This window comes from Vidua chalybeata, chromosome 5 (genome assembly GCF_026979565.1).
Source record: "Vidua chalybeata isolate OUT-0048 chromosome 5, bVidCha1 merged haplotype, whole genome shotgun sequence".
Lineage (NCBI taxonomy): Eukaryota > Metazoa > Chordata > Aves > Passeriformes > Viduidae > Vidua > Vidua chalybeata.
Window position 1 is genome coordinate 35,922,539 of NC_071534.1, and position 144,179 is coordinate 36,066,717.

At 39.2% G+C, this 144,179-nt stretch overlaps 1 protein-coding gene across 6 annotated transcripts; it reads left to right on the forward strand.

Annotated features, from left to right (window-relative positions):
- Nucleotides 1–4,007: 4,007 nt before the first annotated feature.
- KCNC2 (potassium voltage-gated channel subfamily C member 2) lies at nucleotides 4,008–104,509 on the forward strand. Of its 6 annotated transcripts, XM_053943469.1 has the most exons (6): nucleotides 4,008–4,327; nucleotides 5,014–5,764; nucleotides 94,104–95,034; nucleotides 97,430–97,597; nucleotides 102,253–102,347; nucleotides 103,380–103,467. In XM_053943469.1, exons 2-5 carry the CDS (start codon nucleotides 5,132–5,134, stop codon nucleotides 102,312–102,314), a joined length of 1,794 nt encoding a protein of 597 aa, XP_053799444.1. In that variant the 5' UTR covers nucleotides 4,008–4,327; nucleotides 5,014–5,131; the 3' UTR covers nucleotides 102,315–102,347; nucleotides 103,380–103,467. The 6 variants fall into 6 exon arrangements, with proteins under 6 accessions (XP_053799444.1, XP_053799442.1, XP_053799443.1 ...); XM_053943467.1 differs by lacking the exon at nucleotides 102,253–102,347 and having other exon boundaries at nucleotides 103,380–104,509; XM_053943468.1 differs by lacking the exon at nucleotides 102,253–102,347 and having other exon boundaries at nucleotides 5,018–5,764; nucleotides 103,380–104,509.
- The last annotated feature ends 39,670 nt before the right edge of the window (nucleotides 104,510–144,179 follow it).

Here is a 144,179-nt window from a genome sequence, read left to right on the forward strand (position 1 = left end):
GGCCATGTGCTATTTACCCCTGATCTAAAGGAACAGTGGAATGGTGGCAGTTTCTAAGGGAGAGTTTCACCAGGTGAGAAGAGGTACCTGTGAGAACAGATACCTTGGATCTGAACGTTTCTGAGCCTGGAGGAGGTGATCTACTGGAAAGGGTGCACTTGCCTATGTGTGTTCTTGTAGCATCCCAGGCAAAACAATCCTGACGTGGGGGATTTTCACCCTTGAATACACCAACCTCTGCCTTTCTTTTACAGAGAGAGACCCAAAGCCATTTTTAATGTACATACACTTTAGAATTCCATCCCCACCACGAGGGAAGGCAAAGATTTAACCACATAGCCTGGAATTAGGCAATGCAATTAGTGCTTACCTGTACTTTTTTCTACTGCGTCATCTCTTCTGAGGAGACCCCAGTTTTGTTTTCACTATTTTTAATTTCCTTGATAAGTGTAATATACAAGAACTTTTTCCAGGTTTTCATTTTTTAATGAGAGATACCACATTCCCCAGAATTTCACAGGGAGCTGAAATTTAGGGGAAAGCATATGAAGCACACCTGTCTGTATAAAGCCTCTCATATGTAGAACTCCTGCATGCTAGTGTGGGACTAAGAGCAGGCCGACTTCATCATAGCTTTCACATTTTGTACGTCTGTCTTGTCCAATCTTACTTCTATTCATATTTCTCTACAATAAGACTTTTTTTTCAATTATTCTGTGTTTTTGATCAAACCAAGCTTATATCTCAATTGCATTAACTAAAAATGCAATCTTGCACTGTAATTTAAAAATAATGACATCTTTCTGCTAGCTTTGTTTTGAGCTTCATCCAATTTGACTACACCATGGCTCCTTACAGTTATATTTCAGAGATGTTTACTTAATCTATTAATTCAGGGTTTTTTGCAGTTTCAGAGTAAGATTCTGACTGATCATCAGTGTACTTCAGTATAATGTGGTTACCATGTTCTGCAAGATGTGTACGTGTAATTATAAACAGTAGAGATTATTATAAATAATAAGGGAAAATAGCAAAATACATGAAAGAAAGAAGTAGAGGCTTAATAAAATGTTAATGAGAGTGGATATTTAAAATAAATAATTTACTTAATGATTGATAAAATTGTTATAAATAGATCACATTTTACCTTTGCACTGTCTTCAGTTATAATTTTTGATTATAAAATTGATTATCTTTTGTTTCCCAATTTGACATCATATGAATAATATGGAATAGTAATCTGCACTAGAAAAACTTGGTGGCTTCAACCTCTCATGTCCTCCTCAGGATGACAGATGTTATTTGGCCAGGGTAGCCTTCCTAGGGACCCACTAGTTAACAGGAACAGACCTCCTCCAGAAGGTGATTCAGAGCATGACTTTAGCTGAAGTACACTGCATTTTTCCTCACATTTGCTTTTCTTTTGGGCAAATCCCTATTTCCATTTACTCTTGTTGTTAGACAGCTGGTAACCCAATGAGTTTGCATTACAATACTCAAGCTGGCACAATGAATGATTGCTCCTAGTAAGTAAAATGCTCATTTGCCTTGGTTTTCTCACTGTGATCATTATATGTAATTTTATTGCTTTGCTGGTGAAAACCATAACACAGCACCTTTCCCTTTGTAAAGGAATTATTAGCCAGCAGCAAAAATCAGTTGTACATTGCTCAGTATCACTCAGTTCCTCAAATAAAGCCCCAAATTCTGAGCTACAGAAACGTTTCCACTTATCTTTTAAATGAATATGTTTGAGCACGTGTGTAAATAGTTTTTGGGTTTGTTGGTTTTTTTTCCCCTTTGCAGACATATTTCACTCAGCAGACACATTTCTCTCTCTTACATATGTCTCATGCTTTCACTCTTACTGGAAGCACTGAGGAGTGCAAAAATTCAGGTCAAACTCTTGTAAGGAGGAAATTAATTCATAAATGTCATTATGTCTATGTAGGATATTATGATTCAAGAAAATTTCAGCTCTAGAAAGTCAACATCTAACATAATTTCATCCTTCATTGAGAAGTCTGCCACATGATGAAACTACAAGGAAGAATCACACACAGAGAAATTAACAACATTTTATTTAGTAACAGACAAGTTATAGAATGTGAAATTTTTAATATTACTGAAGGACTATTATATTCTGGAAGAGAACATTCCCTTTCTTACCAATTAGAAATTTTTTTTTCTGTTGCTATTCTTACCATGCAGTAACCCCTCCCCCCCCCCCCTGTGCTTCATAAGTCTGAAGCATCAACTGGTTGCTCATAATAAATGCCTGTTTCATGGCAATGGCATTACAGGTATGACTGTAAAGATTTTATTAGATGCCATCCTTGTTAGTCTCAGGTTTCTAAGGATTTTGGGTGGGTTGTGAGGGGTTTTTTTGGGGGATAGTTAGTGGGGCTGGGATTAGGGGGGTTTTGTTGATTTTGTTATTGTTAGAGCTTTTGTTTTGTTTTTTGTTTTGTGTGTTGTTTTTTTTTTTTTTTTCTGGAGGGGTTGGCTTGTTAACTTGGGCACAGATGCAGGACTTGAGCAGACGGTGACAGTTCAGATGGAAGTCCTGGTACTCTGTGATGGTACAGTTTGTGTAGTGTTTTGGCAGCTACTGCCACCCTATGGTTTTCCATAATGGATGAATGCTGCAGAGCTTTAATGTGTTGCATTTCGCCAGGAACCTCTTATAGGTCAGAGAGAAGACAACGAATAGTCCTTTTGTCTTACTCACTTTTTCTCTCTGAAAAGGGGACACCCTTTTCAGAAAAATCCCATCTGCAAAGAAAATCAAGTATGGCATGAAAGGCCATAGGTGGCATTAGGATGGTAGAATCTTTTCCACTGCATTTGCAGCTATGTAATTGAATATTAATTTTGGTTCCAAGGGCTTTTGCTAACTGATTATATCTGCTTTGGCAGGATAGATTTTACCTTTTTTTTTTTTTCTTTTTCTTTTTTTAGGAACTTTAAAATGTACATCTGGAGAAAGCTTCCGTTTTGGGAGCCTGTGTTTACATCATGAATACCACATATAGACAGATCTGGGTTAAAGCAATCTGGTCTAAGCAAAGTGTCCTCAGAGCATTGCTTCCAGCAGAGCTTTGCCCTCCAGACGCCAGCAAGTGCCCAGCCAAAGGCTCTGATGCGGAGAGAGGACGTTTCAGATACCATTATTCCACTCATTGCCCTCCTTCAGGCCAGGGAATACCCTTTGCGTGGAGGAAGACTTTTTTTTTTTTCTTTTGAGGAAACGGCAAGAGGGATCACCTCTCATGTTGTAGATCTTCTCTTTGGGGCTGGAAGCTTCTTTCCGTTTGACCAACCCAGCTGAAATCAGGCAGCACTATAGGCTGTAGAAAATAGCTGGCTTGGAGGCAGCGATATGGGACTCTCATATTAGAGATATATTGGTTTCCCTCATATCTTATTGGGGACTCTCAAGTTCCATCCCTTCTGCCACACCTATGCAGTGCACGAAGTTTGAAGTGCACCCACTGCTCTATTCCTCTTAGCCGACATGAAAACTGGATACCCTCTCCTTAAGCCGGATCCCCAAAGCCCACAGCCGGCCGGCGCAAGAGCTGGCTCTGGGGCTCTCCCAAGTCGGGGCACTCCCCGCCGCCGCCGCCGCGGTCCCCCCGCGCCCCGCTCATTCCCTGCCCCGCCCGCCGGGGCTCTGCGGGCGCTCTGTGACCCTTTCCTGGGGGCTGAGCAGCCACCTGTAGCTACGGCTGATTTTTCTGCATTTCTCTGAAAAAGAACTATTTTCAGCCCTGCTCCCTTCCCACTTGTTTTACTTAAGTGAACCAAATGTCCATGTATCAGCAGCGGAGGTGGTGTCTTTTCCGGAAAGATGCAGCGTTTGTTTTCCCTATCGCCTCCCTGCGCCCCCCAGGCTGGTAGTGTGGGACCGGAGGAGTGCGTAGGGCTGGCTCGGCTGCCCCTGCCCCCGCCCCGGGGCGGAGCTGCGGCCCCAAATGAAGTACGATTTCACACTTGGACCCGTCTTCCTCGAGCGCCAGTGGAACTACGGCCGTCGCGGTCCCCGCTCATGCCTCTGTGCTCCGCCAGTGCTCCCCGCTCCCAGCGACGACGTGGAACAGCCACATCCCCCCTGTAAAATGAGGGGAGCGGGATCTCCGCGCGGGCGGCGGGAACCGCTGTTACGCCTGTCGGAGTTGGGCATGGAGGGAGGTGAAACAGCCACCTGAACGCGGAGAAACACCCGAACCGACAACAAGTAGTCTCGCCTGGCAGGACGGCACGGAGAGCGGCTAGTGTTGGAGCCCGCCCGGGAACAGAAGCCGCTGTCGCTCCTCCGGCAAAGGTAACGGCGGGGCGGCGCGGGGCTGGCGGGGGAGCGGGAGGCACCCGCGGCAGCGCTGATCCCGCCTGCCCTTCCCCGAGATGCGCGCTTGGCTTCGTGATTTGTCTGAGAAAGTAGAGAGCCGAGCTTCACACAGATAGCTGTTCCCAGAGTATGCCTGCTGCCTGCGCTTATGGGGTGCTCTGTATTTCTTCCCAAAAAGCAACCCTTTCCTCCCTCCCACAGTGGGGGGTGGGAAGGAAGAGAAAAATATCTAAGCCTTATTTTTTCCCCCTCGTTAAGCTGTTAGGATACTAAAACATAGATACCCATTAAATAATTAACCGTACACTTTCTGTTCCATCAGCTCGGTTCACGTAGCCCCGCGAGGGAGAAGGGGGTGGGGACCGTGGCGGATCCATACGCGGTCGAAGCAGCAGCAGTGCCATTTCGGTAGCTTGCTTCCAGGGGAAGCGGGAGACAGCCCGGAGCTGTGCCCGGAGCGGGCAGGCGGCACAGCGCTCCGCTGAGGAGCGTGCGGAGCTGGCCGGCGGTGGGTGGCGGGGCGGGCCGGGAGGGCTCTCCCCGAAGTGCGGGTCCGCGGGAAATCTTGGGAGGGGTCTGGGACAGGCCGTGACCGCGGGGAACGGTCCTCCTACGGGGGTGCTTGTGGGGCTTCTCCTCGATTTCTTCTGTTTGCGTTTAAGGCAGAAGCTCGTTCCCCACGGACCTGCCGGCGACCGGCTGCCCAACGACCGGCGCGCCCCCCTCCCAATCCCTGCTGCCGCCTCCCGCACTCTCCCCAGTCATGTCCCACCCGGAGCGATGGGGAAGCTCGAGGACAACGAGAGGGTGATCCTCAACGTGGGGGGCACGCGGCACGAGACCTACCGCAGCACCCTGAAGACCCTGCCGGGGACCCGCCTGGCTCTGCTCGCCTGCGAGTCCCAGAGCGAGTCCCCGGGCGGCGAGGAGCCGCCGGCGCCCCCCAATCCGCCGCCGCCTCCGGCGGGCGGCTGCCCGGAACCTGGCAGCGGCTGCAGCCCCCGTGGCAGCGGCGGCGCCAGCGAGTTTTTCTTTGACCGGCATCCGGGGGTCTTCGCCTATGTACTCAACTACTACCGCACCGGCAAGCTGCACTGCCCCGCCGACGTCTGCGGGCCGCTCTTCGAGGAGGAGCTGGCCTTTTGGGGCATCGACGAGACCGACGTGGAGCCGTGCTGCTGGATGACCTACCGCCAGCACCGCGACGCGGAGGAGGCCCTCGACATCTTCGAGGCACCCGACCTGCTGACGGGCGAGCCGCCCCCCGACGGCGACGACGATGACTTGGCCGCCAAGAGACTGGGCATCGAGGACGTGGGGGCGGCCGCCGAGGGCAAGGGTGGGCGCTGGCGGCGGCTGCAGCCCCGTGTCTGGGCGCTCTTCGAGGACCCTTACTCCTCCCGTGCCGCCAGGGTAAGCGCCGCCGGCCGGCGCTCCCGCCGGGCGCTGGGGAGGCCGAGGGGCTGCTGGAGCGGGAGCCGGCATCACGGGGAAGCTCGCCCCGCTCGGGGTGTGCGTGCAGAAGTGATGCTTTGGTGGGCCACTGCAAGGGGGGGACATTGGTCCACGTGGGGTGGTGATACTTGTCCCCTGACATCTCCAGGCAATGTCAGGCAGCACGGGGGTGCCACTGTGCCATCATCCTTCCCATGGGAGTGTAGGGGGTGAGGTGGGAGCTGTGCCCCGAGAAGCCTGCAACCCCCTGGCCTGTGTGGGGTTGTGGAGGGGGTGACTCACTGGTGGACCTGTTTGTGTGTGGGTGTGAGCAGGATCAGCCCCAAGGCACCCTCATCCTCCCTGAGCGCCTGCATGAATGTACATTTGGGGCCGGGGCAGCTGGCCTGAGGTCTTGGGTTTGGGGTCAGGTGGTGACAGTGACACAGGAGAGCGACCTCAGTCCATTCTGAGCTTTGTTCTGTTTGCACTGGTAGGTGATCCTGATACAACAAAGTAAATGTGACAGGGGGGTCACCCTGGCTCTTCCTCCATTGTTTTCTCAGGGTGACCCTGGCTGGCTCAGTGACTGAGGGACTGGGGACAAGACAGTATGTGATCATACTGACTTTCTTTTACTTAGGGATTTTATATTTTTATGCTCATTGCTTTATGCTTTGACTTGGATGACTTGGATTTTAGTTCTGTCTTTTCATTGTAGTTGTCAGCTCAGTGGCGACAGGTTTGCTTTCTAACTCAGGGCTTTGGAGCAAACAAATGGTTGTAATTCCTTTGAGAGAAATATGCAGTGGTGTCTCTAATTTAACCAGAACAGCAACCACCAGCCAATCCTCCCTACAATACAAGACAAAAGGACTTGTAACAGGAAATGCTTGATTATAAAATGGCAATAAGTATTTTGTAGCGTATTTATCAGGATTTCCACGAAATATTTAGAGCTAAACCTCATTCTGCAGAAAGTGCGGTTATGGTGGGTGTTATCTCCTAATCAGTTCCACTTAATCCGCTGGCAGTCTCATAGGTGTGCATATAAGTGTGTGGTTTAGTGACTTCTGGAATTGTACCCCATGGTATGATGCCATTTCTACCCACTTACCCTATGAGCTTATTGAGATAAGTTAAACAGAAAGTATAAGTCCTCACACTTATTACTATCACTTATGGAGTGCCATCGTTGTTAAGTTTTTGAATCTTGCCTACCAGTATGTTTTCCCTCAAGAGCGGGCTCCAGTTGATTCTTAAAATATGTTTTTAATAAAGAATGGGTTCTGAAGAAAAGCTACCAGAAGTGTCTATCTTTGCTCATCAGTCACATACCCTCATCTCGCATCTCAGCTGCCGGCATCCTGAAGAAAATATGGCTGTCAGTTTCCTGGCAGACTGTAGTGTATGAGGTGATTGCCTGCAGGTTTTCTTTCACCTACTGTCTTGTGGAAAGTTGCTGACAATGTCAAAAATGCAGCTTTTATGACAGAGAATCTTCCTGCTCAACTTTGCTGGAGAACTGAGGAGTATGGAGTAAATGTTAAATGGAAGATACCAGGAGAAGTAGGAAGGTAGGCATGTTGTTGTGCCTTGGAGTTGAAGTTGGGCTTTCAGTCCAGTCTTTGACAGAACCTGTAGGCACTTGCTTTCCAAATTTTCCATCTGTACTAGGTCATCCTGAATCGTTAGTTTGGGTGAAGATACTTCAAGTTTGCAAAATGAATACTGTAATTAACACTATAGTTGGAAATTGCAGCATGGCAATATTAATCTCTTAGAGTATTTAACTTTTTATAACTTAGCTGGTTTTAAAGATTTTATTCTGATTTCAAACCCAGGCATCCAGAATAAGGCAGTGTCAGAACCATAACAACAGTGCCTAAATCTGTATTTTCATTTTCTGAAGATCTATACTTGATCTTTCAGGTAGGGAGACAATTTTGAAAATTTCTGGTGAGTTTTAAAGCATTAAAGTGAATCTATATTTAAGGACTCGCATGCCCTTAGTGAGCACTCTTGAACGCAGTAATTTAAGGTGATGGTAACCTTAGTTTGGAACTGAGACATTATGTTTTTCCACACCTGAAACAAGAACCCTTATTTTTTCGGTATTCTGGCAAATACATTCTTGTTTTATGTCAGCAGAGATGATGACTAACTCTAAAAACATTTGAGTGAAATCATGGTCTTACTGAAATCAAGACAAAACTCTGTGAATATCAGTCTTTGCCTCACAGTGTGAGTTACTGACTCATACACCACTTAGATTATGGTGGAGCTTCTTAGTGGTAAACTTTCCTAAGAACTGTGATAATAATTTTCTTTTAGCATTACTGATTTAGGTTCACTAGTGTCTTTTTTGGGAATTAAGATGCTGATAAAAATGGAATATTATCTGTTAATGAAATGGTACTTAATATTTGTGATTTTCTTTATTCGAAACTGTGTTCTCTAAAAATAGAAATTTATAGAAATTCAAATATAAGTTGCCATGGTAACCTCTTTGGGGATAGTGCATGCATAAGATTATTCTAGCAAGACCATCCAGTGATGTTATATAAATAATGGAACTAGTTTGTTGACAAGAAGGTTTACTTTAGTTGAGATTCTAAAAAAATTCAACGTTTAGTGCATGCAATTTGATAGTCAGATAGTGACATCTACTAAACATGGGGCTTGTAAATATGAAATATAATCCATGTATATATGATTGCTTTGAAACCTGAAACACTTTCCTTTGTTTTCCAAGTTCAGGAGTTAGGTCTCATTGTTATTTCTGTCTTCATATTACCGTTTGGGATTTCATGGACCGTGAAATGAAATTAAAGAGTGCAGCTGTACTCCTTTCACTCCACGCGTAATAGAACAATCATTCACAAAAGGCTGTTTGACACAATGCTGGTAATGTAGATATGGAAATCTACTGGCATAAGGTGCTGTCATAGGGGGAGGAATGCTGGGCGACTGAATCTTTGTGCGTTGGTTTAAACTTCTCTGAAACAGACACCTAATTCTTATCTGACCAAAACCTGTGCACTGTTTTGTTGGTTAATATCTGTAAGTGATTTTGGTGTCCAGTGGCTCCTATGTGATACTTGTTTGGTTTAATAAAGTGCAAAGATACATTTAAGTAGTTTGTAAGAAAGCACAAGAAGCAATATTTAGTGCTGAATTCAAAAAGTGTCTGCAGATGTCCAGCAGGAACTGGAATGCCAGTGCTCATCTCGGATATCATATTTCAAAGAAATTACCTCTAAAGCCTTTTTACTTTTGAATAATAGTTGAAAAATGATGCTGTTTAAAGAAGTAATTAGTATTTGTCATTGATTTTTCCTAAGGATTACCGATTACTTCTGTACTGGGTGCAGGAATGAAAAATGGCCCTGAAATTCACCAAGTCCATAGCTATATATCCTTAATGTTTTGGGAAGACTGTAAATCTGTTCACGGATAAGGGGCAGCACCTTCCATGTGGGGTAGTTAATCAGTGTGGCAGTCAGCATGGCCCAGGGCACTTGAGCTGGCACTGCTGTTTGCAGCAGCTGAAGGCAACTTACACAGCCCCTTTGCTATGGTTTTTATCTCTAGGAAAGATCATCATTACTTGGTTTACAAGGAAATATAAATCCTAATTAGCAAGTATTTGTCAAGTTTGCTGTAAGTAAATATTCACTGCAATGCAAATAAACCCACAAAAGCCTTGCAGTCTAGGCATTAAGATACACCCTGCAAATGTTCTTAAAAATACTGATGCTGCTTCATAGTGACATGGGGAGCTGTATTTGAGAAGTGGGTGGTATTTTTGGAGGGAAATAAAGTTCCCCTCTACTGCTTTATATGATGTTAACTTGTCAGAGATTCCTTTCAGTGACCCATTGCATCTACACCAGTTTTGGACATTTTGGTGAGGTGAAGAATCAGCTGAAATGAATGGGATGGGAGACAAGAAAAATATGATTTTATAGATTCCCTCGAGAGGCTAAAGATACAGAAATTACGTTGGAGAACATTCTTATCAAAGATAACTTATGTCTTTATTTGGTGGCTTGCTTATGTTTTCTCCAGGTACCTAGATACCTGTTTTGATACCTGTCAAGAAAGCCTTGATTTAGGAAGCCTGTCATGTACTACGGTGAGTGACTGAAGTGAGTTATATTTTTAGGGCTTTGCCTGTTCTGATGCAAGACAGCTTTTATTTTTGGTGGAAACAACACTGCTGCAGCAGTCTGAAATACTGTGAATGGAGTGGTGGAGGTACATTAATCTCAGAATATATGTTTGTAGATTAATAGTGAATAGCAAAGGTTAGCTTTCTTAACTGATAGGAAGCCCTTTAATACATGAATGGAAATCTTTACTCTGTCTTTTATTCAATGAGGAAAGCAGGTATACTTTAGGTTTTACCATTCAATTATTATTTAGGCAGACATTGTCTGAAAATGGCATAAAGAAAATAGTTAAGGTGGATGCTTCAAAGAGGGTATTCCTTTTTTTGGTAATCAAAGCACTGGATTTATTTACAAGTGGGAAAATAGTCAATTACATTAAATTAGTGAGAAACAGTCATTCTGCTTGAAGCATTTATGCTGTGGGAGCTGTCTTTTTTAAAGACACATCAAGATGATTCCTAATGACAAAAGTCATAATGCATTACTGTTACAGATATTCATACACTCTGTAGCTTCATGCATACCTGTGCTGTCTAAATCACATTGTAAGTAATTTTTATTCATTTACTTCTGGCATGCTGGCTTTAAAAAGTCCTGATTGGAAATTCTAGCTTAATACATGATGTATAATCATGTAGCTTAATCTACCCTAAGTGTAGATGGTTTCTGATGGTACTGACATCAGTGAGGTAAAATCAGCAAGATTTCTGCCTTTCTAACTTCTGCCTCTTCCTCTACAGCTGTTCTGCCTGATGCTGCTAGTGTTTCCATGGAAACAAGCCAGCTCTTTGCTTCCTCTTCCCATTGAAAACAGCCTTCTCACTGTCACTTATTCATCTGGGAAAAGGATTTTGTCATGGCTCTGACATAAATGACACAGAGATGATCTGTCCTATCATTTCAGAAATAGATGCTATTAGGTATGTGCACGTGCATACATCCAGATTGTCCTTCAGTGACTCTAAAATACTTTGGTTAATGGACTTAGGCTGAATTTGCTTTGGTGTAACTGGAAGTGGAAAACAGCTAATTAGACACAGCCCAATATAATAACAGTGTGAGAACTATTTTAAGTTGAGAAATCTGGCAGACAATGTTCTCTTTTTTTATGTAGTTAGTAGTTCTACTTTTTTAGGTAGTTAATATAGAATGTAGTATTTGTCATGTTTGTTTACAGTGATAAAATTCTTAAATGGTTTACTTTGAAGATGAGAATTTATTCTCAAAATGATTAAGATGGTGGTGAGAGGAATGGCTCACAACTTGGGATGAATATTGTATAGGTTTCAGTGCTACTGTCAGATGAGGAATCATGTTATCAGGCACATCATGGGATGCAGTCAGAATACAAAATAAGTGATGCAAGAAAACTGGTATCTTCAAGGTCCTTTTATTCTTAAGATGTTTGGTACTTAGTCCAAAGTAAATATATCAATCAATACCCTGTGAAGAAATCACCATTTTTGCTTGGTTTGGTGAATTTGTGTTAAGTCATAATCAAAAAAGTTCAGAACTCAGACAAATTCCATATCCTTGATTAATATCCTTCACTGTAGGGACTTTAATATACTGTAAGGGAAGTTTGTGTAAAATTTGCCTATCCTTGCCAGTGATCACTGGCAGAACATGATTGTTCTCTTCCTATGAAGGCGCCTTGCAACTGGGGTAGAAGAATTAGAGAAGAGGAAAGGCTCCCTCTGTAAATTTTTAATGTTTTAATAATCTCTTATAAAAGTGATGTCCAGTAGTTTTAAGATGGAAGAAACAAGTTCTTCTCATGATCAAGTGCTGTTTCAGCACTGTTCATTTCTCCAGAGATGCTTCCTGCTCGTCCTGTGATTCAGATTCATGGCTCATCTTAGGGAAGGAAAGTTTCCTTCAGCCATGACTGGAAAGAGAGGGTTTATGCTCTCTATATTTAGCACCCAATGGAGGTATTGTGTTCCCTTTTAATTCTCTTTACTAAACTTTTCTTTAGACCTCACTTCTGTCAGCATGGTTTATAAAAACTTACTGATTCAGTGTAAAAAGTTGTGGGGATTTCTGCAGGGGTTTTTTTGTGGTTTTTTTTTGTTTTTTTTTGTGGTTTTTTTTTTTTTTTTTTTTTTTTTTTTTTTGTTTTTTTTTTTTTTTTTTACTTGTGAGTAAATTAAGCAAATAAAATATGGGTATAGTAATATACAGAATATCAAGCTATCATCTGTCAGTCTACTTAGTGTATTTCTTACAGTTTTACAATTCCTTTACATACTCTTGTTCTTTCACAAGCACACACTTTCCTAGTATAAATCAATAATTGCGTAGGAATAAAAGTTTTCTTTTACAGAAATGCTAAGCAAGGCTATTCAATGATTTTATATAGAGAGGAAACAGGGGAACTATGTCCAGTCTTATTTGTGCTCTTACTTCCAAAGAGCATTCTTCGTGACACAAGGGCTGAAACATGAGAATATTTTGCACATCAGAAATAATTTATTGAAGGAAATATTCAACTGGGGTAATGTGCAAGGGCATAGTAATATAAGTATAGCTTGGTGATATTTATCAACATGATAAAAGAGATTCAAATTGCAGTGATGACCTGGTACATTTTTTTTCTATAGTGGTATACACATGTATATGTTGATATAACTAAATGGTAATTTTGTCAGATGCTATAGAAATAGCTGTAGAGAATGAACATGAATCACACATTCTTGGGGCTTTTTTTTTTTTTTTGTTCTACTAGTTTATTTAATTAACATCTTTGTTGGTACTTTATGATGACTAAAGCAGTTTTGAAAGAAAAACTCCACTTCCATCTGTTAATCGGAAGTGTTAAAAATAGAATGCCATCTAATCACATGAAATACAATGTCTTGTGATTTGTGATTTGCTTTACAGATTTTCTGGCTGAAGTGGTGGCTTGATGCTTAAAAATCAAATCATCTAATTATGTATTATAGTAGTGTGCTGTTATTCCCCCTGCTGCTTTTAAGTTGAAAATTCTGAGGTGTTGCTGTGGTTTTTGTCTTTTTACCAGTAGGTAAATTATTACAGTAGTGTGACAATTCAGTTCTTTCTTGTTACAGACAGCCTTTTGTAGTTTCTTAGTGTTTCTTGGTGAAACTTAGATATTGGGTCTTTGATATACTCCAGCAAAAGGCTGTAAACAGAACAGTCTCTTAGCCCAATGCAAAATAGTGTGGTAGAGTTCATTAATATGCATGAAGTATGACAGGGAATATGATCTAAGCTTGTTTCTGAAATAAGTATAATTTTAAATAAGTATAGGTTAAAGTGTTTGCATTTTCATTAGTGTATAGCATAGAGAATTACATTTTTCCACTTTGCCTAGTCTTTATAAAGGGTAAATATCCTTTGAAGATTGGCATTTGGCTTGGATAACTTTAGAGTACTAAAGATATAGTAGATATATAGCAGTAAACTTCTTTTTATATAATATAAATATAATAATTATATAAATAATTATATAAATAATTCTTCTTTGGCAATGACTTTCACCCCACGAGCACATCTGAAATTCACCTTGAACATTCTTCCCTTGGTCTGCAAAATTATTGTGAAAATTTGTAAATAACCCAGTTGGGATGGAGTTATGCCTTTCTACAGCTTCCTGAGAAGGGAAAGTGGAGAGGGAGGTGCTGATCTCCTGCTATTCAGTAACAGGATGTGGGAATGGTTTAAAGCTGTGTCAGAAGGTTAGGCTGGACACTAGGAACCATTTCTTTACTGAGAGGGTGGTCACATACTGGAAAAAGCTTCCTATAGAAGTGGTCAGTGTCCCAAGCTTGTCAGCGTTTAAGAGGAATTTGGGCAATGCCCTTAAAACCATGCTTTAACTGTGGATTCAGCTGTGAAGTGGTCAAGCAGTTGGACTACATTATTGTTGTAGGACCCTTTTCTGGTTTTCCAACCTTACCTTCTTTCCCTTACAATGGAAAATCAAGTCCTTTTATTTAGCAATGATGGTGTTTCATATTTTCATGCTTTAAAAACAAAAGTGTGTATAATAAAAGACATATAACAAATTACTTCTATTTTTTTTTAGGGTAAAAATAAAACAGGGTAGGATTTCAGTGTAGGTATTGAACATCAGCTTTTCTGTATAACTCATTATCTGGTAATACTTTACGTTAAATTGATTTAAGCACTTTAGGCACCTTAATCCTTTGGCCAGTGAATTTTATTGTTGGCTGTATTAGAGACGGTTTGAATATAGTTTCAAATTTGAGAATTGAGACTCTTGACAACAAAACAGAGTTGTTTTCCTGATTGCCTAGGTGATATACCTGTGCAGCTTGGAAAAGAAATGGCTGTGGTTGTCATTTTCTCCAAAACATGCATGTGAAACTAATAGTGCAGTGACCTGTGAATGGTCAACAAAACTGGTTTGATGCATTGCAGCTACAAGGTCTCCTTGGTTAGTCATTGCATTTTTTAAGTTGGTGCTTTTATAGCAGAAAAAACAAAATGGAGGAATTAAAAATGAAAATAAATATTTAATAACAGAGAAGATTATGTCTTGGGAAGAAAAAGAGCCATTATGGACTGAAGCAAATAACATGTTTTCATTGTCTTGATTTGTCAAATATAGCCAGCCAAACCTTAAAAATGGCAAAGATATTTCAGGTTGCATGTGTGTTTCTTTTGACCGTGTTCACTGTTTTAAGGATAGAAGATGCTGGGTTTTTATGAACTGCAGATTTATCTACTTCATGCTTCAATTGCCATTTCCTTAATCTTTTAGTGAGATAGGAGTTTTGATCTTTCTATCTTTTCAAAATTAGTTCCCTAATGACTAGATTATGACATTTTTGAAACAGCTATGGTAAGTAGGTACAGTCTGCACCTCCATCCAGGAGCTGTGACAGCAGTAAGTGTCCCTTAGAAGTATCATTGAAGGCTCTCAGAATTGGTTCTTCTTTGCTTCTTCACTCTTCAGCTGCACTGTGTTGCATTCAGCATCTTGCACTGTCACTGAGCCAATGACTAGCTATTCTAGTACTTCTGAATCAATGCCCTTTCTAATGCTTTTTTATTAAAATTTACCATTTTGCTATGGTTTGAAGTGCAATGATAGCTGTAGATACCTATCTACTGCAAATACTACTTTAGTAGTAGTGTTAGCAGCTGTGTTAGCAGTTTTTCTTTGAAAGTATGATAGCTTGCCTCACTTACTGAAATGAAAACTCTGCATAATTTCAATGACTTTGTATTCTCAACAATTGAAAGACATTTAAATTTAGTATTTGGTAGCAGAAATGTACCCATTAGTCTCTAGAGAAGTGAAGATGTAGTTTATGTTGGGTTTGTATTTCATTACAGCAACCTCTCTTGCAATGCAGTCCTGACAGATTTGTGAGATGAAGGCATTACTCTTTCAAAAGATACCTGCTTTCTTCAAATATGAAAAGCTAATTTTCTAAAATGTGAAGAAATATTAAAATCATATTTTGTACTGCTGCTGTTTGTATGCTGCTTGCAAATAAGGATCAGGAGGTGTCTGTTAGTAATTATAATGAACAAACTTCGCAAATCTTGTTTTGTTTGTTTACTGGCAAAGCAATTTTAAAATAACAAGGTAATTGTTACAGTTTCCTAATCACAGGGTGAGTAATATGTTTCCTCCAGAAACTCAAGCCTCGTCTGTGTTTGGGAAAGCCTTCAAAAAAGTGGAGGCTAGAGGAAAGTGTGTGACCTAAATTTTTCATTGCAGTTCTACTGTTCAGGCAAGTAGTGTGACAACTGTGTGCACTGAAGAAATGTGAAAATGGGGTGAAATGTGAGTGTGAGACAGGAGGGAGAATGTTCTGGATCCTAGTGCTTTCAGACTTCAGGTGTTCTTAGCCATATATATACAAATGTGGGTGCAAGTATTTTGTGTGTGTGTATAGATGTACGTACATGCACAGACACACATACATTTATAAACAAACTAATACATAGGTGTTTCTAACCTGTAATTATGGTAGTCAGTAAGATTTTCTTTTAATTTTTTTTTTATTCCCAATTTGTCATTGAAGATTTTAATGAAGAAGGCTGCATCTTCTATTTCATTATTAATTCAATGTTCTTGCTTTTACATGTTTAATTCAGTTCCTGGCTGTAAGTTTGGGTAGAGTTTTGTGGACTGTATGAGTATCTTGCTTTTTTAGGCTATGATGGATCAATCTTACTAGATATGCATCTATATTACAGTGTTGGCATACAGTAATTTATCATGTTTGATAACAGGAGTAGTGTTCCATTCGTTATAAATTTTATCTCACTGAAAGTGGGAGAAACCTGAAGGAGTTACATAACTTAAGACACCTTATTTTCTGTGAACTGCTATCTCATTGGTGACTCTCAGGGCTGAATAAAGTTATTCTTGTTTGTCAAAACATACATTCTTTATGATATTTTATAAGACATTTTAAGAAAGTCATGTCTCCCAGGGATGCAGTTTTCTCTCCTTCAGCTTTAGTAAGGGGATATATTAAATAAAATCAGATTTAGAAATCATTTACATCAGGTCATGTTGATAACACACAGAGGGATTTTTCATCTTTGAAGTATTACAGCCAGTTTTATTGTTAATCTGACTTTTTTTTCACTTAGTTCTTTTTTTTGAAAGGAATAGAGGATCAGTTCAAGTTAAGTTCATACATCTCTGCTTCTTGTGAGGATTATTGACTAATGAGAAGCATAAAACTACGAAACCAACATTTAAGCAGAAGATGCAGAATGTCATAATACAGTGAAAGCTAGGAATGGTGTAGGGATTATATGACAATGAACTCATTTGGTCAGCCTTGGAGGGACATTGAGATTGAAGAGGGATCAGGAACTGAAGTGCTATCAGAGAGTTCTGGAAATCCAGGTTTATGTCTTCTGTGTTTCACCCTTGACTGGAAACTGAGAAGATACAACTGCTCTCTTACCTTACAAAATAAAAATAAATAAAAAACAATTAGTGCTCAAATAACAAGAGTTTCTAAAAAAGAAGGAATTGAATTTTTATTTTTGACTGTAAAATATAGTGCAAGTGAGAGCTAAGGTAATTTTAAAAGAATTTTGGGGATTGTTTGCTGGTTTCTGTGCTTGAAAATGTAAGCATATGTAATCATTTAACAGTCCATTTTTTCTTTCTTTTTTTCTGTTGTTGGGGTTTTTTTTTCACTCAGTGGCTTTATGGTAGAAGTAAGTGTGACCGTGTAGTAATTTGAATGTATGCAGTAATGAGGATGGGAGGAAATCCTCAATGTATTGATAATAGTGTTTGCAGAGCAGAGTTGGAAGAGTGTATTCAGAGAAGAAGGCTTATATCCTACACCTGAAGAATACAGAAAAAAAAAAAAAAAAAACCAAAAACATTTTGACTTCAGTAAGAAAATAGTGACAATTTTGAGGCAAAGTCTACATGGAAAAAAAAATCTTCAGTCATGTTAGTAATAGTTGCTTTGTTGGATGTAAACAGAAGGAGATTGAAATAAAATCATAGAACAGTAGAAAAGACCTTTAAAATCATGAGTTAAGGAAGAGGTTGGCACATACTGGTCTGCTATAATTTTTCTTCCACAATTTTATTAAGTAAAAAGTTTGCAGAATTTGATACTCTTCACTGAATGTCTGCAAAGACCTTTGGTATTCGGCCTGTGCAGTTAAATTCTAACACAACAGAATGTAAAGTCTCAAAGTGAAAAATGTTGTTCAATCTTTGCAGTTGGCTCTACTGTCAATTTGATCTACAGTATATTAGAGTGATAAATATGTTGGATGAGCTCATGTTGATTGTTGATTGTGTTCTGTAGCTGCTTTCTAGAGGATGCATTTCATCAGGCTTTAAAAATAAAAGAAGGTAAGATTCCAAGGGCATGGTCAGTGTCATCAATACCTATGGTAGCACCTAATTTTGTATTTCAGGAGCATTTGCATTAGTTACTGAAAGCTAGTTGCTATTCTTGGCTGCATTTTAATAGGTTAATAGTTTGTACTTAATTATATAGATCAGTATTGGCTAAGCTTACAGCAGTCTTGTAATTGAGTTACTCTAAATTTTGGTATGAAAGTTTTTCAACAGAAATTAATCCTTAATTCTGAAATAATCCCCATCTTTGTGTCCTGCTTTTCATGTACAAGAGCTGTAGCTTTAAGTTCTCTCTGTAGAGATCAATGAATTTGTGAATGCATTTTCATGAGCGAGATGTGTAACATGTTGTTTAACAGTTTATTATGAAACAATGCCAAACATTTTGCTTATTGATCAGAAATGTGAATTGTTATCTAATGTGAAAGCTATGAAGAGGAAGAGCATTGCCATCAAAACTGAAGTGTTGTTTTGAAGATTCCTGGGGGCACTAATATTTTGATTTTTTTCTCTTTTTCCTCACAAGGGGAAGCTATACTGAGTTACTATATCAGGAAATACATTTTAAGGAAGCTATACTGAATTATTACAGGAAATTCATTATTAGTTTAACTGTGGTGTTTTCTGCTGGGGAGTAACAAAACAAAACTAACATTAGTGTATCTAGCCAAGATTTGAGGATGTGCTTAAAACATATGACAGTATTGTCTGAATGAATTCCAGAAGATGGCAGTTGGCAAGCCTTAAGTCTGCTGTGATTGTGGACAGGCAAGTGATTTCTTCATTCAGTTAATTGCTTTGGAACAAACAAGATGCAGGGTATACAAGTGAGCCCAGTTTTTTTTTTTTTTCTACCTGAAATGATGGCTGCCTATACTTTTGACAGAGAGTGACTGTATTATGGGGATTTCTTCTGAGGCTTTTGAGGTTTGAAAACTCTTTTCTAGTGTGTTGTTAATAGCTGTGTAATACAGGGCTGGATTTCAGCACTGATGCCTAATACAGAGTAATGTCAAAACTTAAACCAATATACAGCATTTTACTTAGAATTCAGTGCACATTCCCAGTTAATAAACCAATGGTAAAGTATTTGTCAAGAGAAAATTTATAGCACTATAACTTTATGTCTATCTCACCCACTTTCTCTTTTGTTCACGTACTGTGCTGATGTTGTGTGTTCCAAATTTGGCAAAGCTGGTTCTGAACCAGGAGTTTAAGGACAGATCTTGTTTCATGTTCACTGTGTATGTTAAAAAACCCCCAAACCTTCCATTATAGGAAGCTGAATTCACAGCTGGTAGCCATGATAATGATTTGCAGTGCATTTTAAACTAGTTTGGCACTAGTGTTCAGAAGGCTCTCCTTCACTCCTGTGATATTTATTAGAGTGAAAACCCTAATAAATGGACAGATTTTCACAACTTACCTAGATAAACACTCACCTTGCTTTTTGTGAAGATTGGAGTTCATAGTACTGTTCTGTTGAGTCAAGGCTGTTTGTGCTTAAAAGAAGTACACTGTTTCCTGCATTAGTCTGGCAATCTCTGAGTAAGGAAAGGATTTCCTAGAATATGTAGGGAACACTGGACAAAGTGAGCATTGTCAGATTGGTAAGTTAAGTGTGCTAGAGGGTGGAAGTGCACCTATAAATAGGAAACCAATCTGCAAAAAATGCATAAAGATCTTGAGGAGAGAGGATCTTAGAGGAGAAATCTAATTGGGGGATACTGAAGAAAAGTGATGCATTTGAAATGGCAGTTAAATAAAAAGAAAGGTCAAGAGTGAGAAAATAAAAGGCCTGTGAGGGAGGGGTGTTTTTTTGAAGACTATAAATTAAGTAAGGCTCCAAAAATTAGGAACTGGTGGTGCCCTGAAATGTAGGTTGTGTTGGTTATAGTTGCTTCTGTATTTGTTTTATTCTGCTGACTAGGGAAGAAATAATATACAATTAACAGTTTTGTAGGGTGAAATATTTGCATTTATCACAGTCCTTGGGAATTCTTCAGCTGATTAAAGTATTGGCAAGGGAAGAGAATGTAGAAGGGCAGGGGGAAGCCTCAGTGTCCATTTGTACAAAGCGACAGTCTTAGGTTTAATTAAACAGTTGTTTTTTTTACTTTTGAAAAGCAATATATTAAATCGTTGAGTTTACCATGTATCTCTCTGAAGATTTATCTGAAGAACAGTACTATGAACTCAAATCTTCACAAAACTTCTGTTTACCTCTGTAAGCTTTAGAATGGGATCCTGTACATACACTTGCTTTTTATTTATTGGAGAGTCCATAGCTCACAATCCTGGTGCTGTGCTTAATAACTGTCTATTAAACATGGTGCCTACGGGGAACACTGGGTTCCAGGACGGTTTGGATGGATGGAGATGAGTGATCTCTGAAGTCAGGTCTTAGAAGATGTGGTTTATTATAAAGGGTGAAGGGCCCTGCTTGGAGTTGCTAGCCGCAACTCGTGGCAGGCCCAGGGAGAGAGAGAGAGAGAGAGGGTTCCAGGAGAGTGTCCCAAGAGGAAGTTCCAAGAGAGCGTCCGGTCCCTCGGCCACACCTTATCAGCGGGCTTCAAGGTGGGCTGGGACAGGACTTGGGCCAATGGGGTTACAGCTACCTGATACTTCAGGGGAGGGTTACAGGTGTGGGACGAACCATACATTGGGGGGTGAGACAGAACATTCCATTTGACCTTTGGATTTATCTGCAGGTAAAGGGCATTGTTTAATCAGAAGGGGGGATTGCTTTCAATCCGGCTATACTATTGTTTTCTAGTTGCTCAGTAATTAAGGTTTGGTATCTCAAATCTTGTTCTCATCTCAATATCTGTATTTTCTAAATCTTTTGCCAGGCAATCATATTTATAGGGCTTTCCTATTTCATCTTCCCCAACAGCTGCCTGTTGTGCAGTATCTGTTGCTTTTTAGATAAGAGATTTTGAAGTTAAATATATAACATGTGGCATTGAGGTGTAACTGTGTTAGATAAACTGAGTTAAGTGTGTACCTGTATGTAGCAATATTGTGTGTACCTGTATGTAGCAATATTAGTATTTAAATTATGAATTTCAAGCAAACTGAACAGAGCTGTTTTTTATTTCAGTTCACAGGAAAGTAAAATAGGTCATGTAGGAAGAACAGAGGCTAATAAGATAAATGTTTAATATTTGAAATTCAGGAAAACCACTAAGTGGCAGAGAGTTTTATTTTTAATTTCAAACTCATTAGTTTTTACAAAATGGCCTTGAATAAAATTATCCTAAAGGGACTGTCTTATACATTCTGAGCTGATATACTCAAGTGAAGGCTTTTTTTCTGTCTTACAACCTATTTTAGGGCTGTTGTTGAAGGAACATTGATACTAAGAATGATGATTCCACTTTTTGTGGCAGTAATCCATAGCAGAAACAGTTCACTCTGAAATTCCCCTTGAAAATAAAGTAGGACTCCTACAGCCAAGCAAAGGACTTCCAGCTCTCGATCACTTACAAGCATGACTACTTTACACAGGATCAGAATTAGAGAGGCATGCCAAGTGAATGATGAAGCAAACTGCCTCTTCTATGCTGCTGTGAATATAAAAAGACATTAAAAATCATAAACACTGTATATAAAAATACCCCATTTCTTATTGCCATATTTAAAGTTTACCACAAAAAAACCCCCAAAAAAACAAAACAAAAAAAAAAAAAACCCAAACACCAAAATGAACAAACAATCAAAAAAAAAACTAAAAAAAAAAATCCTAACCTCTACTTCAAGGATACATTTTTATCATTTTTATTACTAGGTTTAGGAGACTTATGTGTCCATTCAATTAAGATGAAGACCCAGGTAGAGGAAGAACAGTAAAAATCAAAAACAAAGCTTGGAGATTTGTAATACCCCTTTTCCTGAATTATAGGTGATGGCAGTTGAAGGGTCAGACAGTCTTGATAATCTGCTTTGTCTGTGTTCATAATCAGACTACTTCATGAAAATTTGAATTATTTTGGAACAAACAGGAAGAAATGGAACAACCAGCCATATAAAAACTGGTAAGTGTGAGTGATGATTTTATGCCACCTTTCATCAGAGATTCACTTCAGAATGCCTTATTGATAATTGCGTGGAAAGGAAAACTCTGCCTAGATATGCAGTGTCAGAGACAGTTCTACTTCTCCAATAAATTTAGATTTTTCTTTTTTTTTTAATTAAAACATATGAATCATAATCATCCTTATTTTATTAATTTGTTACATTTTGGAACAAACTGATTTTCTTCAGGCTATTTTCTACTTTTTCTAATTCACTTATTTTTCTGCTTGGGTTTTTCCTTTTTTTTTTTTTTTCCCTCATTATTTGAGGACTCTAAATTGTTTAGGTAACCCTTTACTCATCTGTAGAAGGACTCATTAGCAAGGCTTCTTCCTGTAAGTGTGGGTTTTATATCTCTAGAGCTAGTGGTATAACTCATGAGTTCAGATATCTGATCCTGTAATACAGAATAAATGGGCAAAGTCCATACCCCCTTCTTTTTTCATTTTATTGGGTATTGTTAAAAAACCCATAAATCTCTATAGTCTCACTGTCAAGTATAATGAACAATATTATTTTCTTTTCAAACACAGACTTAACAATCTTAAAACTGCAGAGAGAGCTGCATCTAGTTTTTAATCCTATCTGCAGATGTGTTATATCCCTGTTACAAAATACTCTAAACAAAGTCTGCCTGAAAAGCTCTCAGATGTTGTGGTATACTTTCTCAATTGCGTGGCTTGGAGGTCTAATCCAGTGCATCTAATATTAGGAATCTAAGTTCCCCATCTTTTTAATAGTTTGAGGTACAGACCTAGATGATTGAAAATAGCGGAGAGAGATACATTCATTTGGACACAGTAAACTCTCTTTGAGTGTTTTAAATATCATCCTGCTATATGTGTGACTGAAATGGGCAATTGTGCTCTCTACTTCATTGTACTGCATTTGTTTTCCTATAAGCTCTACTAGTGTGAACTAAGCAATGTGCAAAATGAAAATTCTATTTGTGGCCTAAATGTAGAATTGGCACTGATCTAACGAAATTGTAAGCTAAAGCTGATTTACCTAAATCCATGTAGCAAGCTTCTATGACCATAGTCAATCAGTTAAAGAGTGCCCAGTACTCATTCAGCTTAGTTTGGCTTCCAAACCCATTTTCCCTCACTTAACAGAATGTACTAGAGGCTGTCTCTGATGTAAATAAGTTACTTTGCAAATCAGTGTAGCTAAACTGGAGAAATTTCTCTGTGATTTCTGTAAAGGTCGCTTGCGATATTAAGGTGTTCTGACCCTCGTAAGATATTCTAGGAAACCACTGTTGCATGCCTTGAACTATCAGTTCTGGTTCTGACTGCTTGAGATGTTTGAAATACAGACATGTAACCAGAAATGGTTTTCTTGAAATTAAAGTATTTGAATGAAATCAGGTTGAACTGATTCTTAGCTACTTTTGAGATACTTATTGCTTGTGTTTAGTACTTCTATTTTTCCAGTCCTTGCTGTAGCATCTTCCAGCTGTAGATTCCATATACGTGCAGACTGTTGTTGCCATATGTCTGCACATATTTGTTTTGTGTGTGTTTTGGATTGCACAGCATGAGCCTTGGTAGGGAGAGTAATGAGTTCCTACTGCAATTCACTGTCAAGTTTGTGACCTCATCAAAGTCTAGCATATTTTAGAGAGCTTGGGTGTTCTTTTTTCATCAAGTCAGTAAAATCATCCTTATTCCATTCTAGCCTATCTTCTTAATGTTAATGTGGAGGAACTGTGACAGCTGCCAGCATACTTTATTGCAATTTATAATATCACATAACCACCAGTTGACTCCTCACATTCTTGCTGAATTCCCTCCTTGTTTGCCATGCCCCCCAAATGCACAACAGAGCCATTGAATTATCTTGGGATGTGCTTTGGCTGCATGAACCATGTTAAGGCAGACCTCTAAATCTACTACTTCAATATTGGTGATTTCCATTCCCCTCGGCGCACCCCACCTTCAGCATTTCCAAGCCAGGGAGCAGAGGCAGGGATGGCTGCATCACATGGGAGGATTTACATAAGGCTGGGATTTGTTCAGAATCAGCAGAGAAATTCTTGTAGTAAATATCAGGCTTGTGTTTTTGTGGTGGATTGCACCCAGGAGGATCACAGTCTGTTTTCCTCTGCTGTGTGGGGCAGTGAGAGCAGTACTGAGTGGCCTGCCATGGACAGCTGCCAGGGTAGACCTGTGGAAGTCCATGCAGGTACAGCCTTGGTTTTGTCTTTCAGGCCTTTTTTTGTGACAGAGTCAGAGACAGACCAAAACATAAAAGTTGTTTTTCTACATGAGAGTATGATAATCACAGTCAAAATGGATAACAGCACGTTTTGATTCTAAAAGGTATATAAATAGTCTCTGTTCAAAGGGAAAGTAAAGCAGGGGCTCAGCAGGAAGTCTGAGAGGAGGCTGCAGTAGGCACACACCTGCTCAGCAGTGCTGAAGTGATGTTCAAGTGGAAAGCACAATGTGCTTATGCAGCATCATGGTAGCTTACTTTAGTTTCTTTTTATTTTATGAAGCTGGTATAATTCCCTAACTGTAAATTCTAGTTCTTCTGTTTAAATTTTTGATACAAGAAACTATTGGGTAACTTTTTGATACAATAAACTATATTTTTACCTATTGCCCTCTTCTTCATTAACTGTCTCCTTTGCACTGCTGTGTATCCCTGTTCATTTTGAGGAAATAAATGTGGCCCTCTGTGTTGAGTGGGTTATGCAGTTGCAGCTTTTATATAATTTCCTCTGTCTCCCTGGGGAACAGAAACACCAAGATCTTCAGAAGATCTTTTTGTCATTGTAGGTGATGGACACATACTTTCTTGTGGGTCTTGTGTATACTCACCATATATAGCCTTTAAATGTAGAAATTGCAATAAAAGGCACCTATTAAAATGGTACAGTTAGCATCCTGAATTAGGGAATGCTAAAATTCTGTGTTTAGCAGTAACACCATTCTATGTACATATTTAAGACACAGGATTGTAGTACTGGGTGATACTATTCACTTAGACTGTGAGGGCTGTTGCTGCCTCTACAGTTTGTTCACCAAACTCCATTGTATGATAAAGACATACTGGTAGGTAGTTACTAGTTTTTCATGTCCTTATATTTCTGTGAAAACTTTGCAATGGATTCAGTATCTGGTGTGAAAAGCAAGGATCCCAGTGTAGACTGGGACTTGCTTTCATTTGGGAATACTGTGTATTATTTTGTGCTAAAAGAGTTTCCCTTTCACTAGATTATATCTATTCTACCTCTGTGGGAAGTGAAAATATTCTTGTAACTTTCAAAGTCACTGAGTAGATGAAAGGAACAGATTCAGTGATGAAATGAAGAATAACAAGGTGGTGCTGTAGATATGGCCTTAGTTTTCTCGTTACACATATTAAGCTGCCTTCTCAACACTGCTGTGGGCATCAGAATGATTTGTATCCATCCAAGCTGACTTTTTATTGAGGTTTACTAATGTGCACACTGGTCTGTATAGAGAGTTTGCTGCATACTGTTCAGCAGTGTCAGAGTAGAGTACAAATGCAGACTTTCTATCAAAGACCAAGAACTGCCCTCCAAATACTGCCAGAATAAATAAACAAACTATCATGGAAAAACTGCTTCTGAAGAACAGCTCTCTATTGCAGCTTTGTTTTTCTAGAAGCTGCAATAGGGAGGGAAGCTTATTTTCTTAACTGCAGTTAATGACTTCACCCATTTCAAAGACTGTCTCCTAGTTTACTAGAAAGAGATTGCTTGCCTACATGTCATTGTAAATGTCATAAATATGAAAAAAAATCCTTGATTTAAATTTCAAAGCAACAGTTCTTGCCAGTGGGACCCTAACCTGTTCATGCAATGTGTAGCTGCTCAGCATCACTTCAACATCTTTTGTTTGCTATTTGTATTATAGTTTCTAGCAAATGAGATGAGTTGTGAGAACCAGGTTTGCTGCTTTACTGGATGGTGGATGCTTATGTGATACATTAACCTCATACTGATGCATTTCTTTAATTAAGTTTGTTCCCAAGGAAAGTAAGAATTATTACATTTTAAAATGTTTGTGCTTACTGTAAGATCTGACTTAGAGAAATTTCTGTTTCATGATTTTGATCTGAGGACATGCAAACTTCCAAGGTTTGGCTGTTGCAGAGCTTATGTTTAATTCTGGGTCCAAAGTAATATTTTATTTAGTCAGGAGTCAAGCAAGGTAAACATTAACATCAAGAGGCATGAACTATCTCGTTTGCTTCAGTGGATGCTGAAGCTCTGATTTGACCAAATAAGCATCAACATGATTAACCCTTTAAATGATTAACACATTAAAAGAAAAAAAAAAATCTTATTTTTCTGGTTATGTAATCTTATAAAAAATATAAGTCCATTAACTTCAAAAGATTGTAACTTAAGGGACTAAGATTAAAACTAAATCTTCAGATAGACTGATATAATAAAAAATAATGCTTTCATTAATTAAATTGTGACATTCGAGTATTATGAAGAAAACACTATAAAATCTATGTGACTTTTGTGTTGTGGTTTACAAGGTTTTGTTGATTTTATGTAAAATAGAATTGTCTTAGTAGGCACAAAAACTATCTTGAATTGAACAGCTGTATAAATATTTCCTGATGACTCCCTTTCAACAATAGCTGACAGACCAAAAAAAAAAAAAACAAAACAAGAGAAGAATAAAAAATACCTGTTTATATTACCCTGGGCTGTAAACACACCACTGTATTTCTCCCTCCTGAGATTACACAAAGCTCTGTCCCTTGAGCTTTGCCAGTGCATTAGTGCCCTCCTCCTTCTGGTGAATCCCTTCTGAGTGGCTCTTCAGGGCCAACAGCAAAGTTCCACCTCACAAGGACTTGTTGGCCGTCATCCAGGAACAGGAATAGTTTAGTGATGCTGCTTTTCTTCCCAGGGTGTTTGTGACATTGAGTGGGCCAGGCTCATTACATCTTCTGCATAAATCATTTGATCATTGCCTAAATTCCTGTTGAATATTATCTTTTCATCATAGCTTTTCCAGTATCCATACCAAGGAGAGCTTTCATTGTAGGATTAAATTGGAGGTGGAAGGATTTAGAAGAAGTTTAGTTCAGTTTTAATTCAGTGCTTTAGTTTAGCCAGAACAGATTCTGATGATACTGAGCTGAAGCCATAAGCATGAAACAGCATGACTTGCTCCTATCTCCTTATATCTTTCCACATTCTGTGGAGTTGTCAACACCATTTAGGATTTAAAGTTCAAATTGTAATTCTGTAGCTGGACAGTTATAGAATAAATAAATAATTGTTTTGGATGAGAAAATCCATATTTCATTCCCATCCATGCTTGTTTCATGTTTTGTTTGTAATTGCAATAGTACTTTGTCGGTGTTTTAAAAATGGTAGAAATTGTTAATAATTAGGAGATTATATGTTTCTAGTCACATAAGTCTGAGAAATGTGCATTTGCCAGTGGTATGTAGAATAAGAGAGTGGTCTCAAAATGTAGGTTAGGTTTTTGTGTTGTCTTGATTAATTTTTTTAATGCATTCTTACTCCACGTTGTCGATCTGTATAACTGCTAAAAGCACAATGTGACAAAAGTAGTTCCCTATGACTCCTATGAGAGAAGTGTTGTGAGCTAAGAGAATTATGGAGTCAGAATGGAGACTGGAGTTATTTGTGTTCATATTTAAATAACTCTGTAAAAATAGTGATGTTGAAGAGAGCAGTAGCTCACCAGGAAGAGTTGTCTGGGAGGTTGGAACATTTTTGCTCTGCAGTCTCTATGGGCAGTCATGAATTCCTGCTCCAGGGTTTTTAGTCACGAAGCAAGCTTTAGGCTTTTTATGAGTCTGAAAGGTGACTAAGGAGGTGCAGCATCCTATTGTTTTGGCTACATCAAATTCAGAGTCATCATTTATGTTTTCTGTCACACAAATAAAGATTTATAAACCTGTTCAGCAAAAAAGGAGATGCCAGCCAATTTGTACCTCTGTATCTAGAATCCATATGAAAGACTTGCACTAGTTTATAAATAATCCAGTGAGAGATCTAAATAAGTGCAGGGAAAATAGAAACATTTATAGTCTATGCCTGTGCCAAAAATACTTCATCTTAATTGAGAGATCTTATCTTATGGAAAATGGTAGCAAGATTTTTACCTGAAATAACATCTGAAAACAGGTTCTGAAAGACTTGAAAATAATAACAGAAACCTTCTGAAAAAGCCTCCAAAACCTTGACATCAACCAGACTTTATCTCCTGTATATTTTATTTTTGTTCAAGTATTTCTTTTTCCAAATTTGTCATGCCTTCTTATGTTGTGCCTTTTATTGTTAGTGCTTATGCAAGAAAATGTCTTTTTTACACTCTTAAATACTTTTCTGAAGCAGGGCTCTAATGTTACCAGTAATGAGTTTCTTTTATAGGTGGAAGTCCATTCAAATGCATGAAAGGCTGCTGAAATGCTGGGTAATTATTAATACTTGGCTAGTAATAAATTTGTCAAACTGCATCTTAGAAGAGATAGAATGTATTCATAAATTCGGTATTGTTATTGTTGGATAATTTGGGGAAGGAGAAATAATGGGAAGGTACAGCATTTTAATTTTTTTTGAATCAGCTACTAATCCAGAAATGTCATATTCAGTAGAAATCTCACTAAAAATCAGCAAAAAATGTAAGATAGGTTTTAGCATTTTGATATTGAGAGAAAAAAAAATCCAAAAAACTAAACCCTGACTAAACCAAGAAGAATGTCCATTATGGACTGATCTCTTTTAACATCTAGTTTTTCTGTGTGTTCCTCAAACTGAGAAGTCCCATTATTTTTGTTGTTAAGGTGACTGTCTCTGGTTAGGCATTTAAGGCTTTCTGGGGGAACCAAGAAGAAAGCAGGCAGAATTTAGAGCTCTCTGGAGGACTTTTACAGTAGCAGCATTAAAGGGCAAACCATTGGATGCTTTGGATGTCAAACACCCAAAGCAAAACCAACAGATTGCTTGAGTCAGAGAAGCTAGTGGTGTGGGTTCAGGCTGCCTGAAATGTGTACCAGGACGCCTGAGCCATGTGCACTTCAGACAACTTCTGCGTGGCTGTCAGGAGAAGGTTCATTAATTTCAGAATAATAGTTGTCCTGGGAAAGGAAAGGAAAAGTGGAAATCTGGGCTAATAATTTCAATAGAAGTAAGAGATGCAAATGATTTAAAAAAGAACAACCCAGAGTCTGGTATGGTTGGTGGTCTTGATGAGTCCATTAAATCTCAGACTCAAGTAGAGGCAAATTTTAGAAAAATATAGATGAGATTTCTTATATAAACATGAATATATTTCATTACAAGCCTGTGTAGATAGATGTAGTGAGACTTTATGAACATCTGTTGACTTTTTCTCAGAGTTCATTATGCAGAAATATGTCTCGTCTGCTCATTTTGAAGTTTGGACATTAAACTTAATTGATTCATAAGAAGATGACATGGATAATAGACTGCTAATAATGTGCATAACTTACTAAGGTGAACTTTGTTCTGCTGAATTAATAAGCGAATTTTAACAAAGATAGTCCAATTGCCAACAGAAAGGGAACAGAATTTCTTTGTATAAATAAGATACAAATAAACGTTTTCAATTCAGAGTCTTCTCAGTGGAGGAGAATGACAGAAGTTTCAATATGAGAAATCACAAGAGTTAACGTCGCTGTTACAGCAGCTATTCTGAATTAATGGGGTATGACTGCATGCAGGCGAGGGAAGAGCTTTTTCTCTTCAAGAAGTAAGTATTATCCTTAGAGACACCACTGGGAAAAAAACCCACCGCAAACCAAAAAAAAAAAAAAAAAAAAAAACCCAAAAAAAAACAGCTTTAGAAGGCACCTCTGCTATTTGGAATGCAAATTTGTAATTTGTGACATGATGGATATTCTTTACACTGAAGAGTTTGCATTAGTGCTGTTGTCCAGGTGTCACTGAGCTGTTGTACAAGTGTGTAGGCTTCTCCCTGCCCTGTCAATGGCAGCCATCCTGTGGGGGCTGAGTTATCTGGTGCCAGTGGTGTGAGAGTCTGCTGTCGAGTCCCACCTGGCTGGTGTTTTGGTAGCTTGCAGACCTATGTGAACCTTTCTCTTCTAGAGAACTTTGTGGACCTACAGTGAGGGATTTTCCTTTCCCTTTCACAGGAAAACTAGGAACTCCAGCCTATGTGCTTCTCTCTTTACATGTGTTCTGAAGTCTTTTACACAGCACTCAGTTTTGACTTGGCTTTGTTGGTGAAGCTCATCAGTCTCAATCCTGTTTGCAAAGGTTGAATGACTGTTTCACTTTAAAACTCAAAGCAGGAGAACTACTATTTCAAGTAAACAGTAATTTTTCACCAAGGTGAAAAAGTTCTGATTGAGTGAGAAATTCAGACCAGAACTGTTCTTTGCAAGAGTAGTTACTGGTTGCAGGTAAATAAGCTTTTGAGGAGAAAGGGTTTGTACAACTTGCTGGCAGTTTCATTCAAGAGGAATGTAATGCTATGTGTTCCCTGTGCAAGGAGCCTTTTACAAAAGTATGGTCCTTATGTTTGCTATACTGAGTGCTGTTTCTCAGTCACTGTAGTATGAGTTGAAATATGAATTAACTCAGTTCAGTGATCTGTTTTATGGAATAATGAAGATGGACAGAGTCTGAGGTGAAGGCCTCTTGCACAGGAACATCCGCAGACACATATGGCCACCATGTAGGCTCATTTTGTTACTAATATTTTTGCTCACAGCACTGTCAAGGTTAACTGTCTTCAGCAGATGTTTTACCAGGAGTACTACATTCTTGATGTTACTGGAAGGTTTTCATTGGAGAGATACAACAGCATGTTTCCCTGGTACTCACAGTGTTGTAGAAAAACTCAGAGCAATTCTGCTAAAGCGAGAAAGAAATGGAAGCACATGTCTTAACCTGGTTAACCTTAACCTTGTTAAGGTTAACAAGGTCTTTGAATGATCAAAGCTGCAAATAATTCAATCAAAAGGGGAGGAGGAGGAAAGAAGCACTGAAATATCAAGTGGCCCCTGATACCTGTATGACCAGGTATGTGGATTTCTCAAATGAGCCCAGAGTTTGAGCAGTGCCAGGATTATTTTGACAGCTATACAGAAATGGGCAATGTGATAATTCAGCTTGTGATCTTCTACCTGGGGTTTGACCTTTATGTCCTGTTTTATTGGCTGATTCGGCTGCCTTAGAAATTAATAATTGGCCAGGTAAATCTGGATATTGAATACAATTGAACCAACAGTAGAGAGGGAGGTGATAAATGACCCACATAAAGATCTTTTTCAACCGAATCCAGAATATACATCGTGGGGGGACTTTTGGAGCAAAATGAACGTCATGGTTGTTTTCTATGTTAAGGAGGCTTCTTCAGAGAAGGAGAAGCAATGTGGTGAGGAAAGAGCATAAGGGCTAGTTGAAAAATGCCTGTGTGTGATTGAAAGGGCCAAATACAGTACCTCTGCTCTTCCTTCTGGCCATCCCAGGAGTAACAAGCAGTTCCAAGTCAATTTTCTAGGAGTGATAGACAGAATCTGCTTCATAGCATTTCTGGTGTGATTATAAACTGGCACTCTTTTTGGAAGAATCTGATCTTGTGAATACAAGATTACATTGGCTATTGCAATTAATAGCTTTTTATTACAATAGATTTGTATTAATTTTCTTAGTAGAAATGGGTGTTTTGCTCTCTGTATAGTTTCAGGATATATCCAAGACAGTCATTCTTTTGATCATGAGTTTCTGGCATTTAAAGAGTACCAAGCAGTCTAATGGGCAAGTGGGAAAAGCACTAGAGAGATCTTTCAATCCTGAGGAAACCAGGTTAATCATGGTAAATGATTATTTGAAGAAGTCTGCCAACGTGAAGACAATTCTAGCTTATTTATTACTGATAGTAAATAGAACTTGAAACAGCAGGATTTTTTATGTCCATCTATTCTATATGGAAACTCTACTTGTCATAAAACAATGGAAAATAGAATAAATGTTTAATTTTTCTTAATTTGGAACAGATAGAATAAGGTGAGAAGAACAAAAAGAGATGAAAAATGCATTTTTCTTAAATTCTCTCTGTTTATATCTGTCTGTGTTTTTTTCAATAAAGTGTGTTAGTATACATAACAACTTACTTAGCCATATTTTTAGTGACTTCAAGACAAGTTGGCTACTAATGATGGGAACAGAGGCTGGCAGATGACTACCCCAACTCCACAATAACATTTGTTAAATCCGTCTTTCTTTTTGCTCTGTTAAATAGAGCTAGTAATCTGAATATATTTTCTCTTCAATGAAGAGTAATAACTACTATAATTATTAATGCAATGCCAGTCACTTAAACATGTGGTATTTAGTATGAGTAATAGTCTTTCTTTTAAAACAATTTTTACTCCCACGGTCATAATTTCATTACTTCGTGCCATGTTATTATTAAATGGAGTATACCTAAATGCTCTTCAAAAAAGATATTGCTGGCATTTTCAAATTAGTTGAGGTCTAATTAAACTTCCACCATAACAGATCAGGTATTTGGGGTTTTCCAAATTATCTTTTTTTTTTTTAATAGCAGATAAAGTGCCAAGGGAACAGAGAGAGAGAGAGAGAGAGGGAAAGGCAAGTTGCTGTGACATGATATATTTGATCAACCATGCCAGAGTCCTTTTCCCATGTGGTGGGAAATGTTTAATGCAAAGTGCCAAGTGTATCAAGACACAGCAGAAAATTAAAACTGTCACATTTGAATGTCAGTTGGGATGCTGTGGAGCTTTATAAGACAAAGTAAGTACATCTGATTTGTTGAAGCTGATGGGATTATTGGAATTGGTAAAAGTCTTGGAGAAGCCCTTTTTGTAAAGTTAATGTTACTAATCATTGTCTTCAAGCCTAGAGCCTGTTAGGTTTTCATTAGCAGACAGTGAGGTTAGGTCCAAACATAAGGAGTACTGAATGCCCTCTGTTGATATAGGGGCAAATGGTCTGGTCTTCCCAAAATCACAGAGTGATAGAATGGTTTGTGTTAAAGGGATCTTAATCTAGTACCAATGCTCCTGCCATAAACCAGATTTCAAAGGGCTTCATCCAGCTGAAACACTTGCAGGGATGGGGCATTCACAACTTCTCTGAGCAACTTGTTCTGGGGCCTCACCACTCTTACAGTCAAGAATTTTTACGCGATTTCCAGCCTAAACTTCTCTTCCTGTTTAAAACCATTGCACCTTGTCCTGTCACTCCTTGTTGTTGTAAATAATCTCACTCATCTTTCATGTGGGCTCCCTTCAGGTACATTTAGGTCACGTGGAAGTCTTTGCTTTCCAGGCTGAACAAAATTATCTTTCCTAATAGGTGAGATGCTCCATCCCTAGTGCATCATCTAGAACTTGGTTTTGTTGAACTGCATGAGATTCCCCTTGGCCCATATTTAAAATTATTTTTAGGCCTGTGAAACATGTCAAAAGAGTACTACCTCCAGTGAAATTGCAGGAGGGATCATATTATTATTCACATGTTTTATTTGTTTGTGTTCTGAATGCAGCATGAGTTTCTGATTTGTGGTAGTTGTATTTTTTTTTGGTCTGGATCGGATGTAAATATTGGGAATAGGTTTGAATTTTTCAGCACTGAAATGTTTGAGAATGAAATATTTGAAAAGAGAAATTGTGGCTCTATTGCATCCACACTTCTGGAGTTAAGAGAAGTGTCACCTGATTGTCTTTATCTTACATGCAATGAATAAAACTGCTGTCACATATGAGTTCTTTTATTCCAAAGGAAGAATTAAATGATATTCTGGCTTCTTTTTGCTGATGTTCTCCCTGGCTCAGAGTTGTGGTTTTCAAAGGAGAAAACCCAGAATTTGTGCCAAATTGTATTGAATGCAAATAATGTTTCAGCTTATTAAACTGCTCTGTGATTTCTGCTTGACAGTGGTCAATAGTCATTTATCACTCGTCTTGTAAATTTCTGTAAACTGGGTATAATGGACAGTTGTTATTTTAGTGGAGAAACTCTTTCTTTACACCACAATAGAACCTGTGGTGTACAACAATTTTTTATTTACTGAATACATCAGAAAACTCTTATTACTTTAATTTATTTCAGGATTTTTTCCCCTCAGTATCATTATCCTTTATTAAGTAGGAAAGAAGTCTCATTTTTGTATGCAATAATTCCAAGGCTAAACTTTTGATAGACATTCATGTTCTTAGGTTTTTGCTTGTGGATCAGATGTTGAAAAATATTTATTCTTTTAACTATTCCATGGAAAATTGGCATGGAAAATTCCATTCCATGGAAAATGTTTTAATGTTGTGAGGGGTCATGAAATGATTATTTTATATTAGTTCAAAATAAAGTGCATAAGAGGCAGTTGCTTAAGCGTTTGGCATGGGGTTCTGCTGGGCATATTTGCAAACCTTTAGAAATTAATTTAGTATGGGATGGAAACCAAAATATGGTGCTGTTTATGAGACTCTGAACAATTTTAGGTGTAGTATCAACTTCTTGTTAAATGTCACTGTCACAACTGATGGAAGTATTTCCTAGACTTGATTAGGATTTTTATTTCATGCTTGCTCTTCTTATCTTGATATTTACTTGTATAATTTGAGGATACAATACGTCTTTTTTGCCATACTGATTATGTATTTATTTTCTTTTAACATTGGTAGGAGTTTGAGCCACATTTTTTTTTTTTTCATTTTCCTCATGTAACACAGCCGTATTTACAGTTCTGGCCCAGTTAAGATCATGAAGGTACTTTTGAGTCAGAGTTGAGCCAATAGGCTTGCTTATTGGCTTCTCTGTTTAGGCTAGCAGGAGGGCTGAGGTCATGGCACACATACTACAGTAATCAGTGATCCCAATAAATTCCAGTCAAATCACAGACTGGTTGAGGTTGGAAGGGGTCTCTGGAGGTTGTCTAGTCCAAAACCATACTTAAAGCAGGGCAGCCTTGAACAGGTTGTTCAGTAATCCTGGGTGAGTATATGAAAGGGTGAGGACTTTACAACCTCTCTGGGTGCCTTGTGCCATTGCTTGACCCATTCTTGCAGTAAAATGCATTTTTCTTGCATTAAACATTCTTGCATTAAATTTCCTATATTCCAATTTGTGCCAGCTTCTTTTGTCCTGTCTCTGGGCAGATATGTGAAGAATCAGGCTTTTGTCGTCGTTCATTTTCACTGATGCTTGACTCAGCTGGGATATCTTAAACTTGGCTTGAATCACTGTGATTACCTGCATCAAGTTTTTTTGTATGGAGAGGCTTAAAGCACTAAGATAAAGATCTAGTTTTTTTCTAAGACCATATGGGAAATCAGTATTCTTAATGTTCCATTTGGTGTGATTTACTTGTGTTGCATTTTGATGATTTTTCATCATGTGTTTAAAATAAACTATCACTCCCTTGATTAAAAATAAACACTTGGTATATTGGAAGAAAGGTAAATTTCTGTTTCAGAAGAAGCAGCACCTTCCTATTGCACAAGCAGCTGGTTATAATTTTCCGTTGGTGGAATAGTGGGGTGCGTTTTTTTTCAGCAAGGAAGAAATACAGCATGGAAAAGAAAAAGTCCAAATGTTTACTTCACAACATGAGGAAGATTTTTATTCATCTTGCCTACCGTACCAAAGGGTGAGAGCATTTTTCTCTGTTAAAGTTTGTGTAGCCTCCATGAATTTATAATTGCCTACTCTGAGCAATGCATGTGAAATCTCCTGTTTTACAGAGGCACATTTCAATAAATCTGCTTGAATCATGAGCACAGCGCACTAGCAATAAAAACCTATCTTGGATTAATAAAAAATATTTTTGTTTATAGTTTCTTCAGTGCTGAGCCATTTCCCCATTATTTAGAAAATTTGAACAATTTGAAGCAGATTGGACTCTGCAAGTGTCTGTTTTCAAAGCTCTTCAAAGCTGTCCAAAGCTTTTAATCTCATGTATTTGGGGTCATCTGTGATTGTCAGAAAAATATCATACTGTTTTGAAAACTTTTTTTGGGTGGCATTATTTACTCTACCACTACACTCTACCCTTGTTCCTAAGCTACTACAACAGTTCTTCAAAGCTTATTTAGCAATCACATTGCTACTTGTGTCCTCAAACAATTTAGGCCATGTCAGTGCTTCTGTTACAAGTCATGGTTTTCAGGATGTCACTACATTCTTTCTTCTCAGAAATATCGCTGACAAGGTATATTAATAACAAGATTTGGTTTTAACTGATTTGTTCTGACACCTAGCTCTTGATGACTTTGGCTTGGGTTCAAAGCTTGTGTGAATCCTGTGGGTTGCTGTGTTGCCTCACCCCAGCACGTGGCCCCTGCCTGCCATACATTATCTTTCCTGTGGAAGGCTTTGCATTATGGTGAAAGGATAAAAGGCTGCTGTGAGGTCTTTTCTCCTCTAAGTGCTTAGGTTAAGAGAAACAGCCACAGTTTCATTCCAACTAAATGTGAAATTTGAGGCCAGTTTAGTGGAAAACAAACAGTTCTGCTATTAAGACATTTAAACACATGGTTTGCTGATTTAACTAGTTCATGTTCTCTGCTAAAAGAAAAATATTAATTTGTGAAATCATTCTGCATCTCCAACAGCATTACAAATAAAATTTATGTACTTGCTTTTCAGATAAGTAGAAATCATGGCTTGATAATTACTTAAAGAGGAAATAGCAGAATTAGGTAGAAATATCATGGTCTGCTTGTTTTAAGCCTGCAGATTTGTATAGGGGCATGAGCTGTCATAGAAATATTTTTTTGTGGTCTAGTGGGACATACGTGCTTTGAGACGATTCTTCCCTGAATAGAATAGATACACTCAGACTCTCCAAGAGTTAAGGCAACAGGACATTGCAGCTGTTGTACTGTAAGAAGTCTGCAGGCTTTGTAAAGGATAATTACAGTTCTTTTGGGAAATAAAAATCCCCTCTCTTCAGAAGCTGCAGCATATATGATTAGATATCATGAAGCATTGCCTTGGATTATAACCAGTCTGATTGCTGAGCCTGAAAATCTGGTCCTTTAAACTGCCTGCTGTTTGATAACAACTCTGTGTCAGGATTTGGGATTACAGCAAATGACTCCAAAGAGCAGAGGTACCAGAAGCAGATTATAAACAGCCCTTACACTTCAACATATTCCATTGTGGCAGGTCAGGATTATACGTGCATTGTACGTAAATGGTGAGAGGAGAGTGAAAACTTTGTTTATGAGGAAGTCAGCAAGACTAGGCATTCCTTGAATATCTGCTCATCTGGGAGTAGTTGGGGATCTTTCATGAAGAGGACAGCCATGGGTGGCAGTGCTTAAAAGGGGAAATGCTCAGATGCCAGGAGAAACTATATATCTTTGTCTTTCTTTTTTTTGGTTACTGTTTTTATGCATTACGGCTTTTTTTTTGTGGACTCTAGAAGCAAAATCAGTGTTGATTTAGGCTAGCTTAGGCTTTGCTGAAACTAGAACTCATTCTGTCCAACAACAAATAAAAAAATTATGGTAAATTTATGGATGGACTAGGGTGATAATGTTGCTAGAAATTGAACCAACTAGTCTGAGTTCATGGGTGTCCAGCTTGATGATACCCCCAAAGGAGATATGACTGGTATTGGCAGTGTTTATTTCTATCCTTTGTGTATGAGTCATTGCCCACAGCTTACTGGAATTGTCCCTTGGCCTTCTGTTGTATATCCTATCTTCTCAGGGGTTTTCTCTTTATTCCTTTTTTTGCTTTTCTTTTCTTTTTTTTTTCTTTCTTCTTTTTTCTATTTTTCTTTTTTATATTTTCCTTTTTTCTTCTTTTTTCTCTTTTTTAATTTTCCTTTCTACAGGGGTTTTCTTTTTCTTTTTCTTTTTCTTTTTTTTTCTTTTTCTTTTTCTTTTTCTTTTTCTTTTTCTTTTTCTTTTTCTTTTTCTTTTTCTTTTTCTTTTTCTTTTTCTTTTTCTTTTTCTTTTTCTTTTTCTTTTCCGAGATGTCAGCACTGTTAAAAGTAGGGGAGCATTCTGATCCAGGTTTGAAAGTCAAGAGTGGGTTTGTTGGTTGGTTGGTGTGTTATCATCTTAATTCCATTGTAGAATGGGGTCTGGGTCACTTCCTTTGATTTTTAGGTCTCTTCTAGGAAAAAAGTGTGGGATTTTTTTTGCTTGGAAAGGGTTTATTTTCTTTTAAATAATATGGCAAAATGTTTGCTAGCAGCACCATGGGGTCACTTCTTAAAAAAAATTTAAAATAAATATCTGTTGTTTGCTTGCCTGCAACAGTAAAACTTGCTTAGTTGACCTGTGGGCTGTTCTTGAATGGAGGTGACATTTCTGTCTTCTGGGTATTTGCTTTTTATGACTCATTAATATTGTTTATGTCTTCTTTTGTGAGTGGAGAATATAGTGCAGAACATTGCTTTGTGCAAGACTTTGTTTTTGGAAAAACACAAATTGAAAAAATATTTCATTCTTTTCAGTTCTTAAAAACTGCAACTTTCATGTGTAGGAAATACCTACAAAGGTGATTCAAGATACTTTTTCCATCAGTGTGGAGTATTTGTTTTTTAAAATTATTTAATATTCAGTTCCTTTAAGCATTTGCTAATTTACATTATGTTGACATAGTCCAGATATATTGTACCTTTTCATTCAATAGGTCTTTTATTCAAACATATTAACAGATTCCCATGTTTAATGAGTTATTTTAAACTTCTCTTGCCATTACTTAGGCTGCAGCTGTTAGAAGAGTTGACTAATGATTCCTCTTTTATGTACATCTGTGAGGGAATTGTTTACCTAAATGGCATTGATCACTTGTCTGTGAGCTATGGGAGTGTTTATTATAGAAATTTTCTTTTACCAAGAGAAATAAAAAAATGCTTCAAAACCTTCTGAATGGAGCAGTGGTCCAGGCTGTGTTTGGAAATAAAGCTGCTGCCTTCAGAAGGTTTGCAATATGCCACCATAGCATTGAACTCCCAACTATAAAACTTCTGGAAGCCATCACCTCTTGCTGTGTTTGGGGTGTAGGAGGCAGCATCACAGTAGCTCTTGGGCTGAAAAAGAAGTGTGCTGTGAGCTGATGTGAATTTGCAGGGGTTGTACTTGCAGATGTCTTGGGAAGCGTCTTGAGACTGGTCCTTCATTGGGGTCAGAGGTGGGGCCAGGTCTTCTTGGGGCCTTCCTTGGGGCCAGAGATCAGTCTGGACATTGATAGGATAACCAGTTTATTTAAAGTACTTATCATGGACTTCTGTATGGATAGATAATAGATAGTAATGGGAGAAATGCAGATTTCTCCTGTATTCTTCATACAATTGAAATTCACATTGGAATTAGGATGAAGATAATTAATTCTGTAAATTTTTCAAACTAAAGGTTTGCTAAAATTTTCTTCTCAACTTACATTTCCTCTTGTGGTTTTTAGTTTTTACTTTACAAGATTTATTCTTTTATAAAGAAATGCTTTCCTTAGTTGCATTTTGACCTGCTGTCTTACATAAATTCTGATGCTTTTAGCAGTGTTTCTGCTAAAGTTGGAAAGACTGAGGAAATTCACCAGCCTTCTTTGTCTGTTTTCCATGTGATATAATGCCTTTTGTGACAGGCATTGGCAAAGAACTGAGGTGCAGAAAACTGTGAAATACATGGAAATCCTAAAGCCATCATATAAAAAATTGAATATCTTAAGTGTATGAAGCTCAGACAGCACATCATCCTGCTACATATTTAACAGTCTTTCCTGAGTAGTAGGCAGCTAGCTTTGGAAAGTCCATGAATATTTAATTCTATGAGATGAAAAGTAACTCTGTAGCAAGCATATAAGACTTTTTGTTGTTGTTGTGGTTGTTTATTGCTTTTATTTTTGTGTGCTTTGTTTTCATATGGATGAACCAGCATTTAATCTCCCAAAATGCTTCTAAAATTATTCCCATCAACTTAGTAGTACTCGCTGCTGAGGCAGACCTCATCAGCTGGACTTTCCCTTAGTGAAGATGAGAGCTAAGATGCAGAGCATGAATGTTTCTTTAGTCTTGGGGCAGTTTGTGGCAAATAAAGATAAAGGGAGTTGTGAAACTATAATGCTGAATTTCAGTATTAAAATATAGTTTGAACCCTTTTTGCTGCTGCAAACTGTAATGTTCTGTAACCTTCTGAACTGAGGGGAGAAGCAGAAAACTGGGATGTTGGCAAATGGTTTTTTTGACAGCAACTAGCTGGCCAGAAGTGAGTTGCCTTATATAAGCTGTTTGTCCTAGTTCTGCTGTTTAGGCTGTTGTAGTTTGGCTAGAATACAGATCAAAGAGAAACATGATTTACAGGTAGAAATAATGTCTTTTGTGAGATCAGAAGGCACAGAGGGAAGAAATAGGAAAGGCTTTGGCTGTGTAAGCCCTTGTCAGATGAGAAACAGTAAAAACAGAGATAGTAGGTTGATAACAATTGCTATGAATTTAATTATGTAGATCATCTAGACAAGTCAGAGAAAAGAATTCTTCCTACCTGTGGTGCAGAGTGCTGCTGTGATGGATCATATTGTTTGATCTGGAGGAGGAAAGCCTTAGACTGGTAAAATTTGCTGACATACAGCTTTTCCTTCAAGTCTATAGGTATGTTAGGGGGAATATGTGATCATTTTTGTCTGGGAAATTACTTTGTCACTACGCTAGAATTTATTTTGCTTCTTGCTGACAGAGATCCATTAAATTATTTTAATGCAGTTTTAAAATACTGTTTTATGTCTTTTATTTCTTCCCAAGGACTATTGATTCTGTTGCACTCTGCCCTCATTTTTTTTAAAAAAAGTTTTCTTTCTTCCCTCTCCCTCCCTTTCTCCCCACCTCCCCTACCCATAAATCTGCTTAGCTTACATCTCGCTCTTATTTCGCTTTGTTAATCAGAGTTCTCTTTTCTGTGGCAAGATATCAGGAAGGTAACTGAACATGCCAGTACAAGTTCCCCAGATGTCAAGTCACATGCATGGTATCTAGAATGCAATGACTGCTCAGAAATAATAAAGAAATTATCTCTATGCAATGTTGTTGGAGGCAGAGAAAAGGAAACCCTTCAGCAGCTGCCAACATTTATTTAGTACAATTGCTGAAACCAGGCAATCAGTCTACAGCTGTAGTTCTGAGGTGGCCAGGAGATCTTCTGTAAGGGGCGATGAGCTTAATAACTGTCTTTTAAAAAGAATGGAAGAGCTAGTAATTGGTATCAAACTCCAAAGTTATCCCTTGGAGCAGAACACGTGCAGTAGGACAGCCAAGAGCACCTGCACAGTTCACGGCTGTTGAAGGGGGCAGAAATCTGTGGAAGAGACAGTTTATACCAGCTGAAGAGTTGTCATCAGTTGGTGTTTTCCTTCTGTCAATCCTAAAATGTGCAATAGTATTCTAAGTGTGTTATCCCTTAAAAGAAGTAAGCCAAAACACGCAGAAAATACCTACAATAACCACAGCTCCTCATTTGAAACTGAGGATTTGAAACACTGGTTAGTGTGTGCTTGAGAACAGTTCAGAGTAATTTGTGCCTGTGCCTTGTGTGTAATAAAATGTGTTTGCTTACACAGAGAGCAGTTGAAGACAAGAAGAGAAGGTTTTGTGACAGCCTGTTGAAGAGGTTGTGTATTGTTGAACTGTATTTAGAACAGGAAGCTCACTGAACCTGCTGCCTTTCTTCAATGTGCATAGTCTAAAGAAGGCTGTACAAATGGGCCTGCACCTGCCTCCCTTGAAGGGACCTTTGCTTTGCAGATCTATCAGAAAAGATGAGTATTGCAATTAAAAAGACACAAAGTGACTACATTTTCCCATTTGCCCATTCCCATTTCTTGCTTTTTCTTGATTTTTTTCCCCTTGTGTGTGTGTGCCTAGCTTTCATGCAAGGGTGGTCATGAGGATTAAATATTTTGTCATGATATTGCAAGCTAGGCAGGAACTCCTCAAGTCCTTCTGCAGGTCCTGAAAGTCCTGATTGCTTTTCCTTTCGCACATAAGCTTGAAACTTTGCAACTCTTCAAAGCCTTTAGGCTTTTTCCTCAGCATATGTTTATTCCAGCAGAGTACCACAAAGTATTACTTCATTACATTCATGTCCCCTAATCAACACTGTCTCTGAAGGAAAGACAGATGGAATTTGTTTGCTTATGAATTATGCAAAATTATAATTTATCAAGTCCCTGAATTTTAATGGACAGATGAGCCAATGTCTTTCGTGAGTGAGCTGGGTACTATGCAGTGTGTAGATGGACTACAGTTGCTTCAATTTGCTAACTGTGCATTCAAGTACACCTGTTCTTCATTGTGGCTTTCAGCTGGAAAATCTCCTATCTAGAATCAGACTTGGAATCAGATTTGAAACAAAACCAAAAACCAACAAAGAACAAAACAAAACAAAAAAAAACCCCCAAAAAAGAATAGCTATAAATTTAGGTCTAAAAACTTTTCTCAGCTGAAAGAAAGTACTTTTTCATGGAACTTGATAATAGAAACAACTGTTTGTTGAGAAATAAAAGTATAATTAGAAAGCAGAATTTCATATTGCATGCTAATGGATGCTGAAATAAGAAGATGAGAGAAATATGTATAGTCTATTGGCACCACTTTAAATTTTGCAGATTGTATTGAGTCAGAACCATTTTGGCTTGAAATGACAGTTTGTGGAAATTCCATTTTTTTAATGTTCTGAGAGAAACAATATGAAGCTCCAATGCTTTTTTTTCAATTTAAAGGGAATGAACTGGAAAAGATAGGAGACAGGTGTGTTATTTGGCTGTTGCCTAACTTTATTTCCTTTACATACAGACAGGAAATGTGCATCTTTTTTTGTGGCTGGACAAAGTTTGATGCAAGATTCTTTTAAAAATTGTATTCCGTTTTGGTTTTGAAAGACACTGCACCAACCCAATTTCAAAGTAGTAACCCTAAAGTACAAGGAACTGTATTACAGTCTCTGGTAGTGTAGTAAAAGACAATAATTAAGGTTGCAGAATGAATCAGTTAAATTACTGTGAGTTTTCTTGTAAACATGAAGAGTTAACAGCCATGTAAACTTTATGAAAAGAACCAGTATGTAAAGAGAAACAGGAAAAGTAGGTATTAGCAAATTAATATTTAGTGGTTAGTTTTATAGACCCTCTTCTTCATGGTGCAGGAGAGTCAGAAACTAAAAAGATGAGCTAAGGTAAGCTTTTATATACACTAGTGCCAGTTCATTGACCTTGGTGTGATTGCAACGCTGTAGCAAATGCTGAAATGTGTCTGTTAGGAGGGAGCCTGAACGAAAAACCACTTCCTTCACTGCTAAAGGCAAAGGCAGATGCCCTTTCCTGCAGGCATCAAAGACAATGTTAACAGTTATCTGTGTATTACCACCAGGATAGAGGTTATTATGACTGAAGAATAATAGTTACAAGGAAGAATAATTTAGCTATTTGTCATCCACATCTTACAAAATGCTTTAGGAAGGTATTTAGAGCTAAGATGAAAAGCTTTGCTTTGAAATGAAATGAAGATATTACAGGTTTTTTGTTTTTTTTTCCTATGGGACTGATAAGCCATAGGAGAGGACAAGTAGTCCCAAAATAGTCAATGATGTCTTTTTCCTAGTTCTCCAGTGACTACTTTTTGGTGATTACTATTTCCTGTTGCTATTTTTATGCCAGAGAGAGTGATTTTAGGCGTTGATTTTGGGGATTGGAAATATTTCCCACCCTTCAAAAGGGGAGTATTTTTCTGCTGATACTGCAGGACGCATAAATGATGAGCATTGATGACAGCTGCTCACTCACATTTGTCATCATTATGTAAGCTGCCATCTGCCAGAAATGGGCACTGTCCGAATAAAAAGTAGAGGAGCTCAGCTGAATATCAACTACTAGGCTGGGCTGAGCTTCAGCAGAGCTTGAAAGATCATCTGGTCGTAGACACAGCTTCTTCTTCCTGTGACTAGCTTTCAGACAAAATTGTTGCACCTTGTTTGGGTAATTTGCATACCTTGCTTCTGGTGCTGTGCTCCCAAATGAACATTCAGCAGTGAAGCACAAAGGTGATGATCTAAAGTGTTTCCAACATTGCCACTGACCATGATGGCCTTTATACCATGTTCACTGTGTTTTTCAGTGCTATATTTAGGAGAAATGTTGGATGACCTGGTTATTGCTTTTACAACAGTACAGCTCTGAAACTCTGCAAATAAGTAATGAAAGCATCCTGTGGCCAGAATAGAAGGAAAAGTAATGACTGATCTGAAACAGGACAATAGAACTGTTCTTTACTTTGCAATATGGTGTAGCTTGGAAACAAGATAGATCAATCTTTGTCCAGTTAGTAAAAGATTATGCATGAGAAAATTCCAGTTAAATATATTTTAAAAAGTCCCAATGACAGTTACAAATTGTTGTAGAATCAGCACAACAACATGAGCTAGTGTGTGCCCAGGTAACTGAGAAGTCCAATGGTATTGGGGCTTGGGTTAGAAATAGTGTGGCCAGCAGGATCATGGCAGTGATTTGCCCCTTGTACTTGGCACTGTTGAAGCCACACCTTGAGTCTGTGTCCAATTTTGGGCTGCTCTCTACAAGAAAGACATTGAGTTGCTGGAGCAAGTCCAGAGAAGGGCAGCGGAGCTGGGGAAGTTTGATGAGGAGCAACTGAGAAAGCTGGGGTTGTTTAGCCTAGAGAAAAGGATGTTCACGAGAGATCTCACTGCTCTCTGCAGCTACCTGAAAGGAGGTTGTAGCCAGGTGGGAGTCAGTCTCTCCTCTAGGCAACCAATGATAGAACGAGAGGAAATGGCCTTGAGTTGTGCCAGGGGAGATTTAGATTGGATGTTAGGAAAAATTTCTTTACCAGAAGGGTTGTTAAGCATTGGAAGCAGCTGCCTGAGGAAGTGGTTGAGTCACCATCCCTGTAGGCATTTAAAACAGGTGTAGATGTGGCATACAGGGACATGGTTTAGTGGTGAACTCCAGTGTTAGGCTAATGGTTGGACTCAATGATCTTAGAGATCTTTTCCAACCTAAATGGTTCTATGATTCTAACATCTGTGCTGTTTAAGTGCTTTTTTTGCAACTTTGTCTCCTTATTTTTAAGTTGCAGCTACATTAGCAGTAATCTAAACCCAGCAGGATAATATTCCGCATTGGCCATTATACAGTAATACTGTAGTGGTCAACAGCTGAGACATTTCCTACAGCAAGAGGATTTTGTTTTGTTCACAAGCATTAGGTTGCTGTAATGTTCAAAATTTTCAGTCAAAATTACTGATTGACTGTGAGTCTTGATTAAAAAATAATATTGAAACTTCAATTTTTCTCACGTCCTGTGGGTAAGAGTCATCAAAGAGCACTGATGCCTGCCTCAGCAGTGCTGCAGCACAGTGCTTAAACAGAGCAGGAGACAAGCAAGGGCTGAATTTTGTGTACTTGAGAGGTTTACTGCTCTGTGTTGACAGTGACACAATATGATAAATCCCTGTTCATAACAGGACATTTAAAATGTGATTAGTGCATTTAGTCAAAACCTAAATATAAATAGAAAATAACCATGCATATAAAAATGTTTGTTGTGTGTAGTGTTTTCCCAGGAGTAATAAATTAGCCAGTAAGAGGTTTTGTACAGTTTTGTGATGTTTATTAGTTACTGTGCCATGTTGTACTTTAGGAAAAAAAAAAACAAAACACCTCTATTCAATTTGATGAAGCAGTAGAAAGACTTTTATTTGAACATTTTGTGACTACATGTCCCAGATGATGGGTGCAGGGAACAGTAAATTTAATTTTTGTTTAACTTTATTTCATCAAATGCTTAATGCATCAGAAATAAAAATGTTTTTCGTTGCAGTTTACACTTGATCTCCCTTATCTGAGGGAGCAGATTTTGTGTTAAGGAATTTGGAAGTACAAAGACACCAGTTCAGGGTCTGCAGAGTTAGCCCTCTGAAGCAGAGCTATGGACCACACAGTCAGGTAGCACCTGGTATCAACATCCAGTACGTCCAGTCTGTAGACTATAAACAGTTCTGTACACACAGCAGCAAACAGCTACAGATTTTCCCCCAAGCCTAGACTCCTCCTTAACCTCCTCTCTGTTTCTAACAGTGACACAAAGTCTTCCTTGTTCACACTTGCATTATTTATGTTTTGCTGCCAAGCCTTTCTCCTGGCTCTTCTTAATCCACCTTGAAAAATCTAGGTTTTTCCCTCCTCTTTTGGCTTTGCTAGGAGGCAGAAAGCTACAAGTCAACTATGTTTTCTTTTTCTGTATATAACGCAAATCTCTTTTACTGCTTTCCAAACTCAGTAAAAGTCAGCTTCAGGCATCAAGACCACCAGTTTTCTTCTGTTGGTGACTTGACTTTAATACTAAATATATCCACACCATCTTACTGGGTGTGATACATTTTTCAGTAGTCTGTGGTAGTCATACTGTAATGCCTAAGCTTTGAAGTCTCTTCAGTCATGTTAGCTTGGTGCTTAAGTTCACACTGTTTGTTAATTCATTTTGTTTCAAGGGATGTAGCCCTCTATTTGTGACATGAGAAAAGAGCCAAACTTCTAGTGGTTTTCCCTGGATGGTATTGGTTGAAGGAGGACCTTCAACCAAAACACAGGCATGATGATTCAGACTTAGATCTTCCTAAAATGAACAGAGTATTTCAAAGCCTTTTTCACTTGCTATTTGCAAGGGATTTAGGATGAAAAGGTGATGAAACATCCGATACAGACATGTGAACTATTCTGCTAATGTAGTTAGCTGTCCTTGGGTGCCAGATGCAGAAGTACCTTAATTCCAAGTGATTTCGCAACATTTAGAGTTAGGAAACATTTATATTTCCAGTACTTTTAGAATATTTAAAATAAACCTGTTCTATTTCAACAGTTACAGTGGAACAGCTTCTTCTTTTGTGTTGAGTTTGTTTGTTTTCTTCTTATTCTTTTCCCTTTTAATTTTCACCTGAGAAATGATTCATAGCATTTGTTAAATCTTTCTGTAACATGAAACATTTGGTCTGATTCTAAGAAATTTTTAATTGTGCATTTGCTGTTAAGATAAAATAAACAAGGGGAAAAATGGAAAACTGCTTTGTGCAGAAATGAAGCTTCTACAGCTTTGAGGAAATGACACTGTAATTAAAGCTGAGACAGATATTCTATTAAAATCCCTTCTCTTCAGCTGTGCATAGCATGTTGAAAATAATGTGATAATTTATCATGTTGATGCCCTTTAATGGACAGTTTGTGGAGAGAATTTGTACTTAATTCTGAGAGAGAAAATAGAGTATTTCTGTGTATATTTAGACTGAACTTCTGTAGAAAGTAACTTGGAAGCTGTCTTTAACTTCCTGTTTTGTCCCAAACTCTATGTGTATTGTTTCCATGGATGTTCCAATAGAGTGGAATTCTGTCTTCTCCCAAGAGCCATAAAATCAGAGTTTGGGTTATGACATCAGTATACATGATATTTTCTAATGATGAATGATTGCTTTGCCAGAGCAAAAGTGGAAAGGGGGCAAACAAAGAAAAAAAAACCAAAATAGATACAGTTGACTAGTTCTTGTTTTGCACCTGTTACTGTACCAGGTGGAAACTTTCCATTTGGGATTTTGGGGGAAAAATAAAAAAGAAAAAAGGATATGAGTAGGTATTAGCATACTTGCTCTCATTTGCTCCCATCTCAGCCATATTTGCTATTGAGCTGAAAAAGCCATGAGATCAGATCTTTTTTTTTAACCAGGAGAGTTGCTCTCTTCTGTCTTTCTTTTACAATTCAGTTCTAGTAAGTCAATTAAATGTCAGTTGTCATTTTCACAGTTTTTCCATCCTTCTTTTAAAACCAGCAACATATATTTTTCCATTTAGGAAAAAAAATATAGAATAGACAGAGAAAATATTGAAGTATTGATGACTTACTCAGACATGTTCGATAATTAGCTCTTCCCTTTGTTCTAGTCTACAATGCTTCATTTTCTCTTTTCAGTATTTTCTTATTGCAACCTTTTTAAATGCCTTCTTTTCATTTGCCAACAAGCAGTGTAGTTTTTCAGAGCACAAAGAATCATTTCAGGTTCTTTGAACACAATGAGAACCAAAACAACTCATAGCTGTTGCCTGCAGTTAAATTTTCTGTTATTTTTTCATTGCAATTCCATTTTTTTTTAGTTGCCTATATTTTTGTCAAAATCACTCCATACTGGTAAGTATTAAACTAATTTGCACTGCACAGAAGGCAAATCAAGCACATTTATTTCCCTGGCAAAGGAGAGCTGTGTTTTAAAAGGTTTATGCTTACATGAGGAACCCAGGTTATATGCATGAAATATAACAAATTTCATATATACATACAAAAATTCACAGTAGTTGCAAAGATGGAAATATAAATATTTGAGGAATCTAGACTTTTTTAAAAAGAAGTGTGAGTTTTGTGATAGTAAGTAAGAGGTTTCTATTTTTAGGCAACAAGAGTAACAAATGCTATTTTCAGTTTCCTTTGCTGGTGTAGGGGCAGGGTTTCCAGCTATGAAAAGCATATAAGGTCTTAAAAGTGGCTTTTAAAAACTGCTTAAGTTGATAAGTGATGCCTCATATTAAGTTTGAAAACCTTTGATACCAGGTGTGAGGGCTAAACAAAAATCCTTTCAGGTGAGGGGAAGGGTGACTTTCTGGCCTGTACCCTGAGTCCATATAGAAAGTTTACCTTTTGACTGTGAAAATTCATGGTATATTGTCAGATATAGAGGTAAAGTAGGGAAACAAACTTTTTTTTTTTTTTCCTATTGCAAGCTTATATTTTAAAAAAATTATGTATTTTTCTTAGCAACAGGAAAATGACAAAATAACTACCATGAAATACTACACAGCTAAAGATCTCGGCTGCGAGGAACACTTACCTAAAAAAAACCCTACTCCTGCTTCATCTTTAGTTATCTTTTGTGGGAATATTTTCACAGGTGCTTTTTGTGGAGAGCCTCCCCAGTACAGGTGCTGAGCTGGAGGGGAAGACCTGACCAGCAACTGATCAGATCAGATTAGTAAAAGGGTAAGCTCCTGTCATCTTGATCTGTAAGATGGAATTTGTTAAGTTGTTCTAATAAAGTCTGTGCGTAGCAGCAGATAACTTATTTTCAGTTGCCAGTTTTGGAGTTACACTGCGATTTGTAATTATTTGGGAATAATTATTAATAGTGCCATGCACCAGAAAGGTCTGTGATGCTTCAAAGGGATGCGCAAGCCCTAGAGGGATGCTCTGAGTTCTGCTGTGTGCAATTGCAGAAGAAAGTTATGAGGCTTGCATACTTCAAAAGTCAAGGCATGCAAAAGTTCAAGCAGCCCAAGCAAATTCTCCTCCTCCCTTCTGCTTGCTCATTATAGTGCATATAATTGCTCAATCAGTTTAATTTCTTTGGCACATCTCCTTTAGCAATTAAAGAGATTTGATGATCTAAGTATGAATGGAGTTCTTAAATTATATTTTTTGGTATTGAGGTTTTTGGCCAAGTAGAAATGCAGACTTTTTGCTTCATTACTGCTGCTTTGCCTTTACAATCAATTTTTTTTTTGACCGTGATCTGGTCTATTAAAGACCTCTCCTGGGTATCAAAGCAAGATGCTGTTTTCAAATGTCTATATGGTGCATAATTTACATTTTTTGGTCTGTGGTAGCATTTTTATGTGCTCCTATAGCTGAAAGAAAAATTACACATGAACAGTACCCTGTCTGCCAATATTTAATCTCCTCTATGACAAAGATTTTATTTCCATACAGAAAAGAAACATATTTCTTGGAAAAATATAAGACTAATTTCTAGGGCTGGAGTCTTAACTTCATGTGTCCAGAAAAATGATTCTAACGTGATGCAGACACATAAAGGTTTAAGCCTGGGATAGTTTAAGCCCTCTCTGGAGTGTATAAAGGAAGGTGAAAATATACTGATCAGTGTTACAGATTTATAGTGTAAATAACAGTAAAAACAACAGCAAAAATGATAATGATGATGATGCTACTGCTACTACTTTTGCTTTTGTGTTTTCAGTAAGAACACCGAGCTTTCTTTAATAGACAGAGCAGTCTTTGCTTTAGTTTCAGTGGTGTCAGGCCACATGCAGAATTGTTCTGGATCTGGTCTTGTCTCTGGCAAAATAAAATTAATCCATTCTTAAATGTGACCTTAAAAAACCCCGTGACTGCACTGCACTGTCTTTATCCCTATAGAATCAAGAAGATTCAATGTAATGGCTTCAAATCAGCACTTTTTGACATTTTCATTTCTTGAAGAGCACTTTCCATAAAGATAAAGGGAATAAATGGGTTACAAATATTACTGTAAAGGATTTTTATGATAAGGCAAAATAGTCTAAATAAATGTATAGTGACTGATTATACTTTAGACAGAAGTGGTAGGTGAAGTTTGATAGATTTGACATGTACTAATGACCTCTAAATCTAGCTGTTGCTGACTTACTAGTTAGTAAAGACAGACACTAATGTCAAATCTGCAAATACAAACTATCTTAAAATATTTGGATTTATGTTCATAAAATATTCTATTCCCCTGCACACTGAGACAATTTATTCCAATCACTGAATTGTGAGGTTTTGATGAGGCTACTGCACTTCAGGCTCATTTTTAAAAATCAAATAGTTGTGTTGGTTTTTATTCCTGTCTCCCTAAACATAGAAATGCTAAGGCTAATGCTGAACTGGGATGTTAACAGTGAAAGTGAAGCAAGGCAGAACATTTAAAAAAGCTGGTATTTATGTTCATGAAAAATTATTTTAGAAGGAAAAGGAAATTGTTTGTAAGTGAAACATAGAAATATGAATCAGGAATGATCTTTCTTTGTAATTCCAGCAGAAGATTTAGAAAGTAATTTCATATTTCTCAATGTTTTTGTTTCCATGTCTGTAAAATGGCATGATAAAGGTGTACAGGAGAGCTTAGTTAATTCAAGGCCACAGAGATTTTAGACACCAATTGATGTGTCAGATGAAAACAACTGCAATTTCTTTCAACCTGAGAAATTTACCTTATTTAAATTGACTTGATTACCATGCTACTTACTTTTTTATCTAGAGCATAAAGCTCATTTTTGTAAGTCATAACTTTTCTAAGTCATAACAAATAGTGGAAAAACTAGAAATTAATGTCATTTTCATATCACACAAGAGAGACCACTTTGAAAATCTATATTTCATTCATTCCAACACTGAAAGAATGTGGAATTCCTATCAGAAATGTGCAACAGCAATAATTTTCAGGCGTTATCTAAAAATAGAAACTATTTTAGATTTTCAAAGAATGTAAAACTTAGAAATGCTGATAGCTTGAACTCAAAAAACTTATTTGGAAACCCCTGAATTAACTAACTTGCACAGATTTTTAATGGATGGTCTGCCCTTCCTGGCTATCCTACCTGTCTGATTTTGGAAATGCTTTTAGAGTTCTCCAGAGATCATTTGTTTGGGTTAATAGGGAGCTGAAGTTCCTTGGAAGTACTTTGGTTAAGATGATTGAAAAAAAGTTTTTGACTTTGAAATTTGGATCTGCTTTAATTTCACATTAGAACAGATGGTGAAAAGTAAATATCCTTCAATACAATTGTCTTCAATTAGTCATACTTTTCTACTGGAAAGAAACATTATATTTTATAAAATAACTATCCCATTAGGATTGAGCAAAATATTGTTTTTTATTTATTCTGGATTAGAACATTTATTGTTCTGCAGTAAAATATTTAAGAACCAGTCTGTGCAAATGAAGCAAACAGCTGAAAATAAGTGAATAATGAATTAATCAGATGCATGTTACTTACTAAAGTGTCTCTAAGGATTTATTGCCTTAGTGAAAAGAAAATTAAATACCACGTGTATTTTTCTGGTGGAAAATCAGTCATCAGGAAAATACTGTCTTTGCCATGAGTAACCTCTCTGGGAACAAATACTGACAAGAAAAATCTGAAACCATATTAGTTCTTCATCTGGGAAAAAATACTGAAAGTACCAGGATTAACTTTCTTTTGATTAAATGATAGGCTTTTATCAAGGTAGACAAGCACCGTATGTTCAAAAATTTTATTCCTAACATATTATTGTAGTTAATAATTTTCTGTACTAAGAAATATGGATACATAAAACAGGTGAAAGGAGAAAGTTATTTGAGATCCAGAAAGGAAACTCTTCTAATGTTTCTTTTCAAGTTTGCAAGATCTCAAGGGACTTGTTTGCAAGCTATTATATAAGAGAGAGGAATGAGCAACCTTTCAAAGTGCAGGCCTTCTGAGCACAAAATCAGTGTAGATTTGAAAACGAAGTAACCAAATTTGTTCCACCTTTTCCTCCTGTACTCAGCACTGGTGAGGCTGCATCTCAAGTCCTGTGTTCAGTTTTGGGCCCCTCTGTACCTCCATCATTGAGGTGCTGGAGCAAGTCCATAGAAGAGCAGCAGAGCTGGTAAAGGATCTGGAGCACAAGTCTGATGAAGACCAACTGAGAAAGCTGGGGTTGTTTAGCCTGGAGAAAAGGAGGATCAGGGGAGACCTAATAGCTCACTGCAACTACTTGAAAGGAGGTTGTAGCCAAGTGGGAGTTGGTCTCTTCTCTAGGCAACCAATGATAGAACAAGAAGAAATGGCCTCAGGTTGTGTATAGGAGGTTTAGATTGGGTATTAGGAAAAGTTTTTTTTCAATTAATGGGTTGTCAAGCACTGGAACAGGTGGCCCAATGAGGTGATTGACCATCCCTGGAGGCATTTAAAAGAGGTGTGAGGACTTGAGGATGTGGTTGGTTGGTGGACTTGGCCGTACTGGGTTAATGGTTTGACTCAATGATCTTAGAGGTCGTTTCCAACCTAAATGGTTCTATGATTCTATATTGTACCTTTATACTAAAAAGGATGCCTGCCTCATGCCTGTCTGTAACTTTGAATGAGTTTTAGGTTATACAGTCCACATCTCTTACAATGTTTAGAATTTGAATGATAGGAATTAATCAGTCCAGTGCACAGGCTCAGCCTCATGGTGGTAATCAAAATGAATGTGCCAATGTCTCTTTTTTTTTTTTTTTTTTTTAATTTGAAGAAAGAAGCTGTGATTTTGATTACTAGATCCATTGACACAGTAATCTCAGTCCTTCACAAGGCATCCCTACACATCTGTAGTTTTGCATATTTCCACATTGTCAATTTTTAAAGAAAAAAATTATCAAGTGTATCTGAGGCTCTTCCTTAGCTACTTGTTTTATTAATGTCTTACCTGCTCTACGTGTTAGTTCTTACACTTTTTGCATGGCAGCTTCAAAAGTTATTTCACAATCCTGCCCAGATACAAGTGGTTGCTTCATAGATGTAAAAAGCTGTCTTATCAGAGCTAAGTTGCTCACTGCAACTAAATCAGAATCAAGTAAAGAATCACGGTGTATGTAATAGGCCAAAGGTGGTGTTGTGAAGCTCTGTGACTTAATAAATTACAATATTTAATTGTCTCTTTTCCTTCTACTCTTAGAACTGTGGACATTTGTTTCATTTATGTAAAAATTAGTTGAAAGAAATTATTTACTTATTCTTACTTTAACTGTGCAGAAGACAGAAATGTCTTAAAAATTGAGAAAAGAAAAAATTACATTCCTCAAACTTTGGCTTTAAATTTTTTTATTTCTGTCCTGTTTATTAGTGACTTTGGAAAAGAACCATAACAAGTGAGCTTCAAGTTGGCTTTTCAAAATGGGAATTTGAAATGCTGTAGTTCCTAAAAAAAAAGAAAAAAGGGATTGTTTGCACATAAAAATCTTTGTTTTCACATAAAGGTCTTTGTCTCACTAGAACAGTTTTTGTTAGCTAATCATGTGTGGTTTCTTACATGAATTTTCTTTTGAAAGCAATGACTTAAATGGAAAATCACACAAGTTAAAATGCTTTCTAGAGATCCTGTCCTTAAAAATGATAGTTATGAAGTGTAGGTTAAACCATACTGATTTTATACTGTGTTACACAAAACTTTAGAAGGCTATCCAGGCAGAAAGATTTGAAATACCATATGCATCATCTAGTATGAATATGCATGGAAAATTAACTGAATGGTAATCAAAACTCATAGGCAATTGCCTGTAGTTACGTTTTTTTTAATATATCTCTAGAGAAATTTAGAAGAAATCCATCGGGAAGATTTTCAGCTTTCCCATAAAGCTTTTTTTCCCCCCACTATTTAAACACAAAAATTAAAAGGCAGATATCTGTGTGACAGCTATTGGAAATAGGAAACAAGAATTTTTTATGAATGGGAGTAGGATTATTCTTAGCAATTTATGTCAGGCTTGTAAAACATCTTTCGCCTACTCTTTCAGAACTACAGTAACAGATTCACACTGAGCTTGAAAGATATCTGGGCTTTCAATTATCTTTATTCCTTTTTGTTCCTAATGGATTGAACAACATTTGATGCTATCTCAGGGTTGTTACCTATGCTGGACAGCCAGTGATTTCACCATGTGAAACCTCACGGGGAAACAGGATGTGTCTGTTTTTTTTGAAGTTCCAGCAGCTTGGAGTCTGAAGGGAACTACCAGGTCTCTTGGATTCTCCAGGGTGAAGAGTCATCTTAGGAAACAAACTGAATTGTTTATAGTACCTCTGAAACCTATGAAACCTTTCAGAAAGAACTTCCCTGAGAAAGTTCTCTGCTCACTTTGAATATGTCCCAGTGGACACAATGTGTACACGATGTGGTGTAGTTGTACCTAACCAGTAGGCCAAGCATAAACAGGCTTTGTATTAGAGTCTGTACATTAGTGGGAAACAGGTAGATGGAACTCTAAAGAACTTACTGGTTTTAATCATGCTTCCCAGAAAAAAAAAAAAGAAAAAAAAAAAAAGTGTTGACTTTTGTCCTTTAGAGCTTCTGATAATTGATGTTCTACCCCCATTACAACTTCTGGGAGCTATTCCTGAAGCTCTACACTTGTTTATTTGCAGAGGTGGGTATGCTCATTGGAATGTCACATGCATAAACCTCTTGTAAATCTCTTTGGGATAGTGGTGATGATGATGATGATGATGTCATGATGATGCACATACAGGTTAAAAATAAAACTAAGTGGAAATTTCTCTTGTAGATATTTAATTCCTATTTTCTCATATTACATGGTTTGTAGCTGGGGACCATGCAGAATTTCTTCCTGCAGTGGTATAAGTTGTCTAGTGTTGTGCATGTGGGTCACTGATGTGTTACTCTTCGTACTGATGGTGGAAACGGTCAATGAGTAAACCATTCTCTTTGCCTGGCCTAATCCATCTAAACATTATTTGTCTGTATTTAGCATCTGCACTCTCACCACAGTCCATGGAAAGAGTTTCCAAAGGATAAGATGAATCTCCTTCCTGAAATATTGCCTCTCTCCAAAGACAGTAAAAGAGTAATTCTGCTCTTGGTTCCTCATCCAGCATTCCTCATCCAACATTCCTCATCCAGCATATTGCTTTCCTGAAGGCATGTTCAGAATGATGTTTGACAAAAGTATTTGTGTTTCTCCTAACGTACTGCCTTTTTTTTTGTCGTATTATGTGCAAATAGGTTTATATTCAAACAGCCAAAGGTATATATTAGTCCTACCTGGATTTATACCATGAAAAATGCAACCGTTAGTATCTACTTTACTACTCCTGATTTGAGCTTGGCTGTTGTGGTACTTCAGGTTCTTTGACCCAAATCCATCCTGTTTCTTAGTCCAATCCTACCTGCAAACCTATCCAGGCTAGAAGGTCAGTCACTTGGGTGTGTGCATGACTCCTTAGCTGGAAGAACTTGACATGTTTTACACTTGAGGTTTAGACCCTGTTCATTCAAAATGAAGCTTATTTGCATCAATTAGGCTTTTTCCCATGGCTTCTCAGCAGCCTTTTGCATGCTAGTCATTCCAGCTGTTGCTAATCCTTTTTGCAGTCACTTTCCTTCTTTGTTTAACACTGGATTTCCTTCTTGAGGAAACCTTACGAAGGAGGAAAAAGGCAGAACCATTTTGTATCTGGAAATGACAGTTTCAGGAAAAGTCAAAGCAGATTCTTGGACCCATTTCAGAAAAATTACCAGCTTCATCTTCAGCCATGTGGTGTGAAGGAGCTTTTTATTCAGAAAGGGGAAAGACTCCTTTAAAACACTGTTAAGCCTATAAACCAAACTGGATGATTTTTTCTTTTAAAAAATGTTTTAGTTAGGATTTACTTTTATGAAGCTTTCCTGAGGCATGATATTTAGTTGAACTGTTGTCAACTGCAAAAGGCAGTTGAAGTCCCTTAAGCAAATGTTAATTGTCTACACTACATAAGGACAGTAAGTGCTGGAGGAAAGATGCTGCCTGCAACCTTGTGGTAAAAAATCAAAGATTGACTAGAACACAAGGAAGGTAACCCTTGGCTAAAGTTAGACTCAAAGTGAGATGTTGCCTGTGAAAATCTGAGCTTAAAGCAAAAACACATGATGGTTGGGGATTTCTGCTAGCTAGAAAATCTTTCTAATAAGAAAACAAGGAAAGGCAGGGTAGTGCTACTTTTAGCAGAAATTCTGCTCCAAGGCTCAGGCTTGGACTATACATGGAAGATGTGACTTTCTGTCTCTTCTGTAAATTTTATTTAATGAGCTGTAAATGTTATGTGTGAAAAAGCATCTTAATATTTCTGAGGTTGTCTGCCATGCCAAATACTCAGTTCACCCTTAGATTAGCCTATAGACTATGCACATTCCATGACAGATTTCACATCTAGATATCTAAACATTGAAACTGAATTGAAAAGACTGGTTAAAGATGTATGAATGTAGACTTCATAATTTTCAGAAAATTATGCTTTTGTTCCTAAGAAAACACTTTAAAGACAAATTTCTAGGAATTATTTCAATGAGTATTTATTAGAATATGTGTCCATCTCTCTGCAGGCTCATACAGTCTCAAGCCTTTTGAAAAATTAGTGGTGCTTTGGAGTGATATGCTAGTGCAAAACCAAGTATCAGTCAGACAACCTAAAGAGATGTAGGAGTTGATGCAGCAAAAATATATGCAACCAATTTAGAAAAATGGTTCAATGATAATTTTTTCATAGCCCATGAAAATGTCTGGTTTGACTCTGCTGATATTTTTGGTAAGAATCATTAGGAATATGAGTTTGTGTGGGTCCAACTATTTCATTATCCAGGGAGAAGAAACACTAAGAAAATACACATAATCTGGGTAATCTTAGTTGAGCTTAGTGACAATGTTTTTACTCTATAGGAAAAATACTGCAGGAATTAAGAAATATTTTCCTCTCCTTACCCAAGTGCTGTGGAAAAAAACGGAACTGTGAGTACTTCCATGTTTTAACAACCAAGTGTTTTCTATTTCTTTTTGAAATAGCCATGTGGTGTATCAATCCAGAAATGAAACTGGGTTGCTGAGCTTCCAAGTGTACTTTCTGTCTTCTTAATGGCCTAAGAAAACTATAACTGACCTCCAGTCATTTGTTTGTGGACTAAAATAAATCAGTGTGGGAACCATTCCTTGGTTACCTACTGATTTTGAGCATTTCATTCTGAATCGTAATGCACAATGTCTGCCTACATTCTTGCCTGCATTGGTCATGCTAAAAGAAAAAAGTTAAAAGTTTCAGTTAATTAATTCTTAAGACTAGTGATTTATTAAAATGTCTATTGATTTTTTTTCTTTTAATGCACATCAAGCAGAGAAGCTTCCAGATGAAAGCTGGTTAGCTCAGTGGCTTGGGAGAAGTTCAAGGCCAGCACTGAAGTTTATGGTATGGGTCCAATGGCAAATGAGAACTCACAGAATTCACAAAAAAATTAAAGAACAAAAGTTGTAACCTTACTGTACAAATTGCACAAGAGCATCTCTTAACAGCACAGTTCATAAAAATAAGGGAGCTAATGTTTATATCAGCACCCAAAGTGCCTGTCATTCAGATGTTGTAGCTGCATAGGGTAGTTCTGACATAGGATGAAAAGACAAAATAGTTCCTGGCTGCATTACTTGGTAGGAGGAATGTTATGGAATCAACTTCCTTATTTGGCTTGTCTGGTCCTGTCTGGAACACAATAAGGCCCAAAAGGTCCATCTACTAAGAAATGGAAGGAAATGCTAATGGATCCAATTTTTTTATCATCTGTAATCCTCAATTCCTTCTAGCAGGTACATTGCCTGGTGGTTGGTGGTATTTGTATTGCATTTTCCTTTGAGGAGACAGAGAAGAACCTCTGCAGCTGCTGAAGTTAAACCACCCTGGACTTAGATTGTGCTTTGCACTTTGTGGTGCTTCTATGGGTGTAAAATTTCTCCTGGAACTGCTTTAGTTTGTTCTGTCATGTCAGCTTCTCCTTGCACTTGTCTTTCTGTACCCTTCAAGTTCAGAAAAAGGACATCTTCAGCAAAGCTTCCCATTTTTCCCAGCTTTCTCTGTAGAACTGAGTATGTCAAACAGTTTATGTGTTCTGGAGCCCTTCTGCAATGGCAGAAAAACATCTTTGGGCTGAGATACTGCGTCTTCCAAGAATGCTTATTTCTCTCCATGGTCTATAAAGACAACCTAGATTTAGATATCTATGGTTCAGGCATCTGCATTTAATCTTTAATGCCTGCTGTATGCTGTGTATGCTAATTGTCCTCTCTTTGGATTCCACATAAAACTAGTTATAAGAATAAAGGAGAGACTAACCCTTCCAGATTTACTCTTCTAGTATCATTTCAGTGGTGAGGTCTAAGGATGAAAAGGAAGAAACTGGTTGGCAGGACCTGTTGGTTGAATGCTGCGTTAGAGCACTGTCAAAGCCTTGCTTTACCTGACTGTAGAGAAAACCTATTTTTAAGCAGCTGGGAGGAAGGCAAGTTTCTGTAGTGCCAGCCTTCATGTACACAGGTTCTAGGAATATGTGTTCAGAATGAGCATGGAGAACACACAGTCTTGTTTTTGAATATGCTCATATGTTATGAATATATAGTGAATGAATATAGTTCATTGAAAGTGCAAGGAATGTTGTCTTTACCAATGAGTGAGTGGTTGTATAGATATAAATTCAATGTAATGCATGTGTTTGTTTATAAGACATTTATTTATAACACATAAATTATAATGTATATATACTTATATGTAATTTTGGTGTATTTGAAAGAGAGAGAAAGAATCAACTACTGTGTAACTCTTTTAATTTGACACAATCCATCCAATCTCCTTCCATTCTGCTTGAGTAGTAGATATGGTGTACCTTTTAAGCATAAAGCTACAGGGCTTAACAGATTAATTGCTGTAATGTAAAATGACTCCAATGTCCCTGCAGATCATGCTCTGTGAAAATTGCAACTAATTAAGGCTTGTTGGCTATCCAACTTGATTCAAGTAGAAATAACTGTACACAAAGCTATATTTTTATAATGAATTAACTAAATAGCATATTCTCTAAGCTTTTTCAGAAATTTGTTGTATGCTTACATCAGATGGATATATTCATTTAAACTTTTGAAGCAATTAAGCCATTACTGTTTTCTTAGATTTGAATTACGCTAAAAACTCTTGGGGCAGGGACTTGTCAGTTCGGAGTTTATGAAATTCTGCTGTCATTGCAATTAAAGTTCAGTACTACCACAAATTATTTAATAGCAGAAGGTAAGAATCCTTGGATTTCATATATTTAGGATGTGTATTAAGTAATTTATTGAGGTTTTTATTTTGCTTTTTCTGAATAAAGCAAATTTTACAAGGACTATATTAAAAATTGGCCATTTCTTCTTTTTATTTTCACAAGTACTTTATGAAAATTACATGTTAATTTGGATCTTCCTATGTAGTAGAAGTTGTAAAATTGTGAGATTTGTACATTTGCTTTTCTCTGAAGAAATGTCTCCTTTATACAGGCTTATTTTCTTCCTTATGTGAAATTTTTTCATATTTATCAGGGAAATAAAAAGCCCTTTAAAATGCAAGGGCAGTATAAATTAAAAAACAGGGAAATTGAAGGTAAAGCCTAAAAATCATTTAGGTAATGATCTGGATGTGCACATCTTAACTTTTGAATGAGTCCTGGTAGTTACAGAGATAAAAAATTTAGTAGTAGTTGAATTGTAGGTTCTGAAACCTTCTGTGCTGAATTGATGGCAGTTCATGAAAATATTTAGAGAAACTGTTAACTGCAGTATTTATGAGTATTTGCAAATCCTTAATGTCTGCTTAGTAGCAGTCAAATAACAAGATGAACAGATGTGTCTCCCAAGCTTCTTAAAAAGAGCTTAAGAAGAGTGGGATATGACTTATTAAGCATAACTAATGCTGCACACACTACCTCTCTCTTCATCATAAATTCAAATTTGCATGGTGTGGTGACATTTCAGTTATGAATAAAGCAAACCTGTGCTTGAATGCATCCTGACTGTGGTACATTTATAGTGCTAACCCTTGACATAATCTCTGTGATGTTTGCATGTTTAGGAGAGCTGCATGGATCTATTTTATTTTCAAGCTTTCAGCTAACATTTTCAGGTTATTTGGACATATGGAAAGGAGGCAAAACAATCCCCAGCCTGATTTTTGTGAGGCTGCAGAGCATCGGGAACCTGGCAGAAATAAATTGCTGCTGGTTTCAGCATCTCACTCATTGTTAAGGGGCTTGGGGAAGGTTTTCTCACTATCTTCAGCTCAGCCTCTGCGGTCCAAGAAGCAAGGTGACTTTTGGGGACTGTCTCCTGACACCTATCCTGATCATTATCTGCAGCTGAGTGACTTTTCCTAGTTGCTGATGCAGGCCTGTGATTAAAAAGCATTAGCTCAGAACATATAGTTTGTTCTAGAGGTTTATCTAGAGTAATTTGTACAATGCATAGTCATCCCTGTCTCATTTATCTAATATGGGTGGAAAATAACTCAGGTTATGAAATTTGCAAGGAAAGCTTGTGGCCATAACATTTTGAAAATAAAATGGTTTATACTTTTGTTGTTCTTTATGCAAATTGGCTGATGAAAAATGAATGCAGTATATTTTTTTCTGTAGGGAAACTGAAATCCTTTACCCTGCACAACTCTAGCTCATCAGAGGTGAATGACTGTTTATATCTTTGGTTTCTTTTTTGTGGTGTAGCATGGAGAATGGCAATGATAGTTACTGCTTTAATGAATATGTCACTACCTAATCACACTGCATCATATATGGTGAAGTAATGTTAGAAGTACTTTGGATGTGGGTGCTTATGCAGAGATTCCCACTTCTACCTTTCAATACGTTTCACATCTAGGGAACTCTGTCCTGGCACTGCCTCTCTGAATAATGGCGTGATGGTGTCCTCTTCTGTTTTCTGTACTTCTTCTGTCTTTAGATTTTCTGGTAAATCACACCTCCTCCCTTGCTGAACAAGCCTTTAAATTCTGATCTGGTAGTCAGGAAACTCTGCAGCTCCCACATGGATAAGCTATACTCAGTGCTGCAGCAGATACCTTGTGTGCTCACTGCATGCACTTGAACTGTAATTCCTTGTGTGTTTACCTGTCTCACTTCACAGAGGAGCACTATTGCTCCTTCCCTTGGACTCAGACACATGTGCATCTTGCCTCATCAAATTTTCTCTTTCCTATTGACACAAACTCCTTTGATTACAATTTTGATGCTGTCAAGGAAACAATAGCAATAGTTTGCTTGTATCTCTGGCACAATGTAGGCAGATCATGAATGAGAATACCAAATGCAGTCTGTTTAAAAATGCTGTGTGGTATTAAGAATTGAACATTTCTATTCATCTATATTGACTAGATCAACATGTGATCAATGTTATGTTATTTTAAGAGTCTCTGTATAATTTCTGTTTTTATTTCCCCAAAAGTAACAAGAAAATCAGTGAAAACAAAGCTGTTCAATGAATTTGTCATCTATTCCATCCAATGCTACCAATAGATGTGTTTCATACAGGCCATCTCTTAAATGTGTTAAGATTGACTTTGTTTTCTTGCAGGCTGTTCTGTTTCACCATAATGATATATCATCTCATTGCTTTTATGTAGTAGGTGGTCTTATTTCATAATGCTTTTGTTAATTTTTCTCAAACTTTGCCAGGCCAAAGTTAAAGCCCACTGATCTTCAAAAGTCACCTGGAAATCTGATGAGGACTTGTATGTTTTTCAAAATTTCAGCAAGTCTAGAAATTAGAAGCAGAATTATGTTATTAAGGGCTTTGGCAGCTGGTAGAACACAAGAAGATGTAACGGGAATGCTTAGGACCCTTTTCAGGAGCAATACCATTACCTTTGGAGGAATTCTGACAATTTCAAGTGTTAATGCTACTGGACACTTGAAAACACAATATTCTCTCATCTATCAGATGACTGAATGAGGTATCATTATTTCGTAAGCACCTCGCTTCTGTGCATTGGATAAAATTCATACTGCAGATAGTGTTGCTAAATCTTTGTCAAATTTCTGACTAAGTACCCACTTCCAGAAGGAATTATTACGGGGAAAGCCAGATGTTTCCACTCCTCATGTTGTCTGTTCTTCAGTTCCTTGTCCAGTAGATTCTGGTTTCTTTTAACTTTTCAGGGAAGTTGCGATGGAGGATGAGGGAAACAAAGAAGTAAAAGAAGATAATAAGGAGTCTATTGTCTTGTGAGAAGACAGTAACTTTTTGATTATTATGTATGGATATATTACCCATACATCTGATTTGTTTGAAATAATATAATGGATATCCAGAAGCAAAACAATCACATTGCAAAAGCTGGCAAATATTGAGACAGAAAGTCACACAAGATAACAACTACAGGAGAGAAAGGAAGAGCTCTCCATCAATTTCTGAATTACCAATATGTTTTTCAGGTAAAAATAGTGGTATTTTTAGTAGAATCTAAACATTTTATCATATTACAAATGTGAATGTAAGTTAGAAACAAAGTAGTTTAAACAGCTCCCTCCAATTTTTCAGCTGCTTAGGAAGATCCTATATTTCTCTTAAAGAACTATTGAAATTATTTTAAAATTATAAGGGAAAGAAACCATAGCTATTTTCCACCAGGGTTTAACAATTCTGTTGACGAAATCAGGCAGTGACACATGGAAAGAGAGCCCTGTATACAAATAAATCATTCTTGACATATCCCTTAGGCAGTTGGCTTTCTTATGCTCTGCAGTGCACTGGGATGTACTATTATTATTTCTCATGTGATTATATGTGTGCATATGCTGTCACTTTCCATTGCTGGAATAAGCTGTTTGAGCTGGATTTTTAAAATATTCCCTCTTTATTCATCAATGAAAAGTCAGCTTGATGCAAATGAAGGCTTTACTGAATTTCATTAGCAAGGGAAAAAAGTATTTCTCTCCTTTGTCCCATCTCCAGTTGTACAGCTAAGACAAGTCAACAACCTTTAAGGTGTTGCCTTAGATGCTGGAAGTGGTGTGAAGTAAAATTAAAAAGATGCAGCTTTAGCTATCCCTCTCCCATTTGAATGCCTCCAGTTTGAGTGTGTTGTGTTAACAGCTAGCATTGAAACCCAGAGGAGCTGTGTGAGTATGCATTATCTCCCCACATGTAGGCCTAAGGAAAGATACCTTTACCCATGAAGCAGTGGGAGAGATAATTGTCTTTTGTAAATCACTGCATGATGCCCTGTGCAGTTTTCTGGGTGATTTTATTTGTGGCTTTCTGTCCTTCCATCACGTCTGCTTCGAGCCTGGTAAAATAGTGATTTTTCAGTGCATTAAATCAGGACTAAGACCTCTGTGACTCCTGGTCACATTTATATCTCGTTTATCCTGGAGGGAAGAAGAGTCTGGTTACATTTGTTTGTTCATGAATGCTATTCTGTCATATTCCTTTTGACAATTATAATTTCTCACTGGCTTTAAGTGCTTGTTATAGGGGGAGACACAGTGTTTAGCATCCTTGTCAATATAGGGAATATAACATGCTCAATATTTTGCAAAACTTGTATGGATCATTCTGTGGCAGATTGATTATTTTAGTAAATATTGCTAGAAGTTTTATTGCTGAAAATGGATCATTTTTTTGTTGATCAATGGGTGTTTCAGGATGTGTGTTGCTGTGGAAAGGCACAGTTTGGCTACGGTGAGAGAAGAGCGGCTTTTTAATGCAGCAACTCTTGTTCGCCCTTAGGTTGCTGTTATTTTCCACCTCTAATCACAAAGTTGTGGGGGAAGAGAGGAGATTTCATCACCCAAATCCAGGCATTTCAATAACCAGCCACAGCCAAGGGTTTATCAGATAAAGCCATATGCCATACTGGCCTATGGCGCTCCTGCTTTGTTGCGGACCCATCATTTTCCCTCTGGCTTTGCTCCCTTTGCAGTTTTGCCACGAAGCTTTGTGCAGCTGTGCTGTGGATTTGTTTTGGAAATGAATGACTTAAGAAGTACATGAGCTGGGAAAATTTAAGTCAGAAAAGCAGTGTTTCTGTGAAAACACAGGCAAATTCAAAGGATCTTCTGAGGAACCTTATGTTTTATGTGAAAAGAATGAGTGATTCCTTGATAATTCTCTTTTTTGTACAGAGGGAAGTGGCTGAAAGTTAACTGGTCTCCATGTGTTTTATAAAACAGCAGTGGAGCCCTAAGTATGAATTGCCCTGCTTTGTGACTGTAATGATGGATTTTTTTTTTTTAACAAGCGTTCCTTTGCTTCACAAAATATGTAGTGTCATGTATCTTGTGCAAACTGAGTTGCTACCAATGACCTGAGCACAAAAGGGATCTTTTCCTTGCATTTATTCATTTTACCTTCAGTGGTTCAGTGGTGCCTGCTCTCTCTGTCCTTTTTGAGGGCAAAAATATAACCTAAAGCTATTTTGTGTTTCTCCTTTAGCAGCTCCTCATGCCTGAAACTTCTGAGATTTTCCTCGTCCCCTGGCTGTTGTGATGGCTTTTGCTGTTCGCAATTAATAGTCACGGTGCTTTGCTGCAGCTGCTTCAGAGCCTGCTCACTGAGCCAGTCATTTGGGCAGAGGAGAAGTGAGAAGTGATAACAGCCTGAGGGGGTCGCCTTCAAAATGCACCTAGCACTTGGCTGATGACTTCAGTCAAGTTTATTTCAAAGTGTCTCTGACTAGCTGTACAGGCCATGTGAGTTATCTTGCCGTCAGATGTGCATGCTGTATCCGGCACAGACCTCAGAAGGTTATTTCAGCCTTCTATTATTAAAGTGTTTAAAAATAAGCTGTGGCTTTCAGCTGCTGTCCAAGGTGAGGGGATGGTCAATGCGACCTTGCCTGCTGGAAGCACAGCTGAAAGCCAGCAGATTTAGCTCTTCCCACATAGTCAGATGGAGGTGAAGAAAACTGTGCAGCTTCCTGTCTCATTTCTTCCCCATATTCAATAACAGACTTCTTTGCATGTTATGATATCTGTTGCTAGGAAGGAAGACTGCTTTTGACTCTATGTGTTGCAGAGGGTACATAGGAACTACTTAATAGGTGAAATTATGGGTCCATCTGACAACTTCAGATCAGCCAGCAGCATTTCTTCTTTCTTTGCTTTCTCCCTTTTTAACTGTGGGATCAGTCTTAATACAGTAGATAATATAGAGAGAAAATTCTTTCATATAGAAAAGGATACTGTTTTAGGATTGCAAAAATTGTATTGGAACATACAGAAGAAGTTTATTTGGGAGTGAGAAATATGCCTTTATGCATGTCTATACGGAGATGGTAATTTGAAATGATTTAGTTTGAAATGGTATACATACTGTCACTTCAAATACATGTTATATATTTTTGCAGAGAGGGTATGGGGAAATAATGGAGACATAACTTTCTAATCCTTGTGGTTGTGTGTATGCAAATGCCTTAACAAATAATTTAGAAGAAAGTATTCAAAGCCAAAGCCTGCTAAACAGAAAGGTGATTTTATGGCTAGCCCCAAGCATGTGTCCTAAGAGACCATTGCAGAAATGTGTGTTTTCTATAACTCATCATTTCATAGTTTATTTCTTAATGGATATCATAGTGAATCAACTGGAGTATGAAATTATGTAAAGCAACCATTTCAATACCAAAAAGGAAATGCAGTCAAAGCAAGTATTCAAATATCTTCCTTTATTCCATGTTAACATGACAAATAGAACAATAGTCAAATGATACATCCACAATAGAGTCCAGTAGAATTGAAATTGTACAAAAACCGTCTGTACTCTTTTAAAACTCTTTCTTAATGGTATCTTATATGTAACCTTCATAGTCAATGGCAAAAATGTTTCCCTGCTTCCTTTTAATTTTTTCCTTTCACTTCTTTTGCCCATCTAACATCTTCAGTTTCAGCCCCTCAGTCAAATGGATGTTCTCAGAGTGGCAACATCCTGTCTTCCATGGTCTCTTGTGTAAAGGATTCCAGTTGGTGTCATGCCCATGTTGTTCCTATGCTGTGAAGCACCTACTGTAAAGTGTAAATCTTACTGCTAAATTATCTTACTCACCCATGGTAATATACTCTGAGGGCCAGATGCTGACACATCATGGGCAATCATGTAGGTGTTCTGTGGGCTGAACTGTGCCTCACCTCCTATGTACTTTGTCTCATGGGACGTGCTTTTCATTCCCCAAGCTGCTGACTGCTCACTGCACAAACTTTCAAAATGATAGTCCTGGACTTGTACTGATAGTTACACCCTCCAGCTTCGTGACAGTGCCCCTTTTGCTGCATTTTAACTTGTTGCTGGCTTCTCTGACTTCCTTTTAACTCTTCACAGCTCTTTGACTGCCAACAATTCCAATGTTTCATTGAGAAGACCTGCAAGGAAAATACAGTTCTGGAGAGGACTGTATGAAAAATAAAGTTTCGTTGAATGTTAGGAAACATTTATTGTTTCCATCTCTTCTGCTCTCCCCCACCTCATATTTTAAGAGGCAGGTCCCCAAAGGTGAGGAGAAATAGCCTGTGAAACAACAAATAAATTTGCCCTTTTAACTTGCAGAGGTGGAAAATACTGAGAAGGTTCAGTGAGGGTTTTGTCATGATCATCTTCTGAGCTTTGATCAGTGAAATAGAGACTTCTCAGCCCTCTGAGTGGTGGCAGATGAAACAAGGGGAGGAATGCTGTTTTACATTATATGATAACATGTTTGATGGAATTCTTTCTTTCCATTGGCTTCCTGCTGGTTTTGATGGTGAGTCAGAAATGCCACCTTCAATCCCACGAACCCTGAGAAAGGTAATAATAAGTAGGCCAATGAAGCATGCTGCAAATATCAGCTCTTCATGTGAAATGTGAGCTGAACATTCTGATCTTTGTTCATTTAGCATGCTTGAGATGTATAACATCTCAAGGGCAAGCACAATTTGATATTTTTTTGATCTGCAAAAGGAAGGCACTTGGTTTTATATCTAATTAATTACTGTTAAATATTTGTAAGCAGGTGGACACAGTCCATACAATGGAGGTAAAGATAAGCCTTCTTGGAGATAGAAAAAAAATTCATGGAATTATAAATGGATGGGAACTTAACTTTACAGATAAAATGAAAATGTCACTGAAGAACTTTCCATTATCTGAAAGCAAATTTAAAACACTGTTGCGCTACCATTTACTTCCCTAAATTGATGTTGCTTCTAGGTCTCTACAGCATATTGATCCCTGTTTGGTATGTGAAAGAGAAAAAATGAAAGCTGTATCAGTTCAACTCACAGGTGAACCTGCCTGTTAGTACTTAGGCATTTTTTTTTATTATGTTATGTTGAGGGATGAAGGATGAGGAGAGTAAGGCAACTAAATACTTTAAGAATTCTGAGAAGTCCCGAGGCATTAGTTCGTGAGTCAGACATCCTTTCCCCTTGGGAGGCTTACTGGTGGAATCAAATGAGAGAACAGAGTGTTTGCTTTCTTTTTCACTATTACTTCTGTAGCAATAAGGAAAGGAGTTAATCAGGTACTGAGTTTTTGCTTTGATTTTCTTCTTTAACCAAGGAGCATTTATTAGATTTTTGTTTTGCCTTGTTTTGTCTTGCATTCATAATTCCATAGGAAGATGCAATCTTTATATGTGTAGGCTAAGGATGTAAAAACAAAAAGGAAAGTATCACAGATACTTCTTTTTAATTATATGAAAACCATATTTATTTGTTAGAGAATGAAGTTAAATAATGCCTTCAAAGGCTATCAATTTTTTTTATTTTTATTTGAATTTCATTGATTTAAATGCTTCTAATTTCTAATTGCTAATAATTTCTAAGCTTTGAAGATTTAAAGAGCTATCTACAGTACAATTTTTGCTTCTTTTGAACTTTCATTATTATTATTATTTTTCATATGTTTCAGAACAAAAAAGAGAACATAGAGGCTAAATGTGCATCTACCAGGCAACAAGTCAAAGTTTTCTTTTCATATGCTGAAAGCCTAGGGATGTAAATGAATGTATTTACCAGTGATTCTAAAGATCAGCAATTTGAAAACTTAGGTTTTAGATCCACAGGGACATTATTTCAGTTAATGCTTGCACTCAGTGCTTATAAATCTGCTTATGTCAGTTTATACCTGCTGCCGTTTCTTATACAGGAGAAGTTCACCAAGCAACAAAATTATCATCCACCTGTTGTGGGTGTATCAAAGTGCTTACTCTTTTCTATTAATCTGTTTATTTTTACTGTTGTTACATATATATAAAGTCCTGAATCAAGAAATGCAAAATATGTTAGAGTAAAATATATCCAGCTTAGGAAAATGTAGCAATGATAATGCATCTAGGAAACAGGACATTGGTTGTGAATATTATTGACTCATTTATCAGATATTTTGAAGGGGGATATTAACATTGGCTTCTATGTATCCTGCTGTGTATATGTATTTTGTGAAACAAGTTCATAAAAATATTCAGGAGTGCATTTTTTATAGAGCTAGAGTATTGCAGAGTATATATTTTTTCTAAATTAGTTTTCCTATGATACCATAATAGCTTATTTTTAGATACAATAATTGTATTAGCAGCTATGTAGCATTGTATGTCTTCAAAGCATTGATACAATGGAGAGAACATGAAGAATCTTTTTGAAAAAGAAAGAGGCTTTTTTTGTTTTTTTCTCATAAAAGAAATGGTGTCGTCTATAATTACTTTTCTTATGTTTGAATTCAATGGCATTCTACCTTGGGAACATAGGGGAGAAGTAGGCTTTGTTAGTAGTTCTGTATTCAGAATGGGAAGTAGCCAGATTAGACTGGATTTGGGTAAACCAGAAAATGTGGTGGCAGTTTTCAGTGAATTAGAGACATTCTTCTGAAAATTGATATAAGTGACTAGTGAGGCTGCATAGCATGGGATAGGAGAGAAATTGTCACTCCAACCTTCTGTTAATAAACTTATTTCACTTTATTAAGTGTCAGTTTCTTAATTTTTAAGGGAAAGATGCAAAAGAGGTGTGCTGTGATGGTTTGCTAATGTTTGTGGAAAAGGTTTGTTGTGTTGCAGTCACTCTTGCTCTCAGCAGCTCTCAGTGCCTCTGAAGAGCCCACTCGCAGCCCTGAAGTCAACTGAAAGGTTTCATATGAGTGTGTGTGTTAAGATACCTTTGAATTTCCAATGAAGTGATCTCTGAAAATCCAGTCTTGTTGGTAGGTCTCTAGGAGACCTTCAGAACTCATGTTCTTCTAGTCATGATGTCTAGCTTGAACAATAGCCAGGAAATCCCTGGTTTAATGGGTTTGCCTCTGTTTAATAGAATTTTGCTAGTGTAGCAGGATATACTGGTCCCTGGGGTTATAGGCACTCCTTAAATCATACTGTATCAAAGATACTTTTCTCTTAAACTTTCCTGTGCACTGTTTCTGTAGAGCAAAGTATTTCTAAATTTGTATTTAAAGTAAGAAGGTTTCTTCATTACAGTGCATTGTTGCCCTAAGATAGAGGTTCCTTTGTAGACTTATTAATATCTGATTATTTCTCTACCCTGGGTTGTATAACTGCTTTTGCACAGAAAGAATTGGCCAGTCATTCAACCAAATAGACTGTATCTCAAGATCAAATTAAGATGTCACACTTTGTTTCCTGATGAAATTGCAATGTCATTCTCTTGCTAAAAATTTCTTCTGATCTGGCTTTAACAGTACATTGGGAAAAAGTATTTGAAAGCCTGTTCTTACATTACAGTTTCCCTCAATGCCTAACTTAGCAGAAATTTCTTGGGACATAATTCTATAGCTACTGTAGAACTATAGTCTGAGATACAACAAGCAGAAATTCTGTTGTGTTTCAGGATCGAGGCAAACATTTAGATTTGAAATTAAAAAAAAATAATGAACTTTCAAAGATATCTGAAGAATGTGATGCTGTCTGGTCATAATTAAATTATTTTGGGGTAATCTCACTGATTTTTTTTAATCAAATTTTACAAGTCTGTAAACATTTTGAATCTTCTCTCCAATATAAAATCTCATATTCAGTGCTTCAGATTCTCCTCGTGTTAAGTAAACTTTACATCTATACTCTCCCTCTCCTCAAAACTCAGGTAATTGAAGCCTAACAGTTCTAAGTACAACTGCTGTCACTATTCGTCTTTAGTCTTAAGATATCTGCTCTCTGAATATGAAATATCCTCAGGTTGTTTCAATGGTATTTGTATCCCAAGTGCATGAGAAGTGAAGATGGGAGGCATTTTCTCAAATGCTGGTGTGCACAAAGTTGTTCAGACTGATCTACTTCCATAATCCACAGTCAAATGTTCACTCTCATGCCCTGCGGTTCTGTTCTAAAGGAGACCTCTTCAAGGGCCAGATGAATGGTAACTTAGAATTGCCCCACTCTCTCTGTTGACTATAAAAAGAGGCTAGAAGGTAGGAATTCTGTGCAGACTCATTGTAAATGTCAGAGAATATCTATTTTCTGGAGCCCCAGTGAGCTTAAGGAGAACATAGACCTTAAAATTCCCTAAGTGGGGCAGCTCTGAATAAGGAGAACATCTATGTTTCCTAGAAAATTATGAAGACACAACAAAGAGTCAGCTGGTAATTTTGTCCATCTCCAAGCTCAGAGGACAGATAAGGAGATTCTTTTTTATCATAGTTTTGATAGTTTTGAGGACTGTAAGTCACATGGTCACATGGTGACTATTACCTCTGAATTTGGCCTTATTAAGCTAGGAACCTGAGGAAGGTAGAGGTTTTTAGCTTGGAAGGAATTGGCACATAGATGCCAATTGAGAAAAATAGGGAAGTGCTAGATTTTCAATGCAAGCCTATTTTCCACTAACTTTGATGAGATTTATTATTTACACAATAGCAGGAACTTATAAGATGTTAGAAAACATCCTTTAAAAGCACCTCTTTGAGATAACTTCCAGCCTGGTTAAGGTTTTTGTAACATTTGCCATTCAAAGGTGGTTTGTGCATGGACATTTTAGATACAGTAATTGTAATAGCAGCTATGTAGCACTTTATAGTCTCAAAGAATTTCAAAGCACATTTTCATAGTATTATATGTGGTTTCAACTGCCCTATTTCAGCACTTAAGAAACATACATCAAAGAGTTTTAAATCCTGCCAATCCTACAACCTCTACTTCCTCCTTTCTACATAATTAAGTTAATCTTTCAAGACAAGTTGACACATGTAGTCAATTGGTTACAGGGATTTTTAAGATCATATTTTGTATTCTTCTAAGAGGCTAGTAACTATGGTGAAATCTAACTTGGGAAATTTTCAGCTTGCACTGACAGTTCTGCATTATTAAATTCAAAGGGCATATATGCTGGTTGATTTCTGATTAAATCTGTGTCTTCTGGAATGCTGTGTGTAGTTTATCTAGACGGTTTCTTTTACAGTCAGATATTAAGAGGGAATAATTCACTGTGTTATGTGCAATTATTTGAAATAATAGTGTTCTGATCAGTAATATTTCCAGAATTACAGACATTGGCAATATAAGCTGCAATCAAATGTTCACTATAGTTCATATTGTTATAATTTTCCTCCTATTTAGCTGCTTTCACGCATTATTAGTTGCTGTGAAATTTATAGGCAGCTAGAGAAACAAACAGCTACCTAGTGTGGAGCATGAAACCTGCATTTAGTGATTGCTGGCATCTTGACTGATGTGCTATTATGCTGAAAATAATGTATATAAACAGTTTTCTGATGAAGGAGGAATCGTTAATTGGGAGTTTGACCAAGGTCAACTAGATATTAAGGAGAAGGTCATGGGCAGAAAATTGTTTCACCAATAAATGGCCTGATAATCTGCAGAATGAAATCAGGTACTTTACATGACTGATGGCCAAAAGGAAGAATGTAGTAGGGGCTACAAAGATAAAAGATTTAATATCATCACACTGAGCTGATGGTGGGTCAGATGCTGCTCCTGTCACACCACTTTGAATCTGCACTTCTGAAATTGCTGAACCAACCTGGGTTTCTGTTGCTCTTGTTTTTCACTACTGCATTGCTATTTCTGCTCAGTGGTTTCTGGAGCACATGTAGCTATCTGGTTTTATCTCCACTTGTTCCTGCATCCCTGTAGGATGCACGGATCCCTGTAGGAGCAGCATCCAAGGGAGTTGAGCCAGGGAAGGTGAGAGGGACGAGGATGTCCCACTAGGGACTAGGACCTTATGCCCAGGGCTGTTTGCTGCCCTTTGGCTTGCTGAACCATCATGAGCCAGCCTTTCCAGCTGGCACCAGGGGCACAGCTATGATGAAGGACTGTTACATTCAGTGGAATTAGTCCAGGCTTGCAGTAACTCAAGTGGCCTATTGTTGACAATGGCACATCTGTTGTTGCTATGAGAAACCTACTACATACTGGCAAGAGAGAAAGATTGCAGCTTGAATGTTTACGGCATAGTTACTTACCTTTTCATTAGGAAATCAAGCAAATTAATTGTCTATTGCATGATCAGGTTAAAGACAAGATGATTTTTTAATGTTCCTGGTGAAAATATGGTCTCTCTTTAAATGTAATCTACAACCATCCTGAATAGAGAATCTAGGATGCTGAGGAAGTTACAGAGCAGCCCGTAGCAATGGCATATTTTCAGTTATGTACATTTGCCAGGGAGAGATCCTGTCTTCTAAGGAGCAGCTCTTTCTCTCTGTCCTTTGTTACAAGATCAATTCCCAAAACTGTTACACCAACAGAAAGATAACACTTCTTTCATTCAGTGGTTTCCAGTTATGGTCATTGTGATCAGCTCCTTCCTCATGAATTTTCAGTGCTAATTCACCATCTGCAGACATGCCTGTGCAATACTAAAAGTGTCTGATCTCATCTACACACAGTTAGTAGTCTGAGTCTAAACTACACATCTAAACCCAGTCTTTCTGTGGAAGGTGGTTGATATTTATGGAAAGCTTGGTTTTGTTTGTGGCCCAAGTGACTGCCAAAACATGTGTGAAGGGCTAATTATGTTAAATAGGTACTAGTGATCAGAGCATATGTTCTGTCCATGTCCCATTTTTCCTTAACCAGGCTGTCTACTTGAGGAATCAGGATACTTCTCCCATCTTCATCTGACTGAAGGTCAGCTCTAAGAAAAGGAATTACAGTTATTTGTGGTGTACCTCTACACTGCTGGGCTAAGAATAGCTCATTTAAAGGTACCCTCCAGCTCCCACTTGTTGATATGTTCCCTCAGGTAGACTGGCTCCTATTTTAATGTTTCATTCCAATATCTAATGGTGCTTTTGGAGATCCTGGTGGGTTCTTCCTTCTTTTTTATTTCTTCCTTGAGTCTACCAGGTGAGAAAATAAACTTTTGAAGCCTGGGATTTATTTAGTCTTTCTGTGATTGTAAGAAAATCTCTGTTACGGTAGTCAAAATGTGAAATGTGTTATTTCCTTTTTTTGGTTCTTACATTTTCTTCATTTCTTAGAATTTTCTCTTTAATGAGAATGTAGGCTGAAGATCTAAAATCTGTTAGAACTGCACAGAATATTCAAACACACATGAGAACACTTACACACCCAGAACACGAAGGCCTTCAGAAAATTTAAACCTTGCCTCACCATGTTTTTACCTGCGATTTAGATCAATTGTCCAAATTACATGTATTTGAGAAAGCAGGAAATTCTGAAGAAGTGCTCCTTCAATACTGCATGGTGGCAGCAAGCCTCTGAAATAAATCATCCTATTTGCATGTAACTTGCTAAAAAATAAATAAAAGGACATTGAATTGAAAAAAAAGTTTTATTTTTCTGTATCAAGTGTGCAAGCCTTCCTTTCACTCCTAACTTGAGAATTCCTCCTGTCTCATCCATGAGATAGTCAGCCCACATATGATAGCAGCTCTCAAGTCTAGCCTGAGGTTTAGAGTAAATTCATGCTGAAGATCAAAATGAGGCTTCTAATCAGCCTTTAATTCAAAACATTTCTGCTGGCATTTCATCAACTTCTGTTGCATCTAAGATAAGAATATCACCAGAGGTTGAATAAGGCTGTGTTTATTTTTTCATTTGTACTGAGCTATATTATGTGGCATAATTATTAGCACTATTCTTAGAAATTAGGACTCACTTTATGAAAATAATGTTTGGAAATAGCATCAACTGTTTGTCTCCTATAAGTCATTCCAGCTAGTAATCTTTAAAAAGGCAGTGTCATAGTCTTAAAAGTGCCTTGAGGACAGATGGGTAAGTTTTAATTTACTGATGTTTTCTGTTACACCAACCTATCCACTCATGCCTTACAATCCTTACTCATGGTTTACAGTGACAACCGAGTACTTTAAATTTGACTGGTTTGGTATGTAAATATTCCAATGGCTTGATGCATACATATCATCCAGATTTAGTTCAATGAATACTTCTACCATGCCATTAGCTTAGTAGAGATATTCAACAGCACCTGGGAGAATTGGAGCTTTCTCACATACCCTGTCACATAGATCAGAATCTTGCTGCGTGTCTGCATATCTTACAAGCCTGTACTGAATATATTTGTTAAGTACTTTGAAATTAAATTAGTTTTCCCAGATTTATTTGGAGTAAAAGAAAGATCCTAAAGTCCCTGTTCTGAGCAATGGATGTCAGCTTTTGTTTTATGTCTTCTCTATAACTTTATTGTACCTCATAGGCGTAGACCAGTATAGTACCAGTCTGTGCACATCGAGTGAGCTTATGCATACATGGGCACATGGAGTCAGTGTCACATTACCAAAATCTATGTGCTTATTGCTATCTTACCAAGATTCTTAATCACGAGCCTTGTTGCAAACTCTGAATTGCAGTCAGTGTCTCAGGTGGTTACATTGCCAGCCTAGTCTCCAATTTCCACAGTTCTATGAGATTTGGTTTGTTTCTGTTCTCCATTCCAACAGCATGAAACTTCATTGTGTTGTACTAAGTTACTTTGTTATTATACCAGTGCAGTTCCATTTGTAATCAGGTCTTGTATGGTGATGATCAGGCACTAAAGGACTACAAGCCTGAATCAGCTTATATTTTGGAAAGAGTGTCATTGACACTGGGAGCATTACAGGCAGCCTGGATTTGCAAGAAATGAGGGAAAGCTGTCCTTGCCTATGCATGCTGTTGCTTGTGCTATAATGTGGATGCGTGTACACCACACTGAGTCTCACCTAATGGCATACTGCCTCCCTGGTGTGCCTTGTAAATGCACATTCAACTGGTAAAAGTTCTTTTGCTCTGGCATGTGACCTGCCTTATTGCCTTCTATGTTCTTTCATGGGCCCAAGTTTTCAAATGGGCTGTTTCTGATGTCCATGTGAATCTGTTCATAAAATGGAAGTCGACCCTATATTGCATGAGCCAGTTTTATGCTTTGTCATTTTTGCAGCCAACCACTAAAATGTTTTATTATCTGGCACGATCTACACAGAATTTGAGTCATTTTGCTTGGAAGTTTTCCAGCTACCTTATATTATTTCCTTGGAAAGTTCAAGAATCTCAAGGTCAAACCAGTTATAGCAATGTCACACTGTGGCCTCTTTAGCCTCTTGCAATGTGCATATTTCGGTAGCAGAGAGCAGCAGAAAACAAGTATAATCATGTCTTCAGACAGTACTATTATCAGATTAAGTAAGATAAAATAAAAAATACTTTAACTCAACCAGTATGGGTAGTGACTTTATGTTTTCCTGTTCTGGTTTTCCAATGTGGTCATGGATTTGTGACAGTGGATAAGGCAATATACCAGTGGTCGGTTCATCTGGAGTGGGCTCAGGTCTATCTACAGGTGCACAAAAGCCTTCCCAGGCTTCATCCTCAGTTTCTAACATCTGAGTATTTGGATTGTTAGCCAGTGGTAGATGGAAAAGGATTTAAAAATAGACATTTGAATACTTTTTCTGGTCATATCTTGCATATTTTTCATGCATTTGAAATAAACTATTAATATGAAGTTTTGAAACATACATTTTCAGACTTCATATCTGAAGCATTATATGACTTGATAGCATTTGATAGCCAAAATGTTTGATGAAATCCCTACATGTAACATGGGAAATAAAACTTCCTTTATTTTAAAATGTAGACCTATACTCAGTGATCAAAACTCCATCTTAGCTGTACTGACATGTATTTCTAACCCTGTTTTTCCAAAAGTACTCTCATAGCATGTTCCATATTGGTAGTCTGCTAAGAGAAGCAATATTTCTTGATTCCCAAGCTCTTGCTATCCATAATTTTCTAACTTTTAGAATATTTTTCTAGGCTGTATTGTGTATCTCTTCCCCAGGATGCCTATTGATATTCAGCTGAAATTTTATGGCTGAAATCTAAAAAAAAAAAAACCAAACCAAAACCAAACACCCCCCACCACCAATGAATTTGCTCTATGCACCACAGTTATCCGTATCTGAAGGATTAGCTGTTTCCTACTTATTTACCTTATGAATAAACTACAGCGAACTTACGAACAAGAAAGGCCCCACAATAAAGAGGCTTGTGTAATGGCCGTGTTCAACAAACCCTCTTAATCTTGGTAGTGGTGTAACCTCATGTAACAGAGAATTTTCTGAATCTCAGAAAGTTTTTGCAGATTGGGCCAAAAGGGTAACAGTGAAAGCTGCATTAGGATATTATATAATCAAAGAAAAAGATGAAATATTAACCAAGAGAAAAAAACTTAAAAAAGCTGGGACAACAAGGCATGAGCTCTAGAAGTAGGAACATAAAGTTTGCTATAAATCCCATGCAGAAATGAAGATGAAAGCTTAAGAGTGTCAGTTGAAACAAAGTGAAAAAAACTGATATTTCTATTGGGTTTATTTTCCATAAAGCCAAAGACTCTGTCAGATTTTCACATTCAGATGCATGCTAGAGGCAGCCTGGGCAGACAGCCCTCACCAGAGCAGTCCTGTGTTCTGCTTATCTCTCCCTCTAGTGAGTATCCCCAGTTTCCACTGCAGGAGGTGCTTAGTATTTCATAGGGTTGAGCCTAAATAGCTACATATATTTGGTTCCATTTGAGTTCCACATAGCTTTTTTATTTTTTTTCAATAGAAATAATATTGGTTCCAGCTGTGCAAAATGGAAAATAAAAACCCCAAACCCATACAAAAAGCTCACCTTTGCTTTATCTAATTTCTTCTGGAGCAAAGCTTTGGTATTGAGTTGAGTGCCTGGCCAAGCCATTTGTCTGAAGGCCAGTTTTTGTTCTGGACTGGCGGGATAGTATTTTTGTGAGCTGCCCCCTGCTATCACTGCAGCTGCACCTGGCAAGAGGAAACAACCCACAATCTAAAAAGCTCATCAGAACAATAATGTCTGCTTCTCTCTTGACAGGTTAATAAATTGCGTGCTATTATATTTTGTGTGTGGTTTTGGATGGTTTTAATACTTCTCTTTCACATGTGCTTCCCAGTAGGATTTGAAAAGGCTGGTGCATTTTCTGCTTGTCTGTCACTTCAGATGATGCTTGATGCAGAAAGAAGAGATGGAGAGGAAAAGAATGAGAGAGAATATGTTGGAGTGTTACAGTTTGAAAATCTTACTCACTGGGAACTGGGATAAAATAATGGTTATGGCTGACTGGCAAACAAAAAACATTTTTTAATAAATTTTGGGGTTTGAAGTTTGTTTAGCCCATTGGAAGGCAGGGAAGGGTGGACTTCTCATCAGTCCAAGGCTGCAGTTTGGGCATACATTGACTCCTGAGAGACTAACATGGTCTTTCATCTCCTCCATGAGAATCTGGACCCCTGGACACTGGTTTTTTTTTTGTTTTTTTTTTTTTTTTTTTTTTTTTTTTTTTTTTTTTTTTTTTTGGTTTTTTTTTTGGTTTTGTTTGGTGGGACATCTCTTTTGTGGGGGGTGAGACAGAAGAAATTAAACTCTCTCCTGAGGAGACTGGAATCCCCAATGAAAATGTCATGAGCAATTCTTGTCTTAATCATAATCTTAATCTTAATCTTGGTTTTTCATCTCTTGAATTACATTATTCTAGAAATTGAAGTAGTAGTGTGCAGATGATGTGCTAGAACTAAGGGAGTTGACCGGACATCATGATTTTTCAAACTGGAACATTTCCAGATATTGTATAACACTTCTTTATGTCCTCCCACCCAGAAATATATTGAGACTTATGGGAGGAAGAAGTTTGACAGTTTTCAGTGTTCTTGGAAGATCCACTGCCACAGAAAATTTTGAAATATTTAAGTGTCTTATTAATGCATTAAGTCTGTATCAATGTCCACATTGAGCATAAAGAAAGATATTACTAGAAGACTGTTATTCATGTCTGTAGGTTTGGAGGACATCTATTGTATTGCCTGAGACAGAAGCTTTGTCTCCACACAAGAACTTGGCAGTGAGAGATCCTGCATGCCATGCAGAGTGCTGTCCTTCCAAACATTCACAGTAAGCTGGAAAGGTACTGGAATTGCTAATGGCTTTCACCAGGCACTGCTTTTGTGTCTGCTGTGTGGTACTGATGCAGAAATTGAGGGTTCAGCTTCACATGAATGAAGGTGAAGGACCAAGAGAGAAAAAAAATCAAACCGAAACACAGTGACTTACCGAAATACCCTCACTTATAACTGGATGTCATTCACAGCTTTCACTTCTAGATGAATGCAATGACAGAGAAGTGAGAGGCCTGAAGGTCTGGGAAGCAACCAAACTGCATAGATGTAGGAGACAGGTTATTTTTATCTGAACTTGATGGTTTTCATCTCTGTTCTATATGAGGAAGCTAGAAATAGTCCTTTTTTTGGTACTGGGATAATCTATAATAGTGTTGTGGCCTGAGAGCTGCCTGCTCTTGCTCTGGTGGGATGGAATTAAGCTCAGGATCAGGAAGCACTATGGGCACATGGGATTCAAAATCCAAGCCCACAGAGTACAAGTGGTATCATGGATCTTTCTGGAGTACTTGAGCTGGGGAGGATGAAAAATATTCAGTATAGATGACTCTCTTTATTTACTAATTTAGAAAGTAACTTCTCCTTTTATTGTTTTCCTCTGGAGAAGAGGAGGACTGGGTTCACAGATGGGAGTCTGTCAGAACCCAAAATGTCCCTCAGACACTTTTGGATGTTCTGAGCCTGGGTCAGAAGCATTTGAGACCCTGGCAGGCAGCCAGAAACCCCTGTGGCTTTGAATTTGATCCATGGAACAATTTACCAACCTTGCAGGAAGAACAAGAAATCACAAAAGTTTAGATATTATAGTAGAAGTAGTCACAAAATGAAAGGAAGAATTTTTGAGTGCTGTACAGGGGGGTTTTAGGCCTTGTACAGAGGGGTCTGAGTTTTGTACATGGGGGTCAGAAGTATTAAGATGGAGGAATTTGGGTGTGCCCTGTCCTCCTTCTTTCTCCTTCCTATCCTCCATGTTCTTGGTGATGTTGGCACTCACAGATTGGTTTAAAGCAGAAAGTCACTATTCAATATAGGTGATAGGCATTGGGGAAAAACTATAAACATTTAACACGTAATGTATGATATAAAAGATGGCACCAGCCCCCTGGGCGGTCAGAGAGGGAGAGATGCAGAGTGAGAGGGTGTCAGAGACAGTGTCAGTGTGTGTGTGCCTTTACCTGACCTGCTGAAAGAACTGCAGCCGTTCAGGAAGAAAATCTTTTAGATAACATACAATAAACTACCTTGAGACTGGACGACTGAAGACTACTGAGTCTTTTAAAGGCCCAGGTTGGAGGAGAGACTTTACCACCTCCCGGGGTTGCCCCAATCTGGGGGTGAGCCCCATCAGAAGTCACTACTCCTGCTGAATGTATTTATATGAATGTATTTATTGCAGTGCTAAAAATACCCTTTGTCACAAGATTCTTCCATTTGTTGGGTAGAGATGCTACTCTCAACCTTGGTACCTTGCTCACCTGGCACCAGTCACCCTCTGTCTCTCCCCAGGAGCAAATTCATAATTGAACTGAGAGACATGCCCCAGAGCAGCCTGATGTAAAACTGCAGGTCAAACACAGTAATGTATAAGTAGCCTTTACTGCAAATATAATTATAAACATAGAATACTTGGTAAATCTTGTACACAAAATCTTGAATGATTTTGTTCTGAGCTATTCATCTGTTGAGGGCGGGGGAAATATCTGACTGGCTGGGCTAACATTTATATTATAGCATCTCCTTTAGTAAAGGAAGAATCAGCCTTTTATTCCTAAAATAGAATACTGTCTGCTATGTGCTGCAAACTAGAAAGAATCCTTTGATGCATTGAAGTTCTCTTCTGTTTCCCACAGTCTTCCTGGTTTGTTACATACAGTCTATTAATGTGTCTCTGCTCTTGCTTGGCAAAGTAATCCTGAACACTGCTAGTGATAAGCTTTAAACTATTTTAATGATCATCATCTGTCCAAATAGTTTCAGTCCAAAACCACCCCCTCCCCCACCCCCGAAAAAACCCACAGCTGATGTTTTAACACAGTTTTATTGTAGTTCTGAAGGGACATCTTAAGGAACAAAGAATCTTAATGATCAAGAAGTGGATTTAGGAGGCTGGTAAGTACATGGAATCCTGCTAATTTTTTTTTATTTGCCTTATAAACACCACCAGTGACCAACTTCTGCTGGTATGTCACATGCATATTTCATCAGGGACAACACTTCTAATTCCATGTACAAGTAACCTGCTCTTTTTTTAAAGAGCAGTATGCAGGCATATGTAACTAGTCTTGAAAGGAAAGTGCCAACAGTATATATACCATGTAGAGCTTAAACTGGAAATAGAAACTGCAAAATGTGCCTCAGTGCAGGATTGCGTACCACTCCTTTTGCAGATTGCATTCACAAAAGGTCTCTAGTGGGCATAATCTGCCTGGTATTGGCAGCAGGGCTAATTCATTCTCCCATAGTCCCCTTTGTGCATAATCATCGGCAAGATCTCCAGACATGTCAAAGATCTCCTTTACTGCCTGATTTCCTAACTCTGGTTTCACCACCGAAATGCTCTCTAGAGAACTCCCTTAATGCAAAGTTTCTACTGAATGCTGCAAAAGTTGCTTTTCACTGAGAATCATTAGAAAGACATCAGCCCAAATAATAAATAAAGAAATAAAAATACCAGCCCATTGTAAAGGTAGCAAGTGCAGAGTTCTTTACCTTGCCCAAAACCTTAGTTGCACAGAAAAACATCTCCCCCAGCCAACTCCATAGCGTGCTCACTCTGACACATACATGATAATTGGAATACTTCTTACTGCTGGCTGCTTTACTGTAGGTAAATTTTTGACATCCAGAGCATCCAATTTTTTATTATATTAAGTTTATATTTCTTCCCACACTTCTTTGTGTGGAGAATGTAATTAAAAGATCCTGGAATGGGTCCATTGTGTGTATTCCAGTATTGATTTTTTTCGTAAGTAAGCTAATAATGTAAGTTAAAAAATAAGTGGCATTTGGAATCGCAAGGAGAGGGATAAAGATATTTACTTTCTGAATAGCTGTTATACCTCTGAAAGAGATGCGTTGTCATAAGCAGTAGACAGTCAGTAGCTTTCCCTGGAATTTTGGGAAGGCTTCTTCTGAAGCCTACTGGGTTGGGATGAATACTCTTGTCCATATTAGAACCTGGTTGTGAAGAAATATATATGACATAGTGGCTTGACAGGTCTGACACAGCAATTTATTCCTGGGTTTTCCTGAGGTCACAAAACAAGTCCTGTATGGTTGTTCCCTTCTGCTGCTAGCAAGCTTCTGCTTGTCAACAACAAGCTCTTGAATAAAGGAATCCTTAGCAGGATGATGCACGTTCCTGATTTTTGTCCTTGTGCTGATCAGTCCAGCTCTGAGTGTAAGTATTAGTGTCAGTCCCTCAGCCAAAGTGGTGACGAAGCTCTAAGAGAATGTTTAAGCTAAATAATAGGAATACATTTGAAATTGTGCTATTCACAGAGTCAGTGCTAATGCTTGCAATGGCAGTAGCTTAGAACATAATCTACGTATTAAATAGATGTGTAAATTGGATTTGGAAATATTCATGGGACAAGGGGCTGGGGGAACTTCTTGAGTCTCTGAGTCCTATCTTCTCTTATCACAGGCCCAATGTCATATAATCTCTCTGATAAACTTGTGTAATCCTTTTCATATGCTTCTCCCAGGTTCTGGAGGAGAGCCTTGAACTATTGTTCATCTCAGTTCAAGTGTCTTCTTTGGACAGAGAATGAAAGCTGAATGTCACAGTTGTCTGAGTAGCCTAATAACTGTTGCACTGGTGGCTTTTCTCTTTCTTACTTTTGCTTTCTCTGTTCAATTGAGCTGTCACTTCTGCATTCCTGGAGACAAACTTAAATGGCATTTTAATGTATTACAAAGTGAAAGTAACCTACATATAATTATTTACCTATCTTTCAAAAACCCTTCAACAAGATTCTGGGTAACTAGTTGACCAGTGCAATTTTTTTACACCATGGAGCCAAAAGATAGGTCTGAAAAAAACATGTGAACTAGTGTTGTCTTGGGTGATATGCTTGGCTCCTCAGGGTTCAGATAAGCCTAGCTGATGACAGTTGCAACGAATAATTCATGGTCTCTAAATTTAGCTTTGATCTATGTGATTGTGTTGTGAACTTGAAACCATACTCACATACATCAAGATCGGGAGTTTCAGCAGTCTTACCCTTCCCTCTCTCATAAAAACACCCTTCTGACCTGAAATTCTTCTCCAAGTGCATCACTCTTTCAGCTGTACCAGTGTGTTAAGGTGCATTGATTTAGGTATTTTTTTTAAATACTAAGACTTTCCAGCAGGTCGTGTGAGACCATGGAGGAGTTGCAAGGACGCTGTCTTGTCTGGCCTAGGAAAGGGGTAAAGATGAGATACTGTTTCTGTTTTACAGACTGTCCAGTGATTTAATGATAGAAAAATGTAAATATTTCTCTGAAGAGGAGCTGTTTTAATTTTATTAGAAGGTAGATTTTTTAAAATTAGGGTCAGCATATATGCTCCCTTCCATTTTTTCTGGAATCCAGTTGATGCAGGGGAGGAAGTCTTCATCTCAAAGTCAAACCAGGTTTGAAAGAACCTTCTATCTTTTTCTATCTTCCTCTATCTTCTATCTTTCATTAGACCAGTAATTCGGTTGGAAAAATCAGATGAGTTTCCAGGCACATGTGCCCTTCAGAAACAAATATAAAAGTCACAGAAACTGCACAGGGAGTGTAGGCTGGCATAAAAATCCTGGTTAGGTTGTGAGATGAGGAGAAAAGATACATGACAGTGAGTGGCTGGACCAGGGGACCATGGAGTGGTATCAGCACTGGAGCAGAAGGAAGGTGTCTCACTTTTGGAGATGGAAAAGAGGAAGGTGGTTGTGATTTATGTCAAAGGACAAGGGCTTGAAGGTCCAGAAATGTGTAGTGAGGTAGAAAGATACAGAGAGACTAACAAGCTGAGAAAACTAACTAACTGAGCAAGTGGCCTGGGACAAATAGCCAGGTAGCCTGTGAGGTGAAGGCTGAGTCTGGGGCCTGGAAGAGCAGAGGCACATCAGCTCTGGAAAGAGAGCTGCATATGGAAATAAAGAATGATTAGAGGTATAGGATGTGGATATACAAATAAGGTAATAATAGGTTGCTCAGAATAAGAGAGGAAGAAAGTCTGGGATCCAGCAGTGAATTTGGGGAACAGAAGTGGGGCTGAGAAAGGGAGGGAAGGACAGGAAGAGAAAATACTAGGGCAGTGACACATTGGAGTTGGAAATGCAGAAAGGGTCAAACTCTGGTCATCTGAGGGAGGAAATAAAATCTGTACTTCCTGGGGGATTTTCAAGGTAGAACCAGGGAGCTGGAGACTGCTGAGTCCTGGAACTGTATGCTCTGCCATGAGTCAGTTTAACTACTCCTGCTGTTGGCTGCCCTGCTAGTGCAAATGGCAGAGAGGTTTTCTCTACGGGATTAGAACTGTGGCAGTTCAGACCACAGGCTGAAGTTTCTGTGTTCATGATTTGCTTTAATTAATTCTAGATTACTCCACAAAGCCTGTTCCATTGGAAGCTCATCATTAAGACTATCCTATCAAGCAACTATGGGTTAGGCAATGCCACAGTCTGGATATCCTATTCCTTATGGTTTTGCTTTCCCATAGCTAAGTTGCAATCATGCTAGTTGCTAGTGCTAGTTGCTATCAAATCTGTTTTATTACTGCGGTGCAGGTATGACAAACTAACCCAGTGCTACTTAAATAGTGTATGGAAGGAAAAGCTTCCAGTCAAAGGAGACCTGTTAATCAGTGGTTTAAGGACTTTGCATGCACTTTTGAGTAGCAAGGAAATTGCTCCATCCCTTCAATTTTTAAGAAGTTAAAGTTTTAAGTTTTCTTTCCAGCACTGGCAGTAGAAGTCTTATTATGTTGTACAGGAAAGACACAGGCCTGGAAAACTAGTAAGTAATTCCAGAATGTTTTGAATAGCTTCAGGACAACAAAAAGAGGTTACATTAGTTGGTTAAAAGGCTTCTCTGATGAAAGCTGGGATCGGCTCTATGACAAATCTTAATGGACGTCAAGCCTCAAAATCTCTTCTGAATTCACCTAAGTGTAATTTTAAATTAGGCCATCAGACCTGTTTTCAGGGAGAGGAAACATAGACATAAATGAGCCTGAGTGCTTAAGTGAGACAGAGATGATACGGATGAAAATGTTTCTGTAATTTTAATGGATGTGAGATTTATGTACTAGGCAAACTACATTATAATAGAATTTTCATTAATTTATATTAAGAATGTTTCTCTTTTCTCCATTTGTCTGCATGGGTGTAAAAGTCTATTAATAATAAATAGTATTATACTGAAGATTTTTTTTCCAGTTTTGACCTATTGAGCCAAATGAGAACTTCTCATGATAAATCAAGTGCGGAAAGAAAGATACTGCCTGTGTAGTATTTCAAGTTGCCAGGTCCCAGAGCCTAATCTTTCCTGTAATGATGTGAACAGCGGGTAGTATAGAGAAGGGCAACAAAGCAAACAGAGAGGCTAATTTGACGCATTATGTAAATTTGGGATTGGCTGAAATGCGCGCTTCAAAATCTGCATTCTTCTTCCCTTCAGACAATTTTAGCTCATTTTAGAATATGCTCTTTTAGTAATAAGAAACCTGAATGTCTTATACCAGGCCAGAATACAAGCTGTGAATTCCTCTTTTTCTCACCTTTGCTTTGACTCCAGGAAGAACATCCATTGTGTTTTTGCAGCTGCTATAAATATTTTGCCTGTTTGATTTATAGCAATGTTTAATGAATGAGTGGCAGTGGTTTGCTTATCAAGCCACATAGCCATGCAGGCCTTTTCAGTAAGACAAGGTCAAAGTGAGCCTTGCTGTGCCTTTTTAAAAAATGATTGCTAGAATATAAATGCCAAGTTTAGTTAAAATAATGCACACAGCTAGCTGTTAAGCCAAAAACATTGCTGCAACAGTCACAGCCCAGAAAAATCACAAGTGAAGCAAGCTTCATAAATTCAAGTGAATTGAAACAGAAGCTTCCAGAGGCAGCGTAATTGCTGTTCAAGGACTTCTGCTGAGTCTCCAAGAGGCAATAGCATGCAGTGGCATGTATGTTGTGTGTTGGTATGACATGTTTTACTTAGCTGCTCCATGGGACGACAAAGTCAGATGATTTTGATTTGCCTAGTGGGAAACAACAGTGGTTATTTAGGAAATTAGTAATCTTCTTAGATGTTAGACGATGAGGGATGGAGTATGAGGGAGTGTCCTGGGCAGCAGATCAGTCCTGTCCCCGGGAATCCCACTGCATGAGGTGTGGTCCTGCCATGGAAATTAATTCTCAAGTCTTCTTTCCAGTTATTTGGCAGAGGAAAAAGTTTTCCACGCTGAGCAGGAGAACATATGTCTAAATCAGGGTATCTTTGTTAATCAGTTTTGAATTCTTTGGAAAGATATATATCAATTAAATGCAGTTAAAATGCAGAATGATTTGTAACTCTCTTTTTCTTTATGATCTGCTTTAAAATGTAGATGTGATTAAGATTTGTTGAGTCAGACATGTATCTGGGTCAAACTGGTGTTAGACTGCTGATTTACCTAACAGCTTAGTTACAGTGACTTAATTTTGTGCCTGGATTTCTAAATATGAAAAGATGCATTAATAACCTTTTTATTTGTGCTCTAGATGATAATGAAAAACAACAGTTTTTTAAAACTATAACAAATGAGAAAAGAATGAGCAAGCAAGAGAACATTTGTGTTCTCACTGCTACATACAGATAGTAGCCACTCTCAGCTGTAAATATTACTGCACTGTAAATCTACACATTGGACATTAGCTATAGGCTGTTCTTAGGCAGTATACCAATAAAAATGTATTGACATACCATTTTTTTTTCATTCAGTTATGAATATGTGTAGAATTGTAACAGCAGCAGTTTAACTGCTAAATTGAATGCCAAATGTTGTTAGCAGGAGAGGGTACAAATGAGGTAGAACTGTACTGGGGATTTGAAAAAAGTAGACCTATCTTTTGTAGGAATAAAACAAAAATATTGGCAGGAGCTGTTCTAACTGTGGCTTGATGTTGGTTGAGATATTATGATGGCCAGAGTTTCCCAATTAGGATGCTAAGGTTGGGCTGTTAAATCTTTATGTAGGCATTTAAAAAAAACACTTTAATGCTGACATTCCACATTATTCCCCAGAAGGAGGATGCCTTACAGATTTTTAGAGACATAAAATTGGTCTCAGTGCCTGATACTTTATGTACCATGTTTTTGTTTGCCCTTTGATGGTTTATTTAAAATGCTATGTCTGTATCAATTCCTTAATCTTTGGAGAGAAATGATGTGATACATTATGATTTATGAGTGGTGAAGTAAATTGATAACATGTTTGCCTTGAGTTTATAGTTTAAATGCCAGTAATTTGGTTAGTAGGTTTTAATGGTATTTGTTTTCTTACCAAGTATATCCAGATACAGTGCACTGAAAATGCACCATGCCATAAAAACTTGTGACTTTGCCTTCTTTTTTTTTTTTCTCATGAAATGATAATTTTCCAAAGGTAACTTAGAGCTAAAGAAGAATAGTAGCTTTGAGAAAGAGTTGTGAAGAGACTGATGGTATGTTTGGTGAGGTATTTGGGTTTATGTGAAATTCACATTAATGTTCAAGTTCTGCCACACAGAACATTAAACTATATAGATAGGTAAGTTCATCACAAGAACTCATTCTGAAATCACATGATGATTTTAACAGTCTCCTGATAGCCAGATGGAATTAAACAGAGGGAAAAAATCTATCATGTTGAAATCAGAAATGAGGACAATCTGTCAAATCTAAACAAAAAAGAGCTCTCTTTAAAGCTGGAAGTGGTATCTAATTCTGTGATTTCATTGCCAAGGTTAGTTGCTACTTTGAGTGAAGCATGTCATGTACTTTACAAATGCAGCTTCTTTTTCTGCATAAGTAATATTCACATTTGAGTCATATTCTCATTGAATACCCAAATCCTTCAAATTTATTGGATTTTTGATGGGATTTTTTTTTCTTTTGAGACTTTGGTTTTATATGCCTAAGCAGCTATAAAACTAGATTAAAAAATCAGTATTGCAAGTTAGTTAGGACTGATTAGAAACAGTACGTGGTTTTGGCTCTGTTCCCTGTTTGACTGGGTCTCATTCAGTCCCCCTATAGAGCTAGGGGGATTTCAGACACTGACAGTTTGAATTCCTGAAAGAATAAAAAGGCTTCTGGAAAATATTACAGGAAAAAATTATGGAAGATTTACAGGAAAAAATACTTTTTTACCTGAACCTTGAGAGATACCAAAAAAAAAAAAAAATCAGTATCAGTTTATAATGTTTATGATGGGAGAATATAATTTTGGTATAAAAGCTATTTAACTGCTTTAGCCTAAGAAATAGCTCTATGAGTCTTAAAATACATGTGAAGAAAATTTGTAAAATACAATTTTGTTATGCATATATATGACTTAATTCTTGCAGTCAGCGAGAGTGGAGCATGTAATAGATAGATGAGGGTACTTTTTGTGGTCAGAGGGTTAGTATGACAAAGAAACTGAATCAGTTTTTTTTTTTCAAATAATTTGTTTTATATTCTGAAATATGAAAAGATGAGGCTCAAACTAACAGATATGAACAGACATCACTGGGAATATTTTTTAAATCTCTAAAGTTTGGACTTTTTTTTTATCTATCAAAATGAATATGGTACTATAAAAAAATACTGCTTTCCTTTTAAGTTTTCTGTTATCCTACAGAAGTTACCTGGTTTTGAGGGTTCCGGTTAGCATGAATGATCTGGGAAAGCAAAGAACCCATGAGTGGAAACTCCTCTACTCTTGTTTTGGTCTGAAAAAAATAAGTGGTTCAGTAAGGTCTTACCTTTTGTAATGAAAGCAGGATTTTGGTTATAATAGTGAGCAAGCCATCAGAGTTAGTTTCTTTAGAAAAAAACCATCACAGTCTCTTTTCTTGGATGCTTTATAGTTGTATTTTTAGTCTATGAGTGTGGTGGGGAAGAATATTGATTTTTAAAAATCGTTGTAAGTTCTAGCAACAGACATGTATTAAATCTCATAATGTGCCTGTGAAGAAATTTATTTAAAGCAACATTTTAATCTTATTTCTTTAAAGGCAATTCTGTATCTGCATTAGAGAATATTAAGTGTTGTATTCTCAAGGGCTTATTAAATATTCAATCATTTTCTTTTTCCATTGTCAAGTATGTCAAGGGCAAACTTTCTATGTCCTGGAATGTAACCCAAACTAAATGATTCTTAAAAGCTGCTATTAAGTGATCTTGATAGAAAATAGACATTACACTGTGAGGGGAGTTGAAAGAGGAGGTGTTGAGATCCAACCCCAGAACAAGTTGTATCCAGACAAGGTACAAACTTTTTTTTGGGGAAAAAACTGAAATATGGTGAGAGATTTTATTCAAAACTTAAATGTGAAGCAAGAAGTAAGGATGACTGTGACTATTAACATTTCGCTGTGCATTAACCTCTTCACTGACTATGACTGTCCATTTTGGAACACTAAATAATTGTGTAGAAATAATTGCCTATTTAAGGGCATGGCATTGAAAGAAGAAACTTATTTTAAATATGAAGTAGGGTCAGTCTGATTTTATGAATATGTATAATACATCTGAGTGTGAGGGTCAATTTCCAGCTCTGCTGTTGCTTTGTTCGGGCTCTGTCTAAGCTGTTGAGCTGTAGAATGCCTCAGCAAGACCCTGGCTCCATCCTAGGACAACAACCAGTCCCATGTCTGGGTTTGCTTGGAAGGGAAACGTGTGTGTGAGTCAGATGTGAGCCACAGCATCCTCTGACCTTGTGCCTTTTTCTACTGGGAAATACAGACATGGCCTATGAGGTAAAACTGTTGTCAGGTCATTAGCAACCACAATTTTTAGTGACCTTAATTTTTCAAGGCTCTTAAGGAGCTATGTGCAAGGTGAAACATGACTTTGGCCTCATAAAAGTTCTGCTAATCTGCTCAATTTGGTGTTCTAGAATTGGCTGTCAATTTTGAAATTGCTTTAAACTCTGAACTACTCAGTCCCCCATGAAACACTGAATTCAAAGTAAGAACCATAAAGTTTTTACTTCCAGCAAGTTATCTGCAGGCACCTCACACTCTAGATTTATGTGCTTCATTGAAAATTGAGTTATAGATGATTAATCCACTTACTATGAACATTAGTAGAACTTGGCAACAGATCTTGGCTGGTGATTCTGTCAACCAGACAAGCTGGAAGATGGAGTCTTGACTGTCTGAACGTGTGATACTGACACACAAGAACAAAATTGGGTGCACACTGCCTTCAAACTGTGAGCAGAGGGAATCAGCAGCCTACTGAGAGCTTTAACTGCTTAATGAGGAATGCTCTACATGCTATGTATTACATACTGAACATTTTTGTAACTTTCACTGCTCTCTTCTGGCAAAAATGGGCTGAACTTTTTATTAATTCAATTTCTGTTAATTTCAATTTCAAAAACAGTGGCCCCAGAGTGTGTCTACAACCATTCTGTCACTTTGAAAGATGCTTCCTTCAGGAGGAAAAAAGAAAACCTAAATGAAGAAAGTTAATTTTATCACATCCATTGAAACAAACAAGAAGCAATTACTTTAAAAAACCCAAACCAACCCCTTTTTCAGAAATGAGAAAAAGATCATAATTACTTGGATATTATTTGAAAATTTTTCTTCAGCTTTTTTTTGAAGACTCTCAAAAAATGTGTTAGGGCTGCAATCTTTGTTTTAAGAAAGGGGGTGAATAAGATGTTTTGCTCTATACCATGACTGAACTTGTCTTGCAACTAGTCAAAACCAAAGTTTTCAGAACTTCTCACAGTAAAAGGTTGCTAATGATTCAAACAGAAAGTTGTCTCCTGGTGTAACCTTTCTGAAATAATAATCAGGCTAATTTCTTTTAGATTTTTGTCCTTTATAAAAGAAAAAAGGAAACAAATGAAAAGTTGTGTGTGATACCCTGGCTGTTGTGGACCAAGAAACTATTGCAGGACTGAGGAATTCGACTTGGTTGGTAACATCCACTAGAGAATCTGAGTTCAAATCTGTACTGTCTTTTTCTGAAATGTGGTGCTTGCCCACATGACAAAAATTGATGTATTTTTAGAGGCTAATTACTTTAGAGAAGCTGGAATTAGGATAAAGGAGAAGGAAAGCATAAAATGGGGATAGCATATGACTTCATTTAGTTTCTATCATTGCAGTTGTGTATGAAAAAACACGCTAGAGACTTTTCAATACATTGCCTGGTATTATGTAATATAATACTAAGGATGTATCTTTGTTAATATAAAGTTAATCCCTAAGCATTTTTTTGACTGATAAAATGTGCCTGCTTGCATTGGTCTTTGCATCTGCTTCTTGCATGCTCTCTTAATCTTCTGATTTTTGCAATAACAGTGTAGGTCTCTCGTGTATGAGGCTTCATCTTGCTTGGTGCTATACAAGCTCTGTCCTGATCCAAGGAGCTGGCAATTTAAAACCAAATGCAATGAGAGATAAAAGGAATGTGTGTCTTTGCTCAAAATCAGTGATGGCATGCATAAGCATGGCAAAATGTGTACATTTTATTGTTTTATGTTTCTATGAATGCTTATTGCAGGCTTACCCACAAATCTGTCACCAGATTGATAGTGTTTTCTTGTCTTTGTTCTAATCTCTGGAACATGACTGTCTTTAGGGTAGATTTTGGGCATGGTTGAATGTCTTTTTCTTTTAGGGACAGTAAAACATTGAAGGGGGGTGCGCAGCTAAAAATTTCAATCTGCCTTGCCAAGTGCAATGTCAATGCAGTGTCAGTGTTAAACAAAACAGTAATAAATAGCTTGTTGGGCAGTTCTACCTGTAGTTACTCTCTTGGTATTTGGCATTTTTTAGAAGGTTTCTGAACCTGAATGGACTCTGAAATACAGTCCAGAAAACAGTAATAATTATTTACATACTGTTGGGTTCACTGCACTGTTGAATTCACAGTTAATCCTTGTCATATCTGAGTTGTTGGTAAATTATTTTGTTGGTGGTAAATTTTACTTTGGTTAGGCTGAATGTAGTTTTCTTTTATTTTCAGACTAAAAAAAAAATCACAGTTGTCTGAAATCACCAGTGTTGCCGTTGAAGAGGTTGCCCAATATTTTATCTGTCAAAAGTTCCCTCCCAAAGTACAAACTACAGTGTTGACTTAGCTTCAGTGACTCAGCCTCAAAAGATTTGTTTGCTTTTTCCATCCTTGACTGTGTAGAAGGATTCTGGAGGATGCTCTAGGAGACACCCAAGGTTCATTCTTAGCCCACCAGTGTCTTATAGTCTGATACATTCTCTATCCCTCTTGTGGAGAAGTTTTGCAAAGGTCTGCTGAGATTAATTCAGTTAGGCTGTATAAATCTGGTTGTATTTGCTGACTCTAGTTGTCTTACACAAGATTGAAGGTCTTTTGTGTATGTTGGTGTCAGGCGCTTTGAGCTATGAGCATGCAGCAATTTTGTAGTTAAGGCAAAGGCAGAAAAGCCTGTTCAGTAAAAATCAGACAGTGTAAGATTGTTTGCTTAGCTTGTGGCTAGAAGTCCAGACTGGATGATAAGTGTTCAGTTCATTCTCTGATTCAGTAGTTTTTGAAAAGGAACAGATTTAGAGTGTTTGCAATTGTAGGGCATGGTGTAATAACTTTTCTTTCCTTGATTGGAGAAAGAAGCCATAAATAACCTGCAAATATCTGATATAGGTGGTTATATGGAATTTTTCACAGATCCATCTCATGAATCTGAATGTAATAAATTTGCCAGACCTGCACTGCAAATTTAAGCTTGTTTCCAGATAAAAGGAATTATCTTTACAGGTTGTGGAGACAATATTTTTTTGTCTAACAAGTGTTCCATATTAGAAAAATACCAGCATTCAGTACTGTACGAGCCCAAATGAGTTCCTGTGGCACATGACACTAAATATGAATGCTAATACTAAATTAAATCATTGATATCCAAAGTACACAAAATCAGTTTTGCCACAATGCTGTATCCTAGATTAAAGTGGCTTATGGCTGTTATTTTGTCTGCCTTGCAATAGATTTTTTCCAATGCCATTCAAGATTTCAGTATGGTAACTAGATACCAGATATTTTTAGCCTGTTTAGGCATCTTTTTTCCTCCTTGAGCTCCTAACACTTTTAAAAATCTTCATGTCTCCAGAAGGCTTTTTTACCCCAGGATAATATTGGCTATAAAATGTTTATTAAGATGCAAATTCAAGATAAAAAATATCATTATTTATGTACCACACCACTGCTGTCTGAATGCTAGATAATATGGTTGTAATGTCATTGAAAAGAAGTTGACCATTATAGCGAAGGAACAACTGATCTCAAAACACCTTTTCATTTGGTGTATATTCCTCAGTGCAATGAAAATCTATCTCCCGCTCTAGCTGTTTGGTTCAGTGTTAATTTTTGAGACCCTGTCCTGGATGTTCTCTGTTATTCAATGCTTGACTGTGATAGCTGAGTTAAAGATCAGGCAGTATGTGCTTTTTAAGTCCTAAACAATCTTCTGTGATGGCCGTTTCCAGGTTTTTTACCTGTATTTTATCAATTCACGTGCCCCTACTAGAACTGAATTTGTATTTCCCTTTCTGTTTGGATTGCCCTGAATTTGTAACCTAGTTAGCAAGATTGTAGATCCTAAGACTGTGGCAAAGTTCTGCTGCCACAGTGTGCGAGGTTCTGCGAGGTTTACTTTTAGTGCTGCCCTAGAGAATCAGTGATAGATGACTACAAACATAATAGGCTACACAACCAACTCTGCCTGTAACAAAGAAGACATTTTCTATCAGTAAATCTCCTGTACAAATACAGGAGATTTACTGATCATTGAAAATCATTGAAAATCTAAAAGAAACCCAGAGTTTGAATCTGCTCCTAGATCCCTGTGAGGTGCTTTTCAAGACAGGTGTGAATTCTGAACCATAATCTCAAGACCTTTAGCGTCAGCCCACATTTTCCAGTGTGTGAGAGCTGGACCAGTGTAAGTACTGCTGTGGTTGGTGTGTATGGGGACTGCTTGCAAGGAACCTTGACAACTGAATCAAATTCAGACAGTTTAGTACAGACTAAAGAATTCATTGCCACTTTCTTAATGAGTTGCATTTTGTAATGATATCCATTGCCAAGACTTTTCCTGCTCCTGAACTCCTGACCTGTGTGTGAGAGCTGTCTGCTGCTCTTCTCTGGCCTAGATGGAAATTTTTATGTGTATGAATTTGTCAGCCATTTGAGGAAGAATGAGTAAAAGTTTTACTATAAACATAGACATCATTTGTATTAATGTGAAGAGCTGTGTGATTCTGATCTCTTTTATCTCTTTGTGTTTCAGTTCATCGCTTTTGCTTCTTTATTCTTCATCTTAGTTTCAATCACAACCTTCTGCCTGGAAACACATGAGGCTTTCAACACTATTATAAACAAAACTGAGCAGGTCATCAACGGGACAGAAGCTGTGTTACAGTATGAGATTGAGACAGATCCTGCACTGACATACGTGGAAGGAGTCTGCGTGGTGTGGTTTACATTTGAATTTTTAGTACGTGTTATTTTTTCTCCCAACAAACTTGAATTCATCAAAAACCTCTTGAATATCATTGACTTTGTGGCCATCCTGCCCTTTTACCTAGAAGTGGGCCTGAGTGGGCTCTCCTCCAAAGCTGCTAAGGACGTACTTGGTTTCCTCAGGGTGGTAAGGTTCGTCAGGATCCTCCGGATTTTCAAGCTCACGCGGCACTTCGTGGGCCTCAGAGTGCTGGGCCACACTCTGCGAGCCAGCACCAATGAATTTCTACTGCTGATAATATTCTTGGCACTTGGTGTTTTGATATTTGCCACTATGATCTACTACGCAGAGCGGGTGGGAGCCCAGCCTAATGACCCGTCAGCGAGTGAACACACACAGTTCAAAAACATCCCTATCGGCTTCTGGTGGGCTGTAGTCACGATGACCACCCTGGGATATGGGGATATGTATCCACGGACTTGGTCAGGCATGCTGGTGGGAGCCCTGTGTGCACTGGCAGGAGTGCTCACCATAGCCATGCCCGTGCCTGTGATAGTTAACAATTTTGGGATGTACTACTCCCTGGCCATGGCAAAGCAGAAATTGCCAAGGAAGCGAAAGAAGCACATCCCTCCTGCTCCTCAAGCCAGCTCACCCACCTTCTGCAAGACAGACTTGAACATGGCCTGCAATAGCACACAGGGTGACATCTGCCTGGGCAAGGACAACCAGCTGATGGAACACAACAGATCATCAGGTAGGACCCCACTGGAAATGCATGTCCTCTGAAAACACTTTATAGACCAGTATGTTTGGTAGGGGTCAGAAAGCAGCCAGTCTTTCTGCCAGGAGAAGATGTAGCTCCCACCCTTCTCCCCTCCAACATTTGCGTGTCAGTCTCATAGAGGACAAAAATAGGCATAGTGATGTTCCCAAATCTCTATGTAGCTGGTCTATACAGTTTTGCTTGCTCTGTTGAGAATGCTTTCCTGCTGATGATATCAACCTTTTCTTTTGCCTGTTGTTTGTTGCGTTGTATGGATGTTTCTTGTTTTTCTGCATGACTGTGACTATTTGAGCAGCCACTGTGTCCCACCCTGTTGGACTCCATGGTGTTTTGCCTCAGTGTCTGTCTCTTGTGTCAGCTTTGCCTGTGCCACATCGTGGCCTGTTAAGCAAGATTCTACAAAGAAGCAGTCATTTAAAAGGAGCAGGTGCTTTACATCCAAAGCCCAGCACTCAAAGGAAATAGGAAGAAATTTTCTTTCTAGTTTTCTTTCCATTTGGCATTCTGCTTCCCTGACTAAAAGAATCTCCTTCATCTGTGTTAGATGAGACATTGCATGATATTTGCTATTCATTAAATTACACTAGCATAGCTGATGTAAATCTTGTCAAGAAAAAAGAAAATGACAGACCTTAGCACCATCATCACTATTACAGTTGATTTTTTTTGATTTCTATTACCTTATTTGTTAGCGTTCCAAATTATGAATAAGGAGTATTTTGTGCTTTACTCATTGAAATTGCATATCAAATGACAGCCTCAGTCCCTCCAAACCACTGCTCCATATTCCAAATCTGTTACAATTAAAGAGTAAATTTTACCTCTCAGTATAATTAAATAGTTTAGCAGCAAGAATATTTTTTTTTGTTTCTTAAGTGTATTTATTCTTAAGCCAAACACAATCTGTTTAAAAGCGCACATACCAGTCATGAGACTCCAGCTGTAAAGCTGCTAAAGAATAATAAGAGCAAAACCACTCATGACTGGTGTAATTCAGTAATTGAAATATAGTTTTTAAAGAGAAGAGTCTGGAAAATCCGTTTCTGAACAATATCCTTCTTTGGTCTGTTGCTCTGTTACTGAATAGCATTTATATTCAAAGAAGCTTGGTTTCACTCTCTAAGTTACTGTTCACAAATTAACACAGTTTTTTGAGCATCCTAAATGTATTTAAAAGGATGGAAATGCTTGAAAAGACTCAGACTGACAGTAAAATATAGTTAGTTTTTCAGTGATTTGACTGATACCCACTTTGAGATAGCATCTTCAAATTGTTAAGGATAACAGCTTTTTCATGCCATCAGGTCCTACCAAAGGTATTCTGAATGGAGAAGGCTCAGTGTGATCACTGTGTCTCTCACGAAGAGATACTTTTTTTTTGTGTCTACAGCTTTTTTTACAAGGGGTTATAATCCTTGAAGTTAGAGAGAAAACAGACATGCAAGAAGGAGCTATTTTAAAGTGTTAACTTTATTTTCAGTAGTGCCACCGCTCACATCACGCCCTGTAGCTTTTTTTCTAGTAGAGAATGTTATTAGAATCACTATGAATTATGTGCAAAACTTCAAGGCTGAATTCTGCCCTTTGCATTCCTAGTTCAGGAAATAAAAAAACAACATGCTCAGGGTTTATATTCAAAGGTAAAGATGAAGTTATGTGCTGTACTAAGAGACCTTTTTCTTGAAGTGTGGCCTGAATTTGAAATGGTAGATAATTTTAAAAGAGAGTCCTTTGGGAGTGACAAATCAGGAGAGGTACAAGTTTTTCTGTTTTACAAAATAAAGTAGAGACCGAGACAGCATTTAATGTTGGATACTTATGATGACAAGCAGTGCAAGTGTAATAAATATGAAAATGAAAGCTAAGTGTGTTAGTAAACAGTGTATAGTACCAAATATTGAAAATATAGTCCTTCTGGGTGAGGGCTTGTCTTTAAAACATTAAACTATATATTCTAAACAAAAATGCCTAATATGACCTCTTGTTTAGCAAAAATGATAGACAAAATAGTAAATAAGTGTTTGAAATATCCAAGGCTGACTGTATTCTGACAAGTTACAGTCCAGAGTAGGTGACTAACTGAGCCTTGGTTTGATTATTTCTTAGTTCATGTTAGTTTAATCTAATTTTATACAAATTTTAGAAGAACAGGAAAGTCAAAAGATCCTTTATTCTTGAACAAAACATATATCTTTTTGCCATTTTGTACTGATTAATGATGAACTGCAATCTTGTTTTCTTCTAATGATTTACTTTATATCTACTTTTTGAGTGATGGGAATATCTGGCATTCAGCGTAAGCTCTTTGTGATGTCTCATTTCCTCATTCATTATTGTCTGTAAATGGGCATGGTGCTTTAACCAGTGTTATCAGGTGAAGACAGTGCAGGAAGTGAGCAGCCACTCTCACCTGGTGAAAGGCTCCCTCCCATCAGACGTTCTAGTACAAGAGACAAAAACAGAAGAGGGGGAACATGTTTCCTACTGACAACAGGTGATTACACGTGTGCTACTGATGGAGGGATCAGGAAAGGTATGGACTTCTTTCATTAGATCATAAAAGGTTACTCAGCAATGTGCTTGTGAAAAACAATCTTAGAGTAAAATGATGTGCACAATGCTCTAAGAGGAAAGACTGTACTCACAATGTATCTTTTTTTCTTTACTCCTAGTCATTCTTTTCCTTTTAGAAACACTCATCCCCTTTAGTCTTCAAAAAATGTGCTTGCTGTTGGACCCTCATTTCACTTGTGTCTTCATTTGTCTGTAATCTCTAGTGGAAAAGCCTGCAATTCAGACCTTGCTCATTCAGCCACTCATCACTCAATGTAACTTGTCATTCTGAAAGATGAATTAATCATATTATAACTGTGGTCTGCTCTTAGTAAAATTTACAGCTGAATACACTTTAAAGGTTGACATGTCAGAAGTAAGCAACATTTCTGAACACAAAAAAGTATATCCTGAGATGCTATTTAGATTTCTTTCAAACAAAATTTTGAGTTTATAATGCCAAAAAATATTTTTCTTCCTTGGCAATACACCACTGATACTAAAAGATTACTTTCTACGCCAGCCATAATTCAGCTATGTAGTAAAACAATGCTTGACCTTGCAAGATGTTAAAAATATCTTTCTAGTTGTTTAGCCTCTTCAAATCTGATTAGTTGCTGCTCAGTAGGATGGGAGCGCCTAGGTGGGGTTTGCAAAACTGTTTCGTGCTTGCATCTCCCACATGACTGATTGTTTCTGCCCCAGGAGGCCACATCTGGCTGTGGCTGCAAACCTAACATCAGGACATAGCCTTAAGATCAGTTTGCCAGTGGTAGTCTTCCCATTTCCTTAGCTAGGAACTGCTTTTGTTTCTTGGCAAATTATATTCCTCTGACCGTGTATCATTCGGACAGATTTTGCATTCCAGAGTGCTGAAGTGCAGTTGTTCACCTCAGAGTTCATTTGAAGTAGCTGTGTGGCACTGGACAAATATTTTTGCCTGAGATTTTTCTGGCTTTTTTTTTTTTAAACTTGCTTAGTATATAGCAAACATAGCTGTCCCAGGCAGCCATATATCTAAAGGAATTCTCTTGTGTTGTTCTGAAAATGCTCTTTTCAAAGCAGAAGCTCAGTAGGTTAAACCTGTGAAGGCAGATATGCAACCAGTTCCATGTGTATGGCATTTGCAGAGTATGACTTTCTATGCTCGGGCATTTTACGTACTAGTGTATATAATGTTTAGCTTAAATGAAAAGTCATTGGAAGCATGTTTTTGCACAAATTTACTACATTTTCCACTGAGTGTATATTTCACTGTCTTCTCAACAACTAGGATTATTTAAAATACCTCTAATGCTAAGAGTCTTTGAGGAGGTCAAGAACACCTGGATAAGGTAGAGTACCATGGCATCTTGCATGATCAGCTTTTTGACTTCACTCAGCAATTTATGGTGGTAACCATGACTAGAGCAGATCAGAAATAATAAAAGAAGTTACCCATCACCTACTAAAGATATATTTTTATAACATTAAAACCTCTTTTATCCTGGAACATTTTGATTTGTAAATCTAGATTTAAAAGAAAATGGTTTTATAGTTTTTACTAGAAAAGTGGGGCTTGAGTTCAGAATGGACATTTTTTTTATGAGAAATGTGCTCTTTGCCTGGCTCTGATGATAATCTTAGTTGAGGCTGAAATGTTTTAGTCACTGACTTTGGAGTGTATTTTATACAGAGTAGGGAAGTTAGCCCATAAGCAGAAAATATCTTCAAATAATATAAAAATGGGTTTGAATGCTTGAATGTCATTCACACATCAAGTCTAATACTTTTACATTTTATTTTTACTCTTTCTTTCTTTCCTTCTTTTGGTACATTCTTCTTGTTTGGTTTGTTCCTTGGTTGATTCTTGGTTGTTCAATTATAATTTATTCTGAACTTTTTTGCATCTCCATCTCCAAGATGATACTGATTCAGAGCTGATCCACTAAAATACCTGAAAAGTACTGATTTTGGATCATGCATCTCTCACTATTCATCTTGTGTATCTGGTTTTCATTTTTTAGGAGTTTCTACTTTATTTATAATCTTTACCATCTTTCTCTATCAGTTCTTTCCTTTTATCATTAGAAGCGTAGCAAGAAAATAATTTTAAAAACTACTTTCCTAGTTTCTATGTAAAAAAGCTACCTGATTATTTGATTTTTCTTTAATAAGCTTTATGTTTACAGGGAATTAAATATATACACTAGCATTGTGCTTCTCTTTATTTCCCTTTTCAAACATAATTCTTTCTAGTCTGTGTAAATACTGATAGAAACTCAGAAACTGGAGGCTGTTTCAGAAATGTATCAGAATTCTGTAGTATCACAGTCTAGCCTGCCCTTGTCATCTGGAGAGAACATTGCACAATGTTTTAGCAAACATGAGGTTATACATTAGCTTTAAGTATGGTTTTACAGTATGCAGGTTTCAGTAAGAAATATGTTATTTGTCATAAGGGGAGAGCCTAAGATATGATTTTTCCTAAAGATGCCATTAACTGTCTGTTACCTAGAGATCTGGCATTTGAGCCAGTAACCACTTCAATCAGAAAAAAACAAACAAAAAAAGAAGTTTGCTGACATTCCATGTGGTGTTTAGCTTTACTGTCATTTGTATTTTAAGGTTTCTGTGGGAAAAGTCTTATTATTTCCCTACAAGCAATTTAGATCTGAATATCTTAACCTGACAAATGCTTAAATGCATACTTGTCATCAAGGAAATAAGTAGTACCACTGAAATCAGTGAGACTTCTCATGCTTGCACTGTAGCATGTACCCATGTACTTCAGGAGCAAGGTCTTGCCTGGCTTAATCTTTGTTGTTTTTCCTTGCTGATATCTTCAGGCCAGCGAGCAGATACGTTTCCTAACAAATGGGGTTATTCAGAAGCTGCTGAAAATACTTGAATATGAAGATAGTGAAGCAGTGAATAGCACTGTTTTTCACTGGTTTACAGCATAGCCTCTACAAAGTGAAAACAATCCACAGTAGCAAAAAGTAGGTAGCTAGAGCTCACAGTGTATGTGAACAGAAATATCTGCAAGTGCGATGTTCCCTTCAAATTGTGAAGCTTTATGTGGTTGCCTCATTTAATGATTAAAAATTTACTACTTGCCTGTATGGATTAATACCGTTGATTTTGCTCAAATCATCTGGAAAAGAAGCACAAATTCAATGTTTTAAGTTTGCCATTCAGGAGGCATTTACAGATATGTCAAACTCTGCTGTCTTATTAGACTTCAAAATTAGAAGCAAAGCCTAAGGGTTAATATTTTTGAAGATAAGGCTTCTTATATTATCATTCAGTCCTCTGCAAAACTGATTTACACATACTGTATAAAATTTATCTGGTTTCTGGTTTATTTATTTTAAAGAAAAAAAAATTGTACTTTATTAGGAATTGAATGTAGCAGAGATTATGTGATTCTGACAGTTTCTATAGTCTGTCTTAATGGGTTTTTGATTATGCTTAGCCAGATAGCTCAGTCACCCTGGTGGGATCCCTTATCTTGCTCTCTGTGCAACCCAGCTGAAGCCCACAGTGTGATACTAAATGCAAGATGGGATGTGGAAGAGCAGGTCAGACCTCTTGTATGGTGGTCTGTTTAATTTTTTGGGGAAAAAGTGGATGCATTAATTTGTAAATAATTTTATTTATTAGTATCTTTTGGTATTAGTATCTTTTGGTAGTAATGTGTCTCAGCACTGAGTTCTTTTGCAGGCAGATTCCCTCTGAGTCCCTGATAGCTCCTTGGATTACATTACATTGTATTGTTTGTCTTTGTCTATTTTTTGGCTGAATTCAACTGATGTCTGTGCATTTTCTCATACAAGGCTATGAAAAATCTCGAAGCTTAAACAACATAGCTGGCTTGACAGGCAATGCTCTGCGGCTGTCTCCAGTAACATCACCCTACAGCTCACCTTGTCCTCTAAGGCGCTCTCGGTCTCCCATCCCTTCCATCTTGTAAACCAGATGGCATCAATCGGCTACATAGTATTAAATAAAATACTGTTTACCACATATTGGAAATAAATGTAGCGTTAAGCATAGGCTCCACAAATATGGTCTAACTCCTGCACGATACAACTGCCAGTAGTAAGAAAAGCCACTTGGGTACCTGAAGATTTTTGTCTTGGCTTTTAAAGATACTTCATGTGGCATTTCTTCTTTTATCTACTATATTGTCCTATTTTCCTGTGGCAATAAAAGGACAGTTATTGGATGCTGTTGTCCATATAAATAAACATATTTTCAGGGAGTTCTACTTAAAATAATGTGCTTCCAAGTAATTATTAGTCACTCCATTGAACCTCCATTTCTTGTGACTCTAATCCATTCTGAAGATGTCTGCTCTGAAGGGTTTGCTCATTTGCATGGACCATCCTGTCTCCATCACCTGACAAGCAGTGTTGCGGATTGTGGAGACCACAGAGGGCTCTGGATGTGTGTTCTCACATTGTTACCATCCTGCTGAAATGAAAGCACTGATAAACTGGTCTGCATGTGGGATTGTTTTTCTGTGTTTAACCTTTTCCTTTATTTTTTAACTATCTACTTGTTGATAAACGACTTTATTTTGCGATTAACTTATTTTGGTACTGGATTGCTGTATCAGAGTTCTGAATGTCTCCGGTTGTTTGCACACAGATAACTGCAAAGAGGTTGTCATTACTGGTTACACGCAAGCAGAAGCCAGATCTCTTTCTTAATGGCTTGGGGAAGGCACAAAACATGCAAGAAAGGTAAATGCCATCCAGACTTGCAATTTTAAGCTAGCAAGTGCTGCTTGGTACTGTAGTATTTTCTCTACTCCAGGGCTCTTCAACATTTTCAGAAGCTGAGTACCAAGTAAAATTGAAACAATTATTGGGGGCTTTTTTTTACCATTGAAAGAGGGTAGTAGTTCACAAGTTGGGTTTTTAACCAGCCTTATACCTCTGGCTAGTGGGCTTAAAAAATTTCTTCAGTCAATGTTTTTTGAGGTGCTTTGTCCTATATGTTGTTTGTCTGTCTGTTTTGCAACCTGTCTCCTTGTATTCTCCATCTGTCTCCATAAAGCACAGAGATACTGTTAAAATGCCCCCCTCTTTTAAGTTGAACTAAGAACACTTTTTCTCCTTTTCTCTTTTTTTCATATGGACTTTACATCCTTATTTAGATAGAAATATACATATTTTTCAAGTGCAGTTAGTATTGTCTAGACTAACTTGTGTGCACTCCTAAGATTTTTCCAGCGGCTTTTCAGCACTGACCGGTTGCCTATTGCATCAATCTTCCTCCTAGCAACCAGCATTCATTACAATTTCAAAACTATATCTCCTCTAGTGGCTTTTTCATTCAATACTAACCTCTGTTTATGCAACAGGACAAATGCAATGGCAAAGTTGAGGTTCTGGGCTGGTGAGGAAAAATTACCCTTAAACTGTAGAGTTTTAGAGCTACATGGGGAAGACCATAAAGACTGAAATCTTAAGTGATCCTTGAAATTGTTGAATAATACCTGACTGTCATGTTTTACTTTTTTGTTAGGAAAAGAAATTAAATTTATTGTTGACCATGTAACATGTTCTTCTGTATATAGCTAAGCCCAACAGCATGACCTGCATGTCAGAATTCTTGTACAGTAATGTATTTATCAAAGTATACATTTCTGATATTTAGAGATGTACATTGATTTACTTTTGGTAAAATATTGTCAATAGAGAGATAATTGCAAACAGCTTTTAGCAAATGAATTAATATAATATTTGGTGCTGCTGTTATATTAACTACAGTGTTGTACAGAATTTATCATGGATTTTTGACTGCTGAAAAAGGGACAATGGAATTTAGCCATACCAAGGACTGTACTGGAAAGAGACTGCTGCTGCTGAATGGACCCTGATAAACGACTCACATCTTGAGGAGGTCACTGAGACTTTGCGTGCGAAGCAGAGCTTGTTAAAGAAGATGAGAGATCGCTCATAATTACTGCTGCCAGAGTAAGGGGTGACTAGTCACTATTGATGAGTCAGTGTAAATAATATGTGTGTGCATGGAAAATCAGTCTTTATCTATATCAAGGAAAGCTGAATTCATGTCATCATTGCTAAGGCTCCATGCAAAGACCCCCACCCCTGTGTTTATTATTCCTGGTTCCTGCAGTAAGCTGTGCTGTGGATCATACAAAGACACACGTTTAATAACGATAGTGATGTAAACTACATCTGTCTTGACTTCTGTCATACTAATGGCATATATTGCAAAACTCACAAATTTGAACAGAATAGGTTTGCATAAGTCCTTGCTTTCTCAGTTTGCCATGACCTAAATTGTTATGAATTGTAGTGTACCTGCCAAGTCCTAAGTTTTCTTTTCACTTTGATAACAAAAATGTGACTGCAGACAAACATCACTGACTTTGTTCACAGCACACAGTCTTCTTTCATTGTTACCTCAAACTATAAGTATTATCAGAAATAAAATTCTGGCAGCAAGAATATTTTGTGTTTTTTTTTTTTTTTAATACAAAGTGTTGCAAACCAAACATCAATAAGTATAAAAATTGTATTAAAATTATATTCTACAAATGTATATTTTACAGAAAATATATATTCTTTGATAAGTTATTTTCTGTGATTTTTGTGGTAAATATATCTAGTCTATTCTATGTTTATGAGACACTGTAGTGCTACGATGTGGTAATTATGTTCTCTCCATCCTATTCAGTGGGAAATTCACCAGAATCTGTTTTGTCACCCTGGTGTCCCGATTGTAGGGACCTGTCCCAGTTGTGAAACTCTGTATCGTGGAACTTCTGTGAACATGTCAAGGTGCATGCACAATCCTGGTGGAAACCAGTGGAAATGTAATACCTGAATTGGAGAATAAAAGGCAAAAGACCTGGGGAGGAACTTGGAACATATCTTCTGAACTGGCTCATGAGCTTTCTTTAGCTGTATCGGTCCCCTGCCTGGTACTGGCCATCCTAGTTCTCAAATCAGCGTCCTGGAATGCCTGAGAAGCTAATTTAAAAGCTAACATGAGCTGGCTTCTGCAGCAATTGAAAATTTATCAGCTTGTTAATGACCCGCTGCTTCATGTGGAAGTTTCTGTCAGGCTGGGTATTTTAAATCTGATGGGAGTTTTGTTGCATCCTGGAGTGAAGTCAAACCTAAAAAAGGAGGTGATGAATGGTTGCTTAAAGCTTCTAATATACTGTATTTGTGGCAACGAGAAATCCCCAAATACACAAGCAGACTGTCTGAAAGCAGTGAGGTAGCTAGTACAGTTTTAAAAATGATCTGAGAGGCTGTAACACTGTGTTTTGGCATATGTGCTGCAATGTAAGAAAGGTTCCAGAAAACAGGATCAGAAAACAGGTGTTCAATTTTAGAAAATGTGTTATATCGTTATGTCAGGAAAGCTCACTGTGCTGTTTGCCCAAGGGTTAAGAGTAGCTTGTACTGCGATTGTGAGCTGTACCCAAGGGAAGAAGAGGTGTAGTGGTCAGCCAGCACAAGGCTCACAGCCAGCCTCAGTCACCCAGGGTGATGTCTGCCCCAAACACCTAGAGAGAGGTGCCTCACTTTCCTCAGTGCAACACAGGGACAGTGATGATCTCCAGATGGGATGCAGTCAAGGGGGTGCATTTTGTTGGTCAAGATTGTAGAAAACACTGATGGCCAAATGGTGTCTGACATCTTCTACTATCTCTGGATGGTAAGGAGCCTGGATGGATGTCCACCAACACAGGACCTTGAGTCCAGAATATCCTGGACTTGGAACCAAGCCCATGTTTAAATGCTTTCTTTTAAAACACACCAGGAGGACAAGCTGATGGTGAGTCTGGTAACTGTTCATGTGTTTTGAAACTACAACCCAATTCTGACTATTCTAAGAGGAAAAAGGTGGCTTAACCACCAGCCCCTTCCTGTTCCTCACCTGTTTCTGGGCTCAGAAAGGGGTGAAAGGGCATTTTTATGAGAGGTGGGACACCAAGGTTTAACTTTCTCAGAATGAGGAAGGCTTTGAACCTAAACCTCAATATTCAGGGTACTGCGGTGTCTCAGATACAATGTAAAGACTGGGCTGTACATTCTCATTCACTTCCGTTTTTGGCCATCTTTTAAAGGAAAGTAGATGAGTGATGAGAAGCCAAATTTCACCAGGAGAGAGGAGTTTTGGTGGAAGCAGGAAGATGCTGTGTGGGTGTTCAGGGGATCAAATACCCATCAAAGGGTGTTTGTGGCCATCTCTGGGCTTGACTCAGAAGTCTAAAAACTTATTCAATCCTTGTTTAAGTATTACTTAAGGGTTAGAAGTCAAAACTAGAAAACAAGCTGTGAATTTACAAGCAATTCATCTTCTAAGACAATTTAGGAGAAGCTGTTACTCATTCGCCTTTTAAAATTGTGAAGTCAAGATGTCAAAAGTGGGCATCCTTTGGAAAGATGAGCTAATACAACAGCAGGGTTTGTGCAGAGATCAAAAGCTGTGATGTATTTTGGAGATGAGCAGATTATGGGATGTTTGGACTTTGAAGGCAGTTGTTCTTATGAGGCCTCATTCAACACTAAGAAAATGTTGTTCCAGCAAGTTTTGAGACTTTGCATTATGAGTTTTTATAGGTGTGTACTGCAAACTGGTGCCAGAATTGCTAAGAAGCATGCAGCTAATGATAATTAATATCATCCTGTATAATAAGGGGGCTTTCTCATGTGTGAAAAAATTGCTATTCATAAAAGTTCTCTTACAAAAGGTGTGAATTAAATTAAAGCTTCTAAAAGAGAGGGAAGTTTAAGGAATCTCTTCAGATGGGTAACTGAAAACTATAGGGGAGAGGGATCAATGAGCAAACTTGCCAGCATAATTATGTGAAATATGAATTTTAAAAGTCATGAATGAATTAACTATATTTTATCATCTGAAAAAATCGTGCAGAAGTCAGATAAGGGAAATTGGAATGGAAAACTACAATTATAAAGAGAAAATTAATTTATTAATATGCTGTATTACAAGCAATGGCTTGAACAATTCCATAATAGAGCCTTTGAATACTGAGTGAGAAGAAATGAGAAAAAAAGAAGAAAGGTTTCTACCAGGTCAAATTTTTTAGAATTATTAATATTTTTATAATACATTATCTTCCTCTTGGAAATAAACTTTATTTATTTAATTTCCCAAGAAAAAAGTTATTTTAACGATGGTGGGTTTTAAAAGTCAAGAGTTGGCTTGAGAGCAAATACTGAACTGTTAGTGCTGGGTGTTGGGTACCTAGCTGGTGTGCCATTATGAGCATTTCTCTCCTACTTCAGTGAATATCCCTTGGACATGTTGAAATTACAGAGGTGTCTGATTTCTAGCCCCAGAGACAGGGATCTGTCACATGCTGTCCCCATGGGAAGGCTGGGATTCTCTCCAGCCAGGCATGAGTGGTGTGGAGCTCCTGGCTGTGCCCCAAGTTTGGTCTAGGTGGGGCTTCTCATGGCCTTCTGGCAAAATAGGCACAATTCTCTCACCCTTCACAACCTCCTTCCCAAAACCCAACCTTCTGTCACTTGCATTTTTTTATTACCAGCATGTTGATGAACAGCTGACAGATTTCAGATTCATGCTTTCACAGCTTCACATTCGCAGATGGCAATATTATAGCATATTTTTTAAAAATGAAGTTGGAGGTGGACACTTTTTGAAAATTTGGCACAAAAATGTTATGAATTTCATTTACTGTCTCCTGTATTATTTGCAGGTGGAAGACTGGAGATCAGTTTAAACCTAGGGCACAACAAGGCAATTCTGAAACTTTTAGGATGTGTTCCTTTTATGTTCTGCATCTGGTTAGAGCATTGCTGCATTTTCTTAACACATGAAACTCTCCATTTTGTCCTCAAATGGGATTTTGTGATAAGATACTAGAGCAAGTCAGAGAATACTATTTTAAATTGGAATTGGAACTGGCTTCCCAGGGAAGGTGTGGGATCACCATCCCTGGAGGCATTTAAAAGACTTGTAGATGTGGCACTGGTGGATATGGTGAACAAGGCAGTGTTGGGTTAACGCTTGGACTCGATGATCTTAGAGGTCTTTTTCAAATGTAGTAATTCTATGATTCTTATAGGATTGCAAACATGAATTGTACTATGCAGAAAAAGATATCCCTGAAAATACTGAAGCTATAAAAGATGACTATACCTTAACAACTCTTTGTTTTGCAGAATGGTATGGGCACCTTTTTTAAAAGACAGAAAGCAGACAATTTTGTGTTGGCCTCCTCAGAGCAGTATTACTCTTGCATAAGACAATGAACTATCAAAAGAGTAAAGTGGAAGTTGTTCTCCTTGACCATAAGACATCTTATTGCAAAAGTAGCAAGATCAGACTTCTTGAAGAAGCCTGGCCTTTTCAGTGAGGCAATGCAAAAATCCATCAATCTGAAGAATACTAAACTGTAGCCACATTATCCTATTAAGCTGATGCTAAATATAGAAAGGATTTTCAGTTCCTTACAGGGATTTCCTGGCTTGTGACTAAATGCAGCACCAAGGCTTTACAAAAATCTTATTTTCTTCATGCCTTTGAATGTTTTTGGTACAATGAAGTTTGGCAGTCTGGTTGTCTTCAGATGATGCCATTGTTTAGATGCAATTTTTGCATTTTTTCTAGCATAAAAATAAGTTTCTTTTTCTGAAATGGAACACTGGAAAGAGGGGGTAGAGGGAGCACTGAACAACATGGTTTTCTTAAATTCTTATGAAATCTGCCACGTGAAGCTGTGACCACATAGAAATAAAAATACACAGCTTTCCCTATGTCAGTGTCATAACATTGACTGTAACTGTTACATTTCTGAAACTCCTCTTAGTTTTGTTTGGAAATTACAGCAACAAAATTTACTTATTTACTGCTGTTTATAACCTCTACTTAAATTTGAGAACTATGCTTTAAATCTCGGTGTAATAGAGCAATTAGACACCTTAAGAGCATGAGGACTGTTCTCAGAGAAGAACACATGCACAAATTTAATAGTTCCATCTGTGATTACTGAAGTGTTTCCTCATTATCTGAACATGGTCCCAGTGTCAAATAGCCTCTCTGACATGAATTGCAAAACTGTCCTTGGCTTACTTAAGCAAGACTAGGTCTTGGGAAGCAACTGGCTTATGGCATGGGCATTTCCAGGATGTTTATCACCAACATCATAGAATCATAGAATAGTTTAGGTTGGAAAAGACCTTAGGATCATTGAATCCAACTGATTACACAGCAAGTCCAAGTCCAGCACTATACTAGCTTTAAGTGCTACATCTACACATCTTCTAAAACTGCAGAGTGTTTGGCAGCACCTCTTCTCTGTGCACACCTGGTGCAAACTCTAAGCAAGCTGCTTGGGTATTTTTCTCCAGAGATAAAGATGGATGGTTCATGTCTAGAAACTGATGTTACCTTTGTCTTAGATGTCTCTTTCATTATGGGTCAAACTGATAAATTGATCTTTGTGAGTGTCTGTTGACAGAAAAATATCCAGATCTGCCTCTCTCCTCGAGCAGGGACTGTGAGCCAATACAGAAGTAATATGGCCCTGCTCCAGTGCTTCTCACAGAGTTTTGCTTGCTCTTGCAGATATGCAGCGCCAAGACATGGACATTTCCCCTCTACTGCCTGAGAAACAGTTTCATTTTCAGCACTTGTGTTCTTTTGAGAAAGGAGTGTGCAAACAGAACCTGTCTGGGTGGCAGCTCGTGCTCAGGTGCACATGGGATAAACATGTTCCCACACTGACTCCTGAGCTTGCTTCTCATTTTTTGGTGTTGCAGGAAATCTCTGGTGAAACCATCCTGTCATGTGAGTTCCAGGTGTACTTCAAGAACTCTTAGTGGAAGAGCATTTGACTATATTAGAAGCTTTAAGCAGAGTTCGTATTACCAGTTTGCTTTTATTTTTTTTCCTTCTGCAGTCTACTGAACCCACTATGCAGATTATTCACTTGTTTTCTTTGCATGTGCCTTCACTGCTCTCTGTCTTTTGCAGTTTTCCTAGTTTCAACGCTGCCCATCCTGTATTCAGGACTTACCCACATGCCTCCTTTGCCTGTCTCCTCATTACAGTGCAGCTGTAGCCTGCATGAGAGCTGCTGGGAAGGGAAAAGGTAAGTAAATTTGGACCGGAATCACGAGGACAGAGGAGCACAGGACTGAGACTTCTTTTTAAGCCAGCTAAAACTTGTTGGAGATGTCATCTTTTGCAGTTAGGTCCAGCCCAGCTTGGAATGAATTTGCAGTTCTCTGCAGCATCTTTTGTATAGCTGCCACAGTTGGGAACATTAAATTCTGGAACCACAAAATGCTGTCTAAAAAGCAGCACAGCTGTCAATGAAAAGCAGTTTGCAACTGGAATATGTCCAGTGCCTGGGCCACTGCAGAGGGACATGCCAAAAAAACAGAAAGAGATGATTGCTTAGAAACTAAATTCAGAAATTAGATTTTCCAACCACATATTCACTGAACTATTCATTTACCAATCAATATGATAGTACTGAGCAGAATGATTGGAGTGCTGAATATATCATAAGCTATCAAAAATAATGACAAATACTGACATGATTATTTCTGCCCTTTTTAAGGGCAGTAATAGTAAATTTCCTTCAGATCTGAAGATAAATATAACAAAAATAGGTCCATTAGCTAAATTAATGTCAGGAATTATGCATTCCTCAAAGGTAACTACAAGAAATTACTTAAAGTAAAGTTTTTATATTCTAGTCTTAGACAGAATCTCTGAAATAAGTTTTATTCATAATCCTCAGTACCCTTCAACTAGGGCATATTTCTAGACTTCTATTGTCCTTATTACTAGAAAGCCTGATTCACTTATCTGTGTTTAAATCTTTAGACAGTAACAGGTAATTTTTTATTCACTCATTCCTGCATTGCCTGTGTCTTTTTAAAAATACTAAACAAACTATGTTATATGCTTATTCAAATTTTCAGATGAGATGTTTTGTAACAGCTGGCAGGGCAGGCGGGCATATGCTTAGCAACAGACATGCTCCAGGTTATGCTCTGTAGTTCACAGTAGATCCCTGGGGAAAATTGTGGGCCTGGCTTTGTCTTGGTGGGGCTGTTACTACCATGTCTAAGCTAAAGGAAAGGGTTGGAACTGAAGCTGTCTGATTCCCCATAGAAGTTTCAGCACACAGAGCAGAGAGGTGCAAGCATCTGTCTATGGCCAGCACTGGAATTTGATTCACTGCCTTCCTAAAAAGCTCAGCCCAGCCCACTGGGCAGTGTGGTCGTCCTCTGCAGGGCACAGCCCTGGTGTTACAGCTGCACTGCCAGCAGCACTGCCAACACCCTTTTGGGTTCTGGGTCTGATTTCAGCCCTGCAGCTGACTGCCTTGGTTGGGATCCAGCAGTGGTGTGTGGGGTAAGTGTAGCAGTATCCAAACCTTGATACTAAGCTGTGCAATTCCTGACAAAAGTTTTAGGGAATCAAATGGAACATGCTGTCTGTCCAAGAAGTAGTATTATGTGACAGCCACTACGCTGCTGTGCTGCAGCATGTGTCTATGTCCCCTTCTCCCAAGGATTTCACAAGGGTGTTTTCTTCCTTTGTGGTGGGCTTCACTCACTGGGCTGCTGGCAGGGAAGCGGAGCTGTGCAGTGAGTGCCAAACATGTCACAGCCCCCTCTGCATTCCCTTTTGCCTCCATGGCTTTGCAGAGTAGTCACATCATCACAGAAATATTTGTATAATGCACATCTCAGTGTTTAACAATATCATGTGCTTGGTATAAGCTGCAAATTGGAGCACATGGCACAAGGCAGTGGGAGGCAGAGAATCTGCTCCAAATCTCTCTGTGGGATGCCTTTGGAAGCTCAGCTGTAGGTGATTTTATTTTCAGAGATAGAGGAGTTTGTGTTTTTGCCTATTGAGTAGGTGGATAGATTTGGATTATACAGGTCCCGGTGGGAGGAGGACAGAAGTGGTCTGGATGGTCCCTGTGTCTATGCACTGGCCTGTCTGCACCAAGACCCAAGGGATCTGTTGGATGGAGACTGTGCTGTGAGAGGGCTTGAAACGGTCTACCCAAATCAGTCTCAGTGGCCAAATCCTGCTGGTCCTCATATGCTGGAGCACAGGGAGTGAGTGGACTGGAGGGGATAAGCTGTGCTGCACAGGGAAGCAGACACTGCAGAGAGGCAGGTCACAAGGTGCCCTTGTGCCAGGGCCTGGGCACAAGTATGGGACATCTTGTTAGGGTGCAGCATCACCCACTGCATGTCCTCTCCTGCTCACAGCCAGAGACATTGGCCCCTTTGCCCCTTGCTCCTCCTCAGTCCCCTTGTTTCCTCTTTTAGGGCTTGACTTGGCTCCTACACACTGAGGGAATGCAAACAGCATCCCCCAGGATGCATGCACAGAAAAGCATTTGCTCCTTGAGTGCTCCGGTTATGAGATCCTCCTTTCCAAGGCATCATTACAGCCATCAGCTTCTCTCCTTCCTGATCCATCTTGCACCTTATGCATCCCCAGCAGCTGGAAACTGAGAAAAAACTGCATTTCTGGTCCTAATGCAGTTTTCTTCCTGATGCTCTATGTAATCCATTGTCACAACGAAGGTGGTGCCAATATGTTTGTCACCACAACCAGCCCCACATGGTGTGGTCAAGGTTTGTTAGAGGCTCTGTGGGCTTTGTGTGGACTCTAGAGGCCTAGTTGTTAGAGATGCAGTTGTCATTATGCATTTTGCTTAAGGGATTATACTGGTTTTAACTGGGACTGTGTTAATTTTCTTCATAGCAGCTCATGTGGGATATTTTTTGAATCTTCAAACAAAACAGTGTTGATAACACACCCACGTTTTAGCTATTGCTGGACAGTGCTTACACAGGATTCAAGGCCATTTCTGCTTCCCAGACTACCTTGCCAGTGACTAGGATGAGTGTGCGCAAAAAGTTGTGAGGGGACACAGCTGAGACAGCTGACCAAAGGAATGTCCAAGACTACCATATGACATGATGCTCAGCAGTAAAAACTTGTGAGGGAGGGAACTCTCCAGACCTGCTGTTGCTTGAAGTCTGTCAGCATTGGTCAGCTGGTGATGAACAATATTTTTGGCGTTTTTTTTAATGAGTTTTTTCCCTTGACTTTGTTTTTCTATTTTGATATTTTTTATTTTACTTATTAAACTGTCTTTATCTCATGAGTTTTTTCCATATTTACATATTTACATATACTCCCAGAACCTGCTTATAGTTGCATTTAAGTGAGAAGAGGGTGTGTTTGCTTTGCTTGGATGTTTTTACATCAGATTAGGCTTAATTATTGAATTTAGTGTATACATAGGAAATTATTTTTTTTCCTTTTCTTGCAACACTATTTTCTCTTTCAAGACCAAGTTAAGGCAGCTTTAAGGAGACATCAAAAGCACAGCAGCTGACATTGAAATGCCAGTACTGGCTTCAAACAACTGCATGTGGTCTTTAGCCTCATTGGATTACAAGGCCACCAGTGTTTCTGAATAAATTTCACATAACATCAAATAAATTACAATACAGACTAATACAAATTATGATCTTCCCCCCACATAGGATTCTAAGCAAAACTAAAGGAGAATTCTATCCTTTCACTTGCATGGTGGAGCTTCATGGACAGCAGACTTATTGTTAAATATTCAAGGAAGGATCCCAGGAGCTTTTGAAAGGTGCTTTGTGCATAAGGTTCTCTGCAGGGGGAAGCTGGGACTTGGGTAAACATTACTCTCAGCCTTGGAAAAGGCTCTTCTTTGTAGGCATATGTGCTGTAGAGAAGCAGCTTATCTCTTTGGTCACAGGTGGCTCAGGAGGGTGGATGATAACTGGGAAGGGTGACTGATTACCTCTCTGAGGCTGCCACACAATGAGCTGCAGGTGAGAAGTCTGCAGAGGGCCTGTGAGTGCTGAGGCATTGCCAGAGACCACTAATTTCCAGTCATGCTATACTAGCAGGCAAAAAAACCCAAACCTGTGTCATTATCCTCGCCTCGCACTGCAAGAAAGGGAATGTTATCTTTCTCATCAGATACTGCTGCAGGTAATGCTTGTGAGTGTGATTGCAATGAACAATATGTGTGCAGATGGAATGCATGTTTCAGAGCTCAGCACTGAATTTTTAGAGCAATCTGGGCTAGTGTGTTGTGCCATTGGTTACCATCACATCATACAGAGCTGCCTGGAAAGCACAGAGAAGACACAACTCTGTCTGGAAGCTTGAATCTGGGTTTGTGCCTCAAGCCAGCAAAGCTGTGGCAAGCTGGCTTTCACCTCTGGGGAAAGGTGTTTAGTGGTCAGGACATGCTCTCTCATCATGCTGTCTCTTGGGCAGCATCCCCACAGGCTCCTTTCCTTCAGTGTATGGGCACTTGACAGCCTTCCACTGGCTTTAATTCAGACACACTCATTATGCATTTGGAAGCCTTCATCTGTGGACCTGGATTACAAATTTATTTAACAGGACTCTCTTTTTTTCTTTTTTTCCTGGAGAAAAAGGAACAAGGATTGATAAAAAAGTAACAAAGATAAAAAGTTATACTTACAAAGCAGTACTATTATACTTACAAAGCAGTTCTGTATATCTTTAGAACACTTCTTTAATATAATAGTTGTCTTAAAATAGTGTTGTCAAGGAAATCCCAGAAAAAAAATTACTTTGAAAAAATTCATATAGTTTAATGGATGTCCATTAGTGCACTTCCTTACTTTTTGTTTCCTCGGTCATTAATCAAAAAGATTAATATTTACTATTTGCAAACAATAAAATTAAAGTAATAGCAAAAGTAAATCTGTTCAGTAATAATCTCAAATGACTGATACTGTGTTTTTGTCATCTTGATCACACTGGGTTAATTTTTTCCCATCTCAATAAAAAAAAGAAATTTTTTTAAACTTTTTTTTTAGCACTATCAAAATATGATTTTTTTCTTGTGGAGTGCAGAGACTGCTATATGTTGGAGCTAACTAGAACTAGAACTAACTTTGTACATCTAGCATGTGGAGAAGTGAAAACATAATGTTTTTACTGGACAATAATAAAGAGATTATGGCAGCTGTTGTGTTGTGTGGATCCTGTTCAGAATTAAGGGTTCTTACCCTTTTGGCTTTCCCCCATTTTGTATCAAACACTTAATGAATGCCACTGTAAGGTGATATTAACATGAACAAATATAGTTAACATTACAAGTTATGATGGAAAGCTGAAAGAAGTACCTTGTGTAAAAAGTCTTTGTCAAATTTCTGTTTCAACAAAGTTACTTTCAGATTCCATATCTATTAGTCCTTTTCAGTGAGACCATGTTCAGCTGTCCTTAAGACACATTTGTTGAATCTGCTTGAGTTTCTGGATAAGCTCCTTCTGCCATGATAGCCTTTGCAAGCACGTGTACATTCTGAAGAGGAACAGCACATCAGTCCTGTTTCAGCATGCAGAGGTTAAACCTCACTCGTCACACCGAGCCTCCATGCAGGGAGAAGGCAATTAGTGCTGCAGAGAGAGAAGTTATTTTGCTGCAAATGTGTGATACACACAAACGTGTTCACAAGAACACCCAACAAGTCATTAAAATATTCAACCTAACCCAAAAGGTACAAAGACTATTCAAATACTCCTAATTGACATGAATACAGAATTCCTCTTATGTTCTTCTATTCATATCATAACCAATCTCATTTTAGGGAAGATATTTCTTCCTGCCAAGTAGGATTGGGAGCACAGTTTCAAACTAAGGTATTGAAATTTGCTGATTAAAGTGGTATGACAAGCATGAGAGCACACAGTGTTTGCCCACTGCTAGTGACAGGAGGGATGAAAGATGAGGGGAGCACTTGACAGGGCAGAACAACCTCAAATCAACCATAGGTGGGGTTGTTCCCATGGAATAATGTCAACAAACCTGTTGATGTAGTCTGGGGTTAAAAGAGAAAAAGGTAAACCCCAGCCTTCCACCTGGAGACCTGTGAAAAAGTTTAGAAAGATTTGCTTTTCTGTTGATCTTACTCAAATCTCAGTGCAGCTTGTTCTCATAACTTTATGAAGATTATGTAATGTAAATTGGCTACAGCAAGAGTTCATTTGCAGTTTGATGAAGGAGAAACCTGGTGACTCCTGGACAGTGGAGAGAGTTGGCACTGGCCCACTGACTAGAAAACTTGGGGACCAGTTGCTGCACACATTAGATTAAGATCCATCTCTGCCTTTAACATGGGATGCCCATGGTTCCTTTCCTTCTTTGGCCTCTAACTGCAGGTGTGAGAAGACCCAGACTGTTGCATCATGCTTATGGTCAAGGGAAAGTTGAACTGCAGAAAGAACGACTAAAAAATAAGAAAAAGGGGAAGTACAAGGACAATAATCTTTCTTCAGTTTATGTGGTTTTATGTCTCACTCTGCCTCTCAGCATGGAAGGCACTTACAAATGTAGCTCTCTGGGCCACCAGAGGAAGGATATAAATAGTTTTGATAGAATCAGTCAGACTGATGGGCTGTGAATGCTTCGTATTGCTTTACATGCAGCCTTTGAGCTTCTGCCCACATTTCACGTATGCCTCACCAGCAGCAAGATAAGTTTAGAAATATGACTTTTCCAGAAAACTCACATGAAAGTGCACACTGGTTTGCAGATTGGCCTCAAGCACATTTTTGTTCTTTTTCTCAAAAAAGCATCAAAATGGCATCTGCCTTCATATTTTCAAACCAGAGTGACCCTGTGAAATTGTCTTTTGAAATTGCACAAGTATGCAGAGTCCTCATGCAAGATGAAATAACTATCTATTAGTTATAATAGAAGACTGAACCTTAAGATTAAGAATAATGGAATTGATGGAAAAAAGCCTTAGTGAATGCCACCATGTAAAGACATCAGAAGCCACTGATGGTTAATGTCAGAGTCCAGGATATCCCTCTGGCTGCCCTGGCTGTTTCGAGACCCTGGCAGGGGGGGTCGGAGACCCTGGCATGAAGTCAAAAACATCTGTGGCTTCAATTTTAGCCCGTGGAAAACTGCCAACTCTGTGTGAGGAATTACAAGTCACAAGGGTTTGAGTAGTGTAATAGGTGAATTGACACAGGGTGAAAGAGTAGAATTTTGGGATTTTTAGAATGTGATTCAAGGGTACAAGATGGAGGAATCTGGGCATGTCCTAGCCTTCTTCTCCTTCATCTTGTTGTCCATGTCTTGGTGTGATGGTGACACTTTTCTACTGGTTTAAGGTAGAGACACACTGTCCAACATAGATGTTAGATATTGGCACATTATTGTAAACAGACCATATGTAACTTTTGATATAAAAGGTAAACACCACCTGAGAGGGCAGAGCAGATTGCCATGGCCTCCTTGCTAGACAGAGCTCAGCAGGTCAGAGAAAGAGTGTTATAGATAAGAAAAAATAAACAACCTTGAGAACATGATCCGAAGCATTCCAGACTCCTTCTTTGGCTGTGTCAAGCTAGGAAGCAAAGACTCTTTATGATCTCGGGGTGACCTCAACCTTCTGAACCCTGAGACATCGACAGGTTAATATGTAGTGTGCCAAGAGTAGGCATTTTCAAAGTATGAAGGTGTCTTTGTGCAGACCAGGAAAAAACAGCAAAGATGCAAGAGAAGAATAACATGCTGAGTCTCAAATTTTTACTGCAATCCACCCATCCTAAGTCTGCCCCTGAAAAGATTAATGTCCTAGAAATCTACTATGAAAGGAAATCTAGATTATCTGCCCAAGTGAAAAACAGTAAAGGAATAAATGGCAATGTAATAATTCAAGACTAAGCTAGAAAGCTTAGGTTTTTTTTACTGCTTTTGATTATATAAGTAGATACAGAAAATGATTTCTGAGAATGGATCTGGGGGGAAAATATTCTTTTACTATATTTAAAGTCTATGAATTAAAATTTAGGAATATATTCTGGACCTAATTATTTTTCTTCTCTTCTTGTAAGATTTCTCCTCCTCCAAAAATGTTCATATTGATAGAATTTGGGAATACTATCTAACATGTGAAAGCACATCTGAATATGGCTTATTGTGAGTGTAGAGTCTATGGTGTCTAGTGATCCATGTTTCATCTGTCTGTGGTCATCTGTGATTGATTATAACAATCATATTCCTTACTGGACTTGCATTTCTGAAATAAAAATTACTATGTGGGAATTAAAAGTTTGTTTTTCTACAGTTGTGTACATCCACAACTTTTTCCATCAAAGGCCAGTGCAGTAAATATCCACAATCCTAAACGTTGCTTGTTCTTTTGTGATAATTAAAATAGTGCATTGAATTCATATCATAGTCTGTGCAGAGATGGGTTTCACTCAAATTAAATGGAGGTTCCAGTAATATTCAATGACAAAAGTGTTTGTCAATTCAAAAATGTTCATGGGTATGACTCTAATAAATGCATTACAAAATAGATGATGACTCATGCAAAATATTTGAAAGCATGTGTTCTGACTAGAAAGGAGTGTCTGCTAGTTTAGAAAAATATTTATAAACAAGAAGCATTTTTTTTCCACCAGATTAAACAAATTGATGCTTACTTTGCTCCAGGCAGCAAGTTTTTTTGCCTTCTCTGTACCACCAATATGGGTTATTTCACTTGTCTTGTCTTGTATTTTGCCACATTGATAAACCTTTAGATATTCCATAATGCCACAGTTCATCTGAGGTCAACTGAGGTCAATCTAAAATATGTCTGGTTCCCCTCTGAAATTTTTCAATCCCTGAATGACCCTCACAGAGCCTTCTAAATGCATTTTTTTTTCTGTAAGCATTTAGAAATGATGCACCACTCTGTTTCTAGAAAAAAAAATCAAAGAAATTCCACTACTGAGAACTCTGCCTCTCACTGGTGCAAGGGGCTGAGAACACAGCCCAGGCAGCATTCTATAGGGATGCTAATTGCTTCAGTTTCCTTCTGCCAAGCCTCACCCTTTTTATCTGAGCTCTGGCTCAGTTTTTATCAGACAGTAGAGAATCTTGTACTGCTCCTTGTTTGCTGCACTTGAAGTACAGGTATCTGTGACCACTGGGCCCCGCTTGCACTTTCAACTCTCACCTGTCTGGAACTGCAGGAGTCAATACTGCCCTTTGGAAATGGGAATGCTTTGGTCATTTCCCGGTAATACTTCTCTGCTAGGACTGCCCCAGTATTTTTAATATAATTTGTAAAGGTCTTCATTATCTGTATGTTTAAGTATCCAGAAACATTCTGATCTCCAATTTTCTTCACAGTGTTGTAAAAGTTGTCCAGTTCTCCATGGAAAGCTGAGAGTTTATCTACAAAGCACATCTTGGTGTTTAAAGCGCTATCTGGCATTCACAAGATTTAATAAAATCAGTCAACAATTAGCTTGTTCAGGAGACTGGAATAATGCAATTATGTGTTCTCCAGCACCTGATAGAATTTCTACAGCCTCTTGCTATCACTTACTGTGTCACTGTCACTGTCACTGTATTCTGCTGCCACAAAACTTCATGACTCCTTTAGCTTCTTGAACATTTCTTAAATTTTCACCCCAAGTCCACTTAAAGCCTCTGCCTTGTAATTGCTCTTAATGCTGGCAATCTGAGCAGGGAAGTCAGCCCCAAACCCCTCACTTCTCTAATATTTAGAGTCTTTGGTATCCTTCCCCTCCTGGGTGACATACACTCTAGTCAGGGCACCAGAATTTTAATTTTTTAACCTCTGCATTTTTTCATGAAGGTTTTTTTTTTCTTCACAGCAGTCCTGACCCCATGTTGTTTATCAGATTTTCACAGACAATCTGGAAGTTGTCTGCTTTATCCTTTTTTTGTAAAGTTTTGGCATATACATCATTTAACTCTCTCCAATGTAAGGTGACCTACTTCTGAGATTGAATGTGTAAGTGCTTTCACTGTGCATGTTTCTGCCAGAAACTCTTGGTCATGACTGCAGACCACCAAGATGAATGTCAAGGCTAATATCTAAACCTTCATTCTGAGAAATGATCCCTTCCTAGCAGAGTAAGTAGGTACACTTGAATGCATGCACTTATGCAAGATCCATTGACTTCAGATGCTCTTAAACCATGTCTTTGAGTGTCTTAGTGAATCACCTTTATGATCAAAATCCAGATTTCAAAGTAATGCCCTTTGAGCAGATTAAGACCTTGTAAGGTATTTCTGTGAGAAACTGCTTAAAGATTATCTTTTCTAATTCTTCAGTAAGGTGACTCAGCTCCTTCTGATCATTCACAAATATCTGCTGGAAATCTTTAACCAGTTCAGGAAAATTCTGACAGCTTCAAACTGATTCTGTCTTTCAAAGGTGACTGTCACCTCTGCTTAGTGATAGTCAGAGAGCAGGAACAAAATCCCAAACAACCAGCATAAATTAACCTGAAAATAGCAGCATTAAATATTGAATGGCTCTGGAGACTGCACATCTTTGGGTTATTCTTTAGCATAATTATATGTAAGGTGTTGTCCAACAAAATTTTTCTTTGGGAAATCTCATACCTTTATGCACAGTTTATGAAACCCACCGCCTCAGAGTGTTGTTCCATATCCCTTTCGGTCTCACCTGTAGCTCAGGGGCATGAAAGGACTTGGGCACTCACCTGAATTGCCCCCTCCGCCATCAGCACTTACATCCAACTGCCAGAGCCTCCAAGACATCACTTAATATTGCCTAATCCCAAAGAGGTCTAGTTCTTCAGCACTACCAGAAATAAATCTGTACAGCTTCCTGCACAGCTGCCTTGGGTGTGCCAGCTCTCTTTGTCTTTGGCAGAGCAGCGAGTGGGCGGCTGCAACCCTTCCCCAGTTTTGCAATGGGGGCTTAATGTGCTCAGATTTGTGGATGGAGGTATGGTTGTCAAATCTTGAGGACCATAAGTTGCTTCTGTGCACATGGAAGTGGGTCACCCATGTCCTCAAGTATGCATCCTTTCAGACTTCCCTGAGCTTCCTTGCCCCCACATTATGCTCTCTAAAGAAAGACATTGCATTCTCTACATATTTTGATCTTAACATCTTGATAAGGGTGTGTATCACAGAGAAAAAGCTGATAAGGTAATATTTCAGAAGCTGCATTAATAAAATATTTATAAACTTAAATACAATTCCTTAGAATATCATAGGGCTATTTCCCACAAATAGAAATTGGTAAATTTTTTAAACACTCACACCATTTTGAACTGCAAATTTAATAGGAACACCTGAGTGACAGCTGGCTTTCATGAACAGAAATTTAGCTTGAAGAAAAGAGGTGATCAGGCTGGCCTATTTTGGGGAAAGGCTGGCTGGCTGGGCACAAGGGATTCACAGGCATGGAAAGCATGTAACTCTCAGATAGTCATAAGGGAAACTCACAGGGTATCAGGTTTGCTGCTGTGAGCACTGATCCATCTCTTTCCTTAGAAACATTTTTACAACAGCTAAGTAAGAGCTGGTGCTGTTCTTTCTCTACCTTGTTCAGAGTGCAATTCTGAATTTAACCCTGTTAGTGGAATACAGCCTCTTGAAATTTACTCTGTATTCCATAGTTATCAAATATCTGTTGCCCAAGACCTGCTTTTCTGTATATCCCTTCTCAGTCCACTGTGGTAAATGCACTACTACCTTACTGGTAGTATTTTTTCCTTCTTTCTTTCCTTCTTAGTTCGACTTCCTATCTGTTCATGATGCCTTGCCTCAGACAAGATCTGGCTCAGTTTGCACAGACCTGATGAGGATGGGGTCCTGGAAGGTATCTGTCCTGCAGGTAGATATAACCTGGTTGCCCTTTGATGGGCTCACTTCAGAAAGCAATCAGACTCTCAGGGTGCAAACTGCTTTTCTCTCCTCTCCTTGGTTTCTGGGTCTTGCAGCCTGCTTTGTGCCACCCAGGGATATAGTGCAGAGATGGCAACATAGCTCTTTAAAAGGGGAGATATAACCTGATACACAAGAAGCCTGCAATTTAGTGTGCTTGAGTTGTCTTCCTAGGTTTGCTTCTGACTTGCTGGGAGATGTTGGGCTCAGTCTGTTCTCCAGTTCTTATACCTGCATTAGTATTGTAATATGTTCTGATGTCTTTAATAAAGTGAGTTTTATGAATGTCAGAATGATGATTATTTGGCTCAGATTCATTCTTCTGAAATGCTTACTCACATTATTTTTTTTTTTCTTTTCAGAGATTTGAAAGAAAATTTGGCTAGATTGTTCCTTTCAAGTAAAGCAATCTCACATTTGCCATGGTTGGATGCAAAGTTGTTCAGCACTAGCTTGCCACTCATGTTCTCAAAGAACTTCAAAAGGGATGCTTTGATGTATTTTATGGACTCCTTCCAGCTGCTGTATAGCTCATAGTGTCTGTGCTTCTGTAGCAAATTGTGACTTGTGGGTTTTTTACTATTTTACTGACTGCCTGAGGAAGTAGTCTGAGGGGTGCCTTTTGAACAACACACAGGAGCTGGATATCAAGACTTCAGTCATAAATGGAAAAAAAGCAGCAAAATATCCTATGCTCCTGAAAAGAGATAACCATTTCTAAAATCTACAATTTCCTATAGCTCCTTAGATTTCTGCAAAGGGAAATGACAGTGTGTGGCATTGTGCTTGATTCTGGCTTAATTTCCCCGTTTCTCAGCTTCCCAAAGGGGTTTGTTGAAATCCTTTAACAGTCCCACTGGCACAACTGTTATCCTCTCCAGGTGGTAACTGGGCTATTAAAGCTCCTCTCCATGGGAGCTCTCCAAAACTACTCCATGGGTAGTGCTGGAAAGGGACCCAAGAAGCTTTAGGGACCATTTAACGTGGTGAGAATGCCTGATGCAGCCCTGTGGTGGCTCTGTGTGCATGAGACCATGCACTGCTGTCTGTAAGAGGAGTAATGGCAATGTCCTAACAAAGCCCTGCTGCTCTCCAGGGCTTGTGTATGGAGTGATCTGTGTTGTCACTGGGGATTTGCTCCAGCATCCCCTGGCCATGGGGTAACCTAAGGATAAATGCCAACCTGTGAGCTGCACACGGCTGACTCAGAGCTCCACGGGTCCTGTGCTGCAGCCAGGCAGGGGTACCGCTGCCGCAGCTCTACATGCACAGGAGGTTAGCTCTTAGGGCTTGTAGCTAATTGCTAGACTTGAATCTTTACTTTGAGCCTGTGCCCATCTACAAAATGTCCTGACATGCTGGGGTCAAGACCAAAGCTGGTAACTGCCAAGGGATGACTGGTGCTTTATCACAGGGGTGAGGGCTGTCAGTCCTGGGCGCGGGCCTGACTAAGCCAAGACTTTGAAGCTAATTGTGCAGAAACTAAGGACTGTCACTAACCTGACCATCACATACTCTGATTTTAAAAGCCATTGCTTTGAGTGGCTCAAATATGAGTCGTTTAAAAGAAAACATGCATCAGACTAAACCAAAAATCCCCTCAAAATGGAATGTTCCACATGGTCCAGACATCTACCTCTGGGGCAAAGCTGAGAAACTAAACAGTGTGTGACTGATTTTTAAGTCCATCACTTAATGCATTGTCTGTTCTTCAGATGCTATGATGAGCAACATGCTATAAGAGCTGACATGGAACAGAACAAGTTTGAAAAAAGTCAGACATCATGTTGAATTTGCGATTCAGATTGAAGTGCATTAATAATAAATTGAAAACATGTATTATACATGGAGGTTCCTATTGAAACATTTCTTGGGGGCAGATGAATTTTAGTGCCATAGCAGAATGATAATAGTTTTAGAGGAAATGTAGATTACTGTCATTTTTCTTGCAAATTGTGTGGAGAAAAAATTATGAACAATGACGGGGCTGCTTACACAGGGTATATCATAGGGAACTCAACCTACTGCTCAGCTCTGCACTTCCATCTCCAGCCTCAGAATCAGATCTTATGAATCTCTTTGGTGATGGAATAATAAAAAATATGCTGTGGGCTATGGGTCCAAAAATCACCAGGAATATGTCCAGTGATTTCAAAGGAAAAACTGTTGATTCTGGAATTAAAAACCTCTAATTGAAGTCACATTGTCCCCAGAAATCCAACCCAATCTTATAAAAAATAAATGAAGTAGTGGAAGCTTTCTGGATAGTCATTTTTGAGCTTAACCTTAAGGATGATGTGTTGCAAATGGTATCAGGAGGGATTTCTTCAAATCTTCCCTCCTCCATTAGAAGGCAGAGAGAGGTAGACAAGGGGTGTAGTCACAACAGCACATGCTCTGATTCCCTCAGAGCCTGCAGATCTCCCTTTGCCCCAAACCTTCCATATAAGCCTTTTCTTGTGGTATTGGGCTTGTGTGGCAAGGTACTGGTAGTGGTGGGGCTACAGGAGTGGCTTCCATGAAAAGCTGCCAGAAACCTCCCCTGACTCTGACAGAACCAGTGCCACTCAGCTCCAAGCTAGACCTGCCACAGAATAAGGCCAAGCCAGAGGTGTTAGTAACACCTCTGTGATTACATGTTTATGGGGGAAAAAAGGAAGAAAAAAGAAGTTGTTGCTTAGAAGTAATAGTGGCCAGAGAAGAGCAGAGTGAGAATATGTGAAACAACTGTGCAGACACCAAGGTCAGTGAATAAGGACTCCTTTCCCTGAGGAAGAAACAGTGGCATAAAGAACATGTGATGAACTGACCATAGCCCCATTCTCACCGAGTCCCTGTACTGCTGTGATGGAGGACATTGAGAATCAAGAACAAACTTAAGCCCAGGAAGTAGGAGAGAGATTGGGGAAAGGTGTTCCTAGGATTTGTTTTACTTCTCATTATCCTGCTCTGCTTTTGATTAGTAATAAATTCAACTGATCTCCCAAGCCAAGTCTGCTTTGCCCATTACAGTAATCAGTGAGTGATCTTTCCCTGTCCTTATCTCAGCTCAAGAGTCTTTCATTATATTTTCTTTCCTTTGTCCAGCTGAGCAGGGCAGTGATAGAGCAGCTTTGGTGGGCACCAGACATCAACCCACCATGCCTGTAAGGAGTATAGAGATGGTTTTAATGAGATCTGCCTGTACCCTGGAAATAGGAGAAATGGTAGCAGGCAACATCTGGTACTCAAGAGGGAAAAGGGAGATTTGCTTATGCAGGAGGGCAAGTACTGCTAAATTCTTAGTTAACTTCAAAATCTCCTTCTGAGTACAAAGTATCTTTGCTCCTCCCTAGAGCCTGGAACTCAGCTCAGGAGCATGCTGGGTGGCCCTAGGAGCTCTGGGTAACAGAGCTGCTCTTTACAGAGGTAAAGGTGCCGGCTTCCCCCCGAGAGTTCTAGTAGAGATCCTCTCACTGCAGAGAGACTAGAGCAGCTTTGCAGTTCTGAAACCAAACTCTGGTCCTTGTCTTTCCACATACAGACCTTTCTGTTGAAACAGTGCTTGAGGACCCTCAAGAATTGTGTTTTGTTGCATCCCGGAGTTTGGGTTTAGATTAGGGTTTTTAATTTATGTTAAAATAAGTCAAGTTCTGTAATCCCACGTTTCCCTCGTGTTGTTCCCCCCCGCGGTTTCTGGCCCCACGCTGCCCGCTGCCGGATCTTACCCCTGTGCCGCTCCTGTAACCATCCTGCCATCCGGCCCTGGGAAACCCCGTGCTAGCCACACGATCCCGCTCAGCCCGCGGCTCGGTGCCCGCCCCTGCGGGGTTCTCTGGTTGGTCACGGTTGCTGGCGTCACCGCCACGGCAGCCGCCCCTATTGGGCGTCAGGCCGTGGATCCTCTCGCCCCGCCCCTCCATAAAGCCCTATCCCGCCGGCAGTCAGGCGCCATTTTCTCCCATACGAGTGCCGGGAGCGGTTGCGTCTTTCCATCGAACCGCGCCATGCGTGACCAATAAACCGTTCCTGCCAAGCACGGAGTAAATGGACAAATTCCTTCCTCTTTGCCGGGTCCCTAGCGCACGGTAACAGAGGCTGGCCAGCCCACGCGCCCGAGACACGGAGCCGTGTCCGTAAACCCGCGGCAGCAAACCCCGGCAGCACGTGGAAGCTACGCCACAGCCGGGCTCCCAAGAGCCGCGTACAGCCGGGGAGAGCGAAAACCCATGCCGCAATTGGCGCCCGAACGTGGTGCCGAGGCCAGTGCTGAGCTGATCGCGTGGACGGAGGTTCACCGCGGAGCTCCAGGAACAGCGTCGAGAGCCCCCGCCGCCGGCCAGGGGCCGCGCCGCCGCCAAGGGGGGAGCGCCGCCGCCAAACCAGAGCAGGCAGCGGTCCACGCCGGACCACAGCTCCGTGCCGGACGGAAACCGAGAGCAGGGGCTCTCCAAAGTACGTCAGTGAAGTCTCCGTCGCCCACGAGGGACCAGACAGTGTGTCCCGCGTGGGACAGGAAGTGCAAACTTTCGCAGCCAGGAGGGCAGAAGAAAGAACACTTCCCGGGACTCCCGGACCCTGGTGGCAGCTTTTCTTTGCAGAGACTTCAGTCTGGTAAGTATTAGTCGTGGAAACGTGTCCAGCTAATACGGGGAGGGCTGGCCATGTTCCCGAGGTTGGGACGTGCGGCGCGCAGCACGAACGGCAGCCGCTGGAGTCGCCTGCATTTTTTTTGCTTTTTTTTCTTTTTTACTGCCCCAGGGGTGAGGTGGTTTGGGTGGAAGAAGCATGGGGACCGTGCTATCTGCCCAACAAAAGGAATTTTATTCCCAAGTTAAAGAAATCCTTTTGCTGAAGGGCCGATACCCAAAAAATTTAGTGAAGAAATTTGTCCGGTGGTTGTTCTTTGCTTTCCCCCGTCTGTCTACCGAGGACGCGCGCAAAACAGAATTTTGGGAGCAAGTGGGAAAAAGGCTAGCAGAGGGGATCGGTAGGGATCCCTCCATAGATGACTGCTTCCCTAAATTCCATTTGTAGATCACAGATGTAGTAAAATCAGACCCCGCGTGAAACTCGGTTGGGGAAAGGAAAGAACCATCCAGAAAATCTGTTACTCCCTCTGAATCTGTTTCCCCATCCCCTTCTCCTACCCCTTCTTCCCCTAACCCGGGTGAGCGAGGGGGGGCACCCCGTCAGTCTGAGACGCAGGGCAGCTCCACAAACGTGGACCGTGCGCCTGGCTCCCCCAAGCCACCCCGGCATCCCCGCCTTAGCGAGATCGTTCGATTCGCTGAGGCCACAATCCTAAACCCTCCTTCCAATCCCTTTTTCCCAGTTGAAAATCCCAGTTTCGGCGCTACCCCGCGCAGTTCTGTTTTTTTTATTTAAACCCCTTTCTTTGCCCCCTGAGGAGGCCGAGGCCACGTGGTCGATCTCTTTGTCTTCCCAAGATAGAGGGCGGCCACATGGCAAGGCTTCCCCTTCCCACAGTCCCTTTCTTCCCTTTGTTCCCTATGACCCCACCCCCTCCTGCTTCCCGGTGGGTGTGGGAACTGCCCACTCAAGGCATCGGGTTACCACCCCTCCCCCTGTCCCTCCTCGGGTAAGCGTAGGCGTTCCCTCCTTGCATGTTCAACCTGCCGCATCAGCAGCCCCGCCCTCTCCCACCCGGGAGGGCTCAGTAGCCTCCTTCCCACCTTCCGAGGAGGAGGATTCTCCCCGCCCTGTCCGTCCTCTCTCTCGCGCTCCGCCCCCGCGTCCTCCCGCTCCTCGGAAACCTGGGGTGGGGGGAGGAGGGGGGTGCAATGGAGCCCGGTCCATGAAGTTGAGCAGTCGATCCACACTCCAGTCCCCTACACAAGGGGAGGGGAAAACCCTGCATGGACACCCCTCTCCTACGATTCAGTCAAAGAGGTCTGCAAGACATTGCAAAAATTTGGCAGAAAGAGTCCTTTTTTTAAAGGGATTCTAAAAACCACTTTAACATCTAAAACTGTAGTGCCGGCTGACCTTAAGCGTCTATTCAACTGCCTGCTTCTCCCTTCTGAATACGACCTGTGGGAGAGGAGGTGGAAAAGGCTAGCGGCAGACCTGCTTCCTGAAATCCATGAAGGGCCTTATGGCCTAGATTTCGTGGAAGAGCAAATCACCCTAGACCATCTTGTGGGCGAGGGAGAATGGAGTGAGGGGCAACTGCAAGCTCGGGGAATTCCCACAGCAGTGTTGGACATGCAGCAGAGCGTGCGTTCCTGGGCATGCCCGCCAGGGATCTGGGGATACCCTACACGGCAGTCAAGCAAGCCGTGGGGGAGCCTATGTTAGATTTTGTAGATTGGGTCCGGGCAGCCGTGGAGAGACGCATAGAAGTACCTGAACGCCGGGAAGGAATGATCCTAGAAGTGGTGCACATGAATGCCAATGCCATGTGCAAAAGAGTCATCATGTCAATGCCAGCCTCACCACCACCAACCCTCAGCCAGATCATCGAGGAATGTACACTGAAGGCGCACCTGATGGAAGAGGAGGAGGCCCCAAAGAAAAAGGACAAGCAAGTTGCCTCGGCCGCTGCTCCTTTGAGGAACCCAGCACTGAAGCGACTTCCATCCACACACCGGTGTTACCATTGCCATCAGGAGGGACACTTCCAGGCTCAATGCCCACTTCTAGGGACTACGCTACCCAGAGTTGCAGGAGGGGGGAGGGGGAATGGGAACCCCGCGGTCCAAAAAAACTGACCCATGAACATGCACTTGCCGCGCGTTCAGACAAAAATGAGGCAAGTCGCGGTGCTGCAAGAGGAGCCGCAATGCACCATCTAGTACCATCAGTAAGCGGCTGCCTCTCAACTAGTGACAACCGGGAGCCTTATCGACTCCGACTCACTAACTCTGTTCATTTCCGTTCCCAGGACTGGCAGTTTTTCATAGCAGATGCAGAGCTTCTATCACACATCTGCCGCTGTGAGACCAGGAAAAAGGAAGATCTCTTAAATTGCAGGTACCTCGTTGTTGGGGACACAAAGAGCACTCCACTGGAGATAGAAGTCCCTCCAGTAATCTCCACCCTCAATCCGAGGCTCTTCTATCTCGCAGCACGCTGTGTCCACCCCCCCCTCTTCCTGCCTAAGGGCCAGGTAATTGCACAAGCAATTCCCATTCCTCATGCTCTGTGCAATGACCTGGAGCTCTCTGTGTTTTATGCTGGGAAGTTGGGAGAGGAAAAACCCCTCGTATGGTGCAAACTCAAATGTGAGGGGCGATCTGTACACCTACAGGGGATGTTAGACACAGGGGCAGACGTGACAGTCATCCCACCACACAAGTGGCCATCACACTGGGAGCTGCAAAGCGTGGCCACACCAGTCTTAGGACTAGGCGGGCCACAGCCAGCAAGACAATCCAAAAACATTGTCCAAATTCAGGGTCCGAATGGGCTGCTGGCCTCAGTGCGTCCGTTCGTGATCGACTGCAAATTTACATTATGGGGGAGGGATGCCATGTCGCAGTGGGGAGCCAAATTGGAATTTCCAGTCCCCCAGCATTTTTTGGTGCGGCCACTGAAGAGCGCCCCACACAGAAAGTAACATGGCTCACAGATAAGCCTATCTGGGTGGAGCAGTGGCCGCTGAGTAAGCAAAAGCTGCAGGCGCTCACCAAATTAGTTAACGAAGAGTTAGAAAAAGGACACCTTGTAGAAATAAACAGCCCCTGGAACTCTCCTGTGTTTGTAATAAAAAAACCGGGGAGAGACAAGTGGCGACTCCTCCACGATTTGAGGAAAATTAATGAGGCAGTGCAAGATATGGGCTCCCTCCAACCGGGTATGCCATCTCCATCGATGCTACCCCAGAATTACAATTTGGCTGTAATTGACATTAAAGATTGTTTCTTCCAAATCCCACTCCATCCGGATGATGCTCCCCGTTTTGCATTCTCTGTGCCTTCCATCAACAGAGAAGCCCCAATGAAGCGCTACCACTGGACGGTACTACCACAGGGTTTTAAATGTTCCCCTACTATATGCCAGTGGTATGTCGCTAGGGTTCTATCCCCAATGCGTGCCAAGTGGACATCCTGTATTTTCTATCATTACATGGATGATGTGCTGATTTGTGCCCCTGACAGCGAGATCCTGCAAGTAGCACTGGAGGACACTGTTAGGGCCTTGTCAATGGCCGGATTTGAGTTACAGAAAGAAAAGGTACAGTTGCTGCCACCCTGGAAGTATCTGGGCTTGGAAATTAACAACCGGACGATCAGACCCCAACAGATACAGATAAATGATAACCCCAAGACGCTGAATGATCTCCAGCACTTGTGCGGGTCATTAAATTGGATCAGGCCATGGCTAGGACTCACCACGGGGGAATTATCCCCCCTCTTTGATTTGTTAGCAGAAAGGGAGGGGGATGAGGGTTTAGGTTCCCCGAGAGTCCTGACCCGAGAGGCCAGAGCAGCGCTCGAGAAGGTCCAGAAAGCCATCACGAGCAGGCAGGCCCACCGCTGCCAACCAGGGCTGCCTTTCCGATTCATCGTCTTGGGTGAGTTGCCCCATTTGTATGGTGTGATATTTCAGTGGGACAAGGGTCAACGGGACCCCCTCTTAATAATAGAGTGGGTGTTCCTTGGCCACAGGCAGCCAAGAGTATCACCAGGCCACAGGAGCTGATGGTGCAGCTCATAATACGGGCCAGGGCTCGTCTGCAAGTACTAGCTGGCTGTGACTTTACATGTATCCATCTCCCCATCAAAACATCCACGGGGAAGATGGCCAAAGACGCTTTTGAACACCTGCTAAGGCAGAATGAGAACTTGCAGTTCACTCTAGACAGCTTCTCAGGCCAAATTAAGATCAGACATCCTGGCCATTATTTGTTCAATACTGAATTCAAATTGTTACCCAAAGAATTACAGAGCAAAAAACCCCTCCGAGCACTAACAGTATTCACAGACGGGCCAGGGAAGTCCCACAAGTCAATGGTGACTTGGAGGGACCCAGAGACTCAGGTGTGGGAATCGGATATTAAGGTAGTAGAAGGTTCCCCACAGGTGGCTGAGTTGGATGCTGTAGTGAGAGCTTTTGAGAGGTTTGAACAACCGTTTAATTTAGTAACAGATTTGGCATACGTAGCTGGAGCAGTGTCTAGAGCTGAACATGCAGTTGTAAAAGAGGTGCCAAATCAGGTCATCTTTGGGTTGCTCTCAAAATTAGTACACCTGGTTTCTAACCGTGAGCATCCCTTTTATGTGGTACATGTGAGATCACACACGGATCTCCCAGGCTTTATTGCCGAGGGAAACCGCAGAGGAGACGCCTTGGCAGCCCCTGTACTCCTAGGAGGCCAGCCGAGCGTAGTCGAGCAGGCCAAGCTGAGCCACCAGCATTCCCCAGCAGAATGCCCCGGGGCTGGTACGCCAGTTTAATCTGCGGCGTGACCAAGCCAGGGAAATTGTGGCCTCATGCCCCAACTGTCAGGAGGCACCTTTACCAACACTGGGAGCAGGTGTGAATCCCAGAGGTCTCCGCAGTTGTGAGGTGTGGCAAATGGATGTCACCAAGGTCCCTGAGTTCGGTAAGCTCAAGAATGTACATGTAACTGTAGACACCTTCTCGGGGCAGTTTTTGCTTCAGCACACATAGGGGAAAGGGCCACAGACGTCAGGAAACATCTTGTCCAGGCCTTTGCCACCTTAGGGGTCCCAACCACAATCAAAACAGACAATGGTCCAGCCTATACTTCCAAGGTGTTCCGCAGCTTCCTGCAAGATTGGGGGGTTCAGCATAAGACCGGGATTCCCCACTCCCCCACCGGCCAGGCCATAATAGAGAGAACCCACCAGACTCTAAAGCAAGTCCTCAAAAAGCAGCGAAAGGATGTGCGAGTGCTGTCACCGCACGAGAGGCTCTGTAAAGCATTGTTTACCATCAATTTCCTAAACTGTTCCTTTGACAGACCAGAACCGCCAGCCCTGAGACATTTCAAACAACATCAGGAGCTCCAGCCAGAGGAGCAGCCTCCAGTGTTAGTGAGGGATCCGGACTCTAAAGAAATCCAGGGTCCATTTCCACTTTTGACTTGGGGACGGGGATACGCCTGCGTGTCCACACCTTCAGGAGTCAAGTGGATCCCCAGGAGGCATGTTAAACCCTACACAGCAGAGCAGTCAGTGAGTCAGAGTGATATGGTGCCAGTGGATGCAACCTGTGATCCCACCAACCTAGGGGTTGCATCCAATCACAGACGCTGCAAGGAAGGAAAAGATTCTACCTCTCTCTAACCAATGCTTCCCTTACAGCTACCTCAGCCCAGTTATACCCCCAGTTCCTGTGTTTGTAATAAAGTTGCTTCCTAGTTTCCCTATCCCTAAACACCCTGAGAAGAACCAACCCCAGCACCATCTCCAGGCCCTCTCCACCTGCGTAGCAGCCACTGCAGTTGCAGCAGCAGAAGAAGCTGGGGGAAGAGGCCACCGCTTGAGAAACTGAATCAACACCACTGCTTTCTTTTTATATTTTATTAAGCGGGGAAATGTTGCATCCCGGAGTTTGGGTTTAGATTAGGGTTTTTAATTTATGTTAAAATAAATTCTGTAATCCCGCGTTTCCCCCGTGTTGTTCCCCCCGCGGTTTCTGGCCCCATGCTGCCTGCTGCTGGACCTTACCCCTGTGCCGCTCCTGTAACCACCCTGCCGTCTGGCCCCGGGAAACCCCGTGCTGGCCACCCCGAGCCACATGATCCCGCTCAGCCCGCGGCTCGGTGCCCGCCCCTGCGGGGTTCTCTGGTTGGTCGCTGTTGCTGGCGTCACCGCCACGGCAGCCGCCCCTATTGGGCGGCAGGCCGTGGATCCTCTCGCCCCGCCCCTCCATAAAGCCCTATCCCACCGGCAGTCAGGCGCCATTTTCTCCCATGCGAGTGCCGGGAGCGGTCGCATCTTTCCATCGAACCGCGCCATGCGTGACCAATAAACCGCTCCTGCCAAGCACGGAGTAAATGGACAAATTCCTTCCTCTTTGCTGGGTCCCTAGCGCACGGTAACAGAGACTGGCCAGCCCACGCGCCCGAGACACGGAGCCGTGTCCGGGAACCTGCGGCAGCAAACCCCGGCAGCACGTGGAAGCTACACCACAGTCGGGCTCCCAAGAGCCGCGTGCAGCCGGGGAGAGCGAAAACCCACGCCGCATGTTTCACCTTTTAACCTCCCTTTTGCCAACTGTGAATACTTCATGCTGGCAGGACACTCCTTTCCTTCTTCCTGCCTGAGCCATGTTGGTAGCTTTGGGCCCTTAGAAATGATTGGAATGCCTGCCCACCATTCAGTGCCTTTCTATTTCCCTAAATCTAGGTCAGAGAGTGGCAAAGGCCAAGGAAATGGCAGCTTCCACATCACTCAGAGAGTCCTGTGACCTACCGAGCACGGGGAGCATCACCAGCCTCAAAAAAGACACCCTCATTCAACTAGGTCTTTTCCTCCTTCACATGCTGTTGTTGCTAGGATAAGAATTTTACTCCCCTTTTTTGGACATTTCTTCCCTGCCTTAGTATTTCTGGCTATTTCACTCAGCTTTCACTTTGGATCTGAAAGGGTTGGGCAGGGAGAATGCTTTCCCAATTATAAGGGTCCATTTTTGTTTAGAGAAATGCTACCCTTATGCAGGAGCTGGATGCAGGAGAAGAGGAGGTTGTGCCTTTGCCTCTCCTTTTGGTGCTCTCTTTAGCTGGTGGTTTGACCTGACTTTGCCCTCACTTGGATTTCTGCATTGAATACATGGGGAATAACACCCATGCCAATAACACATTCTGCTTTCATGGTCATCCATTTCCAGGCTTTCTACTGCTAAAAGACAGTAAGAGCAGACAGGGAAGAAAACACGGCTTCCAAATTAAGGGAAGTAAATGACTTAGATGAAAAAACAAAGCAGAAAAAATGCTTGAGTTTATCAAGCATTGATTATTGAGTTTTGCAGAGTTTATCAAGAAAAAACCTTAACACAGAGGTGAGAGAGAGCATCAACATCAACAACTCTGAGGCTCTGCCTCAGGCCTGGATGTCCAACTGCAGTGACACAGTCCCAGTTCCTCTGTTCAACACTCTGCCATGGAGCCATCAAGTCAGGATGGGCAGAAATGGTGATATGGGTCCCATGCTGCATTTCCTTCAGTATTTCAAACAAAGACTTAGGCACTGGTGTGGGTAGTAGCATCCTGACCCAGGAAGAAGGGATGAAAAGGAGCCACACAAATTTAGTGATTGTGAAACAGAAATAAAATACAGCCTCCTACAGACACTGAAGATTTTTCATCTTTTAATTTGAAAAAGAAAAGGTAGGAGGCAAGAGTATTAGGATTGAAAAGCAGACTTTTATAGCTCAGCAGAACATGCAGACCTCTTGAACTAAGACACCGAGAGAGAGCCTTTATCTGAGAAGAAAATGTGGAGGGTTTATAAGTCCTAGCAAGGTATTGGCACAGCTTCTAATGGCTTCTAACGGCCCTGTTTCTCTTTGGAATAAATATTTGTGAGAAGCCTGAAATTTATTTTAAAAAAAGCAGCCATACTTGACTGTTATTGGCAGAACAGTAGAATAAATTAAGCAAAGTCCAAGTACATGTCTCAGGAAAGATAACAGAGCAGTGAGAGTTAGACAAGGCAGCAGAAACCTGGGTTTCATTTGACATTTGCATATGAGTGGGGTGCTGGAACTCCCACGCTGGTGAATTTAGAACTAGTCAGCAGTTAGTGGTGCCTAGAGGATGATTCAGTTATCTCCAAAGAAAACACAAGGCATGATTCAGATGTCATTTACAATGCCTTTGAGGAATCAAGACATCTCCATTAGGCTGTCAGATATGTAGCAGGATCTACAGGGTCACCTGTAGTGACTGCTGGAGGCAAGGCAGATATCCAAGGCCATCTCAGATGGCACCAGAAGGCTAAGTTGAAGCAGTTAAATTAATTTGAAAATGTATCCTGCAGCTTAGGCACCACTGTTTGTCTTTTCTTCACTGGCTATATTGGGAAATAAGATAAATTGGCACCCAGCTTACATGTAGATAGCCTGCATTTATGTGTCCAGAGCTGAATCTTGCCAGAAAAGCCTGGCTAGGAAAAGGAGGATATTTGTCCTTATCCAGGAGGTTGGCAACAACCTAAAATATGCACCAGAACTTGCAGTGTTAATAAAAATAAAGGGACCTGGAGGTGCACTCTGCTATCCATGCCAGGGCAGAGGTGGGAGCAGAGCATGGGGATAAGCAGTATTCTGAGTGCTGAAACCACAGTGCATCTGGAGCACAGGAGAAGCCCCAGACCATGAAATTACTGCCTTTAATTGAGCTTCTGCCTCTTCAGCTGGAAGTATTGACCCTCCCAGCCTCAGCCATCCTCAGTGCCAGGCAGTTAAGTTATTTTATTGAGCATGGCAATGGGCTGTGCACAGATTATGGGCAGATACCATGCCTCAGGTGAGAAGTCTGGTTTCCAGACAAGGGGTCATGACTTGTAACATTACTAACTCTGTTTTTCAGATTTGGCTAATCAGATCTCAAATGCTTAGGAAGCTCGTGTCAGCCTTGAGCTGTTCAGTTACTGTACAAGTAACTTGTGCCTTAATTTTCTGTATCTGTGAAAACAGAGATATTGGTTCAGGTCTTCTTTGTAAATTGCTTTAGGGTATCATGAGCAAAACTTATGTAAATTTCAGAGAGAAAATAAAGTTCTAATAGCAATCAGTGCTAGATCAAATGCAAACTTACAGAAAATCAGCATAAAATTGGTCATCTACCCTTTTGAAAGTGAAACCACTGAGTCCTCAGCTTCACTATTTTCCAGATGTCAACATGGAGACACTTTAGAGAACAACTTCTGTAGCCAGTTGATTTAGGAAACCACAAACTAATGCAGTTTGAATTTCTTTACCATTGGAAAAAGTTGGACTTAAAATTGATCCTCTTACTAGATCTGCTGTTTCTAATTTTACAGAGAGAGTATTTGGGCCACTTAAAGAAGCAAAGCCACAGAAAAGCCTCATTTTTTTCATGTCTAGATGAGGATCTCTCACTCATCTGGGTGCTTTTAGACAGAAAACAGACTGTTATAGTAAACAGTCCATGTTACAATTTTGTTATGAAGGAGGAGTGACATTCTTTAGTAAATCACAACAAACCACCACGTTTTGGAAGAAAAGTTGTGGTATCTGGTTGTAAACAAATTGGCTGAACTTTTCAAAGCTTATACCTTCCAAGAAAGAATCTTAAGTAAGAAACAAAGTAGGCAAAACTAGATTTAGTAAAATGTATAGCTTCTAACTTAACTGAAAAATTCAGCAAATTTTATTCTATAGCTGAAAGCAATCATTGGTTTGCAAGCACACATCATAAAGGGTGCTGTTGGAGAGGCTGCAACAGTATTTCAGGAGATTTCAGGAGGTTGTTTGTCTATCAAGCTTATCTGTCCAGTGAAACGGTGATATTCCAGTTGAGAGAATTTGTTCTTTTGCATCAAACTGCATCTGTATGCCCAGTTTTCAACTAGGTACCATTATCCATGCTCTTTCAGCATGGAGAGAAGCCAAGCCACTGCCTGTCAGGGCTGAGGTTTGCAGGATGGAGCACCCATGAGAGCCACAAGGCAAGGAGAGCCACAGTCCCTGTTATGGACACTGCACAGGAGAACTGCCCTGACCAGAAGGGCTCTTCTCCACTTGGGGTCTGCAGGGCCTTCTCATACCTTTCTTCATATTGTAGACATAGAATGGACAAAGATCTTCACTTTAACTTCTGTACTCCCATTCCCCTTTGCACAGCATATATTAATGACAATCTTTATTCAGCTGCTGACCTTTTTGCCATGTTTGCTGAACACATACATAAGCTGTAGCAATTTATCTGGAAGAGGAAATCCCAAGTTTGCTAGGGTGAAATGAAGCATTTACAAGGGTTAAAGAGAAGGTGAGGAGAGAGTTGGGAGTTGGGGGTGTTCCTTGTATAGCCTATACTTGCAACCAACTGAAATACATGAGTTTAGGGAATGTACTAAGTCAAGTCTAAATTGGAATGGCTACAAAGTAAATCTTCCCCTTCATTGCTCTTCAAACATTCCTCATGCTTATGAGGTCATAGCAAAAATATTTGTGACAAGATGAAATATGACAGATTACTTCTGTGGTTTACCAAAATTTCAAGTCATGCTGTGAAATGATGACTCTGCATTTTAACCCCCAGCAGAAATTTGGGCAGTTTCTCCTGATTAAATTCCTGAAATATGTGTTGCAGACCTGTTCTCCTCTATGACAGGACATAAGAGAGTTTGCAATTCTTATTATTACTTTTCATCTTACTGTTAAACTATTTTTTGTAGCCAACCATTCATTTTACATGTCCTGATTCCCTTAGTAAGTTTTATTTAGCCTGAATCTAAAATCAAAATACTAGTAATATATAGATAATGATAGTGTTCTCACAGTAATGAAGTTCAAATAGCTACAGCTGTTTTTCAGTCTGTGTACTTTCATCAGCCTCGAAAGTTACGTTTTATTGCTATCTATTAGAAAAAGTGCTTCCCATTACTGAAAGATATAATTATATTCTATTCTAACAAAATTTAACTGTGAATTTTCAAAGGCCATTATATATGTTCCTTTCAGAAAAAAAAAAAAAAACCAAAACAAAAAAAACCAAAAAGAAATGAAAAAAACCAAATCAAACGCAAAACAAGTCATCGAGCTTTAACATTCAAAACTAAGCAAATAAAACAGTCTTTAATCATGAACTAAATAATACTAGAACGAGAATGGCCACTTATCAAGATGCTCCTTAGAGGCAATGAAGAGACATAGACACCTCCTATTCATGCCATCCCTAAGAAAAGAATTGAAAACTAAATGGGATGACTTCTTTCAGATGTCATGTTATTCAATTTAAAAAACAGAAATGTCTACCTTAGACCAGATGTCAGACTTTAAGATGGTGACAGCTAGGTGTCCAACCTTATCAATCATCATTCCTGTTAATTACATTCATGGGAAAAACTTCACAACTGCTTATGGCAGCAGTGCTGAAGACATGCAGGTAATGGCAAACAGTTTCTCATGCCCACTATATGCACCTGTTTGGATGTCAATCTATCTCTGTTGGTGAGCTCTGCACGCCTTTCAGTGTCTCATTTTCAGCTTTTACATAGAGTGTTACTAGAGTAAAATGTCACTTGTCCCGATGCACTGGGAAATCAGTCTTACCTAGCTGACTGAAAATAATATAAATGCCTAGAGATTTGTTAAATGTTTTCTAATAAACTGTTTTTGAATCATCCAGTCAATGACTGTTCGGAACTAGAAGAGAAAGATGTTTTTCTTATAGCAGAAGCAGCTTTCTTGTCCAGCACTGAAGTGCATCTTGGAGCAGGACATTGCTCAGCACAGATTCAGATACTAAAATTTCCATTGCTTTCTTTATCAGCAATGGAAATTATTGCATTATTCAGAAATGCAGCCTGGTTTAATAGCATGTAGTTATGATGGTAAACTACAAAGTATTAAAATTGGGATCTCATTACCTGGAGGATCATATGTAACCACATTACTTTCACAAATGAGCTGCCTTCTGAATATTGTTTTCTGTATCCTTCCTCAGCCTAATGGTGGGGAGATCAGCATTGAGATAAACAAACCGTATGCAAATTCTGGTATCCTGCTTTTATTTCTTTGCTTGCTTTCATGCCTCTCCTTGGGCTTACAACTGCATCAAGACAGCAAGGGGAATAGGTGCTTTCTGAGCCTGGCACACGGCAGCTGCTTGTTCCAGTCTCCCTGATGGCACTTGTGCCTGCAGTGCAGTCTGTGGCCATGCGAGCACTTGTCAATCATTTCTTTGAAGTCTGTTGGCCTGACCTTGCCTCTGACTTTGCTGACTTTGCTAAAGTAGTGATCACATATCTTTTCTACTGCTTATTCTCCTGCTGGAATAAAACACATGGTAGAGAGAAGTAATGACATCTGGAGTCATTGCCCATTGCTACATGAAGCAATGTCTAAGCCCTGGGGTTAACTTAGCCAACTATTCAGAATTCATTAATCAGAATCCAAACCATTTGAATGATGTCTTAAAAATGAGGACTTAAAAATAATAAGTGTGCTAATTCTTCCCTATTATGCACCTGTGGATTTTCCAGTTTTTCTTTGCAGCTAGGGAGGGTAGGTATTAAATAGACGGTCTCTTTAGTCTATGATTTCAGAAGAAGTTGTTACTGGAAAACACCCAAAATATTAAGCCATTGTACTATGCTGCAACAAAGAGAGAAGGTTTGTATATTTATCCATGTATTTCAGTTAATAAGTAGTTATTGATGATATAACAGATTTTTTAGACTGAGCTGAAGTGTGTTTTCTTACAAGATGAGTTTGGATGCCTGAAATAAAGCATTTTCTCACACCATTTATATTCCAGTCAGAAAAACTCAGCAGGGATGTATATATTTTTCCTGTAGTTCATTATATTCCAACATTATCGGCAAATATTTATCTGTTGGTTGCCTTGTCTTTTATTGAAGATGCTTCTGAAAGATGCTTTGGTGAAATTAGTCTTTTCTTCAAGGAGATCTAAAACATTGAGATTGTAGAAGAACATTTCTTGCTAAGTCCATCTTTCTCAAAAAGAGATTGGAATAGTTTGTCTCACACTGTGTACTTGTTCAAAGTGCAAGAGTGTCACTGCCCCAGGGCTCAGCTTCCATCTCCTTTCTCTCTCCTGGAACCCATGTATCCAACCAGAGTGCTCTCCAACAAGTTAGCTGTCTTCATGGCCAACATCAAAATTATTTGTAACAACATAAGAGGTTGATAAGATATGTCTCATCTGTCAGAAACAAGATGAGTGACAACCACAGCAGTAGTCACTAGAGGAATTGCTCCAAAAGCCATCACTGAATCTGTTTTAAACTCACACTCATATATACACACATAAAGTACTGAGTCATGATATTTAAGTTAATGTTTTTTCTATGTTCATAACTGAATATTCTTTCTTATAAGTACAAATTCCTTTCTTACTCCTTTAGCTCACAACACTTCTGTACTGGCTGTACCACCACATGAGAGAAGATTTTCACTGGGCTGTACAAAGGCATCTTCATAAGGTAGGTCTTGGTAGTGGTGAAAAGACCAAGCTGTAGGCACAGACTTTTTAAATAGAGTGTAAGTAGAGAGGCCTAACACAAAAGATATTTTTTTTTCCTGAGTGACATATGGACTAGTGAAACTGAGAACCAATGAGATTTTCCTCAATCTGAGGTATAATGAATTCCTACAGTGTTCTAGGTTTATCAGTATTCAAGCAGAGGATGGGTGCAGTGGGTTGACCCTGGCTGAATGCCACCAAAACCACTCTTGCACTCCCCTCTGCAGCTTGGCAAGGAAGACAAAATAGGAAGGAATAAGGGTTCATGGATTGAGATAAGGGCCAGGAGAGATCACTCATCAAATACAATCATGGGCAAAACAGGCTTGAATTAGAGATATAAACTGAATTCATTGCTAATGAAATCAGAGCAGGATAATGAGAAGTAAAAAAAAACACCTTCCCCCCACCCGTCCCTCCTTCCCCGCTTTACTTCCTTCCCCAGCAGCACAGGGAGAAGGGAATGGGGGCTTATGATCTGTTGTTTTTCCTGCTGCCCAAGGAGGGGAGCCATTGCCCTGTTCCACTGTGGGGTACCTGCCATGGAAGACAGTTCTCCGTGTACAGCTGCAATAGGAGTCCATCCCATGGGCAGCAGTCCTCCCCAGACTGCAGCAGCGTGGGTCACTCTTTCACAGGGTGCAGTTCTGCAAGGAAAGGCTTCTCCAGCTAAGGATCCTCTCTCCATGGGCCTCCCACAGGGTGACAGCCTCCTCTCAGGCATCCACCTGCTCTGGTGTGGGTCTCCTCCACAAGCTGCAGATGGATCTCTGCATCCCTGTGGTTCTCCGTGGGCTGCAGGGGCACAGCTGCCTCACCATGGTCTGCACCAGGGTCTGCAGAGGAATCTCAGCTCTGGTGCCTGGAGCACCTCCCACCCCTCCTTCTCCAATGACCTTGTGTCTGCAGAGTTGTTCCTCTCACATGTTCTCACTCTGCTCTTCTCTAGCCACAACTACAACTGTGCAATAACTTTTCTCTTTCTTCTTAAATCTGTTATCACAGAGGTGTTATCACCATTTCTAATTGGTTCAGCCATGACCAGTGGCACATCTGTCTTTGGAGCTGCCAGGGATTGGCTCTGCTGGACATGGAAGAAGTTTCTGGTTGCTTCTCACAGAAGCCACCACTGTAGCCCACATGCTACTAAAACTTCGCCATGCAAACCCAATACAACGGCATATAATAGGCTGCAGATATTGTAATACTAATCATAATATCCTAAAACAAATTTAAAGGATTTGTCTATATAATTAATCCATATGAGGAAAATAATAAAATGTGTCCTTCCTGATGGTGGCTGAAGGCTAAGACTCGTAACACAAGGCTGATGTCTAGTATTCACATAGATCAATCAAATTAATTTAATTGTGACTATTCTGAAAGGATTTTTCAATTTTAGTTTACATATTTTGATCTCATCGGGTCATGAGTCATCATTTTCTGTTACGGTGCTGTATTTTTTCCACTATTTTCCTTTCACCCTTGGCTCATTTGTATGACAAGCTGGAAATGTGCATTCCACAGTGAGTGACAGCACTTGTCTTAATGGATGGAAATTGACTGTGGGCCACCCTTGCAAAATAGCACATATGAACACTACTGCATTTTTGGGGAATAAAATACTTTCCAGAATTGAAACAAATGGCAAAAGCAACCCTTAAAGTAAAGCCACAGGCTGTAGGGCTTCTAAATGCTTGTTTTGGATCCTAGGTGATGAGCAGAATTGAGGAAGGAGCAACTTAATCAGATCACCCAACAGATTTTTTTTCCTCTTGAGCCAGCTATATTTTCTGATCTTTCTCTCTAGACTGCTCAAGGGTGGTATAGTCCTCAGAAAGTGGATCAGAGACAACTCTCCATTTGGATTCATCTTGGACTATGTTGAGAGACTTTTGTCCTTGCTTTGAGAATTGAAGTTGTCTACAGAAACTCTTGAACCTTCCCAAACCAGCCAGAGGGCAGGAAAATAGACCTGCAGGGTGTCTACTCTTTTAAATAAGCAGCATTTATTACTCAGTGAATGAGTAATTTCTAGTACTCTTTTTTTTTTTTTTTTTTTTTTTTTTTTTTTTTTTAATCTCTCTGGTTTTTCCCATTCAAAGCAAGAATAGTCTGCTTTTGTAATAGGGGATATCAGTGTTCAGCTAGTCCTCAGATGCATATCTGGTTCGGTACTTGGACCTGGTGTTGGCTGGAGAACCTCCAAAATGGCTTACATGGCCATCTTAGTCAAAATGTTTTAACCAAAGTAAAACCTCACAAATTCCAAGCCCTTCATTCAGACATGGTAGGTGCTCTAATTGGTGGAATGCTGTACTTAATGCTGTACTTAATATAATGGCAGTGTTGTCAGACTCTGACTATTCTGAGGGTAAATACTTCAACATAGAAAACATTCCTCATGACAAAATAAGGCAATTCAACACAACATTGACAAGTTACTTTACTATTCAGCAACCTGGCCATTGGCAATATAAAAATCATATAATTAAATTAGATTTGACATGCATCTTTTGATATTTTGAAACATGTTCATAAATATTTTCTTTCCCAAAAAGAGAAGAGTGAACAAAATTACATCACCTCTATATAGGCAGATCATATTAAGCATACAATTTCTTTACCAAGATAGGAACTCTTTTTTTTTTTTTTTTAAATAAATGAGATGATCCCAGAGTAAATGGGGAAAATATTTCCTTTAGAATAATGGAATAAAATTATGGAATAAATAATGGGATGTAATAAAATTATCTTTAATGAAGATTTAATGAAGAAATGTCATTTAATTGCTTGATCTAGGCTTTTCCGCTCTATCCTGTTAGATATGTTGTCCTGAATGTAATTAATTCTAACTGAAATAAAATTCTTTGATTTAAAATGTTCTTAATTGAACTTGCCAGCTAACCTAACTTTTAAAACCATATAAAATAACCCACAAATTAAATGATAATTGACATGGAAGTCGTTGGTATTGCTCATTAGAATTTTAGTGCCAAAAATCTTTGGTTGGTTAATTTTAAGTGGTTTTAAGTAGATAAAATGCAATGCAAAAAAGTTGTGATATCTCATTGAAGATAATGTTATTAAAAACTTTAGGTTTATTACTTTTATTTAAAGGAAGGAGGCAATCAAGTACTGCTGAAGTGTTTGAAGCAGGTTGTTGGGACCAGTTTACAAAACCCAAGCTGCATTGCCAAGGAAGAGGTACTTAAATTTGTGTATGCGATTTGTCTACACTTCCTAAATGTTCATGAATCTATTTGAATTGCAAGTTTCTCACTGTGATCCAATACAAAAAAACCCTTAGTTGATGCACGCAGTATTTATTTGCAGTGCTAGAACAGAGTTAAAAGTGCAAGAGGAAAGCTGTTATGAAGGATTTATGGCTTTTTTGTTCTGTTTTCTGTCAGTAAATTAAATCCAGCCTGTAGTGTCAGCTGTCCTTAAAGATGGACAGGACTGTGTCTGAGTATCAATGAAGCACCAGCTGTGATGGATGCACTCAACCCCTTGACCAAACCAGCAGTATTTTGGTACAAGCTCCAAAGGAGGTAAAGCCATGTTCCGTAGCTGGGCCAAGAACTTCTCTAGGAAACCCACAAAGAAGTGGAGCAACACAGTGGGCATTGAAGCTTTTGCAGCTCTGGTCTCTGTGTAAATCAGTCTAGCTTGATTATAACTTGATTTTCATCTGTATGTTTCTTCCATGTTGCAGGTAATGGAGTGAACCTTGACATCAGAATTTGTTATATCATGCTTTTGCAGCGTGATCTTAAAACGACTTTTGCTAATCTCTTTGAAAGTGGTTCTTCAAGTGATCTAGATCACTCATCTGATACAATTTGGCATAGTCAGCAGGATCCTAAATCAGGACTCATGACACCAGCAGACATGGGCTTACCAGACTGGTAAGCTAAAACTGCAGTTGTACTGCAAACCACGACCCCACTTCTCCTTTCTCTTTCAAACCTGTGCCATAATTGTTAATACTCCTGTCAAAATTATTAACTCCTTCAGATATTCATACCTGCCTCCCTTAGCTCTCTTCCCTGAAAATCTGGAGGCTTTTCAGTCAGACAATTTTTTTTTTTAATAAAATGTTAAAGAAAAAGTTATTTTTAATTCCCAAAAATAGCACTCTTGCTATTATGAAATATGGTGGGATTTGGGCAAAGCTACTTAGTTGTCAGTTGTTTGTCATTCCAGGGTTGTCTTGTCTTTGTAGTTCATTACTGGGGTCTCTCCAGTAGGTCCATGTTTCTTGTGTACTGAGGAGCCAGGAACTGGACTGAGAACTCTAGATTTGGCCTCACCAGTGCTGTGTAGGAGAGAACAATCACCTTTCTCAGCCTGCTAGCAGCAGTTCTGCTAGTGAAGTCCAAGACACTCTTAATCACCCTTTCAGAAACAGCATGCTGCTGGCTCATGTTCGGCTTGGTGTCCACTGTGACCCCCAGGTCCTTTATCGCAAAGCTGCTTTCCACCTGGGTGATAAGAAGCATATTTTCCAGAAACCTAAATACTTCCTTAGCAAAAAGATGTGGCTGCATTATATTATTTCAGGGGAAAATGCTAACAGTCCACTAATGTCTGTTCTCAAAGTTAGTGCCCTCCTGGAAATAAAACCTTGCAGATGTCTGT

What these genes read in the sequence shown, in the direction of transcription:
- KCNC2 (XM_053943472.1), top strand. Translation starts at nt 5,132, where the DNA reads ATGGGGAAGCTCGAGGACAACGAGAGGGTGATCCTCAACGTGGGGGGC. An exon ending in ACTCCTCCCGTGCCGCCAGG is followed by an intron (nt 5,765 to 94,103) that starts GTAAGCGCCGCC and finishes TTTGTGTTTCAG; the next exon opens with TTCATCGCTTTTGCTTCTTT. An exon ending in GGAACACAACAGATCATCAG is followed by an intron (nt 95,035 to 97,429) that starts GTAGGACCCCAC and finishes TGCTTTAACCAG; the next exon opens with TGTTATCAGGTGAAGACAGT.